Below are 144,179 nucleotides of genomic sequence, written 5' to 3' on the forward strand. Positions count from 1 at the left end.
CAATCCTCAACAAAAGCAGAGATTCAAGTGGGTAAAGATGTCCTTCTCCAAGCCTTCCTCCTTCCCTTCCAACATGCTGGCTAAGAAACATGCCCCTGTACAGCAGAGAGGCTGTTTCTTTCCATGGTAAAACATCCTGCCACAAAACAAGCTCAAGCCCTTCCTAAGCCACACTCACAGAATCACCTCACTGACTTCTCCACTGCTCTTTTAGTTTATTTAGCAAAAATTAACAACATTTTTTTCCATAATAACATTTTTCCTTTCTTGAAGGGTCTTCTTCCTCTGTTTCCTGTTCCACCCCACACTCTGACCTTCCGAGGTGTGCTACGCTCATGCAGTCTAAGCATTTTAGCTATCCCAAACATACATGCAATTTCTGCAGACACAGAGCCTATGATCACCTGTAATCTTGTTAATTATGATAATTACGGTCATTAAGGATGTATTATAGAGTTCACTGTTAATAGGAGGTGCCATAGATGCTTGCAGCCAAAACAGCCAAGGCCAGCTCTCCATACAAAGCTCTCCGTGACTTGCAAAGGAGGATGAGTATGAAGTGTGCGATCTTGTGGCTCTGCCCTGCACTCTTAACCAGGGAGCTTTGCTCAGCCATGGCCTGTGTCTGTTACTCATCATTACAAAGCCAAGACCCTTAGAAGATCTCCTTCTTGTGACTATGATAAGAAGGCAACATCCAGCAGACATAATTGGATATTATAACTCTTTACTTGTTCTTGGACCTCCCCCACAGCCTAGCCAAACTAATTAAGCTAAAAAATTTAAGCAACTCACACTTGCATTGCAGAGCTTTTCTGCTTTGAATAACTGGAGAACACTGGAGTGGTAAGACTTGTGTTCTGCCTCACAAGACAGATGCTTGCAGACCCTGGTTTCAAGGAGCATGAACACCACACCTCAAATCCTGCATTCAGGTTTGGGCCCCTCACCACAGAACAGACACTGAGGTGTTGGAGCGTGTCCAGAGATGGGCAACGAGGCCGGTGAGGGGTCTGGAGCACAAGTTTGATGAGGAGCAGCTGAGGGAACTGGGGTTGTTTAGACCAGAGAAAAGGCAGCTCAGGGGAGACCTTACCGCTCTCTACAGCTGCCTGACAGGAGGCTGTAGCCAGGTGGGGGTCGGTCCTTTCTCCCAAGTAACAAGTGATAGGACAAAAGAAAATGGCCTCAAGTTGCGCCAGGGGAGGTTTAGGTTGAGTATTAGGAAAAATTTTGAAAGGATTGTCAAGCACTGGAGCAGGCTGCCCAGGGAGGTGGTTGAGTCCCCATCCCTAGAGGTATTTAAAAGGTATGAGGATGTGGCACTTGGGGACATGGTTCAGTGGTGGTCTTGGCAGTGCTAGGTTAACAGTTGGACTTGGCGATCTTTAAGGTCTTTTCCAGCCTAAATGATTCTGTGATTCTATGACACATCTGGCTCAGACACGAAGCAGCATGCTTGCTTTCCCTCCAGTGACTCATTTAACCCCTCAGGGGAAAATTACTACTACTGGAACAGCACAAACAGCCTCTTTAGGCCCTGTTACAGTCAGCTGTGTGGAGAGGAGCTGGTGGGTATGAAGAGGTGAAAATGATGCCTGGGAGAGTGGCCCAGAGCCCAGCAGCTGAGAGGTGCGAATGCCCTGTGGACTGGTGGCCCTTGTTAACAAGTGTGAGGAGAAGCTGCTCCTTGGCCTCTGCCACAAGCTGGTTACACACTTGCCCTGGCTAGAGCCGATGTCTATCTCTCATACTGCAAGAGTGGGCAGGGTGGCTTCAGCCCTGGTGCCGCGGCCTGCCCGAGGAAGGCAGCCGGCCTGACTCCCATCACGGTCACCACAGGCTGGGTCTGGGTGAGTCATCGGCTCGACCCACGGCCATCCTCCTCACTACTCTTACGCCCCTCGGGCTGGGATTCGGGCTTTTCCTCTGGTCAGCCAGGCAGCCAGCCAGCCACGCCAGCCATCTGCAGGACACCCGTGTTCAGACGGGTGGGAGGAGGCTCGCCCTCCGGGGACTGCAGCCTCTCCTCGCGGCAAAACGTTTCCAATGAGTTACGGTTTCTCATGCGGCAGCATGCAAAATTGTCAGGCTCTTGGCACGTGAATGACTGTCCGTTATCTCAGAGACACAAGTTACAAACAGATTCTGAGGGCTTTTATGCTAATACAGCTCTGCTTTTGCTGCTGTTAGTTCAAAAATCTTTATTTTAGCTGTTGTTTTCAATTTTCAAAGCCTGCTTCGTCAGTGAAAACCCGTGTCCTCCTCACTGTGGCATGGAAAACACCACTGACAATTATTCCACAGTTACAACACATCACATTAGGTGGTCCTATCTCAATGCAGTAGACAGCTGATGGGTGGGGAGGGGAAACTGATATAGCCTAACCACGAGGTCTCACTGCCTGCCTGGGAAATAAAGGACACCGAAATATAACTGCGTGGGAAGGACTTCCAAGAAGAATTTGTCCCAAACCATTTCTGGAAACAGATGATAACATTATTTACCCAAATCCAGGAAGCTCGAGATTGCAATGAATGACGAAAGGGAAGAACTAAGGGTGAGGGGGAGAAGCATGTCCTTCCCCCTCCCCCTTCCCAAAAGACAGAAGCAAAAATCCCAGCAGCAACCCCCCGGTTACTGGGCTGTGCACTCACGAGGTGATACATCCCTCTGTGTTTGTGCATGTGCATCTCACACCCACACACTCCTGCCCAGCCCCCTTTGGATCTTAACGCCTGGGGCTCTTTCCAAAGTCAGGCACGGTACCCCACAGAGAAAAGTCCAGCTGTTGGGATCCTTCCCAGAAATCCGCAGCATTCAAGACTTTCTGGCCTTTCAGTAGTTAATCTGGGGATACCCAGAAATCCGACAGCAATGCAACCCCCTCCAATGAGTAGGGGTGGGAAGCGATGGGGAGTGCTTCAAAGCCTCCGTATTTATTTATTTATTTGGGTTCATGTTTATGTAAATTTTGCATAAATATGGATTGAACTTTGGGAGCCTAAACTCTGAAATACAGAATCCAGCTGTTTGAAATCATGAGGAATGTACATTCCCACCAGCAACATAAATCCAAAATATAAAAAGGCAAACAGCCAAGCTAGCTGAAGGAGGGGCCAAGGGGGGATTAGCTCTCGCAGAACAACATCCTGGCCTATCTTCTTGTGTATTTATTTATTTATTTAGTGTCGTTGCCTCCTCTGCGGTAAAAAAGAAGATGCTGGTTATTTTGGAATCCACAGAGATGTGAAGCATCCCTCAGCATCTGCTCACAGCATTTCCCAGCCATGGCCTCTGTTGCACTCAAACCAAGTGAAAGCAGCAAAGACCCGAGGTGTTTTATTATAATGACAACCCAACTGATCTGGATTCAGCAGAATTTTATTGCCTATCAGCCCAGCCACTGTGAATCTGCCGGAAGACCAAGGGGTTCCTCTTTATCACTGACCATGGCTCAATGTCCCCAAGGCCAGCTCAACTCTTCTGGGGCTCAGGAAAGCCGCAGATCACAGTTCCTGGCTTCATGGCATGCTGACAGCATTCCTGGTCTGGTTGCGAGATGCCAAGCACCAAGTCAGCACAAACTCACTGTTTTAATTTGTCTGTCCTCAAAACAGAGGACAACTTTGTTTGAAGGAGCTTTATGTTATCTCAGGTATCAGCTGTAGTCCCCTCTGCCAGCATTAAGCCACATCCTCAGCATATGCTCCATCCATATTGTACGTGTTTCGTAAAATTCAACAGCAATGTCGGCACACACACATGCACACATCTGAGCTGAACCTGCCATACAACAGGCCACTACAGTGAGCAGCTGCAGTACTGGTGACCTCTGAAACTCAGGCTGCCACTTAATGACTTTAGGGTAAGTTAGATTTGCGCCTTAGGCATGGACATGTGTACAGGATCTCTGCAGAACACATTGAAGTACCTGCTACGGAGATCAGCCCTCACTTCCCAGCTATTACTTTATAAAAGGTGGAGAAGTTAATTTTCTAAGGCTTTGTTTAAGCCGTAAATAAACTAATGGCTTTTCAACAGTGTTCTTTCAGTGAAACCTGTGAACATTATGGTTATTTTTGTAATTAAGATTATAATAACGATTTTGACAATTTGCTTTGACAGGCGTGGAATGTGAATTTGAGATTATAATGCAAAAAACTCAGCTCAAGTAGGGAATAAAGTTAATGCATGCTTACGGTAAGCATATATCTAGCCTTACACTCACCTAATGAGCTATGCACTAGGTGCAAATATATGGATTAACAGGTCTCCATTTTCTACAGATAGGCATTTCTATACACAAAAATGCATTGTCAGAAAAGAATAAGCAAAGGTGAAGTTGGTAATTCAGAGGTTAATTACTATCATTAAGAAAAAAATCCTACTTTAGGCACATCAGCTTTAAAGCTAGTGGGAAGTGGCCCTCTAAGAGGTGGAAGTGGCGGACAGCCATAAATAGAAGCTCTTTGGTCTATGATACAGTAAGTGTGATGTGATACAACGTCTGTGATAAAATTTCACTGTAAAAGCACCTTACAAAACAGAGGAAGGGGCAAATCAGTTCAATGAACTCTTGAGAGCCCCTAAACCAAACCGGCTTTCACTGATGCTTAAGGTGTTTTCTCCCCTGGCCTGGCGCAGTGGGGCTGTGAGCCATAGGCTGGCCTGATTTACATCAGGACTCCAGTCAGAAGTAACAGGTGAGCTCTGGTCCTGCAACACTGGCACCCATACATTGCCGCTACAGAAAATTCCCTGAAGCATGTACAAACCCTCTACAGTTTGAGGGCTGATGCCATCCACCTGCCTAAACCGGTTTTCTCTCCTCCTGTTTTCCAGGCAGGAGCTGAAAGGGAACAGTGCTTCCCCAAATCTCCCCCGGCAGCTCTTTGTCCTTCTAGCATTCAACACCATATTTCCTAGTCCTCAAGCTGGTCTTCACTAGTCCTTGTTAAGTGAATAGCTGTGATGGAGCAGAGGTAGGAATAGTGCTTTTTGGTGGATATACCTTGAGGACAAAGTTAAACCTTCAGCTGGGCACACGCAATTGCCTCCTGGTGACTGATGCATTTCGGTGTCAGACATCACATACTAGTGTGTAGGTGAAAGCTTTTTTTTACAGTAACAATGCCTGTGTTACAATGATACCCCTCCAGAGCCCACTGATGACTGAGTGCTGCTAATTAAAATGATTCAGACCATCCTTATTTACACATTTATGCATACCATGCCTTTTCCCAGTGAAACTCCATTGATGACACTTTCTCTAAACACTCGTGACACCTGCCACTGCAGAGAATCACTAAGCAATGAATTACAGCCACGATTAACTTTCAGCTAAATAGAAAACAAAATGCTTGAACTAAAACCCATCACCTGTTTTGACAGATTAAAAACATTAATTTTTTTCAGTAAAGCAAAGCTCCAAACACTGCAGCACTCTAAGTTCATGCAGATGTTATTTAATCACAGCTATCTGCTATTGCTTTTTCCTCAGCTAAACAACAGTGCAGTTAGCAGAAGTCATGTGAAAGGGGCTGACGTTAGATAGAGAATGTCATTAATGTTATGGTTCCAAAGAAAAGTAAGATTTCTTTTATATTCGTTCATTGCTGCTGCTGCTAATTGCTTCCTGTCTTACACCTACACAAAATCCATGAATATAATTACAGCAGCGCAGTGCAGAGTTCAGTCAGAAGGGACTATTGATTTCTATATAAATCAAAAGCCACCTTCGTCTGGTTGTATTTACATGAAAAAAAAATAATAGGACTTTTCCAAAAAAGCTGCATAATCAAGAAACGGTAGTGTATTGCAGAAAACCTCAATCATAGATTATATAGCCAAAAGGGAATAGTGTGATCATCTAAATGTGCCTACATACGCAAGCCACAGGATTTCCCAAATTAATTAAGCTTTGATCTACAACGTATTTTTTTTTAAAGGAAAAAAATCCACTTGCTTTGGTAGATTTTTAAGGGCATCATTTCCTTTATATGCACATAAATGATTACCATGTTCTCCTGTGCAGCAGAGCCTGTTGGCTAGAACAAAAGCAGATGCTTCTGGTTTTGGGGTGCACAGCCAGGTCACTGTCACTCACCAGCAAAGATGGGGATGCCAGTTAGCACTGGGGTTGCTGATAGGAGTGAGTGGAGAGGAACAGCTGTAATTGTTTAGCACCCTCACTTATTTCCCCTGGTAAATACTCATCAATACTGAGAGAGCCATCATGAACTTTGCAGTAAAGACAACAACTGAATGAGGGGATGTTTCCTTTCTTGGTAGGTAGTGTACTTCAGGGAATTTTGTCAGGAGGGCTATGAAATCAATGGTGAGAAAGCAGAGGAAAGTCTGAATTTGGCATTGTGGAGCCAGATCCAAAGCACAGAAAGGTGCATCTCTTGCACAGGCTGCGGTCCGGCTGAGGAGGGTCCCTGTTCAACATGTGGTACCTGCAGAAAAACAGCAGACTGGCTTTTTGCACCTGAAGATAGATGGGGGGCACACAAACTTATTTTCAGCTAGATCCGCCCTTCCAAGAGCTCCCTTCTACACATCAGTTTTAGTAAAGGTTGATCCATTCTGTGCTCTCTTCATGAGTAAATGGCATCCTCCACTGTAAGTGCTAACCTTGCCCCAGAGGAAAGGGTAGCATGCTCCTCCTTCCCCAGCACCCAGGCTTCATAAAGAAAACTTACCTACATAATTTTCTTCGGTTTGTCTGAAGGGAGCCTTTAGGATGGAAAGGCTGAATGGAGACATTTCTATAGCTTCCTCATCATTTGAGCTGCCAGCGCGGGGTCCAGGAAGGGTGCAGAACTGCAAGGTCTCATCTCTGCACGGGGGTTGCACTGGGTAGTACTGGAGAACTAGAAAGTGGCAGAGACACATATTGTTATGAAAGCATTTACACAGCTCAGGTTTTGTGAGGGAAATGGAGAAGGGCGTATAAGCGAACGATCGTTTGAACCCAGTAGAGCTGCCACTTCTTCAGGAGGTACAATAACATCCATAAAAAACTTCCTTTTCACTCTCTCTAGCTACACCAGCACAAAATGATACCACATTGGTACCTCTGCTAAACATCCATCACCGAGTACTCAGCTCAAATTACCTGGTTTGGGAACACTTGCAGTGTCCTGACTTTGCCTGGACTACTAGCAATTAAAGCTCATTTTTGTCAGCTGAGAAGGAATTGATCAGAACTGATGATTGCATTAATATTATTTATCACACCCTGAAGATTTCTTTCTAGTGAGCCACCTAAATAATTAGTATTGAAATTGATTTTTTGAAGTGTTCTCAGATGCTGCAATAAATGTGTACTAACAGTCTATTTACCAGGCCACAGTGTAGAAGGATTAAAACCTGATCAATTATGACATGCATTCATTTTTGAATAGGAGCCTGTTTTTAAGAAACACAATCTATGCAGAGTATAATTGCATGTATTAAGTTACACCACAATCTGTTCTGCCACTCACTGACTATGTAAGATCAAAAAACACTGCTAGGAAATGGCTAACTAATTAATCAAACTGGTTCATTTTCAGCAGCTTTCATTTGATCAGTTGTGCCTCAGATCTATTTTTATAGAAACAGTCAATTGAACAGAAGAAGATACTGCAATGGAAAGAGAAGAACAGCACTTTAAAAAATCACAGTGCAGAGTGCATGTATTTTTTCCATGACTCTAACTAATGTGAATCAGAAATTCAAAAAAATGTATAAATACCTTATTTCCAAGTATTAAGGAAAGATGAAGAATGAGCAGGACTGCCAAAGCATATCCTATATATGTACATATATACTAGCTCTCCTGTTCACCAACTGCCATCCTCCACGGATTAAAAATCAGCATAAAATACTTTACGTCTTCTTAAGACTTAGGATGCTGCATTGTATTAAGCACTTTTGTCACTGAGCTTGGAGAAGATACACAAAGGTGTCCTTGTACCTGAGGAATAGCTATAGCTAGGTAATTAGGGACTTAAAGCTGTGGAAAAACCTCGTGGGGTTTTCCCTGAAGTTTCATTGTTAGTAAGACTCCTTCCAGATTCTCAAAGACTTTAATGTTGCATTCCTGTGCCTAGCTAGGAGATGCCCACCTCTACAGGGGGAGTCCACAGACCAAGGTTAAGAGCAAATATTCACACGTAACCTGGGAGAACAGTTTAGCACCTCAAAACAGGATCCAAAGCAGACACCATGTAGCTACCTGAGAAGATGCTAAAAGGCAAGGGATGACTCCTGCTGCTTTCTCAGCACCCCATGAGCCACTGAGCCACAGCGACAAACCCCTTCTGAGGATAAACATGTTGTCCCAGGGGCCATGGAGGGCCATGTCTCCGTGTTCTCTGTAAACTTCACATTAGCAGTCTTGTTGAACCCAGGGTGATCTGAAGGATGTTAGAAAGACAAAGGGGAGGATAATATAATAAAACTAGCAATTTTTCAGCAATGTTCCTGACATAGAGTTTCTACAACATATTTTGTCTCTTAATAAAAGAGTATCTAATGAAACTGTATGTATGCTCCAACAGCCAATTAAAAATGCTGTCTCAGAAAGCAAGGTCAAAAGATGTGGTAACCCGTAGCTTTTGGCCTTTGAACTAGAATACTCATAGAGAGACCCTGGGGAAAACACTCCCTCCCATCCCTTCCTGTGAAGCAAGAATGTTGTGCAGATGGGTCTGGGAAGGTGACAAGGCAAGGAAGAAACGAAGCAAGAACATAACTGAATTATGTAAAGTGAAAACCACTGTGTATAGACTGTAAAGAAGACAGTCCCCTTGTGAAGACAGTCCCAGATACACAAACCCTTTTATGAACATATGATTTTTCTCCTACTGAATCCGAGAGGATTTAGACAGTGAGCCTACCAAGGTACTTTGGAAACTCACTCAATAGCATATGTGCATATTGACTTGTCTACCAGCTTGAGAAATTTGATGCTGACTGTTCACTGAGTAACTAGGTATTAGTTAATCCCCATCTTCTGGTGTGCCTACAATTCTAGTCATCTCCTGAAAAGAGATTAAAAGTCAGGCAGATAATTAAAACACAAAATGTTTCACTCAGGCTGGCATCTGAAATAATTTTTGCTGTTATGTCTTCTTTGCCTTCTTTTCCCAGACATTTGGTGAATTTACTTTCTGACAGAGATGTTCACTGGATATTAATGTTCTATGAAACTTTTGAAGAATATTTATAAAAAGCAGGTCTCAAATATGTCACTACAAATGTCTGCATTATGCAGCCTACACCTTGCCAGTCAGGAGCTGACTGCATGTCACACACACTGACAAAGTAGAACACAGTTTAGAAGTCCAGGGATAAAGAGAAACATCAATAATTTAAATTGGCACAGTAAGTTTTACAGAAAGACCAATATATTCCATAATTTGAAGATGTCCGTTTGACCAGGCAACCTCATAAGTCAGGGGTCCTCAAACTTTTTAACCAGGGGGCCGGTGCGCGGATGCAGTGGCAGGCAGCCATCTGCGGCTGCTTGGTTCCCCCCCAACCCCCGGCAGGGGTGTCTGTAAATACCGGGGGCCGGATTGAGGACCCTGGGGGGCCGTATCCAGCCCACGGGCCGTAGTTTGAGGACCCCTGTCATAAGCCTAACCAGCAAGCAGGATCTTTAACAAATACGTAAGTGGAGAAGTACCTAGGATGAACATCAGTAAAGCCAGCTCCGGACAGTACAGGCTAGACTCCCCACCAAGACCATGGCCCAGCAATGGCAGCTCTTCACCCCATCCCCTCCAGGAGCCAATGTCAGCTGTTGTTGCACAAGGATGTGAGAAGCCTCAGTGGCTCAAACACAGGATCATACTAATACTGCTAGGCAAAGCTGACTTGGGACTAGCTGGCTAGGGACATGCCACTGCTGGCACACATCCATGCAGGCACTCCACTGAGGACCTTGCAATTTTAGGCACCTCTAAGATTGATTAGCATTTTAGCAAAGGCTTTGAAGAGTGCATTTCTCAGCTGATGATCTTACAGTGGTACTGAGGTGGTTCCTGTTTGTTTGTCTGCCTAAACCCCAATTATTTGAGAAAATGTTCCTAGCAAAGTTACAGAGTGAGCTTTACTCTTTGTGCACTTAACACATGGCTAAATTTTGTTAAAGCCACTTCCAAACCTCATAGTCCTTAAAGACCTTGGAATTTGAACCATCATACCAACTAATTAGTTAATATCTGTGGCCCAATTTGAAGTAATTATGGTAGTTTCACCTTCATTTACTTGAATCAGAGTTTATCCTGCGTACAGGCTACGTAAATTGTAAGAGACTTCCAAGGATTAACCAGGTTACAAATGATCCCTGCATAATTAATTTTTGTTCAAGTGCTTACTGAATTACACATGTATGCCCCATACAAGATCCAGTAATTTCAGAAATTTCATCTCCGTGGTAAAAGTGCTCTGCCATAAGGACTGGTCAGGTTCCCAAACTGCATCCATTTGTTTGCTGAAGAGATCTCTGGTTACAGCCTCCCTCCAAGACCCCCGTCCAACACAGGACAGTTAAAATCTCTCAGTTTCCTAGTGAGGTTTTGTGGCAAGGAAATCTGGGGGGAAAAAAAGAAAAGGTCTTATATTGTCTGTCTTTTTTTTTTTTTTTTTTTTTGCCTGCAAAATCTAATCGTGAACGTCACTACATACCAACTCTTGTTTGAGCATTGAGAAATGGAAACAGCATCCTGCTGTCCCTCTTTTTTACAGGAGTACTTTCCCACATGAAGTTGGTGTATGCTGTTACATGTGTCTGTACAGGCAGCCATCCACGGTGTCCACGGGAAACTTGGTATGTTATGGGGATATCAGGGTGAATGAGACAAGTCACCTGTTAACACTACAATCCCTTTAAACAAAGCTTTAAACAAAGCATCCCAAAATATGAACCTTGACTTGACCTTGAACTAGTTGCGTTCAGGCCAAAGTTCTTTTACCTCTCTCTGCCTCTGCATTTCTGCCCCTCCGGGTGTCACAACATCCCTAAGGTCCAGCCCTCTCCTACTGGCATCATCAGGACTCTCTCCCCATGGGAGCAAGACAAAGCCTCTTATTGATACCCTTGTCCGGCATCTCACTACCCTGTGACAAGCTACCTGAAGTACCATGGCATGGAGGGTTAGTCTGCAAATCTCAGGGATCTTGGTTCAGAGGAATCCTTATTCCTTCACCCTCCCCTACATCTCTTCCTCACCCACGGTCATGGGGATCTGAGTCCCTATTGGCACAGTCCCACAGAGAGATGTTCAAAATAGAAACGGAGGCGGGCCAGGGAACCAGCTCCCACAAGTTCCTGGCAATACTGGTGCAATCTGCAGGAAGCTTAATGGACCCGTGGAAGGAGGGTGGGAATCAGAAAGCTACTTGCCTTCAAGATGGGCAGCCCAGAGGCACTGCAGGAGTGGGGGTAACTTCCACTCAGTGGAGGAAGAAACGTGGTGAGAGGATATAGGTGGGTTTTGTGAAACCATGCTCATACCCACTGTTATCCAATGCACATGAGGCTGTGGGGATGCTCTGCTCTTTAACCACTGCTACACAATCTGTGTTTTAAACATCCTTAAACTGAAAACTGTGTTTATCCAATGTTGCCTGAGGGTAGCTCTCCATTTTCCCTCATAACACCAATCTGCTACCAAGACAAGGAAAACAAATAAACCAAATGTTACAATTAAGCAGGTAAGAGCCTCTCTGGCCTCTTGTTCAAGTGGAAAAACTAGATAAGAGACATGTCGGTCAGCCCAGGCGGATGTGATGCTGCAGGCTGGACTGGGTTTCCCTCTCGGTGCTGTGGGGTAGGGCTTGTGCCCAATGGCAACAGCGTGTCCGCCGCAGGAGAGGGGCACGTCCTGGCCTCCTGACCCGCGAGGGGGTGAGCCTCCAGGGCAGCCAGGTTTCGGGATTCAAACATGTGCGGAGGAGCACAAAGAAGCCCTTTATGCCACTGCAATTGCAACATTAGATTTCAGTTTTATTCCCAAACATGAGCTGAGCTCTCAGTCATAGACAGGCTTTTTAATCAGCCCTGGCAAAGATGAAAAGCCTGAGAAAGAGAGGCAGTGTCTGTGCAAGAAGGCCTCATTTACATTAAATAATTATCCTGAAGGAGAGAAACAGCAAGGGAGCGATTTTTTAATTATAAAGAAATAATTGCCATCTGGAGGAGTATCTAGAGTCCTAGCTTTGTTCTCTGTAAGTTACCTATTTGCAGTAAAACCCAAACAGTAAGTTTGAGAGCTAGGAAATATTTGTTTGTTATTATTTTCAAAACAGAGTATCATATGAGAAGGAGACAGGGAAATACTTCTGTACTCCCAAAAGGCTGCTGCTTTTATAATGTCTCCTCTGCACAGCAGGACATAAAATCAGTATCGCAAACATAAATGCTAAAAATACAAGAGCTGACATACAAACACATTCTGTAATAGGTTAGGAATGATTCTGCCGATGAGCGTGTGCATATGTATGAGAGAGAGAGAGATACAGCGTTGTCATACAAGCGTATCTGTCTGCTACACAGCCTGCTTGTGCAACCTGGTATGGGCTCTCTCTTTTTTGATATTGCTTATTTAGTAAAAAACAGAAACGATTTGACTCCAACATTTCCCCACAAAAATGACTTTTGAGCTGAGATGAAGACTAATAGTACCGAGTTTCCAGATTAGGAACTTTTCGTAAAGTTCTGAGGAATTTACATCAGGGGCTTCAATCTGCGCTGTGGTTTTGGGATTAATTCCCTGGATAGAATAGAAATCCTGAGCCTCCTGGCAAAGAAGAAAAGCTGAGTTTCTACCTAAGAGTACATGGCAGTTCCTGCTTTGCACCTCAGCTTTGCCCTGTCACCAAAATCAGGTGTTGGCATGGTTTATCAATTCACATAAGCCTGACTTTTTACACTGGTAAGAATCTGAAGTACTGGTTTCTACCTGTAAGCGAAAGGGGGCTGCGAGCTAACAGTCAAATACCATCTTCCCGTGATGATAAAAATGGCTGCTGCTGAGTCATGGCAAATGTAGTATTAGTACATAACTATTGTATTGCACACAACATAGCTTTTGTATTGCACACAATAGCAGAAAAATATATAGACAAGTTATACAAAAATTGCCCTACAGAATAAAATGAGCAACGTTAATTCCTTCATAAGCCCCTCTAAATTTTTCTTGTTTTCTTATATTCCCAGCAAACCTCCTTTTTCAGGCCCTTCAAGCTACTGTGTTTGGAAATTTAAAGGCTTACAACAGCAGATACATAAATCAGACTGTAGTGTCCATCTATACAAATGTCACTGGAATGTGACCACCAGGAACACTGATTTACATTTAGAGCTCTAGAAATAGGATTTGCTGTCATGGACTGTGTCAAGTACCCAGAAGAGCATAGCAAAAGTTAATGCGCACAACACATTAAGCTAATGGGATTCAGTCAAGGGTGAATATGTCTCTTTGAGCTAAGAAAGCATCAAGTCTGCCCACGTTTTCTGAACACTCTGCAGCCTGCCGAGTGCCTCTGCTATGGGCATGAATGGGAAACCAGATCAGGAGAGGAAAAGAAGCAAGGTGTATCTGAGAGAACAGGGCTGAAAAGCTGTCAAGGAACACTAAAAATGGACAATTCTCTTCAGCTGGGAAAAACAGAACAAGTTTCTTTCATATGCCTATTCTGAACCGAATCCAGCCTTGAGAGGCTGACCCCTCTGCCTCTGAGCAATATGGTCACAACAGCATTGTTTAAGGTGAAGTGGATTTAGAGCAGCAAACTTATTGTTTCTAAACACAGGTGAAAACGTACTTCCCTCAACTCTTTTATACAGGTGACTTCCTCGCACCTCCACTCCGCCACGGAAGGTAATAGGGAAGAAAGTTCAAAGACTGAAAATGAAATCTGAAGAATAAAGATAAATACCTTTGATTCAATCAATTATATTTCAACCTGAATCCATAATATTTCCACAGATTAATAGAAACAGAAGCTCCCTGCCTCTTAGCCAGGGCTTCCAACAGCCTGTTCCTTGGCTTCGTCCCCTGCCTATAAGGAAGCAAGGGAAGGGGGAATTTACTTTTACTTAAAGACAGCAGATGAGTGAGTTTTCCCAAACACACAGAGCAGTCTGGAGTACAGCCAAGAGTTTCTCCTGCAAACTCTCTGCTTGCAAAGACTGAATTGGCACTTGTCTTCAAACATCCACACATACTGTTCGAGGTCAGCTCCTAAGACTACAGCTTTTCAGCTGTTTCAGATGCTAATATAGAATTACATTTCCTGTGTGGCTTGGTCAACAACTTTTTTTTTTTATGGTAATGCGTTTTATTGCAAGATTTCAGTATTTTTTTGTTATTCTCAAAGAATTTTAGTTTTAAAAGCTGAGGAAATTCTTCTTCATAAAGTGTGAGAGAAAATACGGGTAAAACTTCCAGCAGAGCACATTCATATAAGTATTAGTAGGTCCCTGATACGTCTGTGTTTGAATGCAGGGGTCTAAACTCAGCATGTCTTCTGATCCAACTCCTTGCATTCATACTCTTGTTCCTTGATATCTGCTGTTTGCCTTGTCCATATCCCACCAGCCCACTCAGGTGTGCCTCTGCCTTCTCTTTTCTGGCTGGCAGTCTGATCTCAGGTACTTGTAGCTCCCCTGTACCATCGTATGTGCTGGAGCCTTTCAGGAAAGGTTTTGCCACATGGTGCCATCACAAAGACATGTAGAATACATGTGGCAGGAGGACCTCCATTTACACCTCTGCTATGAGATGGGTTGAGTTTTCTCTACAGGTGTTCCCTGAAGGTTGTGGGCTTTCCTCCCTTGGCTATAGGGTTGCATCAACACACTTTAGAAACAAGGCAAGTTTAAACGCATATGTGGATGAACATAACAATGGTGAGGCACTAAATATATCAAAGGAGATGATACTACGAAACACTGCTATTCCTCAAGTCTTTCTAACCTGACTGCATAATATAAATGGGCTTGTTTCTTCCACCCTTCCTTTTTTTCCACCAGCACTTTATTACTCCAGCTGTCTCTGAACTTACAGTGTTATTTGAGGAGTGAGCAAGTGGCTCAGAAACATATGTGCATGTGCAGGTAAACATATGCACAATAATAAAAAGAGGTAAATTAAAAGTTGGGGCATTTGGAAGTGCTGTCACCCCAGTCCCTCTGGGCAGAAAGAGCAGACACTGGCCTTTGGAATGGTGCTGTGGCAGGAGCCCCCTTCCCGCTCACTGTGGGCTGCACACACACACGTACAGGGGAGTAGTGAATGTAAAAGCATTTCTCTCCCAGACTGTACCAAATACGATGATATTCTCAGGCATACCAGATTCACTTTTAAATGAGGCTCACAATTAGTCAGCACAATGGAAACCGTACAGTATTTCCCAATGGACAGAGATTTTTCTAGTGTGTTGATAGTGTTTTCCTGAGTGCAAAAAGGCCAGAATAAATTCAGATACGATCATATCTCTAAGCTAAGCACTAACTGGTCATCAGACTGCAACGCAGATGTGGTTACGGGCTTAAATATTGGTCTAAAATGGAAGAAACCTGGTTGCCTCTGGAAGATGTATCATACGTCATCAGTGACCTCTTCAAGAACTCAGGAGAAAACTTAAAAAATGATATTTTTTATTTGGCTTCGTGATCTAGCAGCCAAATTCTAGCCACATTTTTAGGGAAGACGGAGAGATCAGGACAGAAACAAGCTATGAAATGTTTTAAATACTTGGAAGCCTAGAGCAGTAATGCTTCCTTGTCAGCAAAAAATATTAAATCGTATAGGTGCAGATTATGCTGCACTGAGTCTTGCCCTGGAAGTAGATCCACAGAAATAAATAAAATGAAACAGGACTATTCAAAGACTTCATTATTGTTCACCAGAAGGATGTCAAAATATGGTCTCAAATGAAGTATGATCTGTTCCTTCCCCTTACTAATCTTACAGTGTGATTTGCAAAGCTATGATAAGTCACATGGGCCAGTTTTTAATTTAAAAAATTAAACGTTAAAGTATTGTGCTAACATGAATACTGGTCATGACCCGAATGGCACCAAGTTCTGAAATAAGAGAAGAAATTTACTGTGGCAAGTAAGACCGTCCTCTGAAAACCCCTGTGGAGGCTAGGTGCAGGAGAGAGTGCACGGGCATGTTGTCGGGGCAGGCTAAGCTCTTGCCACGGGACACGGGTGAGCAGCTCTGCATTCAGAGGCTGGCAACCTACTGGCTTCATTCAATCTTTACTAAATCCCTGAACCTGAATCCTGATTACAGGTGGTCATGCACAAATAAATCCAGGCTGAAAGGCAGCAAGTGGCGGAAGATCTTTCCTAGAAACAAGAAGTGTACTATTTTAGTGGATTTCAGTTGAGACTGATGCCTGATATGCAAGGAAACGAGCATGAGATAACGCTTTCAAAATAGACTGTGACACTTCTGCTGCATCGGGTCCATGGTATTCTGATGAGTAATGTCCGTCCTTATCAACGTGCCCAACGCGCCGTGTGATTCATGCCCAGGAGCCGCGCAGCCATGAGCAGGGTCCAAATGCCAGTCAGTGCCACCATGCCCGCCCTGTTACACAGAACAGCCAACGTCAGCTGATATAAACCTAAATTTGCTCCCTCGAGAACAAAAAAAATTGTTTGCCTTGTTTTCACAGCTCTCCTTGAACAAGGCACCCTAGTCAAGAGGGTTTGGGGGTGCAAGCACTTTCCTGAGATGCCACCAGCCCAGCCATGGGGCCAGAGTGGCATTGGTGGCCCTTCATGGCAACCCCGACACCAGACCTATGCGCCCCCTGCGCAGGGCTGTATCACAGCACAGCTACTGCTGGCACCGGCACAGAATCTGGGAGGGCCTGTCTGTGCTGAATTAAAATTCTCATACTCTGGAGACATGTCAGCTCTCCCACATTGCCAGGATGGCCAAGCACACGGTATGAATTACTGCAGGGAAGGAAGTCAGAGACAAGAGGCGTATGGAGCACAACCAGAAGGGTGAAAGCCATATCCCAACAGGATTTTGTTGTGCTGGTCCTGATAAGCTGCCTGAAAGGTCTGGCACTAAACCCAGCTGGCCCTATGGGCAACGTGTCTTCACGAAAGGTGGAGTACTGCTGAAATCCTTGTAGCAGCCCACATCCTATGCCATGTGTGGAAAGAAAATAATTCAAGGACCGAAAAAAATCATGGCATCTTCTAATTAGAAAGACATGAGCCAGGTTTTCAGTGCCATGATATACATGTTCTTGTATTCGGTGTTTACAGTAGCAATAGAAATGTTTTTGTCACTCAAAAGTAACAGTTTACATCAAAAAAAGTTATTTCCTTTCTTATAATTTCTCTGGATATTCATTCTTGTTCTTTTCTCTGGACAGATAGTACTTGTTAGTCAAACCCCCAAAATGATAGAATTTTTTCCCCAATAAAAGTACATTTTTCTCTTCACTTGATCCTAGCCTGAATTTTTTCCCCTAAAAAAAAGTACATTTTTTTCTTCACTTCATCCTAGCCTATTCTTCTCCCTTTCTCCTTCATTCCCCTACCTCATAATAAAAAATGTAACGTGGAAAATAAGGAAAATCAGATTACATATCTAAACAGATGGAGAGGTCCTTGACCCTTTCATAGCCCAGCCATGATTCTGGAGTAGAGCAAATGGGGAGGGAAGCAGCTCAGTCCAGGTTACCTGTGTCGCATTATGCTTTAGGAATTACTTTTTCTTATTTGAAAGAAGTTACTAGGTAAAAGGAATTTCACGGTGCACCGATAGTCTTTCCAAACAGATACTCTCCTTCATGAATCATTTCCTCTGAAGTTAAGGAGATGAGGTACACAATCATATCATTGCACACGCTTGTATAAAAGGTACAAAAGGCCTTTTCTTTTAAAGTTAATAGCAGGAGAATGAAATAATCTCTTCTTTTTTACAAGAGAATAGTTTCATTGTTCTGCCCACATACTTTATTTGTTGAACTGACATCTGTAATAGTAAAATGGAAGAGGAAAGGGAAGCGGATGAGAGAAATACGTTAATTAAAATATTTGGGATAAGCTTTTGGAGAACACTATAGGACTATGTTTGAGTAAACTTGACATGATCTAAGCAATAGCACAAATAATCAAACACTGAAGGAAACAGTCCACTCTGATCTGGTTGCAATCGTTGAACCTCTCTCATACATCACCCTTCCTACAGTATTATTCTGATTTGCTTATAAGGCTGTTCCCTGAAGGCCCAATTCCCCTTTGTGAGTAGAAAAAAAAAATTCCACTGTGGTCTCAGAGTTGTTTTTTACTCTAATGTGTTTGTTTCTGATAGCAGCTCACTGTGCTGGGTTAACTCTTTCAACTTACATTTGGTTCCTCAGTTCTAGATGCCCTGTGGGGTTCACACCATACTGCTTTGGGATGGTGCTGAAAATATCTACTCCTCAGCAGGGCTTGGCAGTCTCGTCCTGATTTCCAACCCAGAGTCCAGGAGAGATGTCAGCTTCATGGCCTTGCAAGGTATGAACCAACAGGTGGGTGAAAACGGCCTTTACTTCCCTCTTCTGCCACAGAGGACCAACATGTGCCCAACACCAGCATCCTCAAGCCATCACTGCCAGGAGTGTGAGGTCCTGCCACGATGAGCGCCCTTGTCAGGGCGATAACTCATGAAGAATGGGGCTTTCTGGAGCGCCAGCAGATGTCTGACTTGATGGCTCTGCTCCGGCCACTAGGCACTGGCATTTGTGATGGAGAGAAGGAAGCGGCAGCTGAACTGCAATAGGAAAAAAAATACCCCAAGTTCTGCAAAGTTACTCTGATGAAGGCAACAGTCTTTGCTTTCCTTCCTAGTGCCAAGGACCTTGCTGAACCAACATGACTGAGGACCTTGTGTAGCAAGTTAGAAGAATTTGATGATGTGCAAAGAAGTCCCCCAGATTTTGCCAACGTTTCTCAGCAACGCTCCTGCTTGTTAAATATTCTATGGGTGTAATGCAAGGGATAGGTTCATTAACACGTACGTTTTTATGTGGACCAGCTGTCTACTCTGTCCGTTGTCAGAAATGCAAAGTCCTTTGGGAATCCCTATGAGAAAACACACTTTGTCTTCTAGGAACAGACTGGTTTTCTTTTAATATCCACTTCAACTGTAACTCATTTAGCTTATAAATCTTGACAACAGATTCTGGCCACTGATGTATTGTTTTCTTATGCTAAGCCTTTTTTTTCTCTCCTTCCTCCTTAGATACCTTATACTCTGTGTTTAAATGTGAGACACAGCTGTCTCTGCCAGCAGGAGTTCACATTATAAAAATCACCAAGATTTACACAACAGGTGTTCTACCAACCCACTGCACTAACATTTTCTCCATGCAATGAAACAATATACTGGGCTGGGACAAAAAATAAATCAAATTAAAGGAAGAAGAAAACATTGCTAGCTGGAGGTTAGACTTGGTGCAGCTTCAGCTTATTTTTCTTAAATTTCAGTCTTTATTTTTCTCCTACAGAAAAACTAAATAGCTTCCATAGAAGTGGATGGGTGAAATTATTCAGGCAGAGTGAGAGAGAGAGAGAGAGAGAGAGTGTGTGTGTGTGTGTGCGTGCGTGCACGCGTGCGTGTGTGTGTGTGTGTATTTAAAGGAGTGACAACTCTGGGACAATATATACATATCATTTGTCCTGATGCCACTTCATTGACTAGTCCAGGGACACTTAACAAAGCAACAGAAACAAGGCCACAGACTAATGCATTTCAACCCCGTGCAACTTTCAGTCCTGTAAGATTTTTCCAGCCTATGATGTGCAGAGTCGTGGGTAGAGATTTTTAAGACTATTGGCTTTTTTTTCTCTTGTAGTCCCTTTCTGAAGATCTTTCAGTTATCCACAGACCACTAGTTTAAAACCATTGCTCCAGCCAAACAAGCCTCATAGCTGATGAGAGCTCCTTACATCCCCCAAAAGCTGACAACAGCTACTGATATTTTTAAAATATATGCTGTGTGTATACAGTATATGTATATATACAGAGTCTATATATAATGTAGAATGTTATTATATTTAGACACATGATACATAATATTATAGCAAAAATGCCCCTGCTGCCGGGCAGTGGCAGAGAGAGGAACAGTTTATGTGTTTTATTCAGTGCAGTAATGAAACATTCAAAACTGCATACAGTGTGTATATAGGAGATACATTGACACATGGTACTCAAGCTTTCGGCTGGATCAGATTAACTGTCCCTCAGGAGGCAGGGTTACGAGCTCAGGAAATGCTTGAGCACTTATCTGCACGCTTTCTTCTGACAATGTGTTGGAAGGCAGAAAGTGGGGACAGCAAGAAAAACAGCCATATCATGGGAGAAATGAACAGTATAGAAAATGGCACCCAAATTCTGGGAACGGGGTCCTGCTCTTCACACTTAAAAGAAAGCCAGATTTGGAAACTCAAAACCCTTTGCAAAAAGGATTTTCACCCGGGCATGTCTCCCCATCTCTTTCCTCTCCCCACAGCAGTGCCAAGTGCTTGAATTGCCTTAATTCACACTCAGGAGTAGGACCACACTCCCTCGAGAGCTGAGCGGTTTTGAAGGCAGGTGGAGTATTTCACTCTGCCTTCTCCAAAGAGGTTTATGACAAGAGATTTCAAGCAAAGAAAGAAGACAAGCCAAAAAGGAAAGCTGGAAAAAAAAAAAAATCATTGTTGGCTTGCACACAAGATGGTTGATCCGAAGAGTGATCATATTGAAAATATGAGCTAGTGCTGACCATGACCATACATGTGTGTCCTTAACGCCTAGTAACATATTTACAGTACAAAGTCTTGAGTATTTTGTTCAAACCAGAGGATTCACTATCAAGCCATGTATAGAAAAACATGTCAAATAGCTGTAACTAGGGGAGAGAAAATGAAAATGTGGAAGGATTTTTGAAGTGCAGTCACTTCATGTTACTGACTTGTGGGTACCCAGTGGAAAATTGGAGCGTTAAGAAACCGGGCACAGTCCAACCTGGAAGAGCATTGTGCAACCTCAAAATTATTTTATATCCCTTCCTCAAATATCACTGATCAGCCCAGTAATATAAACCTACTGCCTTTCATTAGGCACAAAAGAAGCAAAGTCTCCAAGAATTACTGTGCACCTGAACAACAGTATCGATAAGCTCTTGAGGGAAAGAAAAAGAAGTAGCTCCAGCCAAATGTTGACTTTGAGGATTTGAAACTTGCTGAAACATGTGTTTCACATTCAGGCTTTTCCTGTGAATTAGTGTGCTGTTCTGAGGATACTGAAGATATATGAGAAAGTCTTAAAGTCCTAAACTGAATGGAGGGATTATATTTGTTAATACTCTGCCAGAGAGCTCTAAATCCCTGAGGATGAACAATACCTTCCCGTATATGTGACAACTGCCGTGGCGATTTGGGGTGCCTCTTTGCTAATCGTGATGCAGCCATCAGCACTAAAAGCATCCAGCACAGGACGTTACATTATTCAGACAACCTTTGTTTTTCTGCAGTGATCGGAGGTGGCTATGGATTTGCTTTCAGAGGAAACGATCTGGCCTTCAGATGTGTGAAATGCTGAGACTTCATGCTGCTGGTTATTTTAAAAACAAGGAAGTGTCAGTCACCGTCAGCAGGGCAGCAGTGAGACCTGCTCAGCTTCGGGAGCCGCTCTTGCATCACCTGCTGCACTCGCAGGAGGCCACAGGTGGGTAGTTTGTTTTGTGCTTTCTGTTCTTAAATAAAGCCTCCTCTCCCTGCTGCATGCTCAGCCTCTCTAATCCCAGACATAGGCAGGATTGCACCACCGACTGCACATCAGCCAGCCGGAGCCCGCCAGCAGCCAAGCTCCCGCCGTGGCCATGCTGTGTCAGCGAGCTCCATCTCTGCACAGGGAGATGCTGCAGAAGATGTCCAGCAAAGCCCTGCCATAGTGGGAAGGCCATAACGCACAAGCACAATGCTTTCCTGGGCAGCCTCTCCAGCATGGCAGGTGGGATACCCAGGCAGGCTCAGCCGATGGCATCCCATTGGTAGCAGTGCAGACCCTCCACTTCTGGGGTCCTTTCCCTGGACAGCAGCCCTCAGGGTCACTGTAAATTGGGTGACTTTGGCCAAAGATAAAGAAGCTACAGGAAATGTATTCCTACACAGTGCAAGGGCAGCCAGGGGTGCATTTTGCCAGCGACAGGGTACAGTTTAGCCTGTCACTACCTGTGCTGTGCAGAGAGGGCTGCTGGTTTCCCTCGCGCTTACTGCAGCAAGCACGGCATGCCTGGAAGCAGCCTTGGCAGGAGGTCTGAGCCTCCCAGCCCTACCATGCCTTGGAGTGAGCCCCCAGAGCAAGCCCTCCCCTTGCCTGCCTTTCCTGCCTGCTGCAAGTGAACGCACCCTATGTTACCCTCTTGTAGCTCATCTCCCTTTTAATTAGATTTCCTGCCTTACACTGACAACTACCACCTTAGGGCCATGGCCTTGTGGCAGTGGTGCGAAAGGCCAAGCAGAAAGCCCTGTGTTGCTCTGGGACGATGCTCAGATGGATGCCCTGTCAGGGAAACAGCTGGGAGTATTATTTGGAAGCAGCTTACTCAGGAACCACCATCAGGCAACATGCTCCCCTTCTACTTTTAGCCCCTCAAACCTCTGCCCTCTGTCTCAACAAGCAGGGATATATGACTCCAGCTTCTGTGGGAGCGCTCCCACAGTGGGGTGGGGATGGGATGGGCATGTTTCCCTCGCAGATGTCCGACAGCCGAGAAGGACCAGGCATCCGCAGCATGGGCAGTACCGGGGCTGGACAGGCTCCGCTTGGCCAAATGCAGCCAGACCCTGCCAAGTGCCTGAGAAAGCCCAGCCTGGCTCTTTCCACCTGTCCCGGCGCTGCCAGCCACATCTATGCTGGGACAAAAAGGCATGCTGGAAACCTCGGAGGGGTCTGGTGAAGAAGGAGCCTGACTCACCTAATAGTCCTAATGGCAGCACTAGAGAGCGCAGGGGAAACAGGGCAGTGAAAATAAATAGCTCTACTCTGGAGGAAGTTTTGAACATTTTAGAGCTTGCAGCTGGGCAGCTTTTCTGGAAAACATTTTAATATAGGGAATTAAATGTTTTCCCTGAAAGCCTGAACTAAAACTGGATCACTTGACTGAAAGGATGCATCCTTTGGGTGGTAATTTGCTGATGCTATTTCAAAAGTGTTGAGGTAGATCACGTACAACCTCTCTCAGCATCTCTGTCCTTTTAGGTTTTGTGCTCTGCACTGCGAGGAGGGACTTACTCCATATTTTTGCAGCTCATAACACAGCAGTACCATATTGGCTCCTTGATGTTAATACGCAGACAAAACCTTGTGGCAGCATCACTTCTTCACCAACATGGACATTTTGTTCCAAGGGATAATCAGTCCAGCCTCAACTACTCTGTTTTATTGGGTTACTCCCCTTTGGAGCATCTTTCCCCTTCCATAACGAACAGGCATTTCAAACACAAGCCCATCTTCCTAATAGAGAAAGGCATGCTAAGCTTCCCTCCGTCTTTTTGCTATGCAATATTTGATTTGCCATCCAGGCAGTCATACATGTGAATCCTTGCAATACTTCCAGGGGCAGCAGTGTTTCTCACATACATCGTATACGATACCTACAGAACCTACAGTTTTAAGCAAACAAAGGTATTTGTGACCAGGGATATGAAATGGTGATGGTAACTTGGCTGCAACGTCCAAGGGTCACTTAGGACCTGAAGGTCTTTTTCTTGGAGATTGTTGCCTCTCTGGGCTGCTGTTCCATGACTCACTCTGCAAACCAACCTCATTGCCACAGCCAGGAGGAAATGATTCACAAATAGTGACCTTTCCCCTTGCCACCCCTGCAAAATGAGGTCTGTGTATAAGCACTCACAGAGCTGGAGCCATGGGAATTACAACTAGATAAACCATCCGCTGACAATAACATCACGCAACTGCTTCCCTGCCTGTGCTAGCTAAAGGTGGAGAAGTTTGCTGTGAGCCGGGCACACTCGCAGAAGAACAGATTAGATTTGGGGCAACACAGAACAATTAGGCAAGGAGAAGGTGAGTCAGAACTGGGGAGGCTGAGAAGGAAGGGTCAGAGCTGGATGACATCCCTTGGTCTCCTCTTTGCAGATACTATAAAGTCAATGTCTCATGGAAAAAATATGCACTTAGAGTTAATAAAACCAATATCCTCCATGCCACACTCAGTCTGTGGGATTCACCGTGGTAGATCAGCAGTCATTAAAGAATAATATTGCTTTGTTATTATTTGCAACATCCTCAGGACACAGGATGCCCAGTCCTGGGTGACCAGCCTGCTGTCAACATGCTGCACGGACACAAGGTGATGAAAGGTTGTGACCCAAAGCACTCTCAGCCTGTGCTCCTGCCTCCAGGGTTGGGGGCAGCAGATGGGGAGCAAACACAAGGGGGAAGGACAGATTCCTCTTTGTCTTCCTTTGAACCACCCTCACAACCTAGGAGGTCCTTACCACTTCCAGGCAGACCTCTCATCCAAACTTCCCCGTTTAAACATACAAGAAGTGACTTCATTCCAAATACAAAGACAACCCAAATGAACCAGGCTTTCCATTTCTTTATCACACCCTGTTAGGCTTGACCCGTGCCCTGCAGAGTGGTATTCCCAGGGCTTGCAGCATGCCTCATACAGCTATACCCAGAAACAGCTGAGGTAACCAGCAGGAATGTCACCAGGACCTGGCAAACGGGACTTGCTCCTTAGCTTGAAGCCCATGCTTCTAGGAGAAGCTGCCACAGAGGAAGACAGTAATGGCAAACTGCTCACCCTCCTTCAGTGAGAGCTGCCTCTAACAACGAGGTGCAAGTCGCTCTTCACACACTAGATATAATGGACCCTCCACCTTTGGGGACAGCGATTATGGGTGGAGGGTATAAAAGCCAACACGTGCTCACAAGAAAAGCATCAGTCTTTAGAGGTGGGAACATTCTTCAAGCTGAAACATTAGGGCTGGACCCAGCTCTGGCACACAGCTGTGGCTGGCCTGTAGCAGGTCCCCCTCATGGCAGGCTGCCGTGGGCACTGCTGTGCCAGGGTTTGGGGCAGCAGCCCCCTGCACAGCATCGCCCTGGCACGCCCCCAGGCAGCTGGTTTTCCAACCGACCAGCCCACAGCCACTATTGTGGAGACAGCGACTGGCAGCAAGGGAAGGATGTGTAGGACCACGGGAAACCTCACCTCATGCAAAGACAGACTGAGCACCCGCTCCTTCTCCCAGCACCCTACGATGAATTTGGACTGTCACTTGTTTCCCCCAGCATTAGCAATACCCTTGAAAAGAGGGGTATGGCTGTGAAACCACCCTAAGCGTGGGGTGCATGGGGTGCTGGCTGCCCAGCTGCAGGCAGCTGCCTGGCAGAGCATCCCTGGGGCAGCTGTGTGGGAGTACAGTGCTGCCTCCTTGATGGCCCCGCTCCCTGGGAAGTGGCTGCCCTGCACAGCTCTCCTTGCAGGCGGTGTGGGACAGCATGTCAGGGCTTGCAGGCAGCCTCAGGGATAGACAGCATAAACATGACCCTGGTAGCAGGGGCTGGCTCAGAGGCAGAGTGAGCAACAGAGGGGAAGACAGCTTAGTAATTGCTTACACTGCATAGAGAAAAGATTTATTAGGCAGCTGTTGGCAAGCAGGCAGAGGTACCAAGATGAGCCGAGCTTTGCAGTTTAAGAGCAGCTCTGGGGAACCAGCAACCGAGAGCAGTGTTTCAGCCACTTGGTGCCATACAGCACCTGGCTCTGCCAGCACAACAGAGGTTTGCCTTCCCCTCTGCCGCCCTCAAGAAGCCCATACCCAACCAGAGCATCGCGCTGGTGGAGCAGCACCATTGATGCCAGACTGGTGAGGGAGTTCAGTGGGGCTGGAGCTGGGTTGCCAGCACCCTAGGAAGCCCAAGAGGAGACAAACAGGTCCCTTCGGGCATGGTGCTCGGGGCAGCCATGAGCACATTCCCCTGAGGGGCTGATAAGGGCAGCCCTGGGCTTTGCTCCTGCTTGCACGCTGCTGCATAGGTTCGTGGCAGTTTTGCAATACAAAAGCAAAACAAGCTCGAGCAGGGATGAAGCTATGCCACAGCCAGGAGGCTGGGGAGCCGATTCCCACCCTCAGGACAAAGTTTGAGCAGGTGTTGGCACATCAGGATTTGCACAGCTTTTACTTGAGCAGGAGTAGCCTGGGTCTGCTGTTGCAGAGGTCCCATTCTTTTCAGTACCCCTTTGCTAATGCTGCCACATTTTTCTCACATTTCTATTATCAGTATCATGAGAAAAAACTCGTAAAGTTCTATAATTTCTGGATTGTTGTTGAGAAGAGGCCAATAGCTATTGTTCCTGCATAGGAATGTAAGTAATGAGGAAGGTGGAAGAATTTAATGAGCAACACCTAATTTGTTACCACTGACCAATTTTTAATTCCCAAAGAAAATCAGGAAAGTGGAACGGTGTCAAAGTGGCTGCTACAGCCCAGCATGTCCCTTCAAGTGTGTGCAACTGGGGACTGTGTGTCAAACAAGCTCTTTCTTCAACATCTAAACAAGCACTGGAGCTTCTTCTGGCACCTACAAGGCTCGATTGTCAGAAATCACCCTGGCAGGGGGTGAATACCTGAATGTCTGATGCTTTTCCTTTTTGGTACCTGCCCCTCCTCCTTCCAATAATGAAGCAGCTAAAACAAATTCTGACAAATGCAACTGAATTCTTTTTAAGCATCTGTTTCATATTGGCTATTGAATAGGATCCCAAACTTCCTGTTTTGATCCCGTCCTTCTAAATGGACAACTCCTTCACTGAAATCAATGAGATTTTGTCATAGATTTAAGCAGTGCCATAGTTTCACCTCTAGACCTTTACTCTTTATTGACCTGCATGCCCTGTTTTTGGAAATTTTCGGAAAGGTTTAATCAGTGCTATTACCACAGCAAAGGCGGCTGCCTCAGAAACAAGTTTGTTCTGGGTGGAAGGGTTCTCCTCGAGGCTGGGTGGTGCTTGGCCAAGGAAAGACAGGCCTGGTCTTTGCTAAATCTTTCACCAGCATGTTTTGAAGTCTGTTAGAAAGACTCCCTTGGATATGGGCACAGTAACTAATTACAAGGCCAGGGAAGGGCAGGGAGAGGCCCTGGTGTCCTGTATCCTCAAGAACTTTATGCAGAGCTGCTGGTCACCATGCTTCTTAAGCCATTTCACCAATGCGTCACTCCCACTGAAGGACCGAGGCTCTCCGTATGCCACTGGGTAATGCTCAGGCTGAAGGGCAAATGTTAAGGTACGGTGTGCCCTTCCCTCTGGGGCAGCCGGCAGGATTAGGAGATCATATTGCCAAGGAGGCTAAGCAGTTAATCAGAGGAAGAGCTGTGAATTATGCAGCCTCCTCCACGGTTCGCTTTCCATCAACATGTATAATGATCGCCAGCAGCAAATCCATCCTCTGCAAAAAAGCCTTGCAGGGTGCCAGGAGACCACAGAGGAGGAATCGGAGTTATTTCTTGATACTTCCATCAGGGACTCACCCCCTTCATGGGCACCTGGGCTCTGGTGCTTGCTGGGGAGCCCTCAGTGCCCCACTACTCCCATGACCTGCCCTGGGGGTGCACACATTTTCACCTCTGTGCACACCTCCACACACATAGGTGTACGGGCTTAAATTTCACAAGCAGAGCAGACCCCAGAGCTTTGCAATCCTCAAACATGAAAAACTTTATTATCAAGCGCTCTCCATGTCCTGAGCTGCAGGATGTAGGAATATGACAGCTTGTCAAGGGTGGGCAGTTATTGAACATCTCTGGCTGCTCAATAGACTATTTTTTCCGCATTCCTGGCACTTTACCTGTGCACGTGTCTGTGAACGTGAAGGATCTGAACACCATGAGTAGGTGGCATGCAAACCTGGGGGCTGGAGATCTCTTTGAAGCTGCTGAGAAACTTAAGAGCATGGATTCTTGGAGGAGGGAGGGGAAGTATACAAAAACTGTGAAGGGAGAACGGCAGAGGTTTTTTATGGCCTGGGAGTGGGCAGCAATTAAAATAGCTGACTGCAGTTCAGAGCTGTTTAGCCCGCTGACATTGCAGCATCTATAGAAACACTGTTAAATTGACCACCAGCAGTAAATCGCAAATACAGCTTTCTAGTGTCATGTAGTCAACATCTGGGAGCTGACAACAGCTGTGTCCTGGTGCCCTCATGCACAGGAACAGGGGGGTGACTCACGCGGGCCCTTAAATCTGGGCTAACCCTGCCGGCTCCCCAGAGAAAGCCATGCTATTGGGAGCTAGGCACCTGCGTAAGAATCATGCTGAATGAGGTCCTGGCCCGCTCACATGTGTTTCTCCATAAAATGGGAATTCTTTAGATTATAAAAGCATTTTTCTTTTCCAAATGGTACACACAAACCTTGCCACCCTGAGCCTGCCTCTCCCAGGCTGCGGATCAGGGAGCTACTGGATTTTACAACAGTTGTGTAAAGTCAAGGTTAAAGAAAGGCCACAGGGCACAGGACTGGAAGACCTGTTAAGAGTATCACGTAAATAGACTGTACTTTTAGATCCGTCCCTGCTTTCAGTGCACCTTAACTCTTGCCTGCAGCAGAAAGACAGCAACAATGGCAGCAAAGGCAAACCAGATCTTACCTTAATCAATCACATGCGGGCAGCGATGTTAGCAGCTGAAAGAGGGGAATATTAATCCCATCTGCTGAATGTCTGTGAACGCTTTTCAGTGGCTGCAATAAAGGTTTGGCAATAAAAAAAAGACCACCCTGAAGGGCATCGGTGCAGGATTGCCATTGTAGGGCTTTGCCTACCAAGTACCCCTGGGCAGGCTGTGACAGCTGAATTAAGAGCAAGCACCAGCTATGCCAGAGTTTTGTTTTACAAGGGCAAACCTAATAGATAACGGCTGTGTACAGACGGAGCAGAGGATGTAGCTGTGGCTGCTCAAGGGCTACCATATCTTTACAAAGGACTAGCCTCATCAGTAAGGCGCACAAAATGGATAGCAGAACAGCTGCTAGCATCATGGTTTGCAAACCTCTCCCACTAAGTGCTGCGTGCTAAAGTCAGATGAGGAAGGAAAAAGAAGGCTAGAGAAAGACTAAGCATATCCAGAGCTCAGCAAAACTAAATTACTTCTCCCGAATTCAGCTTGATTTAAGGCTTCAACTACATTTTGAGTGAATGCGTTGAAAAAAATCCTAAAGTGAATGCTCTGAAAATTAACCATTAAATCCGCTCAGAGTCAGTTAAATTAAAACATTAGGAAATCAAAGCCAGCGAAACAATCTTTGTAGCCATGCCAGCTTTGCAGATACACAAAATCTTTACTTTTATGCAAGCTTTGCATTGTGTTAGAGCCCTGCCATTGCCCAGAATGAAAATTAAGTATTACATTAAAGCTACCTGTGTAAGTACTTATCCTTGCTCACTGAGCTTCAGTGGCTCAGCTGAGATTGCTGCAGATTTTCAGCTAACAGAAAAATGACAGAATTGTTTAGAATTACCTTTGAGAAAGAAAATACCCTTTGATAGGTGGTTCTGTAGCTGGAACAAGTAGAATTAGGGAAAACCTGGGAACAAAAACAAAGGCCCCAGCCCTGCAAATGAAGGTGCCAACCGCGGGTGCTATGCTCCCGCATCTGCAGCAGCTAGCAGCCTGCTCACAGGGCAAGGGGACCCTGATTCTTGAGATAAATGTATCTCGCACGTTCAACTCAGAGTACCTTCTCCCCAGCCCCAGTTCAAGACAGGGCAGCAGAGCTGTTTCTGAGGTTATTAGCAGCAGAACTGCAGGGCTGAAGGTGTTTTGGAGACCCCTGTTAAACTTTCTGAAGAAGTCCTCATTCAGCTGCTCATCCTGAGCGCCAGCACTCACACAGCTGCGGTGAGGGATGGCAGCGCTGGTGAAGCCACCAGGAAGGTGGTGGCATGGCTCATCCTCAGAGGGGTAGCGAGCGCCTTGGAGATCATTTACAACAAAGCCCATTCCTATTTCACACGCACAGGAGCCTTGGGAGCTGGGGTGGCCCAGGAAGGCGTCTCCTATCAGACGTGACCAGCACCACTGGATGGAGGCGAGCCCCCAGCCCTCCCAGCTGCCATCCTGGAGTCACCCCAGGAGGCACCCACTGCCCAGGGAGCCCCTCCTCGGCCACCCGCCCAGGTGACTAAGAGCGAGGAGCAGGGTGGCAGGGAGCCGACCCCCTCCCCGGCTGCCATTTCACAACACAAGACGTCTGCGGGCCATGACTGGGAGCTTCATAAGCCCTCAGGAAAACACAGAGGAACAATTTCCAAATTGTTTGGGAGTGAGTGTAGCAGTTCCCTGAGGCGGCGGCAAAGCGCTCCTTTGCAGCTGCTGCTCCCGCTCTCTCTGGGCTAATTCTTAAACACCAGAGTGGGCCCATGGATTAGCTGCAGAAATGATCTCAGTGTCATCCCAGATATACCCACCCAGCGAGCCGTCACCTGCCTTTTTATGCAAGCTACTGTCTTTTCTCTAACAATGAGAATGGGGGTGGGGCATCTTAGAGTTGATAATTCTCATGATTTTGTAAAGCCTTACTGCTCTCTCAGCACGCAGACGCCCCTCTCTCTTCACACCCGACCACTCGGCTTGTGCCTGCAGAATTGTAGCAGTCGCTTTGGGTTCTGCAGCTTCATGGGTCTGACTCCTCCCCTGCTCAGGATAAGATGGGCTCACCATCCCTCTCCATCTTCCTCAGCCCTGGACTGACAGTCCATCTATTTTAGAGCTACCCCCCTTCCTGCCCCCCTGCCTCGAAACAGCAGCCTTTTCCCAGGCCGGCTGGGTGCCCTGGTGAGGAATGCTGACAATCTGCCGTCCGGGAGCGGAGCTGTCAGCATTACTTCCCTGCTGCTGAGCCCTCAGTCATCACTCCGATGAAGGATAAGCTCGCAGCCCGCTGCCTTGTGACAAGAGCTGTGACTTTGTCTAGGAGGCAAGCACTAGGAACGAGCACCAGGGAAACGTGGCTTAGTGGAACAGGAAATATTAACAATCTGTGATAAAAAATGAAAAAGGCAGCCAGTGCATGTCTAACTCAGCTGGAGGCGCCACTCCGTGACTGGCCAAGAGCAGTGACAGCTCCCAAAAAAAGCCAATAAAGGAATAAATTTTCCACTTCAAGGCTGACTTCTTTTAAAGGAACGGAGTAATTTTCCTCATGTTTATCTGTGTACGAGAAAAGCCCCCAAGCAAGGTCATCTGCAAATTGCAGTAGCTGCTGGCACAGGAGAGGGTACGGAGTTTTCAGCCCCGCAGCTGGTTTAAGGGGCTGTTGCGAAAGCCCACAGACTCACCCAGCTCTGTCACCTTCCAGCAGCGGGTTAGGGTAAGATGGTTGTCTATGAGCTACTACAGCTCTGTGCGTCAATCAAAATTTTTTTTCTGGTAAAAATACCACACAATTGGGCTAAGTGTTTCTGGCTAAAAGGATTTCTTTCATAACTCCTAATTTCTGAGTGAAATGGTCAAGTGATAACAGAATGGTAGAGAGAAAAAAATTGTTCCCCCTTTCCCCCCCCCCCCTCTTTTCTTCATGTGTTTTAGTTAAGGCAGTTAGAAGGCTGAAAAAGCTGTATTAATGCTGGATTCATATCTACACAGACCTTTCAAGTTATTATGGGGCTGATAACCTCTCTTTGTCCTTGTAACATGCAGTAAACAGAGGAGCTTAATTGCTGCTGAAATGGGTAACAACTCACGGATCCCTTCGCTCCTAGTACGTTGTTTGCACAGTACCTAGCACTGGGAATAACCAGAAGCTGATTTAATAACCTGAAGCCATTCAAAGGCTGTGCTGAATCCCATGTGAAACTTAAGTGTTTTGTCTTGCTCTTATTCCCACTGGGCAAGTAGCTGCACCATGGTGAGGCTTTTTTAAGGCTGGAACTTACCTGTCAGGTCAGTCACACATGGGTCTCCATCCAAGGACCTGTGGCACCAGCGGGGGGCTTGGACACTGCGTTTGCAGTTGGCTCTAAGGAAGGTCCCTAACAAAGCACAGAAATTGAAGGATCCTCTGCTGCGAGAGGCAGTGGTTCTCATGCAGGGACAGGGACGCTGCCTACAGTTGGAACGCTGCTCTCCATCTCCCAAGGCACGACCTTGGGCAGGCGGCACGGGCTCTCTGGTCCCGAGTTTCCTCTTCTCCAAAACAGAGATATGATATACAAGTGGGCTGAGAGCCTTGCAGAGAGGTGCTATCGCTGGTACAGGGAATTATCATCCCCAGGCCCAGGTCCAAAGCACACAGCAACATGAAGGAGAGCCATTCCCTCAAAGGACCCTGGCTCTAGCACCCAAGCCAAGAGCAGGCTGGATTTGTTCTCAGACTTGCAGGTTCACTGACATTGCTACATGCTGTACTTTTACCTTTGTAAATGGCAGTAGGTGCAAAAGATCCTGAAGGCTGAGTGACAAAGCCCAACAAAAGTTACAGTTAATGAAACAATCCCCTCCTAAATGGTATATGACCCAATTCTTGAGCCTCCTACAAGTTATAATCAAAACCATATGTACAGTCATGAATATCAGAAATATTTACAAAACACTGACAAGATCTTAAAAACAAAAGCAGTGATTTCCTCATTTCCCTGGAAGCCTTAGAAAACATGCGGTAAAACTGTCCCATTTAAAATATTCTGCTGACCACAGAGCCCTGTATGCTTCATTGTAATGATTAGTCATTCTACACATATTTACTGGTTCGGTTCACCTACTATGGCTGGTTACAAATTATTGCAAGACAAAGATGATGAAGCAGGGTCAATAAAATCTTGTTTATGTGAAATGTCATAGCATAGTTTTACACAAAAAGGTAAACCAAACCCCCATCCAAACACCCATTTCCCCTGCACTGGTGGCTGGTATCACTAGAGACATCTAGCAGAACGACTTGGAATGGCTGTAAAATTGGCTAATTTAAAGTGTCTGTGGTGAGTCTGTATTGGGGTAACTGCCTCTGCTTCGATGTTTTCCTAAAAACCTAAACAAAGCAGAAAAATCCCAAGTACTTAAGCACAGAAGCCTCACCTCTCGCTTTCCCTACAAGTCTCCTAAGGAAAACTTTAAGGCACTGCAATCAAACCAGGCTGTTGACACCGAGCACCAGCTTCACGTGGTTGCCAGCTGGCAACACAACCCCATCTGTCAGTGCCTCACCTGGGAGCTCATGCCCCCCTCCTTGTAAATTCAGTGTGTGAAATAGGCCAAGACCCTGCGAGTAACTGAGCCCCATCGTGAGGTTCCAAGCAGCTCCCAGGTCCTTTGGGTGTCAGGACACCCTGAGGGTGTTCAGCTCTTGGCAGGACCAAAGTCACCATCTTCTGCTCTGCCCATCTTCAGCATGGAAGGCACCAAGCAGCGCTGTGAGCAGTGGGTAACAGCTGTGTGGCGTTTCCAGGGTCCTCACTTCACACATCAAACAGCCCCCAGCAGAAAGACAGAAAAAACATTGTCACAAACACCCACAATACCATTTAAAACGTTATAAATTCAAAATAAGCTTTTTTAAAAAAGACTGAAGTTGACGGTCTTCATAACAGTTGATTTAAAAACAAAACAAAAAAGAAAATACAGGTAGGTGAGGAGTCATTTAGGCACTTTCAAGGAAGGACTGAGATCTTGGTGCTTAGAAACAAAATAGTAAAGGCTTTGGTTTAGTTCTGATTTGGGTTCAGTTACAAAGAAAATTGTTCCATTTCAGCTGCGCTATGAATTCAGTGAAATTGCAAGAAACCGTTCTGGTCTAGATTTTGTTTAGGAGGGGAAAGACGACGTTTAGATTGGTCTTTCTTATTTTATTTTGCTTGGAAAACCTAGGCGTTATTCCATCTTCATATTCCTCTCCCCCTCACTTCATTGGAAAAGATGAAAGACCAGCAATGTCAGTGCCATCCTGATCACACACCATCACTACTGGCACAGATCATGGGCAAAGGTCCAGCTTCTGGGGTTTCATTCCTGGGTTTTCTAAACAGAAGAAGAGAAGCAGGCACTATTTTTGCAAAAGATCAAAATCTGTCTTAGTCTGGAAAAATTCCTGTTGATTTCAATGGATTTTGAATCAGCCCCAGATTTTATCTCTGTACCTTGTGTTGATCCCTAAGTTTCAGCATTCTTCCTGTCCTACTTTGGATCAAAGAAGATGTTCGAGAAAAGCCTATTAAGACTTTATTCCTCACTAGGAAAATAATGGCCCTGTTTCTAGGACCGTTTCATACGTACCACGAATATGTGAGCAGCGTTCTTTTATATCCTCTTAGTCAAAACTTAAAGCAGCGAAACACATTTTCATTGCATCTTTACAAAGACATTACCATTGATGCAGGAGCAGAAACAACAAGAAATTACTACATTCTTGTTCTACTATATTTATGCCCTTACAGAGATGTCTGTTTATCACTATTATTAAAAGCTCAGAGGGGACATCTCTAAAAGCTGTAAACAATGGTGGGCCCTCAAACAGACAACAAATCCACAGATGCTTAAATGGCTTTTCAAAGCTGCCGAGCACCAGCGCTTGTGAGAGGTCAACTCTTTAAGCCATCATTAGTGTATCAAATATTAAGCTCAAATGCCTACATTTTGGATGCTTACTATTGAAAAGAGAGCTTGTACTTGCTACAGCAATAGCTTTCTTATGGAATAGGTTACTGACATCTCTCCAGCGAAGGCAAACAGCACCAATTAGTCTAGGTCAATGCACACTGTGCCACAAAAGTTAATACACTTACGGAAGATGCTTAAAAACGAGGACCTGCTGCAACACAAATACACCTCAGGGGAGTTCAAGCCATCCAAAGGGCTGCAGTTCTGTGGAGACCCCAGAGCAGCAGAAGTCATCACATTTTTTTTTTGTCATACCTCACTTCTTTTCCCACGCAGCTAGAAGAGAACGTGTCAGGGAATATGCCGAATGGTGGAAGTGTTCTTTCAGGACTACTTTCAGGTTACTTGAAATTCAATTACAGTTCTTCAGATACATACAAAAGAGCAACAAGGCACATTTAATGCTTCGGTTTAGATTCTTAATGTCACACAGAGCAAGGCATACACAGATACGAGATTATGAGCCTGAAGTCTGTGTCCCAAAGATGTGTTGGACGTGGACTGTGGCACCAAGTGGAGTATTACTGAAATTAGTAGACTCTGCGTGGGTGCTCACACATTACACACAGCAAGAAGCAAAACTGAGGACTCTGAGCCTCGTAATTGTGCTGTGTATAAAGATTAATTGGAGCATCTAAGTGGGTCTTTCCTTTGGAAGGTATTGACACAGGTTCAAAGTGTTCCTCTTAGGGCCTTAGGTTGAGCTTAAGACATTGGAAAATCTCAGATCAGGCTTTAATCATAACAGACAGCCCACCCAACAACCATGCCTCCAACATATCAAGAGCTCTTTCAATAGATACCTCTTTATTTGAAATGGAATGCATCTTGAAAAATATGAAAAATAAATCACATCTCTCAGAAATCATTTATGAGTCATATTTACACACCATTTTTTTTGACGACACTGATATTTCTGCTCACATTAGGATATGCTAGAAAACATTTGGTACATCACTGCAGCTATCAGAAGCTGGCATTTGCATATCATGAACCTTAAAAGAAAAGGAATTACTTCAGGATATCACTGATGCAACATCCCCTTGATCTTCCTTTTCCCCCAATTTCTAAATTTTCTTGGTCACCACAGCTTGGATTTTCTTGCTGAATCTGCCCCTTAATCACTTTTTTTCTTTTTACTTAAGACATGTAATTTTGACCTCTTTATGAACTGACTGTCCACGCTTTTGCTACCTATACCAAGCATTTGCCTCTGTGTGTTTTACCAGCATTTTTGTTTGCTCTCTGATGATTTAATGATTTTACTTCAGCCACATGCTGTTGGCTTTTTTTTTTTTTTTTTTTTTTGGTAAGGGGAAGGACAACCCGATTTCTTTGCTTGCAAAGCTCCAGTAAGACGGAGCACAATCTGCTGGACATACTTTCATAGCCATTGCTTACAAGGCAGTGCAGAGAGTATTTAACCAAGTAGCTCTAATAAACACTATGCAGTAGTAGAGGGGCAAACCAAAAAAGCTCCAGAACTACCTCATTTATAATACTTATAACAATGTCTTGGTCTAAAATTACTGTCAGTCAAGAAAAAAAGAAAAAGAAAAAAAAACCCAAAAACACAAACAAAAATCCATACAAAAAAAAACCCAAACCAAAAACAAACTGTGGAATTCAGAGCGTGAGAAAGTTGTCAGATTGTCCACGTCAGACAATTTAGCCTTATTTATAGTGACATGGCATGAGCCACACAGTCCGAATGTCCCCGGGGGGACCACAGCCAATTTGTTCCCATTCAGCTTCCAGGACACAGTTGGGAGGCACAAGGGGGAGGTTTGATCCTTGCACCCATCACACCAACTCGGGCTGCAGGCACAGGAACAGCTCAAGGTGGATTTTGTCAGGTGGCCACCACTCATGCTAAGAGTTTGGCTGACACCAACATTTTTAAAAAGATAACACAGCAGGCAATGGCAACTGGCAAAAGTTGGTTGGTGAACTATATCAGTCCAAATGGTTTTGAGAGCATCCTTCAGACCACCTTAAAACAAGAAACACAAGGTGAGAGTGGGACATTGACCTCGAACTGCTGACAGAGTGGCAAATTTGAAGTGAAAGCTGTTTTCTCAAACCTTAATGCCAGTTCTATCACTAAAATTGTCATCTTTCATTTTCAAAGTACAAATACTTCCAGAAGAGCAGTAACATTTCAGCTTTAGACTAGATCCATAGACTTTTGTGGCATTCAGGGGCTTGATTCCACTGAGGACAGGAACCTCTGCCTCTCATACAGAAATACATGTGTCTCTGATGACACAGGAATTAATGTTCATCAATTATATTTATCCATCAGTAGGCTAAAACATATTTTAGTAGGTGAGATGTCAGTGATACGTCTGTGTATCTGAAAAGGTGGATTAGTTACTCAGTAAACTGTAATTAATAACTCTAAAGAGAGGAGCCAAATTACAAATTACAGTCTATTTTGTGAGTCTTTGACTAGCTCATTAGAGAATCCCCTTGCAGCTCTAACATCCAAGCATTAGCAGAATGATAATGGCAGACGTACGGAGATGTGGAAATTGGCAATTACGACTGCCAAGACAGTGATCTAATCCTAGAAGACGCAGGGCACCTTTGATTTCAATTAATCTCAAAGTAGTAACGTCATTAGGACAGCTGTAATCTACCACCCCAAGCCTGTCATGCAACCTTGTCAAGAGCCAGATCGGAAAGAAGCACTCGGGAGTAACCACGGAGGACCACCATTCAATTCTGCACCACAATGTGTTTTGCATGTCTAGGTACGTGACCCTGACACCTGGGGGCAAAGAACAAAAGCGGAGGGCTAAAAGAGACCTTGACTTGTTCCTTATGGGACGGAGCTTAAGCTCAGGGTGCAGAGGAAGGGACCATCATGTGCCATAGCCAATTCCGAGATCTTCCCCTGGGCGTCACTTCAGTCTTTTGCTTTAAACACTTACAGAAACAACTTGAACCAAGAACGGGGGACTTTTACAGTCAAGCTACACCTCAGCCACACAAACAGAAAAGTCCTGCATGTGTGGCTTTGATTTTGTTTACATTCGTGTAACTCGTAAACAGGCCAAAAGCAGTTTTCCTCACCACCTGAGTTAAAATAAATAGCTCCACGGCTGCAGCTTTTTACCTTCAACCAGCGATACTGGGCCACATCGCTCTGTCCCGCTTACGACCTTGCCGCTTAATTGACACCAGAGATCCGGGCTGTAGCGACACACACGAAACCACCCCTTGCCTGAAGGGCCCCGTCCTAGACAGCACGCAGCCTGCGCCCGGCGCCTCTGCACCAGGCGAACAGCTCCAGCCCGCTCTCGCCAGCATCGCCAGCCAAACTCCCACCGACTTTTAAGAGGCAGAGGAAGACACACCAGCTGTGCAATTAGCCCTTTGTTTTCCAACTCCATGGCTTCGTCAACATTTTTAAGAGGCGAGATCGCATGCCTCTCTCAACATCTGACAGTGCTAAACACCAAAATTAATCTAGTTTATCTCAGCTAGAGAGCAACTTTCAGCTTATGAAAACTGTGACCAAAATAAGCCATTTGCACACTAAGACATACATAAAATGGATTTTTAAACTAGGGGCTACTTTAATGCATGACATTTAAAAACCGCCATCAAAATTCAACGCAGGTGGAGAGCCCAGATCGCTTACAAACCGACGGTGTAGAGAGCACCCTGAACTTGGACACAACGAAACGTTCAGGAATGCCTCTGCGCTCTGGCCCTCCAGCCTCAGCGCAAGAACACCAAACCGGGCACTGGGATCCAGCACTGGGGATCCAGCTGCGGTTCCCGTTACCGCAGAAGTTGTTGGTCGGGTTCCCCTCTGCTTGCACATTAGGCAGACTGGTTTTAAACTCAGAGTGACAACCAACGTTATTTTTTGGAATAACCAAGTGTGAATAAGTTTTATCATCTTCCACCATGCATAATGCTTTAAAAGAAAAATTATTTAAAACCCAGACTATAGTTGTTATTCTCGTTAGAGAAAATAGTTTTTGTATGTGGGACGGGTTTCAGCCAAAATCCAAACTTCACATCACATTTTCCATGTTAGCGTAATGCAGCATATTTTGGGTGAAATTGAAGAAAAAAACTGAACAAACCTCTTGTCAAATCACGCGTGGCCGAACTACCCAGAACTTTTTAGTTCTTTTAGGGAGCTAATGTACATACTAATTTTTTTCCCTTTGCATTTTTGATACGGCCCACATTCAGAAACATCTTGCAAATAAGCCTTAAAAAAACCCACCAACAAAACAACAAAAGAAAAACAAAACCAAACAATCCTAATAAATAAAATAAAATACATTAAAATAAAGTTACAGTACATCATGTGTCCTAGATGTCCCATCACACCAAAGGATCCTTTCCAAGGTTCATAAATAATAGATTTGAAATGCTTCTCGGCACCGAGGGTGGCAAAGCAGCAGCGGCGGCGGCTGGCGGGGGTGCCGGTGGCCGGGGTGCCGGTGGCCGGGCCGCTGCTCCCCGCAGCTCTGGCGTTTGCCCGGCTTTCGCCCAGCCGAAGTCCGTCCGCGACGGGCGCGCTCAGTCCCGCTTCCCCGCAGCGCGGCGTCGGCTTCACCTGCAATCAGACAGCACAGCGCGGGGCCGTGAGCCGCAGGAGGGCGGCGGGAGCGGGCCCTGCCCGCCGGCAGCCGCGCCGCGGGGATGGGGACGGGGACAGGGCTGCGGCCGGCTCCAGCCCGGGGCACCCGCGGGGCCGGCGGCGGCGGGGGAGCGCGGCTCGGCGGCCCCGGGCCGGGAGCGGGTCCCGGGAGCGGGTCCCGGGAGCGGGCGCGGAGCGGCGGCCCTACCTGCGCTAGGCGGAGTTGGAGGCGCTGCGGAGGCGCGGGCCGTGGGGCTGCGCCAGGTGCTGCTGCTTCTGGCGGGTGGAGCGCACGGCCAGGATGGCCTGGCGGTTCTTGTACTGCACCATCTGCAGCGTGATCGCCGCGTTCCAGCCCTGCTCCTGCGCGCACCGAAAGTCGATCTCCTTCCCCTCGGCCATCACCACCGTGAAGTACACGTACTTGCCCTTCCGCTCCACGCAGTCCACCGTCTTCATGTTGGAGAAGTGAAGCTCCTTGATCTTGGCCGCCGGCTCGGCCGGCAGCGGCTGCTGCTGCGGCGGCGGCTGCTGCTGCTTGGGGGGGATGAGCAGCAGCCCCTCCTCGGTGAGGATGCAGCGCTTCTTCTTCCAGAGCTGCAGCAGCCCGTCGCTCCGCTTCTCCAGCACGCCCTCCTTCACCGCCTTGCAGCCGCTCTCCAGCATCCTTCTGGCAGGGGCCGGCGGCCGCCGCCCGCGGGGGCTGGGCTCGGGGGGCAGCCGGCACCAGCCGAAGACGCGCCGCCCCGCGCCGGCGCCCAGGCGGAGGGTCGGCAGCGCCCCGGCCCGCAGCAAGCGGAGCGGCTGCCACCCGTGCCGCGGCGTGGCGGGCGGCGGCGGGCGCGCTGCCGGTGCGGGCGGCTGTGGCGGCGGCTTTTCCCTCCCCTCGGCTTTTGAACGCGCCTTTCCCACCCCAGAGTGACACCCAGCGGAAGCGGCGGCTCCTCCCGCCGGCCACGGGGAAGCCCAGCGCCGCCGACGGCGCGGCCGCTGTGCGGAGGGGGGCGGCGGCCCCGCCCGGCCTGGGGCGGCCCGGCGGCGGGGCTACGGGCTGCGCTCCCCGGCGGCGGCAGCGCTCCCGGTCCGGCCCGGCCCCCCTCGCCGGGCAGCGCCCCGGCCGCCCCTCCCGCAGCGCGACAGCGCGGGCAGGCGCGACAGGCTGCGGGAAGGGCCCCCCCGCCGTGCCGCGCTACCGGCGGGCAACCACGGCCATCAGCCTGACGGCTCGAACGCCCCTCAGAGTTCCCCCGCTTTCACCGGGGTCCCCCAGCAGCACGTGCTGGGAACAACGAAGCCCAGCCCCCACCCCCCGCCCATCCTGCGCGGTTTTGCTCCAAGGCCGGCACGACCGGTACCCAAGCGCTCGCCGCGCTCCCCCGAACAAAGGGCACGACGCGGCTCAGGGCTCCAGCCCCGCGCTGCCCCCCACTGCGCTGGGCAGAAGCGGCTCCTACTGCATTTATCAAATAGACATTACTCAAAACTGCTGCAGAGACTAAAATAAGCAAGTATCGGTATGTCACTTCCCAAAGGAAACACCACAATCTCAGTACTTGGAAATCTTAAAAGCAGACTAGTCAGAAAAACAAACCCCAAACAAAACCAAACCGGCAGCTAGCACCATCTTGCTCGTTGTTCTGCTCTGTTGCTACACATTTGTTGTTTGGATTCTCCCCTGCAGTTAGCTTTTGAATTCATTTATTTGAGTAGAAAAGTGACCTAAGGTTAATATTAAACTCTAAGTCCTTTGATGTATTCGATGTAAATTTGGCTGACACCACCGATGTGAACAATGCTGGAAGTTCCATGCCATGTTTGAGAGCAGTTTTGCTAAATACGAGTTTAACAGCACCATTAAAAAATACTCCTCACAGTAATCCTGGCAGCTAGGAAGCAGGACATGCTGTAGCATAGGTCAGTGGGAGCCCATTAGAAAAAAAAATAAAATTAGTATTAGTGATAGCTTTAATGGAGTTTATCTCCAAGAACATTTAAAAAAAGATTTCCTCTTATATTTTCCACTTTATCAAAACTAACTTTAAACTTAAATTGAGGTAAACCATTAAGGAAATAACAGCAATTATTCAGCTGTTTTACCTTTCCTGAGGTAACTGGAAGACTCAAATCAGTAATAAAGGCAACTTGCTAGCCACAAACTGAACAAAAAGAGACATGAGTATCTTAAACATCCATTTATCTAAAGAATAGTCCCTTCTCCTTAGAGCTTCATAGATGCTGGAAGATACAGTTCATTCTTACTTATTCATCTTATGCTTATTTTAGGAGAGGCACATGCTAATTTTCAAGATATCTGTATACCATTCACAACGGCCTCAGTCTCCAGTTCATTGCCATGTGAACCTAAATTCCCCAGCACACAATCTGTGCCTTCAGCTGCTGGTGCACGTACCAGCAGCCTCACACACAGCTTGAGTGAGGAAAGAGAATTCCTGCTTTTTCACCCAATGTGTTTTGCATCTACCATCTACTTCTTGACTCCTGATTTAAGTGTATCCCACGAGCAGAGACTTAATTTTGAAGTTATCCAACTAGAACATAAACTGGTTAAGAAGTATTCATCTGTATCAAACAACTTAAAATACTGCATTTATGTAAGGCATGGGACATTGAACTAAACCTACAGAAGACTAATTCTTCCAGTAATTCACCCGTTCAGTTTTGGTTGCTGCTCCACTGCTGTAAGTGAATAGCCATTTGATTCTAAGGAAATGCACTAACCACTAGTATGGAAACCTGTATTACATTTGGGAGTCCCACACGTTGCTCTGTAACAAGCATTCAAGAACTTCCCCCCACCCCACCCCCAAAATACGGCACTGTAGCACTTGAGGACATCACCACATAATCTGTTATCTCCGTATTTTCATGTGAGCTTTTCTGCTTGTTCTCAGTGCTAACAGTAATCTGCAATTCATCAAAGAAAAAAAGTGAGACTAGTGTGGAAGGCCAGAGGTTTTCATCAAATATACAGGAGGAGAAAGGGACTAAATTCACTCTAGTTTGGTCTTCCATGGCATAAAGTTCTCCAAATGTTGCATATCAGATTTTTAACCCAACTCTAAACACTGATGGACATACTCTGCTAATGTACAGACTCACAACTGTTTACTCCTAGTGAAATTCAACTAAGCATGTGATCAGAAGTAAACACGCAAAACATCCATTGAAACGTGCTCTAGAAGCTAACAAGTATAACAGCCATTTAAAACACACTACATTTGACCAAAACCACCAGATCAGTCAAAAGCTAGGAGACTAGGTAAGCTGAAATAGTGACAGTTTCATCGAAAGAGAACAAGATAACTCAGTTTAGTTGTGCAGAATTTGCCAGTAAAGGGTAACAAACTTCATTTTCCTAGACGGGAGTCAAAACTGAACATCCAGAAGTGCTTCTTACATCAGTATTTTGAAAAACCCCATTCACCACATAACCACAGTTAAGCATACTACATTATCTCACTGAGATTTTACTTTTCTTTAAATATCTATTTAACCCATTGCAGTTTTATCGAATGTTCCATGTCTACTACCTTTATTGTAGTTTCACTAAAAACTATGCAGGTTCTGCAGCTGTTCCTCCTGAAATCTCTGATGTGCAGATGCCTCCTACTGTCAAACCTGAAATACTACAGCCCGAACCCCACCACCACACACTGAATCTGATCCTTGGAAGTCTCTACATCCAAGATGCACGTATTCCTTACTGAATGCTTCCACGTTCAAAGCTGGCACTGGTAACAGAAGTGTCTGGTTGTTAAATACACTGGTCTACCATAGCATCAGCTTCCTAACTTCACTCAAGTAGTCGAAAATTTTTTACATGTAACCTTGAAGAATAATTATGGTTAAGGATAATTAAAGTGTTCTTTTTAAAGCCCGAGGCAAGTTAAACATCGTTTTGAGAAACCACCACGAAAGACTAAAAAGCCTATAATTTTACTAGTGTTCTCCTGGGTAAAGGATCTGCAGACAGCAGCACAACACCATCAACTATTAGTTTCAAAGGGATGCTAAACATGTCCCGAGTGACCATCCTTAAGCATCATCACTTCTTCCATCACTGAGAAGTGGCTAAGCCAAAAAAAGGGTTAAGAGGGAAACCCAAAGGAAACATGAATCATGTGATCAGAAGTTCTGGCCATTGCTAGGCAGAAGGAAAATGAGGGGGGACTGAGGGAAATAGTCAAGGGCTGAGAAATACTACAGTGCATTCATTTGTCATGTATGTGATTAAAGCAGTTTGATAATAAGTGGCAGATACCTAAAAGCATCTTCCAGACCTTTACCCATCTCCCAGTAATTTCATCACTAGAGCTTGCTGCTGACCGGACACTGAGGCACTGAACACGCAATCTGGGGGGCAGGCTTCCCCTTTTATGAACTCCGCCTCACAGATACTTGTATATATGCAGTAAACCAGGCACAAATCAAAGACTTACCCTAACGATCAACCACACCGCCCCATGCCTTAGCATTCCCTATAACCCATGGCAGTACCAAACAAAGAAGCTGTGTGCAACGCACAGTCTATTCGCATTGCAGCTGCTCCAGCCTGGCTTTTCCAAAGTCCCTCACACCTCTGAGATACCAGTCTTCCAAGTATTAAAACACTTAAGCACACGTTGTAGAGCAAAGCCAGCCTGTAAGCGTTTAGAATTTTCCCAGATTTAACTACCAGAGTAAAACACTACAATTGCAGAACATACCGACTGCTTCTCGTCAACTGCAGGGGTAAACTTAAGTTTGGGCAGATACTTACAATGCTTACGCATACAAAGCAAAGCTCACAACAGCAACAATCAGGAGCTAAGCTCCCTCTGCAGCTGCAGACAACATTTTTGTCAACTCAGCACACTTTGGATACCTGTGAGAACAAGAGCCCTTCCGTCACACCCCCACACTCCTTGTGCACCATTTGTGGCACACACCAAGCACACCAAGACGCAGATCAGCTTATCTTTTGCTTGGTGGGCTCCATCTTGTCTGCTTTACTTACTCTGCAATTTTCCTACAAAAGCAGAGACACAGGCCACATGTGGAAGGCTACTAGGTCTGAGCATAAGTCTAACAGGAGGCTTTAAAGAGTGATGAGACAAATCTTACCCAACATGCCATGTGGCCAAACTTCCAACTCCTCTTGATAGTGTACAAAATTAAGACTATTTCCAGTAGATAGATTTATGTTTGCTTCAGGTAAGCATTAGCAATTGGAAGTCATTATTTCAACACCCTCTTGAAAACTTGCAGGGAACCAGTGCATCTCAAACAGAACTGAGCACTTACTAAGAAATGAAACTGAAGATGTGGTAGCAATGACTTCTCTGACCTGTACAAGTCTTTGACTGGAGGAGGCTACGCCTGCACAGAATGAAGGAGGAAGCACTGTAGAGCCGAATCTACCTACTCCATCATCTATGCAGCTCCAGCCCCAACCTAGCAGGCCTTCAAGGCTGTTACATACAGAAACACCTGCATTATCAGACCACCCCCTTTGTACCAAGGAGTTTAGCAATTTGTTTCTTTAAGCCACTGTGAATACCAGAGCACAATCCTCCTACCCAACACGAGGCATCTGAGAAACGGCTGCTGCACAGGCGCCTTTGGAAATAGAACCTTTCTGGTAGACAGGCTAATAATCCATTTACATTTAAGTTCCCTATCAATTTCTGAATCAGGTCTACAGCAGTGGGCCTCAAAACACAGGGAAAGTTTAAGTACCAGCTTGAAGGCAAAGATGAACACATTGAATTCCTGCAAGTTCTCTACGTTCTGCTGGGTATTTTTTTCCCCCACTTAACTAAAACCAAGAATTACAGTATCTGCTATTATCTTAGGAAACATCAATTCCATGAATCCAACTCAGAATCTGAGCTTATGAAACTAGTTAGCTGTAGGAAACATTGGTAAGGAGTGTTGCTATGTCTAGTGTTTAAATAATCCAAGGCAGCATTTCTCACTGCATCTGACATCACCCTTCTCCAAAATGTAAAACTTAAGAATGATAAGCTTAAATTTGGTCTACTGTTTTATTTCAGGATACTGTCATTTTTGGATTTTGTTGTTTTTACATTAACAAAGTCATAACAGACAAGAAAACTCTTTAATAATCAGGTAATCTAATCTACGTCTGCTAAAAGCTTAATTACCAAGAAGCATCACTCTCCAACAATAAGCTCCAAGCACCCTTCTCCCTCATCCAAAGTCTCAGTTAATTCTCCTACCTCTTTCCTCACCAACTCCCCATTTTCCCACCAAGATAATTCTCCCTTCAATACAGCAACCAAAACTGGACAGAAGGCACCATTTACATAGATCTTAAATTTTGGTGCAGTACTGCAAGAACTGACCAAGAAATCCTGTTTCAGTGATACATTTTCCTAGCCAGAACTTGTTAACAAGGTAACTTAGCCTCCTCAAACTAAATGAGGAATTTATCTACAGCTGGTATAAATCCATGAGAAGTGAAAAAAAATGAGTCACAATACTCCAGTCAATGTTGAAAGTTTAATGTTCCTGCTACATACTGCCTTTCAGAATTGCTGAACAAGTGTTGTTGATCACAAAACTACGTTAAGCACCAAAACAGTTTTTATTTCACGGATGCCATAAGAACTGGCACCTCACTTTGTATGATTATATCCTTCCTTTTGCTGCAGTCTGGAGAGCATGAGAACTGCTGATTTAGAACTAGCAAGTCAGTCTAGAGAGAAGCTTACCAAAATCTCTTGACAAGAGATGGATTCATGGCTCTGGATCTTGCAGGCTGCAGGTGAGCTTTGACATCTGCTAACTCCTTTTCAAATATTGTATCCCATTGTATGATAAGATATTAAATGAGAAAGCAGGCAAAACAAGCCAAATTTCTTAAGAACAGTGACTTCTGAAATTCACTGGACACCTTTTATAAGTGCTTTTTTTTTTTTTTAAGATACAATTGCCAGATGCTCGTTGTAAAAATGGGCTAGATCTAAGTAAGGACTTCAGAGACTTTTCATGTCCAAAAATACAAACCCCACAACCCTGTATTAGTGACTGCTTGAGCTCATAACATATCATCAGCTTGGTCTCTGCATGCCCTGAAGTTTAAACTTAACCCTGGGAGACATTCAGAGAAGAGACCAAGTTAAACCCAAACAGCTGGTGGGGTACCTGGCAGGGTCAGTGCCTCAAAGGATAAGTATATTCTGTCAAGATTTGTATCACAAGAACACAACTAAATCTACTTTGACATGCAGCTACCAGAAAGTGTGATGATACCATTAATATTTTTCTATGCTATGATCTATGCATTACCTAAAAAAAAAAAACAAAAAAACAAAACCACCACACTTAAAAGCACAGCTTCAACAGTACAGTTTTATATACATCTATAGATAAAAGCTCCTTTTCCCAAATCCATGAATATCTGGAGAAGAAAAAGATCAAGCCTGACAGGGATTCTAAAGTGAAGCAGTGTCTTCAAGGAATTAAAAAAAAGAATCAGTTTAGTAAGAGTACACTAGACCTTCTTCCTCTCGGGGGGGCTGAGGATTGAGAAGCACTTGGGATAAACTTCATCCTGTATTACCCTCCAGGCAAGAGACATGCTAGAGGAACTCCTCCACCAGCCTTATCCTCAATGTGACTCTTGCCTCCTGCTGGCCCTGATCTTTTCAAACCTTTAACCCTTTATGGCTAAGTCAGTATATCAGTGGTAATAAAGTAGCTACTGCAGAAATAGATCCACAGCTAGCTGGACACTTCTTTCCAACCCTACGAGGACCTTCCCATCCCTCAAAAAGTCATCTGGGTACTTGCTTAGAAGATCCTAACTTCTATAGTTATGTGAAAGACGAGACCACAGAGAGTACATTAACATCTTACTGACTGAGAAAACTCTAATGGAAGACATCAGTTCATAGCCTCTTCAAGCCAAGCACATTCAAATCACATCTCCACAGCACCTCCACTGCTAGGCTAGAAGCAGGGTTAGTATGAGAAAATATCTTCTAGCCCATGTTTGAACTGACAAAGAACATACAATATGGACAAAGTATGAACCAGAACGTGCAAACATAAGTGTAGTGAACAGAACATTAGGTGAGGAGGGAGGAATTCCTTGGGTTTTGTTTCCTCCTCTCTAGACGCTTGATACAGTGAGTACAACCTAGAATACAGCTAAGTGTTCTAGCACTCCTTTAGGCTGCAGGGCAGGTTTTCTTCAAGACAGCCTAGCTCTCTCTACACAGAGCGGAAATCCAAGGCAAGTTCCTTGGCTCCACATTTCAAACTAACAACCAGTGCCTTAGTCAGGCATGGCAATACCGAAGTCCTTTATCAGATCTAGCCCCTCTTCCAAAAACTTGTCTTCTCCAAAATGGCAGCGTTGACCAATCACTGAAACACCTAGCTCATTCACAAGTATCACACTGCAAGTGGAAAGGATGGATCAAACTTTCCAAACTATTGTTTGTTTTTAAAAAGCTATACAATTTGCTTTTTAGTAACTCAACTTTTGTTACAAGTAAAAAGTGAACTGCAGCATGAAAGATATGCCTTACCAGTTTACACATGCAGATACACACATCATAATAAAACAAGACTAGCTTCTGAAAATACTAGGTTTTATTCACACCCCAGTGGTAAACAATAACCTTAATATGATGACTAGTTTCTTTTGTAGATCACTATGTCACATAAAATACAAAACCCATAGCATAAACAAGCTGACAGTTATGAACGTTTAATGTGGTCTCGTTGGAAATTAAACAAGTTATACTAGTCTTCTCAAGTAGTCAAATTCAAAATGTATCATCATCTCCTAGTTAGTACAAGTCACTGCCATTTCTATAACGAAGTAATGAAGGCACAGCTAGTGCAAGCAGACTTAAACCCGTTCAGACTACTGGGCTGAAAAATACTTTGGTTGGTTCTTCAGGAGAGTTTTCTCTAAACAAATATTGGTCTCAGTTAACAGTTCTGATAATCTTCACAGCTGCAGTCTAATAGCTACATGACAAAGACTTCACGAGAACCAAACTATGCAGCAATGAATTAACATTCATGCTTTAGGGGATTTACTGCATTCTACATATTGGCAGAAAATTATACTGTTAAAATGCTAGGTAGATTGAACCTACATTTTTAAACTTCTTATGTGTCTGATTTCTTTAACAAATTGGTTACTTAATTCTACCAAGATACAAAACATAAGGCTGTAAGTAACTAATATTTGTGTTTAGGCTATTACAGTGCAGGTAATCCTCAAGGCCACATACACACTGCTTCACTGCTGCTTGCATTCTGCTGGGTTTTGATCCTTCTGTTGAGATAAAAAAGGAAATATCAGTTTACAGGTATCAGTGTTCTTTAAAGAACTGTTAAGACCACTAAGTATACTTTTCTCAAGTTCCAGTATTCAAGTTCTTTCATCTTTTCCCTTAAACTAACTGCCTAGTATTCGTAATACCACTGTCTCTAGATGTGGCAACATCCACAGTGCATTTATTTTTGCCTTGCTCATGCATAGGTATATGATCCAGAACAAAAATGTGTTCAGAACTAAGTGTGGTGGGATACTCTGAAAGCCACTAAAACTGGAAAAAGGAGGATGAGTTATGCGTAGTAACAAACAACCCAGCTCAGAAGCCACATCCAGGCCTGCTACACACTTTGAGGCAAAAGAAACTTCCTATGGGCAGGAACAAGGGTACTGCCTTACTCCAGAAGCCACTGCAAAACAACACAATGAAACACCAAATCATGGTATGTTCTTAAGACTCTGGAATTACCTTTTGCAATAAATTCCAGTTATTAAGTAATTCTAACATAGAAAATTTCTTGTTATATCGAAACAACCAACCAATAACATCCCACAGTAATACGGGAATTTAAAGAAAAAGTGAGTTCAGTTGCAGGCTTCACTCCACTACCTTGGTTTTTAATAGATTCAGTTGGCTTTCAGCCTGTGACCAGCTTACAATTATTTATTTCTATGTCTATACACTATGGTACTGTCTCTAGCCCTTTGGTAGTTCTCTCAAACTGAGCATACAGTCTTGCCCTTTCTCAGTTCTGTTTAGCCTAGGAAAGCAATCTGAAATGGTGGAAATAAGGAGCCCATCTTGCAATTGTTTCATTGTGATTCCAAAACTTTCTTGAATAGGAAGTAACTTGAATATACTACAGCAGATGAATCACCACCAACAGGCTGTACATTTTGATTCACAAGTTTTATACCCTGTATCTTTCTAGGTACAACGCTAAGATTATGCAATTCTTTCAATAGTACTTTGATTGTAGCTCAAACCATTCCTACTGAAAAATATGCTGTGTCCTCAATTGAAATTACAGCAGACATTTTTAGTTCACACAGACTTCAATTTCATGACTGCAGCTTTCACCTACCACCATCAGATGCTTTCAGGTGGCCAAATGTGCCTTTCTCTCAGCTAGGAAAAAACTATGAACAGAGTGGCTCACAATCACTTTTCCAGCAGGCTGCGCCTGACTAGTGATTTGCCCCCTCCATGGAATAAGAAAGTTGCCAGTTGCTCTTCATTGTTCACATTTTAGTACATGACTGTAGATGCATTCCTGAACCTTGACTTCTGCTACCTCAAGCAATGAAAGACTTGCCATTATCTACCCCAAAGATGCCTTGGTTTTGTATTCTGCTGGGAAAATCTGTGCCAGAGTCAGCTTGTGACAAGTTCCCAAAAACTGAACCTGGATTACACAGTTCTCTGCATGTCCTTACAACCATTACAGAACATTTTCATCATTAACAGCAACTTGCTGCGAGAATTTTATAGAAAAACAAGCCTGACTAATTTCAGTGGTCAAAGCCAAAAGTTACTTTTACAAAATGATTCTTGGATAAAGAACTTTTTAGAAGTTGCTCTACTAGTCTGCCAGAACTGGGACTGAAACAGCCTCAGCCAAGATATACTCACCATAGGAACTATTGATTAAATACTTAAAACTAAAAATCAAGACTTAACTTACATAAAATTTTAAGTGCATGTATGCATACACAAACTTCAGATATTCTTTTCAATTCCTTACTTTTGGGTCATAATCGGGATCATTTTCTTCATCTGCTTCTTCTTCCCCCTCCTGAAAGACGATATTTGTTTATATTTCTCTAGCTTATCCACATTCAGCTTCCTAGGCTGTTTTCATGAAAACTAAGATTAAATTTTACTCTTAAACACATTAATTACCACTAAGTTACGCATATTGTATTAGTTTGCCCTCCACAAAGCACATCATCTATTAACATCAATTGCAGCTTAATTTGTAAAATACCTTAGGGTTGTCGTCTTTGGGTTTTTTGGTTTGTTGGTTGGGTTTTTTTAGTATTCACCCTAGAGCCATAGAACAGTACGTTGTACCTTATGTTTGTAAGTCATACCAAAACTTAAGTGTCCAGAGCACTCAAAAACTCAAGGAACTCTTATTCCAGATAACAGACTACAAGAGGGAAACTAGTGAAATCAAGGCCATCTGTCAACTTACCTCATCATCTGCCTCTTCACCTTCTTCATCATACTAGGAAAGAAAAGGAATAGTTTTGATAGTGTCATAAATGCAGTCATTTATGACTCAAGTACAGCCAGATAACTCAAGTAGATGCCAGAGACCACACTGTGTTGTGCTCCAGGAGTACCTTTCCTTTATCTGACAGACTTAGAAGTGCTTTATGCATCAGCATGAGCAGCGTTCAATCTCTTAAGCTATGCTCTGGCAGAGAAAACAATCTAGCTTAAGTTCCTTATGTGCAACACTAGAAGAGCTTATTGGACTGTGATAACACTTCTGGTCAGCAGAGTGTCTCAAAGCTTAAAGCGATCATCAGCCACTTGCCTCTTCTACCTCCCTGAGTCAAGGCTTTGGACTAAGGGCTAGCATTTTACATTTTAAAAATTAATGTTAAGGCAGGATTTATCTAAGCTCTTAACTGTCAAACTGTTCTTGTTTACGTGGAGGAGGGGAGAGAATATATTTTCTCCATGTAAGTTCTGAGGGTTCGTGGTTTCCTTTTCAATCATAGCTCCTTTAAAGCACTTATTTCAAGCTTTTGCAGAGTTTGCTTTGCATATTTTGGTATGCTTTGAATGTATGTATCCATCATTTTCTAATAGAGTTCCCTCCTGAAAGGGTCAGGCTTGAACTTCAAGGAACTTGGTAGCCCAGTAAGCTACTATAAGCACAAAGAACAGGCTGAACAGCTACACAGACTGATTCGTTCTCTTGCAGCTCATTATGCCTCTACCAAAGTACTAGCTATGCCACCCTAGGAATGCCTTATAGACAAAATTCTACTCTGACATCCTCTAAATGTTCAGCTTCTACCACTACTTTTGCCACAAAACCCTGAAGTCACTAGTTCAAAGACTAATCACATTTGCAGTGCTCTTTCACTGACACTCTAGGAAGCTCAACTGAAATTAACACTGATACATCCCATTCTAACGATAGCAACATTTTAAAGTTACAAATTACCCAAAGTCTTTAAACAGCATTATTTCAAAACTTTTAGCATTTTGAAAGAACATTATACTTACATCATCATCATCATCTTCAATAGCTTCTCCCGTAAAGTACAATACTGATCGGGGGACTATACGTTCACGCAAGAAATGACCTATTTCAAAGTCTGCAGCAAGGATTGCCTCAGCATCATCATCCTGCATAGAACAACAGTATTTCCTAAACCATAAACCAATAACTACTTTTGACAGAAAACCATAAGTTGCACAGACTTTGATGTGGCCAGATTTATACAAATCCCACGTACTGGCTTTTTTTGTTCAGGAGTTACTATACAGAATTGCAATTGTGAAGCCTAGTTTTACACTTTAAACAGCCTACCCGCATTACGCAGTGGAGGGCTGCTTCTTCAGTAAGCTTAATTATACAAAATTCTGAAGTTTAAGTTTTATTCCTCCCCCATCCCCAACTTACTATTATTCCAAGTAGAAAAGCTGTTTAATACCTCCCACAGACTTTCATTTCACACACAAAATACCCTTAAGAACTAAAGACTAGCCAGGTGAGCCTGTATAATTAAAGATTTTACAAGCTACTTCTGATTTCTGCAGTGCACCTCCTACATGATTCCCATTAAGAAAGCCATTGTGAAACACCTGAACACCTAAAAATGCTCTCTAAGCCAGTCCCCAGGTTTTCACTCCTGTTTACACACCAAGTTCTTCTGTTTCCCATTTGAAAAGTTATCTTCAATTCAAAAGGCTGCTTCTTTTAATGTTATTGAATACAGCTTTTAGTGTCCAACAGCATGGTTCTAGAGGCTTTAATCAGATTTCTCACTCAAACTGCATGATGTATTCACTGCTAAGTGGTTTTGGCAGTTTTTCCTCCTTACAGTAACATGCCTTATTGCCACAGAGTTTTCTACTAGTGAGCACACAGAAGAGTGGCTCTTGCAGTTTTCTATTCTTGTTTATTACTTTTCCAAGAGTTAACAGCTTGGGAAATTTTTAACAGCATAATACACAAACCAGACACATGCAGCCAATCATCCAAACAATACCCAAAGGGAGAAACACCACATATCAAACCAAAGGCTAAAAATGAAGATCACTACATCTGTATAACAACGTAGTTAATGTTAACATTTCACAAGGTAGTTTTCAGGGAGGATAAGCTGTTAAAAGTTTACTAAATTGAACTCCATCATCCAACTCAAGAAATACTCCTTTAATCAAGAAAATTTAAATACATACTATCCATCACAAGTATTCTCAGTTAAATACTGAAATGGTTAAAGCTAAAAAACAGTTTAAAAAATACCCAAACAATTTCAACACACACTTTGAATTCTACATCCCTCCACCTCTGTATTTTAAATAAGCCAACTTACCAGGTCTCCACTTTCAGGAACTGTAGAAAAAAACAGAAGGAACAAGTGAGTGAAGTTCATGCTACATTTGAAGTTAATATATGTAAACTAACACTCAGTTTACCTTCAGGAGGACTAAAGAAGTTGAAGAAGGAGTCATTGGAAACAGTTTTTGTCACTGTTCTAACTGTTCCACGACCCTTATGCTTCTGCTTCTTCTTAATGGTTTTCAAAGTAACATTCTTTCCTTTTTTCCAGTCTATTTGGCAACTGAAGAGGAAAGGAAAAAAGGTGCCGCTTAATCCCATTCCACTTGTTACAGATACCTACTAAGACTATCACAACTACAAGGGATACAGTGAATATCAAACAATAAGGCAGTATTTACTCAGTGCTATCTTTTAATTGTTTATACATTGGGAACAAGAGTAACAGGTTCTCTTTAGGATTGAAGTGTTTTCATCCAAAAGTTACTCCTTCCCCACTCAGTCTGAAACGCTAATTTTCAGTAGCTACCAAGTTCTGCGCAGTTTCCTATCAAAGAGTAGCATCACACCATTTTAGAGTTATCTATCCATTATAAAGTAATGTCATGTTAGTAATATATCAAGGTTTACACCATGCCTAGCGTTGTCATCACTAAGTCCTTAAAATAATGCATCAAGTAGGTGTGTAGGTTTTGGTTGGGTTTTAGTTTGTGAGGGTTTTGCCTTTGTCTTGATTTGGTTTTTTGTCGTTTTGTTTGTTTGTTGGTTTTTAACTCTACCCTGCTTACAGAGCAAAATCACACCCACAGACTTGTTTCACACTGGCAAAGAATTCTGGGGACACATAAATCAAGAAGTTACATTAATAAGACTCTGCATTTGCGTAAGTTTTGATTAGATTCCTTTAAAGGCTCAGATGAAGGGGCTGAGTTTGGGGATAAGTGAGGCAGTCATAGTCAAAACACAAAACAAGAACCAGGAATAAGCCATTTTCTTTCACAGAAACAGAGTCTCATCTTGCCCTCTGCCAGGATTTACGCTTTTCAAAAACAGTCAAGCTGAGGAAAACACACAGGTTGATCAAAGCTACTCAAGCACTTAAGACCAAATCTTACAGAACATTTGCAGAAAAATCTTAAGTTAAGTGAATGGGAAACGAAAAGGTAAATAGAAGTCAGTATCAGTAACTGCAGATTAATGTATGGGTATTACAACTATGCAGTAACAGGCTCTAAATTAGTTATCGCGCAGAAGAGCAGTCAGAACATTAAAGAGACGTTAACACAAAAGCAACCGAACAGGCTGTGATGCATAGAGCCCTGATGCACCTGTAAAGCTAATTATGTACAACTCTGGTTTCTCTCGTCCTTCTGCTCACAAGGGGTATGTACAGAATAGAGATCACTTAGTGTGAGGAATAAGAGCTAATTTAGAACAAAAGACATCACTGAGAAAGGAGTGTGACAACTCTTTAAAATCATTAAGAACTTGGAGTTAATAGGAAATGGCTGTGTGCCACTTCTCAAATAGATCAACTGAAAGACACTCAGTGGCAAATGTTCGACACTTAAACAAACCAGACAACTGGAATATAGAAAGTAAAACTGGAACAGACTTCCCAAAATGCTGCACGTCATGAAGATTAAAAGCAATCAAACAGATTTTGAGAAAAGCCATCAAGGCCTACAAAAAGATAACATCATCCACCTACCAATTCAGCTTTAGTGATTGTGGAATAGTATTTCTAGATAAATATCGATTAGATTTTTTTATTTATATGCATATTACAAGTATTCTATACTTATAAAACATACAATACATAGTTTTATATATTGTATTGAAGTTACTGAAAAACACTAAAAATTCAAGTCAAACCCAGCTGTTTACAAGTTATTAGGTAGTGCTACCTTTTCCAGCACCTTCCCCAGATGTTCTAAGTCTACGGCTGGATAATGCTAAGGAAGGAACTGTTACATTGCCTGAAAGTTATTTATTAGTACTTACCCTGTACAACCCATGATTTCCGGTCCGTCAAAGGAGAAAGGATCAGAATCATCTGGCTCTGACCTCATTCTATATGTCTTTGACAATACTTCATTTGTGAAGTAGTCATTTGGTTCAAAATGGAATTCTAATGTGAAACTCTTAAAAAGAATTGCAGAGCAACAACTTTAGCAACACGTACCTTAACTTCTAAATACCTACAGTCCAAAACCAAAAATACACATGCAACAGAATATATCCATCCCCTCCAACACTGAAATGGTACACATACGTAACTTACTCTAGAACTTGCTGCCAATTTGTACAATAAATTTTCAAATGTTTTCATTTACATGTTAATCTTGTGCTTATTAGTTAATATACTGCTTGCAGTAATGACAAGAACTCCCAGTGCACAGCTTTCCTGGTGCTATCATATAGAAATAACTTAAAAAATTTAAATATTGGAACTTAGCAAGTGATCTGATTTCTTCCAAGGAAATTATACCCTATTATAGCAGTTATACAAAAAGTACCTGAAGGTATCAAAATTTAAAGGTTACTAAGTTTCACCACATATTAAGGCCAAGTTATTAACTCATCAGAATTTGCAGGTTAAGCCAAATGTAATTTCATTCATACAGTACCACAAGACTAGTACCAGTCCATGTACTTTTTTCAAAAGACAAGAAGCAGCTCCATATTTCTCATGACTGCCATAAGACAATTGGCTATCACAGACCATACTACTAATACACAAGCAAGTCTTAAGACAAACAAGATTACTTTTGTGTTAATAGGTTAAACTAACCATAGGCTGTCCAACTTCTGAAAATTTCACTTTTATATCTTTTAAGTGTTTCAGGATTGGCTCATCATGTTCCTGTAAAGAAAACAGTTTACTCAGTTTTCATAACAATCAAGTTTACACAGGCTTAAGACCCCGCAGAGATAAAAAGCCATTATTTAGAATGAGCTTTTACACAGGGCAAGAACCTTGCTACAGCACTGAAACATTTTCATGAACATGACCAGCAGATGGCAACAACGGCTGTACAGCGTTTCTACTGCAGTACACAACACAAATCCGTGCAACCACCAAGTACGTTTTTCAGCAGTATCTAATACACATCTCATATGCATACTCCTATAAGCAACAGTGTAAATAATAAAGTAAAATAAGTTCAACACACACAGTAAGAAGGTATTTCAGAGTGCTCTGTGCTCTCAGTTTAATAAAGTACCAGAGGTGACATTCAAGTACTTCTTCCATTTTGCTCTCCAGACACACGCAGTAACATACTATTTCTACTCTTTTCTTAAAAACACTTGGATTGAGGACTAATGCAACTTTAAACAAGCCCAGGTCATGACCTACCTGAACCATATCACTGAGCAAGTCCACGTTCTTGAATACTGTCAGCCAAAACTCAGGAATTCCTTTAGGGTCTTCTTTTTCTTCATCTTTTTTTTCCTCTTCAAGTTTGGCTCTCTCTTTCATTTCCTCCTTGATGGAATAAAAATGTTACGTTTTCTTCATTTCAAGAATGCTCACAAGGTTTGTTAACAATTTTATGCTGATACCAGTACAAGTTTTATGTGCATGCTTTAAGCAATCATTAAGAATCATTATCAGCAAGTAATCATTATGCACCCCTATTTTTTTTGAACTTTCACTACTGCATTGAATCTTGCTTCACACTACAGCTTGAACTATTGATGAGACTCAGTTAAGATACTCACTGAAATTTCTTCCTCAACGTCTGCTTTCCATTCACACTCTTCCTCTGTAGGTTCATAAATTGCATTGATGATTTCACTTCGCTGGAAGATTAAACCAAAAACATTTTCACATTTCCTAGTCACTGCAACCAGAAATACCCTAATCATTAAGTTACACAATTAGAAATACATTAACTATTTACCCAAACTTTTTCCTCTGGCCCCTAGAAGACAACTCAGCAGTTACAAGCTTTTCAACACACTAAAATAAGCACTGAAGTTCCAGAAAGGTTATCATACCATCTGACATAAGTTCAGTTAACAAGAGGAGGCCTGGTATATTGAAGTGATTTTGGTAACCGTGGAACAGACCAAACCTCTCTCCCCCTTAATCTTAGTCAATATTCACATGGATGGTAAAATTGTAACAACTGAATTGAATGGGCACATATGAGACCAAAGTAATTCAAAATATAAGCCTTCAGTTAATATTCCCTTGTGTTTTAGCTACAGCTTGTAAGCACAAATCAGATTAGCATTAAAATACCTTGTCAAATAAGGGCTGATAGAGAGCAGCATACTTTCTTTCCAGCTCATGAACTTCCTCATAGAACTTTGCTTCTATCTGCGCACACTGAACCTGAAGGTTCTTGAGAGCATTCACACGTCTTTTAACAACTTTAGGCAAGCTGAAAAATTCAGTGACAGAACCGTTACTAACACCGCATTCTAAGCACATATTGACCCCTCCTCAACCAGTCCCCTTTCAAGTTAACCAACTAGCATCAAGACAGATTTTATACTTTATTTTAAGCTTTAGAAAGCTGTGCAAATCTAAACTATGACCCACTGCACCATGCAGATTAAACCTGTTAGCATGGGCTCTTAGAACTGAGGCTTAACCTCAGTTAGAGCCAGAGTATTCCAAACACCTGGGTCAATCGTGAGACAAAGCTAGTTTTAGTTTTACATTGTCAATGAGCAGTACAGTAAACTTTCACTAATTGGCTTGGTTTTATGAAAGAAAGGTCAAGGCAATTGAATTATTCTTTGCCAAGAAAGTTATCTCCAAAATTCACATTTGTTTCACTGAGGAAAGCAGCTGGTACTACTGTCTTGTAACATATTAACTGTCACTTCCAAAATGAACAAAACCAGTTTTGCTAAATGAGCCACTGTATTATACATGTGTAAAAGGAAAGCAATTAATGCAATCATTATAAACACTTGTCAGCTACACTCTTTAATGCTACTTCCACTTTAGTAAGCTATGCTAACACAGAGTTACTGTAGCCTTGATGTAGGTAACTTTTGTCCTACTGATAATGGGGTAGACTGTCAGCCATCTCCACTGCTTGTGAGGTGAGCCAACCTCCAGAAGATTACTTCTCATTTAAGCAATTGTGCCACATTATTTAGAACACAGTAGTAAACAAATGCTTTTAGGCATCGTTAGGACAAGGATTAGAGGAAGTAACCAAGAATGCATTAGCTCAGTTAAACACCGAAGGTTCATATTAACCAGTAAAGCTATCTTACTTCTATCAGGTAGGACAAGGACGTGCTACAACATCCTTGTTCACTTTAACACACAGACCCCTTCTCCCCGACAGCTTTATGCTCAACATGAATATACCATTTCTGGTTACTAAGATAACATGCTTATCACCATTAAATCAAGATTTCCCTTAACCTTTCAATTTGGGCAAAAGTACATCTGCTACACAAACTATGAAAAACACTTAAATTTAGACATGTATGCTTATAAAGCTTGGTAACATTCTTGTTATTCTAACATTCTTCCAGTCAAGTTCATCACTTGCTGCAATTTTATCTTCAAGTACAGTATCAGAACTAACACTGATTTAAATAGCAAGTTCAGTTAAAGAAAAAGGTGTTAAGGAAGAAAATTAACATGACTGCACAGGTAAGTCATACAATCACCCATAATGCCACACACACATATAGACTAAGAGTACTGGTCCTAGCAATTCCATATAAAGCACTACGAAATTTCTAGGAGGTGGTGCCGTACATGCAGTCTGTCCAACTCCAGTATATCAGAGTAAAGATTTTAACCCCTTTATTAGAGAATCTAGATTCTCTTGCATGTGTCAAAGCTACATTTCATTACAGTCCATGCCAACTAGTTAAAATTTCAAAAGCTGTACATCCCACTACCTTTACAAAACTCTGTACTTATTTAAAAAGTAGCTTCATGAAAGAGACCACTCTTACAAGTAAATCCAAAATGGAGAAGCAGACCAAGAAATGTGAACTGGACTGCGCAAGTACAACAACACAAGTAAAAGCCGTCTGCTCTGAATACAAGCCACTAGATCACACAAGAATACAAACTCCTGCAAGCAGTTGAAAGAAATTATACTCAATGAAAGTAAGTTTCATGAAAATTGTCCAGGCACAGGTGAAGTAGTAAATTGTTGGACAGCTGCCAAGCAATTAGCAGATTCTAAGCCTGAGCAGACAGTTGTTTTCCTAGAACCTATTCAGTTTCCTCCCAGCTTATGCATCTAGTTTCTTAACAGCCTATGTAACAGGCTTTTAGGATCCCAGATTTCTGCTGACTTCAGGGCCATCTCAGTGTCTAGACTCTGTAGACAAATGAGCTCAAAGTAATACTTGGGAAGACACGTAAGAGGCACCTGTAAAGCCTGGTTAAGTCGGCATGCATATGTTGAGAAAGTGCAGATTCAAGTTACACACATTTTCCAGTTATTTCTGCATTGCAAGTTAGGTAAGCGTTTAGTACACTACAAAGTTGCAACACTTTTCTGATAGAGAATGCACTACTGTACTTGGATTTGATGAAGAAATGGTACAGTATCTTAGAGAGCAGTTAACTAGAAGAATGACATGTAAATCAATGTTACCACTTCTGTTCACTTCCTTAGATCAAGAACCTGAAAGATTTAGTAGAGGTTAATCTGTTGAAAAACTGAGGAAAAATATTGGGTATAGAAAATCTGTAGTGTACAGTACCTAGAAAAGAAAGAACTTGGGTACCCTTTGACTCCATGCTCTTTCTTAGGCCAGTATTTATTAGGGAAAGCTGTTAAATCTGTTTTTCTTCCATGCTATCATCTATAACAGGAAAGTGGCAGGAGTAGCAGCAACAGCTCTTACTCGGCAGCAGCCTCAGTTCAAGTCAATAGCAACATAGGACACTACCACCGCAAGACAGTTGTATGCCTCAAAATTCCTGTGGATGTGGTGAAATGTTTATACACAACCACAACATACATAAGAACCAGAAAATTCTACCTGTTAATGCAGATCAAGAAAATGTTAGCAAGGGATTGTTCCAAGTTTTGGTATGTAAGGAGACCATGTGAAGTACTGATAACATTCCTAATTTTGTTAGCTACTGGTTACACACTAACCAAAAAATGTCTATATTTGAGACACTGGGTCGCCAAGTATTTGTCCATACTTAAGAAAACTGACATTTCATGATTAAAGCAAAGCTGCAAAAGATACTGCAACTACCAGGAAAGTATCTTTTAAAACTGTGCTTTTAAAACTGTGCCATATTGCAACTGCAGGGGACAGCGTCAGCCACTAAATATTAGCATTTTTTCCTTGATAAAAGCCCAAATAACCCTTCAATTGTGAGATATACTACAGACAGACTATATTAGCTTTCCGGCTATCTGAGCAGCACAGTTGTTTATGACTATTAATGCTACAGACGATACTGTTCAGAAAGCAAAAGAACCATTTATACCACTCTGCTCATACTGAACAAATACTGTACCTTTCTATGTATCCTGTAGATGTTCCTACCAGACCATCAAGTCTTTCCTGAAGGGCTGCCAGAATCTGAGGGTTTTGCATCATCTGCACAGTCAATTGCCGAGCTAAATTAAAAAAGAAAATTATGAAAGATGCACTTTACACTTACAAACTAATCTGAAAAAAATTACTTAAACACTACAAAAGAGCATTATGTTTACTGTGTATACACTTACAAAAAGAAACACAGGCAAAGTAGTATTTCAAGAGCCTCTCCATTTTGGAAACATGGATCAAATCCATCCCATTCTGAACACGGAAACAGCACCTGGATTAAAATGGCTGCTACTCAGCAAGCTGAGCTTTTTTGTTAAAAGGGGAGGTTTTATACAATGCCCGTAAAGCATCATTTTTGCCTTGACCGCTTTTATTTTGAATTAATTACGGAAAGGCAAGATAGAACAATTTGTGCTTTTAACTTTAAGGGAATAAAAACTGGAATTGGGATTTTCATTCCATTTAAGGTAAATGGAAAGAGACAGGACAGTTTCAGACTTGGATTTAACACTGCTTTAGAAATTATTTTCCTAATTTTTCCTGCAAAAGAACAAATTATTCATTAGAATAGTCTGACACATTTTTTACTACAGAATATCAGTACTAGGTCCTTGAAGTCTATCATCTCTAAAAAACACTGTCCAAATGGGAAACTTGTTTCAAACTACAAGGTAGAAGTATATTTAGAAAAAAAACAGGGATTCCTAGCCTAAGTGGTTTTTTTATCCATATTAACAGCAACCATTTTACTTCAGCTCAAAATCTGTGCCTCAACCTGCAGAAATTTCACAACTTTGTATTTTTAATAAGAATTTATGAACAATTTTTATCATTCTGTTTTGCCCTCTTCCCCCATCCTCAGCATCTACAGATAGGCAAACAAGTACTTCGCACTCCTTGTAAGATACTAGGTATATACAGCATTCCTCTCACACATTCAGAGTGAAGCTTTTTAATCCTTCCTGATGCACAAAGCTTTTGGAAATAGCATACCATTTTCCATTTCTACACCCTTCACTACAGTAACCACACATGAATATTCTCTTCCATTTTTATGTCCTAGCACTGAAATTACATGCTGAAAAGTTGGGGGTTTTTTGATGTCTCTTGAAAAATAAGTGTCTTGTTTCTCCCTAATGATTGTAATCAGTTTATATTTTAGCAGTAGAAGCTGTAATAACTTCTCAAAAGGTACTACCTCACGTTAGTCAACACTACTCCTCTTATCAAGGTATCTAGTTTTCTCTGGTCTTATGATTCATTAATCTTTCCTATACACTTGAAAAAATACCCAGTGATGACATTTGAGTATGTTGCCAGTTATTCTTTATTACTAAATCAGTATACACATCATACACGTGGCATGACAATGCCAGCAGTCACATCCCCTTCAAACTGAAATGCAACCACATATTCTGTTCTGCAAGTTCTCGGTTGCATGAACACTATTTCTTCAAAGAGCTTTTTCCTGAAAGCATCAGTGCTTTACTTAGTGTCCACAAATGGACCTTTTTAAAAAAAATATTTTAAAATGGCATTATCTAGGTTAAAAAATGTAAATTAGTAAAATCTAAGGAAAAATTGTGCATTAAAAATACTTGAAAACTAGACAAGCAAGAATTACAGCCGTAAAAAAGCTGTTTAACACTGTGTCAAGTTTCGTTACTAATGAAACACGTTTCTGATTCATGGAAAGCAATTTCCCTTCAGGATTACAAATCACAGCCTGGTCAGGGTCAGATGGGACCTCTGGAGATCATCTAGTCCAGCCCCCTTCTAAAGCAAGTTCACCTAGATCAGGTTGCACAGAATAACATCCAGACGGGTTTTGAATGTCTCCCGAGAAGGAGACTCCACAGCCTCTCCGGGCAGCCCGTTCCAGTGCTCCGTCACCCTCAGGGTAAAGAATTTCTTCCTCGTATTCAGATGGAACTGCCTGTGGTGCAGTTTGTGCCCGTTGCCCCTTGTCCTGTCGCTGGGCACCACTGAAGAGTCTGGTCCAGTCCTGTTGACACTTGCCCTTAAGATATTTGCATACATTGATAAGATCCCCCCTCAGTCTTCTCCAGGCTAAACAGGCCCAGCTCTCCCAGCCTTATCCTGCTGATGGGTGCTGCAGTCCCCTCATCATCTTCATAGCCCTCTGCTGGCCCCTCTGCAGTAGTCCTGTCTCTCAAACTGGGAGCCCAGCACTCAAACTGGTGGACCCAGCACTCCAGGTGCTGCCTCACCAGGGCAGAGCAGAGGGGCAGGATCACCTCCCTCCACCTGCCGGCCACACTCCCCCTAATGCCCCCCAGGATCCCACTGGCCTTCTTGGCCACCAGGGCACACTGCTGGCTCATGGGCGGCTTGCTGTCCACCAGGGCTCCCAGGTCATTCTCCACAGAGCTACCTTCCAGCAGGTCAGCCCCCAGCCTGTGCTGGTGCCTGGGGCTGTTCCTCCCGAGGTGCAGGACCTTACACTTGCTTCTGCTGAATTTCATCAGGTTCCCCTCCACCCAGCTCTCCAGCCTGTCCAGGTCTCAGTGAACAGCAGCGCAGCCTTCGGGTGTATCAGCCACTGCTCCCAGTTTTGTATCATCAGCAAACCTGCTGGGAGTGTGCTCTGTTCCTTCATCCGGGTCACTGATGAGCAAGTTGAACAGGACTGGACCCAGTACCAACCCCAGGGGCACACCGCTGGCTACAGGCCTGCAGCTGGACTCTGCCACTGATCACAACTCTGAGCTCTGCCCTTCAGCCAGTTCTCGATCCACCTCACTGTCCACACATCTCACCCACACTGACTGAGCCTACCTATGAGGATGTTGTGGAGACAGTGTCAAACACCTTGCTGAGGTCAAGGCAGACAACATCCACTGCTCTTCCCTGGTCGACCCAGCCAGTCACTCCATCAGAGAAGGCTATCAGGTCGGTCAGGCACCATTTCCCCTTAGTGAATCCATTTTGACTGTTCCCGATGACCTTTTCCTCCACATGCTTCAAGATGACCTCCAGGATGAACTGTTCCATCATCTTTCCAGGGATGGAGGTGAGGCTGACTGGCCTGGTTTCCTGGGTCTTCCTTCTAGCCCTTTTTGAAGACTGGAGTGACACTGGCTTTCCTCCAATCCTCAGGCACCTCTCCTGTTCTCCACAATCTTTCTAAGATGATGGTGAGTGGCTCGACAATAACACCTGCCAGCTCCCTTAGCACTCAGCATCCCATTGAGGCCTGTGGATTTGTGGGTGTCGAGTTTGCTTAAGTAATCTCCATCACGATCCTCCTTGACCAAAGGAGATTCCTATAGTATAATTTCCCTTCAGATCCTCACCTACAATAGTTGGGATTAATCACTAAAAATACACATTATTCGTCTCTAGGTTCCTTTGGGACACCTGAATACCTACCTTTTAATTACTGTAAGCTGTTCTTCAGCTGACCAGTGTGCTCCCCAGAATTTTGCAACCCAGTTTTGATAATACTTTTTTCAATAGATATAGAAAAGCCTCTGACATCATCCTGAGCAAAATTATCCTACTTTTCTTCAGTGTTATTATTCTGTTCAAGCAATCACATAATGTGGTACTATCAGCAGTCCAAATAATATTATTGCAAAGATTATTAATTATTTCTCTTTTGGCTACTTGCTCTTCAGGTTCTATTTGTACCCCCTGTCTTTAACTACACGGCATGAGTAAGACTGTTCAGCACAGGCAGGACAGGTATTGTGATACATGTTCAGTTTTTCTTGAGGGAGGCAAAAAAAAAGATTTCTTGATTTTAAGAGCAATAACATTAAGTATGATTTTTGTTCTGCTCACAATCAAACAACTCAGCAGCAAATTACCAAGTAATTGATCAAAAAATGATATATACACACACGCACCTGAATTTTTTTCTACCCAAAGCTGCACATCGTAACAGCTTTTAACTGTTGTTAGTTTTAAAAGAATTAGTCACATACCAATAGTAACCCTTTCTTTTCCAGTTATACAACCTTACAGGTGGCCAGCACTGCCTAAACTGATACTAACTACGACTAAGATGAGTGACTGCAGACAATCAATAAAAATCACACAACTGGAAAAACAGTCCTTGCTTCAGAATTTAAATACAGTTGTGCATTAGTAGTTATGTTTTATCATTTCCTAATATATTGAGCAGTAAAATCCTTCTAGCACATTAATTAGAAAGCACCTATGCAGCTGCTTAGAAATGCTTGTTTTCAATGTTACCTTTGCTGTTGGCATCTTCACCAGTTTCTTCTTCTTCTACTTCTTCAACATCTTCCATATCCTGTTGATCAAGTTCAGACTGTTCTTTGCTATTAGGAATATTCAATAACAGTAGCAAGAAGTTAATTTTATAAAATACTATAATAAGCTTAAAGAGCCCAAATTAGAGATCATGTGGGTAGAAGCAAACTGTTGCATCAGTTTTTATCTATGACAAACTAGAAGTCTTAATAGCCAAGCAAAGCCAAATTTGCCTTCATAGATTCAAGTTTCACATTCAGCCATCTCAGAACAGTTTAAAGAACTAGCAGCTTTCCAGAATTTTGAAGATTCCTTTTTACAAAATAATTCCTTCAGTTCCTGTTCATATCAGCAAGTCAAAGCCTCCTTCTGCTCTACACATCCCCTTTATTAAAATGGGCAGGCCTTGAGAACTGAGGATAAGTTTACTATAAACTACACTCTGAACACCACAAAATACATGCATTTGAAGTATATAAAAAAACACAGAGTAAAACAATAGTAACAGATAGTACTACAATTTTTTGCCCCCTAGAATTCCAACTAATTAGTAAGTTGAGTGGTGCCTTGTCCCAGTTTTAGGTTTACTTACAATTAAGATCACAAATCCATTTGGCATAAGCAACTAAAGCTTTTCTCCCACATACTACAAGCCTCAATCTTGCAAGTGCCAAGATCACTACCTAGACCCTGCCTATCAAGGATCTGCAGATCACAATCTGAAACTGTCAGAACACTTCAGTAACCTACCGATTTTACTTACTTGTCTATGTCTGCCATTCTCCCAGATTTCAAACCCTAGAGAAAAAAAAACAAAAACGTAAGAACAGCAGCATTAGACTTCACTTACAAGGTCTACAGGCAAGTGCCATAATACTAAAATGGAAAGAAACTCAAACCATGTCAGCCTTAAGAAACAGGATAAATACATAGCATAGTCTGAAGAGCAGTGTATCTCGCATGCACTTTTTGAGCTCTCACTCTACAGCATACAGAAATACTGCAAAACTTCGTTCTGGTTTAGAACCCGTAGACCTACTCACATAAATTTAAGTACAGTAAAATGCCATGTTGCCTTCTGCATCATAGGACTGTACTAATATCACAGATGGAAAACTAGTCCTGTCTAAATATACAATAGAAACATAACCTGAGGAAAAACAGAAGCAAAAAGTATGCTAGAAACCTTTTGGTAACTGTTTACTTATTTCCAGCATGTAATTGCAGACAGGGGATACTTGCAGCTAAATCAGTTTCTTTTAATACTAAAGATGCCTTTTTGTGGATTTACTTTTAATCTCAACTTTACAAAATCAATCCAAGTAGTTCCTCAGAATACCCAGAGAACTGCTACATTTAAAAAAATCATGCCAGGTGCCAAGGTATTTGACATGCCTAATTTCCACATCCTGAATTATCAGAATTTTCTGAAGTATCTCAGTATCATCATAAACACATTCCAGACACAGTAACTATATATAGTACATGTTGAGACTATGGCAAATCTCACACACTGTGAAGCACTTTCGTTCTCAAATGTATTACAAGATGAATAACCACCTTCCACCAGCAAAGCAGTACTTCAGAGTCTAGTCTCCAAGAAGATGTTTCAGGTAATTTGAAGTCAGAGACAATACCACACACAACAAAACACCATGTCATTACTGCTGACTTAGGTCCAATGGTTCAGGACAGCAAGTATTAAAAAATAATCCACTGGCCCAGGAAGCATAGAACCCGCTGCTTTAGTGTCCCCATTTTAGCTGCTGTCTGGTAAGCTAAATAAATTCAAGTTTCCTTCAGGAAGTTCAACTCCTTATAACGTGTTCCAATGAAAATTTTAGTCAAATTGTTGGAGATTGTGTTCCAGAAAAAAATGGAAATTGCATTTGATCTGTCCAAAGTGTGTAACATGAGCACAATCGCAGTGAGATCAGGACATTAACAGTCAGTATGAAGAGACATGTTAGAATCTAGACTTCAGATTTTATCACCTACATTCTATGTAGATATAATCAAGCATCTTTCTCTGATGTCAGACTGATTTCCCAACAGTTACATAGGAAGGAAGTATCTGACATTTTAATTTAGGACGCAACTTTACAGTGCCAACTAAGTATTTAGGAGGCTGCATGCAATCAAGAAGGTTAAATTCCCTAGTATGCAGAAAAACTAGAGAACCAACTACCTGTTAATCTGTTTCAGACTTATAAATACGAGTATTTGCTATTCAAATAGAATGGCAGCACTACTGTAAACCAAAGTACATCTAACAATTCAGTTAAAAAAATCAAGGAATTCCAATAATGTTTTTGACTCATTTTAAGTTTCCTGAAATTCAGATCACATTTGTCTGCCCAGCAACTTCAAGTTTACATATGGATGTAAGCTGCCTATATAACAATTCCAGCAATTCTCAAAATATAGCATGAAGTGAAGATAATAGAAACTGAAAGCCTACTACAATTACAACTCACATTTACACATCTCCATATTTCTTGAGCAACATAATTAGCATTATTTCTGATTTGCAAGAGTTTATCAATGTACAATATGTGACCTTTTCCTTACAGATTTCCTCTTGAGTTATTCATGCAGGACCTTTTCAAGGAGACTGGCACAATCACTGTGCAAAAGAACGCAAGATGCACAGTTCACCTGCCTTTCACACACTTTTATGCAAATGTGACAGTGATCAGATTCACAAATTATTATTGCTCCTTGCAGAGACCAACATTTCCTCTTTCCATTCTCCTCCTTAAATATAGCTTCGCTTTCCATAAAATTAGAGGCAGTTCTTTCAACAAAGGTATAACCAATGACAACACAAACCTTGCAAACCTTATGGTGTCACCAAGCCAATAAGCTAAATGAAACAGCAGCTGAAACATCTCAGATACACATTTGCTGAAAGAGACTGACTTTATCACAGTTCAAATATTTTTTTCTAAATGAGGACATGAGATTTGCTATGATTAAGTCATGCTTAAAAACTTTAAGAAGTAGCCATCCCATCTTCAATACCAGCCATTAGCAGATGCATAGAAAAAAAAAAAAGCAATGACATAGCAAGAATTCCCTCAGAAGCTCTTCTAGCTTTCAATCCCATTTAGGAAAAAACACACTGGCTCAAGAAGTGAAGGTATATGAAATAAAAATGTATTATGATGTGGTCAAAAACTAGTCCTAACCTTGCCCTGAAACCATGCTGGTAAAATGATGTTATCAATCACATATCAAAGAGCTAAAATCCTGTTTGAGTTGCAACATTCAGTTCAGAGATCATAACTAAGATTTTTCTACACTGGCAACAGTGTGGCAGAGGAAGGTTCACCAGCATTCCTCAGTGGGTCCCTGTTTTCACCATTCTGAACAACAACCTATCATCGGCAACCTTCAACCTTCCACTCTTCACCCCTCTTTCCAGGATCGCTTATGACCATGCCAAAGGCACTCAGCTCAGGTACAGCACCTTGTGGAAGTCTAGCATCTGCCTGCCTCTCTCCTCTTTGCAAGGGGCAGTTACTCACCCTCTGCTTCCTGGCTTCTAAACAATCCATGCAATCACTGTGTGTTTTCCAACTATGGCCCAATTTACCAAAAGACTTTGAATAACATTCTTCAAAGATCTTTTAGAAATTAAAATAGACTGTATCAAGCAGCTGTCAACTTCAAAGCCTCCCTCCAGTGTGTTCCTATCTGCCTCATCCCATTTTCCCTATTCTCCTTGTGTCATCCTTTTTCATGTCTCATCCTTTCATCTTCCCTCCACTTTTTACACAACCCAGTATCAGAACATTTGCAGTTGGAAGAGTTCTTCTGCAAACTGAGGAGATGCTACTGTTAGTCATGACACTGTCATCTGCCAGCTCCAGACAACAGTTTTTGCATGAGGAGACTACAAGGCACTATGCCACCAGAACTACACTGGCAAGCATTTAGACTAATCTGTGCAATCCACTAGCATGGATATATAGTTGTATCACATTTAGTTTATCTTCATTTACTTAAACAACCATAAGCTTCTCTGCAAACACTGTTCTACTGGCAGAAAAACTGCCGAGGCAGAAAAGCACTGAGAAAATGCACTAAGAGCAAACAGCCTCCACTATTTTTGCACAATGCCTAATACAATGTCCCAGTCTAGTATGTAGAGTTTTACTCTGTGTGGATACAGTATGTACCATGAAGAGTAATACTAAAACATATCACTGCAGTATTTCGCAGTATCTCCCCAAACACTAAATCCTTGGATATAGTACTCTATCACTCAGCTTTCTCAAGAAAGATGCAGTCGTCCTTCCCAATTTGTTTCATAGGTGCATTTAGAATTGTGAACAGCAGCTGCACCTTGGCACGTGAGCAGCAAGAGGCATTCTATTCGTGTCACTCCTGGAAGAAACAAGTTGACCAGTCATCAGCGCAGGATTACAACAAACCTGGCTACAGTTGGTGTGTTACTTCAAGCCTTGCCATTTAAGTGATTGCTTTGGACTGAGATACTACTTGGAATCTAGGCCTCATGACTGCAAGAAAAGGCTTATGAGTACTAACAAAGGGTATCTTCCTCCTTGTGCAAAAGCCAGCAGGCAAATAACCTCATTTATTAAACATTCTATTTCCCTGTTACTTAAACAGCTACAGCCAGTAGCACTGCATTATGGTCAAATACAGAGGTGCCCGGAGGCTTCACTCACAAAGTTTTGCTGCTCACTGGAATAATATGCAGAGGAAAATAGTTATCTTTGCAGGGTTTTAAGGAGAATGCATAGGAAGTTCATGCTACAAAAAGGAAGCAAAAGCACAGAAAAGCAAGCTGCAGTGCCAGTTTTCTAAAGGCTAAATCTTAAAACCTCTTTCATACAGGTAGCTTAAATCACAACCCTGTCTGCCATTACAAGAAACATGTTCTTTTCAAAATGGAAAGCTTAGGTCAAAATGGAAAGCTTAGGAGACTTAGTCCAGCGCAGGCTCAGCCACAGTTCTGAGTGCATCCTGGAGAATCACTAAAAATTAGCAGAACTCTTAAAAATTTATTACCAAAACACTATGAAATTTTGCTTATTTTATAATGTTTAAAGGACACTTCACCTCTTAAATCTGTCATGTTTTATAAGAAATGTAGTTCAATACATGCAGAAACTAGCAATGATATTGCCATGTGTTCATCCTCAAGTTACCAGTTAGTAAGCTTTCAGTTTTCAGGGGTGATTGTTTCTTCACTAAAAGTGACTTTGCTCAAGTGAAGACAGAAACACAAACTGTAAATAGTCAGCCCTTCCCAGTCCCTCCTTTTTTCCCAGTTTGCCTTTATCCACACAGAAACCAGTCTGAGCTTGCACAGCAGCACTAGCTATATTACTGCAGCTAGGACACAAACGGTCTGTTGAGAAGCCTTTTCTTTTTGAGTATCAGCTTTAAGTGACCCAAGTAAGCATGCCAGCATTAGATTACCCTGACACCCGCTCAGCCTCAAGACGACAGGTTATAGTGAGGTGAATTAGGAGTCAGCTGAGGAGGCAAGACATTCCTGAGACACAGTTCCTCCAGCAAAACAACAGCTTTTTTGCACAAGCCCTAAGGCTGGCAGGCCGCCAACAGATCTCAGCTGTTCAGCATCTCTGTGGATACCATACCACACACCATACCCATTCCCTCCCTTTCAGGAAACACCATTTCCCCTTCTCTAGACACAAATTTCTCACACAATTAGCTCGCAATAGCAAGTAGAAGAAATTTCTCAAGTAGTTCAAGGGACACAAATGGGCTTTTTGAGGACACTGGACCCAAACTACAGCCAAGCCTTGTTTACTCACGTCTTTAAAAGAAACATACCCTTGATGCCCAAACGAATTTCCTCAGTAGTCAGTAATTCAGAGCACTGCAAATAAGTCAGCCTATCCACAGAATAGCATTATCAGCCTTTTTCTGTCCCTGGCAAGCCTTGGGCAACTGAAAGCAATACATTAACAGAAAATACCTAAAACAAATGAGCCCTATGTGGGATTAAGAAGCTGCAACACAGGACAATGAACTAAGTGGACTAAGTTAGATGTCAGGGAAAAAAAGAGAGGTCCAGCTAGAGGACAGCTAGTTGTATAAAAAAAACTATCAGGATTAAGTCCTGTAAGCTATTTGCAATGCCTGCAGAAACCACAGGTGCCAGACAAATGACATCATACCAGCCAAGTTCAACTCTTACTAGACTGGGAAACTCAAGAGCAATATATTCACCGAAAGCTACTTCAAACTGATGTTCTTGTCTAGCATTCCAGGAGGGCAACTTTTAACATTTTCCTTCATACATTTAGCACCCAAAAAGAAAACAAAAATAAAAATAGTAGTGTAAAGATACATTAAAAGACATTATTTGACAGCAGGTGTTCAAAATAACTGGAGTAGTTTGCTCACAACCACTAAGAGAGGGTTTTAACTTTGAAGTGCCAAGATGCTCTGCATAGTGCAGTTTCATTCACATCAATGTCAGAACTGGGTGAACTGTTTAAAGAGTGCACAGTACATAGCACAGAGTTGCACACTTCAAATTTGTTGGTACCAAGACCTGAAGAAATGTATCTATCATTTCACATCTGTTAGCAGAAGATATGGTACCAACCACCATACAGGAAAACTGTTATGAGAAAGGATCACAGTTCAGTAGTAACTAGGAGAGCACTTAGCTCCTTTTCAAAAAGTAGTAATTAAATAACGTATCAAATTTTAAAATGTCATTTCAAAAGGTAATCAAGCAGAAGACCAAGTGTTTCCTTTTCACTTGTGTGATCAAATTCATGAAATAGATATTAACATTAGCATGGAAACTGGCCATGAAACAAGGGATATTGTACTAATTATCATGGCAGATAAGCAAATTGTTACAAACTGATTACATCATTCATATTACAGAAAAATATGCCTTCTTAGGAAATTTGAAGGTCAAAAAAAAATAATCAATCTCAATTAAGTGAGCAGGGTAGTCCTATGCTGGATAACCATGATACCACATCTATTTGACGAAAGACATTATCAGCCACTGAACTCTCCAGAGAATTTCCTTTTATTAGTGCCTCAAAGTTCTTCTGCTAACAAAAGATTTCTGACTGTTAACATAGGAGAGCAAAAACTGACAAGATTAAATTTTCAAATCTAGAGTAGATAATTAAGATTTTCTGCCTAAATACAAGCACAGAAAACAAGAGAATGAAATAATAAACAAGATAGTACTAATATAAGGGCAATCAAGGCCTGATAAAAAGACTTAAGGAGCTAATGGCCAATGGAAGCAATGAATACAGGTTCCTCAATACACCAGCAAGAAGGTGCTGCTGGACCCTTGCAGGAACTAAAACAACTGTTTCGTTGCAATTGATTGTGTAAGCACCAACTCATCCACTATGTCCAAAGGACACGCACAGTCAACAGCAGAAACACTAACTGGCATGGTTATGATACAGGAGAATCTTCAACAGATGCTTGAGTAAGGCCTTCTGGACCAAGAAATTCAGATGAGTAGTGGTGTTTCACAAAACACCCTCAGAATTTTTAGCTACATGCAACTGTTAAATTGACTAAGATGGTAAACACTCACACTACCCCAAGGGAGGTATGCCCCCTTCATAAAAGGAACAGCAAGTTTCTCTGCTTAATCTTCCAGCCAGCTAAAGCCAATGTAACTGGCAAATGCTGCTGGAAAAGCTTATCATGGTTCTTCCTTAGCTATGCACACTGTCTTCCTTTCATCAGCAATGTCTGAACAGCTGTAAAGCAGGAAAAAAGTGCTAGGTATTTCTCTGTACAGGGCTAGGCCTGCAGTTGCATGAGTAACAGCAGAGCCAAGAGGTGGTAGCCACCACAGGCAAGTACCTTTTATATAAAAGCTCATGAATAGGGTTAGGCAAGTTTGAAGTTTCTGTGAAACTGTATGCCACATTTTACCTTGTGGTAAGATGGCAAAATTCAGAATCTGTAAAGAATAAAAACACTAGAAAATGATAATGCTGAACCTAAGTAACACAATTAATTGAAACTGACTGCTCTTTCCCCTTAAGAGTGGTATTTTTTTTTTGCTCTTCCTAATAATTCCCGAGGTAAAATCACAAACTTCAGCCATTTGCCAATGCAACTATTCCACTAGGGCTTGCAGGCCTCTGCACATTACATGTTATGGCATGAAAACACAAACTTTCCACGTTTCAACTTTCAACTGCTCTACAACTTGCATGAGAACGCCAGTTACATGATGGGAAAAACTGAAATTCTTCAAAACAAAACAGTTACTAGTAACCACAGAGTTTGTTTCATTCATGTGGAAATACTTTCTAACGCTTGCCCCTTAAGTAGTTTTTAAATCAGGAAATTAAGACACAGTCAACAAATACTAAACTCTATTTTTGCAGCACTTTAATTTTACATAGTGCGAGTTTACTCTTGCAGCAAAAAATAGTCTCCATCAGGAAAAGGAAATTGACTACAGAATTACAATTTAAAATTAGGACTGAATTTTATCTGCATGTTTGTCTGTGCTACCGATATGAGCTCCCTGATCACATTCTAAAAATAGGGTAATTAACACACAACATGGCCTTTGTTCTGGATGCCAAGATTCTGTAGCAGAAAACATACAATTTCTATTTAGAACAATCTCTTATTATTAGAAAAGTAATACAAAAGTTTAAATTCAAATCTGAAAAACCTAAACAAGGATTGTTGATTTTTTTTTTAGAACAAACTAATCAGTATAGCTTGTTGTAGTTTCTCCTTTCTGTCACTGACAATGGAAAAACAGCAGCCATCCTAAAGGGCTGAAAATCTTTGTATCCAAAAATATATTTAAGATTTCCTAAGAGTATTTCTATATACAGTCCATGTTGGTACAAGTATTCAGTTTGTTAAAAAGTGTCAAAGTAATACAAAAACTGTGTTTTAACAAAATTACTTCAAGTAGCAGCATACGTTTTAACAGTTTAAAAGATCAACTTGTGCATGCCACATCAAACAAAGGAAAGAAGTGTCAGTTGACTACTGAGATTGTCACAAACAGCCACATTGGCAGTTACACTACTATGTGCAAGACACACACTGCAGCATTAGTTTTCATCCAGTTTGACTTAAACGTCTAAACATCCCTATCTGAAAAGAAAGTTAAACACTGAAAAATGAGGTTTCAAAAGCATGGGGTTTGCTGGAACATCCGATGAATGCAGTATTTTAAATTCATTCACTCCCCAAGAAGCCACTGAAATCCCTAAAATGTATTTAGCAACTCTTTTGTTAGCTTCAGTTCATTGTTTTTTCCATGGAAACAAAGCCATTACTAAACTGCAAACCTTTAAACACAGTTTTCAACTAACAAGCTAGCATTCACTAAAAAAGGAATACAACAATCATCTATCTAACACAGTTTTGGAGGCTGTTAGGGGTGAGATGTTACAATTGGTCGTAATACCTAGAAAAAATATACACATGGTTATGGTTTCAGTAAGTCACTTTCAAATTAATACAGGTGCAGAGTCTAAAAAGCATTTGTAAACATATACTACACCTGTAAAAGAGAACTTAAGCCAAAGAACTTGAGCCCTATTTACAAAGTGATCTTCAAAAACTTTTTCTGGTTGGCACTAGCAGAAGTAGCCAACACCTGCATAACAGTGAAAAAGGTGATAAAAGCATCAAGCAGCCATGCCACAAAGATCTCACCACGTCAAAAACAGTGACCACATTTCTGATTATGGTACCTTGCACACACAAGGAACAGAATAAAGCACTACCAGCTCATAGTTAACCATCTAAAGTTAAGATGAGTAATTTCCAGAACTGTAATATCACAGAATTACGAGATGCTTCAAAGTTGATCCAAGTGACTCAAAATAAATAGTACTAATATCTAAAGTAACATATATTAAAAGAAGCAATTCAAGCTAATTAGAATTAAAAGGTAAAATAAATTGCTGTGTAAAGACACAGATAGAATTGCATGCAGCCCACTGAAGACTTCTACTCGACATGCAGAAGTAGTCAAGATCTGAAATGAATCCACAACGACTAAAACACACAATGCAAAATTGTCACATGCTTCAGTAATGTATCCTATATTCACTGCTGAACACTGCAGAAGAGAGGCTGAAGACCCAGTAACATGAATACCCGAGGAACAGAAACAGTTTAAATTTACATTAATAGTATTTGAGAGGCGAAGAATGAGAAGTGACAAAACCCAAGTTAAAAGGTGTTCAGAAAGAACTGATTAAAAGTTGGTTTGGATGTAAACAATTAATTGTTTTATTTCATGTCACATCCCAACTTAACCTTTCAATGCTTAAGTCAGGATTTTAACTGGAGCCAGAACTAACAGGAAACTTTCCCTCACGAGCTAGTCATCCCACAAGAAATATGAAAGAACTGCCCCTCCTTCCTTTGCAACATCACATATTAAACAACAACTAGATAAAGTAGTGGCCTGAACTAACCTTGCTGCTCAGCAAAGACAACAACCATTTATGATTCTAACCTGGGCCTTAGAATCCTGGAGGCTTGTTCCATTCCAAATTTCAGTCACCTGCTTAATCAAATCCCTTAATCAGAATTTCCAACACTTAATGAGAATAATTCTAACATCTCTCAGGTTTTGGGTGAAGGTTTCTTTGTTGTTTGATTGTGATTTGGCTGGTGGTGATGGGGTTTTTTTAACAAGATGAAGTGTCAAATCAGCACCTGAATGCTTCATGGCTCCAGATATGAAAATTTCTGTTTCTGGATGTATCTAAAAGAAAGCTACTAAGGATAAACTGCTAATATTTCATTCTAAAGTCTACCAAGACCAGGTGAAACAGCTGATGTGCAACTGCCTGTTCATTACCTCAAGTTAAGCTTTAAACTGAGACATCACCATTGTAAACTATGTCTGTGCAGATGTACATTCAAGCACACACTCAGCCTTCAAATGCATCTGTGTTCTCCAGTACCAAAATCTAAACAGCTTTCCATTTAGGAAGATATCCAGTCTAACCTTTGACAGTAGTTAAGGTGCAGATTACAATTTGTTAATACGTGAACTCATTTAAAAGATTACTCTTTAGGGAGAACACTGATTACTTCAAATCTTCGATTATTTATATTTTAAAACTAAATATAAGTATCAAAAGTAAATTAGCAAAGTCTTTTTTTTTATGCAGTTGAAGTTTTGGTCTGCAGCACATGTAGACTTCCTGAAAACTTCGGGTTAAAGTTATCACTAAATACAGGAGGCCATATCTGTAACTAAGATTTTTCCCTTTGCATTAACTTTGATGAGTGTAGGAAGTCCTCAAAAACCTCATGCATTGCTTCTAAATCGCTTAATTTTTCACAAGGTCGTCAAATGAATCCCAAGCAACTTTTGTGATGCCTTCCAGGCATGTCTGGTTTTCTAGACAAATACATTACGACACCAGACCTACTCTCCAGATTAACAATGTTAGGTGATGAGGAACCGCACTAACCTCTGAGCTGAGTGAAGATCAGCTAGATTGAATTAACTTTAATTATCATCACTTTTGAGCTTGAAGTAATTTACAAATGAAAATTGACCTATAAACATTAAACCCATCATCACAACCATTCCTCAGATTAAACACCACTTGCACAATGCGATTCTGCTCTATTATTTACTCGCTAGTTTTCTAATGAGAAGCTAGAGTGGAACACAGTCACCCAGACAAGAAGCTAACTCAGAAGACTCATCAGCTCTAGTAAAATACAACCAGCATTAAAAAGTCTTGTTTCTGCCTGCAAAGTACTGTCATCTGTGTAAGTACCTACTAGTACCACACAAATAGCAAAGCACTATCAGTTCATGGAAAAACCCAGAGCTAAAGTTCTACTGAGTGTATACACAAATGCAGAAAAATGAACAGGCATTTAAAGAACACCTGCATCTCCATTTTCTGCAATCTGTCCAATTCCTGAAGTTTCCCTAAAAGTAGTAAGAATCAGATGTTTAGGTCAAGATACAGCATGTTTGCAGCTGTATCACAAGAACCTGAAGATGAACTGGGTTACAGTCATATTAACAAAAAAGTGTAGATACCATAGATACATTCATTACACCCATTACTGGCACAAACTGGCTTTCACCAAAGGATTCAATCAAAAATTCAAAATACAAGATGCTCGTCTTATTTCTCCTGAGATTCTTCACTACTGAAATTCAAATCCTAAAGTTATTTTATTCCCTTAAGAAATACAGTATCTGCCACAATGAGTTAAGTTCACTGTGTTACAATTGTTTCAACTTTTAGGAGCTAAGTAAATAAACAGATATGTACCAATGCGACTAACAGTGCAGTAAGCCAAAATTTCCTTTAAGATCTGGAGTTCTAACACTGTTCCACAGCCTGGAAGACTCAGGTCTCACTCAGGGTTGTAAAAACTCTGTTAAGAAAGCTTCATAACATACGTAACCACAATGCCTGGCTTTCAGTTTCACTTGTGCACACATATTCATTGTCAGTTATGCAAGGAGCTAAGAAAAAACCCACACCAACAGACTACCCATTTTGAGGGTGCTCAGTACGCAGATCACCTTAACAAGTCCCCTGCCTGCTCCCAGGAACATTTTTTGAGTGAGGTGGGGCTAGATGAAGCACAAGAACGGCAAGAGCATGACTGTGCTGCGCACACACAGCAGTACAGCAGATCCAGCAGTATTGGCACTTCCTGTAACACTGGGCTGGCGGCACAGATGCAGCACGGTACTTCTACGCACTTCCAGCAGTCCCAACACTCACTTCCCAGTCCTTAAACATCAGAAGAGAGCCACAGGCTCTGAAAAACACCAGATCTACCACCTGTGCACAAAATCCTTATTCTACAATCCTCTGTCCTCAGAAACCAAAACACATGATATGGAAAACCTGCCACAAAACTCAAACTTTAAGTGGAAGGATGGGAGACAGCTAGCATGTTATCAGTCTCACAGGAGTACATACAGGAGTATATATATCAGTCTCACAGGAGGGCCATACAAACAGAAGATGAGGTATCAATGACCTGTTCTAAGCACTCATATCTACGTTTCAGGTACCTGAAGCCTGAGCAGCCTAAACTTTTGTCTGGTACAGAGGCATCCATGTCACTAAAATGTGAATGTATGCAGGTTTCAAACCCTATTTTGCCCTAAGAATTAGGATAATTACTAGATTTACAAGACACTGGAAGCCAGTCAGCTGGCTTCAATCCTCGTACAGTGCTTTCCTCATTCTTTAAAGAGGGTACCACTGTAAAACAGACGCAGCAGGAAAGCTACTAACCAACAAGCTACTAACATTTTTGTCAGAAGCTACCTGTCAGCTGTACACAACCTTAGGCCTTAGCTCTTCTTTGGAGTTTTATCTCATGATTCAAATGGAAATAACCAGGTACTACCTCCTGCCCGATTAATATAACATCCACCAGCAGACAAAGTCCCAGCAGAGGTGGTGAGCAGAGGGAAGTATCTGTCATACCCTGCACTGCCAGTGCCCACTTCTCTTACCTTCCTCAGAGGAGCTAGAGAGCATGAAATGTACACCTATCTCTATAAGGCTTCAAACACAAATAGACATACACAAAACTGCCATGTGCCTGGAGATAAACTGTGGAAGATTCTGACATATTGCCACCATGCCACAGTCACGAGAAAAGGCTCATGTTTTCTTCTGCAAGCAAATAAGGCAGGTTTTGTATTAAATACTCAGAGGTATTGGCAGCGCAGGTCCCCTAAGCATGCAATATGGAGTAGATAGAATATGTTTTTTATGCAGATAGATCTACATGAATGCTAAACAGAAGCCAATGCTTCCATCTGTAGTTACTAGATCTTTCAGGTCGTTTCTTTGCCTTCCTTGGTGACAGACATCACGCACCTCTTGTACCTGCTACTGTGGACAATGGACACATCCACCATCAGGTGGAAAGCAAAGGCCTCAGCTTGGGCGATACCGGCTAGCAGGCACCCAGAGGAGCGACATGTTGAACTCCGGAGAACCGATGCACGCTCTCTCCTGAGGCAGGAAGCGAGCTGCCCGTCCCCTGGCTCAGTCTCTGGGTCCCCCTGCCAGCAGCCAGGGGCACAGCACAGCCCCGCCGCGGCTCCCCGCGCGGCAGCGAGAACAAGGCGGGGGGCCAGCCCAAGGCCACGGCGCGCAGCCACCCGCCGCCCCCTCCGCCATGTGCGCAACCACCGCCCTCCCCGCCCCCCACTCGGCCGCCGAGCCCGGCCGGCACCCGGCCCCCCCCGCGGCCGGACGAACACGTACGGCCCCGCTCCGCCCGGCGCGGCTCTCCGGCCCCGCCGCGGCTCTCCGGCCCCGCCGCCCTCCCCCCCTCCGGCAGCGCCGGGCGCGCCCCGCGGGCCCCGCTCCGTCCCCACGTGTTGCCGGGCGGACTCGCCTCCCCTCAGCGCCGGCCCGAGCCCCGCGGCCCGGCCTAGCTCCGCGGGAGGGGGGAGGGGACGGCGAGCAGCGCTCCCCGCCGAGGGGCCGGGCGGGCGGCGGCGCCCCGCGGGAGAGGCTCGGGGCGGCGCGGGCACCGCCGCCCCCCCGCGCCCCGGCGGCCGAGGGGCCCCGCTAGGCCGGGCCGGCGCCCGCGGCCTCCCCGCGCGGGAGCGGGGCCCAAGCGCCCCCTGCTCGCTGCCCCCCGCCCGCACCCCCCGCCGCGGCGGCGGCGGCCCACGGCGCCCCTCCCGGTACCTGCGCGGGCCGGGGCTGGCGGTGACTCAGGAGCGAGGAGGAGGCGCCGCGCGGCTGGCGGTAAAAAGACCCGAGCTCCCGCCGCTCGCGCTCATATAGAATTAACGTCACCACGTAACCCCCCTCCCCCTCCCCCGCGCGCCCCGGGTCTCCTGGCAACGCGCGCGCGCACGCGCGGGCCCTCGCGCCGGCCGCACGCCCACCTCGGGCACGCGCTGGCCGTCGGCCGAGGCCGTTGGGGCCTGCCCGGCCGGAGCCCGCGCCGTACCCCGCTGCCGCCGCGTCGGCCGGGCCGCGCCGGGCGGGGAGGCGCAGAGGGAAGGCCAGGGGCGCGTCATCGACCGGGACGTGTGTCTTCTCACGTACCGCGGGCTGGTCCCTGTCCCCGCCGTGGGCCCGAGGGGAAAGGCGGGCGGGGTGGCACGGTGCCGGCAAGGGCATCCCCCGCGGGGCCGCCCGGCCTGGGCTGGGCTGCGGGCCCAAGAGCTGTTACGCCGCTCGGTGGGCCACAGCATGGCGCTGAAGGCACCCCCTCCTCGGCAGCGGGGTGTCGAGGGTGGGCCTGCGAGGAGCCGGCGGGTAACGCTACCCCGGCCGCTTTAGTGCTGCTTTAAGGACGAACCCGGGGGCGTTGCTGAAGGCACCTGCGCAAAAATAGAAGTTACTCACACAGGTAAACCCTATATGCACGGGCTACAGGTACCGCAAAACGCCAGTCAGCACTACCTTACCTTAAAAGCCCAAGCTGAAAACCACGGTGGTTCAAACGCTGTTTCATCAGAGTTTCGATTGTTCCTGCCTTGGCTGGGATGGACAGCCAGAGGCAGAAACAGCTTCAACCCTCCCATTTTAACTTGGTGTATTTGCCTGTCAGAGTCCTAAGCAGCCTGGTTTCCTACAAATGCCTCTCATGCGTGACTGCCAGCTCTGAGTGAAGCCTTCCCTAAAACCCATTCCTTCCTTGGGTTTCTCTCCCATGCACATGATCTTGAGTAAAAGCATGGAGCATACTTGGAGAAGACACTAGATCTGCGCTAAACTTAGAGGAAATGTAAATGTCTTTGAGACTTCAGCTCCTCTTGGCTGGAATGAGCCAATGATTTCAAACATAATTAGAAGCAGATGGGATGGACAAACACATAGGGAGATGGCAATAAGAGCTGTTTGTTGAGGATATATCACCAAATATTTAATGTGTATTCTTTACATTTTACTAAATTTTTGCATCTACTTCTCTGAAGCAATCTGCAGTGTAAGTGTAGCTATTTAAATACTGGAAATGACAACGGAAAGCAAAAGAAGTGGTGGATCTGCTTAGTATCTGCAACACAATCTATGTTAAGAACAAGCAAAAGCTAAAGGATCCTGTTCTTCACTGTACGGTGCCACACCAGTCTTGTTCCAGTGAACAGCAGTAAAATCAGCCCCCAAAGTCTTTGTGGTAAAGAAATCCCATCTGCAAGCAGAAGCTTATGAAGTGAACTTAATGATGCCATATTCCCCAGCACACTGAATTTTGATAGGTGAGCTTTTTTTTTTTTTACAACATGCAATTTAAAATAGCTAGAAACTGAGAAAGTTTAAGGAGGCAAAAGAAAGATCCAGGCAAAAGGTTGCATAGCATAGTCCAAGTGATAATTAGGGAGAAACAGGGATGGAGATGTTACATGATTCTAAAATGAAAGTACCGGTAGACCCCTTGCAACCCTCAGTTTTTAAAATTGTACTATATGCTAGTTTTTTATTTATCTGAGCTGTCTGGTGCTTGGGAAGATGAAGAAATCAGAGGTGTACAGAAGGCATTTGATAAAAATGAGCAACCGATTGGTATTTATTGCAAGAGCAATTATATGCTATTGCAGGCGTTCCCTTTATTCAATCAGCTAAAGAGGCAATCTTCTATAAACAAGTGATTCACAAGGTGGTGGCTCATCTTTCTGGGACCTACCACCTCATGACATGCAGAACCCTGAGGTGAGACCCAGTGACCCCTATATAGGAGTGAGGTACAAAAGAAATGAGAGGTGCAGAAGCCAGCAGTGTGGAGTAAGGTAGTCAACAGCAGGGGCCAAGGAGTGGGGACAGGTCTAAGGAGGTCTAAGATGGAATCATTCCTTCAGACTGGAAGGAAATGCCTTTTCATCCAAATTCACAGATGTCTTTTAGGGGTTTTGCATTTGTCACATAAATCAACCCCTTCTCATGAGACAAAATAAAACCAAAGTCCTTATACTAGGGCTCTTCAGCAGTTTTTCACAAACAATAGTTAGGAACGTTTTTCAATCAGCAGCAGTTTCTGTGGATAGCTAAGCAGGACAGGACAAGGGAGAGGACATATGGGCACTAGTCCTGCTTCCACATGGCACCTGCCATCACACATGTATGGAAAGAGGACAGGAGAAGCCTATTTCTCAAATACCTGAATTGTATGCACATGTAAGCTTTCTAGTTTAGTTTGTTTTGCTATCAAAACAGTTCAACTTATCCTGGCATTTGTGCAGTCATGATAATGAGACAAAAGCAAATTTAAAGTTAGACTTGAGTGGAAATTAAACCTGTGCTTGAGTTTTAATGGCCCATATATTTTTCTTTGCTCTGAATTTTCATCTTCCTGTGTGTTTGCCATGCTTTAGAGCATGCTCTGCAACTTTTACTTTCAATCTGGCTGGATAGTTACTGGCTGGATAGTTGGAGTATTGCCTTGGTGTTGCACAGAAAGTCAAACTAACACCATTTTTTGCATAATGGGAATCAAATCACCTGAGAATGCATTAGATACTGGCACAGGTATAGTTTCCTCATAAACATGTATTATTTTTCAAAATATTACATCCTGAAGCTTTTTTAAGAGCCTTAAAATGTGTGTGTAAGAACTGTGCAGATGTGGTCACTGCATGCACAGAGGCACAACATTTTCTCCAGGCTGGAAGAGCTTTGATAAAAAAGATAAAAAAAGATAAAAAGAGAACTGCCCTGTGGCATAGAAGCTAGAGTGAGTCTTCTGGAGACAATGACTTGAGGTTGAATTGCTGCTTCAAATCAGCAGAAGAGTTTGAACTAGGTATCTCACATGGTAGTTGAGTGTCTTATTTATGGAGCTATTAAATATCATGGAACCTGACCTCTACCTTGAATGCATAAGCCTTATCCGCTACACTCACATTTGAGTCCTTCCCCCCACAGCCTGCATCACTGACTCACGTTGGCTGCAGAGGGAGGCTCAGGCAGGGGTTATCTCCAGGCAGAGGCCATGGGGACACTCAGGGACGGAGCACAGGTCTAGGTTTGTATGTGGAGGAGCCTGAAGAAGGTCAAGCACTGAAGCTGTTGCAGAAGGGTAAGCCAGTATTCCTGTAGCAGCCTGTTGCAACAAATGAGTTTGGCACTCACATCCAGGCTCAATCTGCTGAAGCACAGCATGTATCCTGTGTACTTGAGCTGCATTCAGGCTAAAGCTAAGCTGAAGCGACAGTGCTTTAGCTTAGGAAAATGTGTTGGTCATGGAGCTTGGTATACTTACTTTGGATCAAGAACTCCCCTGTGACAGGCAATTCACTGAACATTTAAGCTGCTTTCAGCCCCTTTTGTACTAACAGAAAAATGCAAAAGGTCCTTGGTATGGACCTGGATCTGATTACAGGAACACCTAGACAACCCTTCAGAGTACTAGGCACGCTTGGCACCTTCCAAAGCCTCAGTTTTACAGGACTTAGGACCTGCTCAGTGCTGCAAACCTGCAATGCATGAAAAGCTACAACCACACATTCTCTGCTGATCATAGCTCATTTTAGATCAGATCAGCCCTGACTGTTTTCCAAAGTACTGATTGCCCAAGGTTACCCTCTCCCGAAATCAGCTGGCAGTGCTCCTTGTGTAAGCAATGAGTTACAACCAGGGATGATAGGAGTGCTCCTTGTCTGCTTCTGTCTGCGGTAGCTGGCTGAGTTACAGTCACCATGGAAGTTATCATCCGTCACCGAAATTGAGAACACCCTCGCTGAACTATTTACAGAGTAGAAAACCCAAGGTTCCCCAGCTGCCACAAAGAGATGCCTTTTTCTCAGTACAGTTTGAAATCCTGTGCGGAAGTACTAGGTTTACCAGTACACAATGAAAACAGTGAATCCAGAGTATTCTTTTTAAGACTGAATTGCTTTCTTGTGGCAAAAGCAATTCTTTCAACTCTTACTGAATGATTATTCCAAATTACATGGCTAGCCAATGAATGGTACAGTGCAGAGCTGTTGTTAGTTCTTCCACGTATTGTTTACTTTTTGAGGAACTACTTGTTTTCTAAAGGAAAGAACATCATCCCAGAAAGCAAGTCATAAACAGTGCCACAGACAGCATAGAAAGTTCTGCTGAACTATCACATGGCAAATCATGCAAATCCCTGTGTAGAGTTGAATGAACACCTCTCACAGATTCCTGTTTTGCACTTGCTTCTGCTTCTGTGAAATGAGAGCAAATTTTCCCTCAGGGAACACATTTGCAGACAGGCGTAGCAGCAAACTAAAGAAATACAGTGTGTGTAACCTTTGAGATACTGTAATAAAAGACAAAGCAAAATGACATGGTTTGGAAAAAGTGAAATGCTGAAATGTGATTATACACTTTTTGACATAATAAACCTTTAACATCTTTTATTTCTCAATACTTTTAAATCTCCAGGGACTAAATTGTGACTCTTGTCTTACATTATAGGGATTGCTCATAGATACAGAAGGTATAAACCAAAAGTAACAGGAAAAAACCAAACCCCAACAACTAAGAAAACAACCTAAGGGAGAGATGGAGAAAATAGTGGAGTGTGGAGTGATAAACTGGGAGGGGAAATAAATGATACAGGGGTGCTGAAATCGGTGAAGAAATATATGTACAAATACTTTAGAAGTGGTGCAGCAGTTAAAATCTCAAGTACAGTGCACCTGGTGTTTTTTAGGGTCATTGCTGGGGGCTAGAACTCACTGCAGGGTTGGGGTTTTTTTTAAATATTGCTCTTCCTGTGAAATAATTTTATCAGGGAAGAGGAACTGTGCTAACTGAAATATCACTGTAGAATAGACTTTTTAAAGAAGCTGTAGGTGCTAACTGATAGATTATTCAATTATTACATTAGAACAAATCTTTATATTGCATATAAATTTGTTAAGTCATAAGAGAAAAAAAGACATCAAATAGAAGAAGCTGTATCGCTTGCAGTGCCTGCAGTTGGTCCTAATGTATCTAACATGACAGCAAAACTACATACAGAGGGGTCCTTGTTTCTGGTATTATTGGCTATTTCACATGATAAAATAAAATGCCATGAAATTGGATAGTTACAGTCAAGGGTTTTGCTGTGGTGTCATAAGGATGTAATTAATATATTGCCTAAACTGCCCAACTTTCTCATAGTTACCTTATATATGAAAGGAGGAAGCTAGTTCTTTGACCTTCAGAGGTTTAATGATTTGGAATTTGGGTTTATTTGGTTTGATTTTGTCACTGTATAAGGGTGTACTTGCCACGGCCAGAACTCCCTGCTACTGCTAAAAATGCCCACAGTAGCACCTCTGGCAGGGACAGGATATATATTCAGCCCCAGAACTGGGCCGGAAATGGTTCTAAGCCATATGACAAAATAACATCCCAAATAGGGAGGAAAAGACAATTACCTGTTCCATGGACTGTGATCCCTCCCTCCTCCCCTCCCCCCACACCCCAAATCACAAGTGGAGCAAGTCCAAACTTTCCATTTATATCATCTTCAATTGTTTTGGTTTTTTACCATTTCCCTATGTCTTTACTAGCATTAATTCCATTTTTGCAACCAAAAATCAAAATAAAGCTTAAATATTGCATGTTATTATTAAAACTCGTCAAAATGAAACGCTGACATTTTTAGAACTTTTTGTCCCATATACTTCTGAGTTGAAACATTGGCTAAAACTAATCTTTCTGGATGAGCAATTTAAGTTTCAATGAATTGACAACTGCCAATTTAATCTCTGACCTTGCCCTTTAAAAAAAAAGTTCTCAGCAGTTCTGGTTAGAGTATGACATGGCACAGGAGAGCTAGTTCCTTCCTCCCTTGCAGCCTGATTTCTCAGAAGATGGTGAACCTTCAATAAGCACAGATGTATACAGACTACTTGCTTTTTTCAACACATTTTTATAAAACTTTGCTTTTTTCAGCAACATGGACAACACTTCTGTCTGAAGGAAGGTGCCTCGGCATCCCACAGCAGTGCAGAATATGGGTGGTAAGAATTGCAGCTACCCTACTTCAGTCAGCCAAAAACCTAAGTTTTTATATAACTTAGTGTCTTAAAGTTATACTTCGAAACACAGCACTTCAAGTGGATGGCTTTCAAAGGCCGATCAGCTGCATAGCAAACGCTGTCTGAAGAATGTCAGCCTAGGGATATTGACAAACTATTAAGTAAATCTGTAAGAAAAAAAAATATTTAAAATTTTTTGTAACGATGATTTTCTCTCTTTACTCCTGTACTGCTTCCTCTTAGCTTTGGCTTGAGGCTAGAACTGAGAAGAGGAAAAGGGAAAGGGAAGGATATTCAGCTGAAGACCTTTGAGTTTGGGCCAACAGCAGCAGTATCTCACGTTATCCCTGCATGTTCCCAGACACAGTTTCTCAGGACAGTTTGTCAGGAACTGATACCTATTCTGTCACAAAGGGTGCCTGCAAGAGTTTGTACTGATGGTCTTCTAAGATGCTCAAATCCTGTTTTCTGCAAAAACCAAAGCAAACTTTTTGATCAGAAGATAGTGCTGCAAGGCCCCCATCTACCAACCTGAACCCTGTCTAGGGAGGTTTGAGACTTGCTGAGGGCTTAGATCTGAGACATTGTGGAAATACTGACATGACTTGTCCTGTCCTCAGACTGTTAACCCCTGCTGCTCTTCCAGGTGAACACCAATGTTGCCACCAGGGAAGACCTGGAGTGTATTGAACATGACCAAATGACAAGGGCATAGGGGCCCGAATGGTTTTGTCCTTGATCCTGCTGGTGAGGGTGAAGGGTTTAACATGGAGTGAATGGATCCTGTGATGAACAGCTGTTGTTGTGCAGCTGGTATCAATGACAGGGATTTGTTTTTTATGACCGTGGATCCTTTGTGAGGATCAAAGACTGTAGGGGAAGAGATGGGATCCCACCTGACTAGGGAGGGCAAAACCATCTTTTCCAACAGGCTGGCAAACCTGGTAAAGAAAGTTTGAAACTGGGAATGATGGGGGAGGGAAATGATGATAACCCACAGTCAAGTGAGGAAGTGATGAACTTGGTTGGCTGGCAAAAGATGTAGGATGGATGAGAGAGACCTCAAAACCAGAGGTACAGAATGGGACCTCAAGCATATACACTCAAATGAGGAAGTGTCAAGAGGACTACGGTATGAGGGAAGCTCTCACACCTTTCCTGGGAAATCAGCACAACCCTGTGCCTCTCTGAAATGCCTAATACACTAATGTATGCAGCATGGGGAGCAAGCAGACAGGAGGAATTTGAGCTCCGTGTACTGTTGCTGCAATCTCATTGGGGTCACAGAGACATAACGGGATAGCTCACATGGCTGGAGTGATCCAGGTGCATTGGGCATCCTTCAAAGAGGCCTTTACGTGAGAGCAGCAGGAGTGTGTGGGGCTCTTCCTAGAGATGGATGACAAGCCAATGAGGAGTTTACCACTTAGGATTTGAGGACAGACTAGCAAGGCCAACATTGTGTGTGTTTGTTGTGGACCACCTGATTAGGAAGAAATAGATGAGGCACCTTCATCAAATAACTGGAAGAAACCTCATGTTCACAGGATCTGGTCACAGGGGACTTCAGCCACCCTAATATCTGCTGGAGGGACAGCACAGCAAGGCACAAGCAGTCCAGGAGGTTTCTGGAGTACATTGCTGGTTACTTCCTAGCACAGATGATCAATGAGCCAATGATGGGAGGCACTCTGCTGGACCTCGTACTTGCAAACAAGGAAGAACTGGTCAGGGAAGTGAAGCAACCTTTGGGAGCAACCTTGACTGCAGTGACTGTAAAATGGTGATGTTCAGGATACTGAGGAGACAGAGCAAGGCAGTGTCAGGTTCATAACCCTGAACTGCAGGGCAGCAGACTTCGGCCTGCTCAGGGATCTACTTAGGGGAATCCCATAGGAGATGGACCTGCAGAGATGAGGGGTCCAGGTGAGTTTGCTAATTTTTCAAGGACCGGCTCTTCCAAGCTCAAGAGTAGTCCATCCTGATTTGCAGGAAGTCAAGCAAAGGTGGCAGGAAGTCTGCATGGATGGACAAATTGCTCCTGACATAACTCTGACATATAAAGGAAGCATAACAAGAGGTGGGAGTAGGGACAGGTGACCTGTGAGGAATGTAGAGACACTGTCTGAGCATGCAGGAATAGCATTAGAAAAGTCAAAGCCTATCAGGATTTAAATCTGTTAGGGGACATGAAGGGCCACCAGAAGGGCTTCTACAAGTATCTCAGCAGGAAGGACCCAGCGCTGAATGGGACCAGGAAACTGTAACAAATGACACAGGAGTGGCCAAGATACTCAATGCCTTCTTTGCCCCAGTTTTCACAGATAAGATTTGCCTTCAAGCATTCCAGGTCCCTGAAATCAGGAGGAAAGTTTGGAACAAGGAAGACTTATCTTTGGTGGAGGAAGATCAGGTTAGGGAACATTTAAACTAGCTGAACACACAGCAGTCCATGGAACCTGACAGGATGCAGCCTTGAGCACTGAGGGAACAGCTAATGTCATTGCGGGGACACTCAATTGTCTTTGGCCACTGACAATTGTCTTGTCAGGACAAAAAGGTGATTGGAAGCAGTCAGCGTGTATTTACAAAGGGGAGATTGTGCCTCACCCTCCCAGTAGCCTTCTACGATGAAATGACTGGCTTGGAGGGTGAAGGGACAACAGTGGATGTTTATTTTTACTTATGTTGAAAGCACACTTTCAACACTGTCTCTCATAACACCCTTGTAGACAAACTGATGACTAAATAAATGGGCAGTGGACTGAAAACTGGCTGTATGGCTGGGCCCAGATGGTTGTGGTCAGCAGCACAAAGTCCAGCTGGAGGCCAGTCACTGGTGGTGTACCCCAGGGGTCAACACTGGGGCCAACACTGTTTAACATCTTCATTAATGACATGGATAGTAGGATAGTATGCACCCTCAGCAAGCTTGCAAAACTTGGTACAAAATTGGGAGGACTAGCTGATAATCTAGATGGTTGCACTGCCTTGAAAGGCTGGATAAATGGGCTGCCAGGAACCTCATGAAGTTCAACAAAGGGAGATTTAAAGTCCTGCCTCTGAGGAGGTACAACTCCAGGCAACAGGACAAGCTGGGAAACGATAGGCTGGAAAACAGCTTTACAGGAAAGGACCTGGGGGTCCCAGTGAGCACCGAGTGAAACGAGCCAGCAATGTGCCCTTGCCGCCAAGGCCGACAGCCTGCTGGGTTGCATGAGGTAAAGGGAGGTGATCTTCCCCTCTGCTCCACCCTGGTGAGAGGTATCTGGAGTGCTGGGTCCAGTCCGGGGCTCCCCAGTAAGCAATATGGACAGACATATTGGGTTTGGAAAAGAATCGTGAAGCTGATAAAGGGACTCATATAAGGAGAGGCAGAGAGAGCCAGTACTGTTTAGTGTGAGAAGGGAAGTCTCAGGGAGGTTATATCCGTGTTTATGAACACCTTCTCAGGGGTAGTAAAGAAGACAGAGCCAGACTTTTCTCAGCGGTGCCCAGTGAAAAGACAAGGGACAATGGGCACAAATCAATATATGCAAAATTCCATTCAAACACATGAAAACACTTAACTCTGATCAAACACTGTCACAGGCTGAACCCTTGGAGATACTCAAACCCCAGGTGAATATGACCCTCAGCAACCTGCCCTAGCTGTTCCTGCTTTGAGCAGGGGTTTGGACTAGAGGTGCCTTCCAGCCTCAACTATTCTGTGATATTTACATAAAAGCCTTGTTGATATTTGATGTTCAAGGATGCGAGACTGAAAAACTGTGGAAAAAACCTCAGCTAAATTTTTCATAATGAAAAGTGCAATGTCATACTATTAATTTAAAACCACTGGAACAGTAGCACAGCACGTCTAACATACACAGTGCTCACATGTCTGTCTGATTAACTCCAAAGTGTTCATGTAGAAGGCAAATTGGAATTGTTCTCCATGATTTGCGTGACATATTTGCATGGGGAAAGAAAGCCTTCTTAATTGGGGAACTGAAAGTTGGCTATACTCTCTGCTGTTTATTAGGTCTCTTTCTATAAAGCCATGCCGAGTCCTGTTTATAAATATAGTTTTTTAGTATTCTGCAGAAAAGCAGACTGCTTCTGCATCATTTAGTCTTATAATCTCTGTGTGTTTCAAATTGTATCTGTATCCCAATTTAGGCAGTTTTCTTATGAAATATAACAGTACTTAAAAGCTGAGGGTAGTGATAAAACTGCTTTGGAGTTTTTGCTTGTCATTTTGTTCCATTGCTTTATTTTGATGCTTTTACTTTTCATCTTTCTCTGTCTCCAACTGCAAATAAACAGACTTGCCATTCTTAAGAACTCCGATAGTGCTACATTAGCTGAAAAAGGATGAAGGGCAGAAACTAGGCAGAAAAATAAAGGGCCGTTGCAACGGATGGGAGGAGAGCAAAGGAGAGGAAGTGTGTTGAGAGCTGTGGATTTGCGACGTGAAATAACCAAAGCCTTTAAAAATCGGGAATGGAACTAACTTCCAGCTAACTTCAGATGTTCTCAGCTTCAATATCTCATCTCTCTTAGGTTGCCTTAATAGCGAAGAAACATAAGCTGTTGTACAGTGTAATTCACCTGGGCTGTTTCAATTATCTGCTTGTAGATGGGCTGTCTTGTGCCTTAGAAATGCCTCTTTCTGTCTACTAACGATACAAGGCTTAGAGGATGAGCTCAAATGTAAGTGTGTGCATTTACTGAATCAACCTCAACTCTCTAGCACTGTTTTGAACACCTAAAAATGAAGAAAGGAAGCTGAACAACATAAGAAATCTGGGCAGCTTTTACCTGCCAAAGCTGGTGGTTCCCCAGAGCACCTGGAACATGAATCACCCAGTGTATCTATTTTGCATGTTTAGTGTTGTTTTTGCTTTCTGTTTTCCACAGTGGTGTCTGGCTCTGAAATGCACAGAGTATAAGTAGGGTCTGGTTGTTTGGCTTGGGTTTGGAGCTGTAAAGGGTGACATCTCCTCCTGAGGCCACCTGGCTGTCCTCAGGTTAGGTAGAGAAATAAGTAGGGACCTGGCTGGGTCCCTTCTTCCTCAGATGCTCTGGAATTACTTGCTGGTTCTTGATGGTGGCTGCAAAATTCCAGACATGGGCGCATGTGCAAATCTTGTCAGATATGTTGCTCCTTTCCATTAGTGCAGCTCTGCTGTTTTGGAGCAGTTGTGGTCCTTGGCCTCAGGATACCTTTTCTCATAAATTTGCTGTGTCAGGAAGCCATAAGTCTAAGTATTATTGCAAATGCCAGGACAAAAACGATGGTCAAGATTCCTGAAAGGTCTAAATCTGCTAGAGGATGTGCCCCTTGGTGAACAAATCTGCAGTGAGCTAGAAATGCCTGGTTATAAAGCAGCATTTAAGCAGGGGGGATTCATCCAAACAAGACACTGTACAGGTGACGAGGTAAGCTGATCCAACAGTGAAGCTACACAGAGAGAAAAGACTGAAAGCAGACTTGGTAATCCCAATGTGCGTGTGTTATATAAACAACTTATTGAAAAACCATCACTTTGGAATAGCTGTTTTTCAGCTCCAGAGGAATAATTGATAGTGGATAAAATAACAAGGAACTGAGAAGAACTGGTGAAAAGTGGCTTTCTGCAAAATCCCTGTAGGGATTCTGAAATAAACTTTCCCCTTGTGTCAAAGGCCCAAGTACCGATTCTCTGATTACTTCTTAATAGCTGATCAGCCAGTCATGAATTCACTGCTAATGCACAATGAAAAATAATATGATTTCAACCTAAATAATTTATAAGCACCAGCCATCACTGGCAATACAGATGTAGTTAAAAATGATTCCTACCTTCAGTTTAGGAAGGAACAGGTATAATGTAATTTGTTCTGTAAAAGTGAGATGTCCTATGTAAATTCAGGATTATATTTTCTGACAAGTCTTCAGTAAATACCAGCATTCGTAAAGTTCTAGGGAAGTTTTGTCTGTTTATGAAGTAAATTGTACCTCAGAGCTCTTGTGATTTCTCTACCTAACCAGTGTTATCTTTAGGCTAATATATTATTTTTAAATTATCTGTAGCTATCCAAGTAGTGGCATTTCATATATAAATGTATTAGGTAGTATAAAATACTAATATAAACTTTTACTAGTATAAGCTACTACATTTTATTATGCAATCTAATGTAAAGCTTGCTTTTTTTTTTACATTGTTCCCTATTAGATATTCAGACATGAATATCTGCATTAGAATATTGTGTTATTTAGAATACCTTACACAGTACAGAACAGTTTATAACATTAAAGTGGAATTTATATTTTTATAAATTTAGAGGGACAGTGACAGTAACTAAGTCATTTTTAAATGGGATATTAATTCATAGGCCAGTATTGCTCTAAATGTTTATGAATGTCTAGCATGCTCAGAGTTCTAGGTTTTTTTAAATGATAAAATATTTGATGAAATACTGCTTTGCAAATATATGCTCTTGGCATTCAACGAACTGGAGGAATCCTGCTTCATTAAATTGAGTCTGCTGTTGCTCAGTACGAAAATGTATAAATCTACAGCTATTCCTCCCAAATCCCACAAGGCAGGCGGTGGTAGCCAGCCACCTGGATGCTTTTCAGTCTCATAGGATCTCATTAGATGCTGAGTATACCAGCCACACTTCTGCCCCTTTTGCCTATGTTCCTGTTCCTAAACACCAGTCTGACCCCAGCCCTGCTAGCTCCCTGTCCAGGACGAAAACGGGCAATATTGACGTGTTGCCTCTCCAAACTCAGCCTCTGGCTGTGGCCTTGCCTTGCCCTTCGCTCTGGTGGTGTGTCACTGGCTGTGTGGTGTTCCTGGCCTGAAGCTAGCTCAAGTCTCACTCCCACACGGGTTCCCTTGGTGCTGTACTGCAGCTCCGTGCAGTCTCCATACCTGGCTCTGAACATATTTTTAGCCTTCATTTCCTGTAATCAAGAACTGTGGTCAGTAATTGCTATTTAAGGTCAGGCTACCTCACTAGTGGTACCCATATTTGTTTTCATATTCCTACCAGTGAACTGAAAACATCTGCTAGGTGGTGGCTGGGAAGGCAGGTACAACAACTTGCACCTGCAGTCACCTGAAAATTTGGTAAGGAAAGATGTAAAGTTTTACAGATCATTAAAACAGTAACTATTTCCTGTTTGAATTTTGGTACCTTAATAAAAGGCACCTTTGACATAACTAAGATGGGAAACCACCTTCTCAGGAAATAAAAATGTGTGTGGCCTCCTGAGTTTTAATTCACTAGCTGCAGCTAATTAATTGCTTGTATTGTCTATGTGTATAATTATGTTCTTTACTATCAGTAGCTTACTTATCACTGTGTATCTTTTTTTTTTTTTTCCCTTTCAGAGTGTTCCGGAAAAAATTTTGAAGCAAAGGCAGTGGTAGGTTATTGTGGGCCTAATCTTCTTCGTATATTACTCAGCAAGAAAAATAATGAAGCTGGTGAAGCTGACTTGTAGACTGTAAAATGTTATTCACTTGATGCTTTGGGCTTGGAGGGATACTGTTGAGAGTGGTTGAAGTGTTTGGATAGGTGCCTGTACTCTCCAGGGAATCTGTGGAAAAGCAGGTATTGAAAGTCCTCCATAGCCATTGGAAAAGGATTAAAAGTCCTCCAGGATTAAGGCTCCTCCATGGGTTTGGGAGCCCCGGGTTGCACTCTCCCACTTGGGCGATGTTCTCCTGCTGACACAGGTACACACGTGGCACGGTGTAAGAGAATAATTTTAAAAGGGAGCCTTACATTTGCTTTATCAGAGGTCAGGGCAAGCAGCAGGCAGAGCATGCATCAGCAAAGGACAGTTATGCATTTTGGCTCTGATCCTTGGAAGCTCTCCTGCATAGATCCTGAACTGAACAGCTTAGCGTCTTTCAGTGATACCTAGAATTGCTCCCTGCTTTGATTTTTCATTCTGTTCGTGTACAGTTTCTCTGTCAGCAGCACATCTGTATGCAGCCATTGTTTAATGAAATTATTGCCCTGGAACAGTATAATTGAAGTTCTTTTCCTCTTTAGTATGACCATGTGTATTTTATCTGCTTTGTCTGCTTTAGTCATGTTTTCTAGGAGCATAAAACCATTAAGTGGGTCACTTGGAGGAGGAATGCGCTGCACCTTACTAAGTGATGGCATGCCATCAACCGCACATTTACAGTCCTTTCCAGTTCTCTCCCACATTGGCTGTTGATGCATATGCCTTCATGGGCAGGAGATAGCACTACTCTGCTCCAATGTTCCTGTCTACCAAGAGGCATGTATTATTCTGCACTGTTTCTTAGCATGACAAATTGGTTTCTTCCTGTTGGAAACAGAAATTTCTGCTTGCTGCCCTGCTTCTTGACACTGCTTCTCTTTCTGTTCTCTCCTCATTTCCACAGGAGCCTGGTGTTCTTCGGAAGTTCCTCAGGTAGACAGGTGGCTACTAATGGCCATTGGGTAATTGCAGGTGAAAATTTTAGGGTTGCAGGCCATGTATCCCTTTCTTAACTTGCTGATTATGGCATGCTCTTAGAACACTTTTCATGACTCTAGACCTTGCATTTAATCTGCGCTTTGCATTCAGAATAATCCCTGTCAAGCAGAAGTGGCATTTTGCAGGTGCCATAAATGAAATGTATGGTGGTGAAAAATAAACAAGGCAAACTCTAATTTAAGGTATGTCTAGTAAAGCCCAAAAGACATTTTCAGCAGAAAGTATGTGATGTTGGAAGGGTTTTGCAAAGGGAAAGGACGAGACTGCTGAGAAAATGAGACTACCTGCTTGTTCTTGCTCTTTCTTTGACCTATCATTCCTCATCCTGCACTTAACTAGCAACAGACCAGTCCCAGTGCAGATTTTTTCTGTTCCCTGCAGAGCCCTCAGCAAAGGAAGACCATAAAAAGCATCAGCCTGAGCATCTAGAAAGGATTTCCTGGATTAGAGCCTAAAATTACTTGACATCAGAGATGAAGATAGCAGATGAACCTAGAGAGTAAGTTTTTTCTCTGTTCCTGGTGGGTCTTGCTAGACACCATGCAAGCATTGTAAAGGGCCTAACCAGGTATCACTGTTCAGCCTGAAGGAACAAGAAAGCCGTGTACAGGGAATGTGTAGTCATCTCTCTTTTATGACCTGCATATTTCATGGATAAAGTAATGTACAGAATAAAGATGGCCTCAGATCTCTAAGTTAATGAACTTCATGGAGCTTCAAAGGGAAGCACATGTTGCAGGAAAACTGGGGAAACTCAGGCAGGATTTTAATGGGCAGGCACCTACAGGCAGTCATAGTATTATCAAACATAACTCCATTTATTAAAGGATGGTCAGGCCTTACAAGCAGAAAAACTAAATTTTTTGCTCAGCACATGGTGGAAAAAGGATCAAAAAGAGGCAAAAATATTACGGTGAAGAGATTTCTGACTCTGCTGATCTCATCAATGCCCTCATTAGCACTTCTTCAATTATTAATTGCTCTGGCTGCTGCAGTTATTAGTGATCCATATTAATCCTCCAAGGAACAAGAGATGACAACACTGAGTCATGATGACCTTGTCTTTCCATATGTTACAACTGGTCGGGAATTTTCCAATGAAACAGCTGTTCACTGGAAAGTGGGAATTCTTAAAAATCTTTGGTTTTATTCAAAATATACATATTTCATTGATTTCTGTTGGGAAAGTCTTCTTGGATCTGACATGGCCTTCTTATAGCTAAGATTCATGAGGAGGGTTTTCTCTAAAGATATGAGACAAATAGACCCTCTTTCTTCCTAGTAATTCATGCAAAGTGAAAGACAGATGACTAAGGAACACCTAGCACAGACTGCATTCTAAGCTGACCCAACTTCAAGACCCATTTTGCCTAAACTGGCCTCACACAATGGGGCTTTCTATTTTGAAAGATCCCACCTTTGTGATAATTTAAAAATCCATGGGATAGGAAAGACATTTCTTGTTTTTCTGCAATGGAAGCTAAAAAAGAGTATCAGATAAAGACAATAACCCCAAACCTTAACAAAACAATAGGGAAGTGGTATCATCATTGGTCATATTTGTCTCATGGGTGTTTCAGATGTTTTGTGAGAGTCACAGCTGGATGAGAAGGAAACTTCAGAGATTAACTTTCAGACACTATCAGGTCAACCAAATATTGAATTAAGTTTATTGTATTCTGAAAACAACACATTCTTCCTTTCAAGATACTTTGAAATATATCTTTGCAATCTAGTTTGTCATCTTCTTCCCAAAGACCCACCAAGCTCTAGTAAACCCACAAACAATACGTAGTTCTCCTGTGTGCATTGAAATGCTTATAGTATTTTAGCATAGTTAAAGAATTTTCACCTTTTCTTTTTCCATACTCCTGCCTAACTCAGTGCTCTTTCTGCATATTCAACAGGGCAATGGTTCTGTGCAACAAAGAATTTTAAGTATGTGATTAATGGTTATATTGAAGTGTACACATTTATCCAGTCGGAAAAGTCTGCTGGAAGGTGATGTACCCTTTAAGCCAACAGATTCAAGAAGATATTACTTCAGGGTTTGTTATCATCAAAGTTTTTGCTCATCTTTCATGTGAGATGAGCAGTGGTCTTTGGTAGGTCCCAGAGGAACCAAAGAGTTGTTCTTTCTAGTGTGAGAAGTAAAGATCAGAAACAGCAACTAAATGGTTGGGGTGTGAGTTACAAGGCCAAAGTGAAATGAGGCAAGAAAGTGCTAGGAAAGGAAAATGGGTGGGGTAGCATATTCAGGAAAGAGGAAAAAACCAGAAGAAAAGTCAAAATAGAAAATGAATGAAAATTTAAAAAGTGAAATCTAGTTTTCTAGACTGAAAGGTGTCAGACCACCATCACTTTTATTAATTAGCATTATTAGTACCATTATTATTAATATTATTGCTATTGTTTAATTTTTCTTGACAATAATACTAACAAAGATGTGAGGAGCTATGACAAAAATCCTATAAAAAATTGGAAAAGGCTCTAAAGGAGGGACAGAAGTCTGTTTAACAGTTATCCATTCTGGTTGTGGGGTAAGTTGTCTACCATTTCCTTTTCAAAGATGGGGGGGAAAATTAATATTTGTGCAGTGACTTGGAGGCAGGTGTTACCTGAATGAAGGAGAACTAGAGCTGATCAAATAAATGTGAGACTTTTTCAAAACCCGCTTTTTATACCTCCCCTCAAATTAATATTTTCCACGGATTCCAGATAAAGAGAAGGAAGGGGACACTCCCTCTTGCTAACTAAACCTCTCCATGCAATTATAACTCCTGCAGTTTATAGTTTTGGTGGGCCAGTCAACCTGAAATACAACTAGTCAAAACGCTGTCATAAACTGAAGTATATAACTTGTCTCTAGTAGCTTAAAATCAGGCTGCTTGGAGATTACAAGTTGCTACTGATCAGAGGCCCTAAAAAACTCATTAGTAACCTGCTGATGAGCGAAGGTAAACTAGGTCCAATGTTGCTAGGATAGAAACACATTGCGTATGAAGTTCCTTGAGCCACTAGGCTTTGATGGGCCAGAGGGGAGCCACTCAAGGTGCTTATTTTTCCTGATGCTGGAACTCAGTAGTCCCAACTCAGCAGCAGAGATGCTCGATGGGGAATGCTCACATGCAAAAGCTCTCCCTCTGCTCCCAGGTAACATGGCTCTTTGGGAAAGGGTGTTCGTGGCCTGAAAAATCTCTTAGACCAAAGCCACAGACATGTTTGAGGGTTAGTCTGGTGTGAATACCCTCCCAGGCACATCAGGGAGACAGTGAAAGGATTCATCTCAAGACAAAAACATAAATTGCTTTTTGGTTATTTTGGAGCAAGAGAAGACGAGTTGCCCGCATTTTGAGTTTAGATACTATTCAGAATGTGTTTTTAATTTAATTTGATTTAAGCAGGGTTTAGAAAGCCAAGCTCCTAAATCCATTCAGTAACTCAGATTTGAATTAAGTAGCTGGTGACAGGAACAAGGGTAGTGGGAAGGAAACATTATACCTACTTCTGCTCAGAGGAACATCCTTTCATGGGAAGGATAAGGGAGTAAGAATCCTTCTAAGAATACTGTTGAATTCATGGCAGCTTAGGAGAGCTAAAAAAAAAAAAATAAGGATAAGGATTTGCAATAGAACTTTGTAAGAATAAAATCTGGAGCAGCTGAAATAAAATGGATTCTTAGTCCTTAAAGTCAGAATATCATCACACTGAGCAGGTCCTTCCTTTTAACTCTCATAAGAGACTGCTTTTCCTATTCACTCATGTTTCTTAAATTCTTTTTTATTCCCAGTCAATGGAATTGAGTAAAGCTCTATTGCATGATTGGCCACAACTGTTTTCTGAACGTTGAGTACAGGGAAATTTCCTGGACTTCCAGGTTTTGTTTGTGTTCCGTTTTCTACAGCTGCATATCCACATGGAAAAGCACTTCCAGTGCTGGGATCCATGTTGCAAGTGGCCTGTACAAATACATGAACTTCCTTGTAAGAGAAAACTTAAGCAAGGTGGGTTGGTTTAGTAATAATTCTCTGGAGAAGTAACAAATAGCCCTAATCAATAAAGATTGTTGCCTTTAACTCCTTTCACCCTCATAGTTTCTAATGTACTAGTCAGAAAGAAAGCAGGAAGGAAGAAAAAGAAAGCAAGAAAGAAAGAAAGAAAAAGAAAAAGAGAGAGAGGGAGGAAGAAAGGAAAGAAAGAGAAAGGAAGGAAGAAAGAAAGAGAGGAAAGACTGGAGAGTGGAAGGAAGGGAGACAGGAAGGGAGGAAGTGTGATTTTCCCTGATTCATGTGAGTTTCAGGTCACACTGAACTTTTCACAGAGATGGTGTGCAAGTGGAATGGATTTTTAGCAGTTGAGAAACTTGTCTGGGTAAGGTTTTTCCATCTCAATGCCAGTTAGCACCGCTATTTTCAGGTAAGAGATGGTAAGGACAGAAAAAATGAGCTATGTGAATATATGCTATGCCATTCCTTAGATGTAATGTTCATGTGATTATTATTTTCAGTCTTCATTTGCAGGATTTCAAATGTTAGGGAAAAAAATCCAGACAGTCTTAGCTTCTTCCCTGAAGGAAGCCACAGTTACAAGCTCACACTTTTTGTCTGCCTGCCTACCAGTCTGTCTCTTGCCTGTGCCATTCTTTCCACTCTGTGTTATAAGCCACTGGTGGATTTTAGCTAAATTGAGGGAGAAGTGGAAATCGGAGAAGTAACACAGTTTCTGCCAGCTCTGTAAACCAGACACATGGGGACATAAGCAAGACCACAGAAAGAACCACCTCTCTCTTATTAGGTAACAAAACACTCCAGGTAGAACAGAGAGCTTTTCAGTGGCCCAGTTTTGAGATAGCCTTCAGTGAGTGCTCACAGTTACAATGAGTCTACAAGAAACCAAGGTCCTTGAGCTCGGTGCTCAACAGCATTTGTTTATATTTCCTCCTTCAATTGCCTTATCACAAGAATAAAAGCAATGCACAGTGCTGATATTGTAACTCTGTACTATTGATGACAGTGACAGGTATCAGTACTTTATTCTGAATATCTGCTCTGTCTCATACTCTTTTTCTCCCTTCCTCTTCCCTCTGCTCAATTGCAGACACGTGTTCACAGACACTGCACAAAGGTTTTGCTAGGGTTTAGTCCTGGGATCCTAAAGCTGAGAGTAATAGCCAAAGTTTTTGCAAAAAGAAAGACTGGGCAGATATTTCAGTAATAACTGGGACTCAACAGGTTGAGATTTAATTCTGCATGCTCTGCATCTTCCAGGCTTTTGTTCCTTATCTCTATAATCTGAATAATGAAATTTCCTTTCTTCTACCTTTTCTTCACGTAGATCATAGCGGCTGAGGTTTCTTGGTATGCCTAGCAAAGGTCTGATGCTGTGTGAACATTGGGAAAAACCCTCTCTGGCAGATGGAAGTAGGAAGGTGAATCGCTTTATCTCAGCCAAGGACCCCAAAACAGATACAAGCCTGGTTCTGCAGTCTGTATCCAGACAAGGCTCAGACTCAGTGGAAGCACCAGCAGAATGAGGGCAGCCAGGTAAGAGCTCATCTCCTTTCATAATGTGCAGGCATCATATGCCTCTTCTTGTGCTAGTGTACTATCACACATTGTATGCTGTTGCTATAAATTATTAATTATTTTAAGCAAGAAAACTGTATCTTGCCTTTTTGCTTCATTTCATTCGTTCAGTGACCAAGGTCAGATGATGCATAAAAATCCCATAATTCCAACTCTGAGCAGGCAGTCCTTGCAGCAGTTGTAGAGATCATGCTGACCCTGTTCCCTTTCAGATTGTTGTTTCTAGATCCACTCTTGAAGAGGAGAAAAAAATGTTTGCAATACCTTGATCTGTTTATTTACAACTTGCCAGATCTTTGGCTGGAAGCATCCCAAGCACAAGAAAAAAAAAAAAAAAAACCACAACAAATTTATATGAAATCAATTTTAATTAAATTAATTTATATTATCCTAGAATTTCTTTGCTAGTTGATTTTCTTTCCTGATTATATATAAAAAAATTAATTATTCTGTTAGTTACAATTTACTTGTCTCTCATAGTTGAAATTATTCTTGAATGGAAGTTCTTACTAAAAGGGATTTAATTTTAGCATTTTTATGGAAAACAAAGACACCAGTTTTACATATAGTTCTCCTCCTCACCACCCCCATTTACATATTCAGGAGAATTTAGAGCTCAGAAAAGGTGCCAGACTGACAGCACTGGAAACTCAGTCTCTGTTACCTGCAGGCTGCTGGATTTTGCACCACTACTGTATGTCAACTTGATAGGAAAGTTCATGGTTTAGAGGGTACTTCATGCTTCCGAACATTATTTTCTTGGTCTACTAACAGTGCCAACAACAGCAAGCTACCAGACTTGAAACTATTCCCACAGGCAGTGAGGAAGAAGAATATCTTCTGGCAGGGGAGTTGCTGCGGGATCTGACATTGCTGTAAGTGCATCTCAAATGAAATTTCCTCTTGCAAAATCTCTGACCAGCAGTCCCAAAGAGGTCTACCGGGGAGGAGGGCAAGAAAGTAATAATCCATCCTGAAGCTCCACCCTGAGACTGAATTTAACTACCTGAGATGTGACAATGGGTTTCCAAAGTGAGAAGGCATTCACAGCCATTCTTTTTTGCCGTTTTGTCTTGGCGTTATATATGATGTATGCTTCTCAGCAGGACAAATTAATCTGTGCCAAGTTCCATGTTGCAGTGCCTAGACTGCTTCCTGCGTGCTTGGTCAGCAGCAGTTCACTAAACCCCTCTGCTCTGCCTCGGAGTCTGTGGGGCTGACACCTAATGTCATTACAGAGCAGCTATGAAAATGATAGAATTTTGTTTTCTCCCCAACAGTTTGGTTTTCAGAAGGACAAAACTGTCGAAACCAATGCTGTTGTTATTCAAAAATTGAGTCTGGGGCATCTGTAGATGAGAATGAAAAAAATTAAATGCTTACTCTGCAGCTTGTGGAGGAGTACACTGAGGGGCACAGGAATATCAGCCTGCACATATTTGGCTGCAATATTTTACACTCTTCCAACATTTCTGCAAAGAAAGAGACGGTCCAGTTTTTAGCAAGAGTTCATCTTTCTTTATTGTTTCTTTTTAACATAGCATATTGTATATGGAATCTACATTGCATCTTACTATAATCCTTGCTGGGTTAAAGTTGCGTCTTGGTCTCTTAGAGATCTGTGGTTTGTGGTGTGAAACTCAATGACACAGCTGGCAGGATGTCACCAGTGTAGCCCGTGTGATGTGTCTCAGACACTTGCTCCAATAGCAAATTTCTGATATAAATCTATGGCAGTGAGTGCAAACAAATTCAAGACAGACAAGATGATAAACACCATGGTTCAGCAGCTCATCAAATTATTTTCAGATATTCTGTGAAGGTTCTTTTAGTGAAGTTTTGCCCAATCTCCCAAACTGTTTCACTGAAGAATAGGTTGCAGGGTCTGGGGATGTCTTTTTTTTTTTTTTTGGTGGGATGGCTTTTCAGGTAGCTAAAATGACGTGATATGAATCACCTTCCTGTTTGTCTTGCCTAACTGTTTAATCCAACTTTTAACAGCTGGATGGGACTTCAAAGGCTGGCTGGCTAGAACACTGGAACATAAACCATAAGGAACAATCCTGCAGAAGATGGTCTAGAAGATTCCTCCACTACTAATGAATTTCTATGAATTTCAAGTGTAAGCTGCCATTAAGGGCAAGTAATGGTCACAATGCTATCTTTAACTACTACTATCTCCTTTTGATATTTTGGGGCTCCTTTTGATATTATGCATACTGCATACAAAAATACAATATGCAAAAATGAAGATAAAAGTAGGAAAAGATTGCAGTCTGCTTTGGTCAACATGATGAAAATGATCAGTTTAGATAAATATTTAAATGTCTGTTTTTCAGAAATTACTTTGGTCCCATAGGAGAAAAATACGTTTTGACATTTCAGGAACAGGCGAGAGTATTGCCATTTTGGGCAGCAGCATAGTGGGCACAGAAAGCCTTAGAGGCAAGGTCTTTTTAACAACTAATATAACCTGGCAAGCAAGCAAATATGAAAGGCAAAGTGTGACAACTTGGCTGCTCAGAAATGAGTACCATTTAGGAACTAAAAGTTTTTTTACAAAAATATGTGTATGTGGAACCATGGACCTGAATTCTGAAGATCTCCTTTTCTCTGCTATTATCACCTTCTGGCGGGCGAACTCTTACCTTTCTCACGCTGCTGGCTGGTCTGTTCAGTGCTGCAGCCCTCAGTTTACAAAGGGGAAGATGCTGAGCCCATTCGGATCAGGGAATCTGCAGATAATTCAGGTGTTACCAGCAGAATTACCCTGTGTTTCCCCTCAGGGGAAAAAAAGAAAAAAGATAATTTGTCCTTCTAGATAAAAAGTTGTTTTATCTTTGACTCCTTCTGTGCATAGATGAGTCAGCCAGGTGTCACAGCACTCTCTCAGATCCCTTGTCTGTCTTTCTGAGAGCTGGACTTCACCTGCAAAATAAGAGCTGGCCCTGATCTGTAAAATCTGGATCCCAATCCATATATCCTCACTTGCTGGTTACCTCCCCAGACCAGCTGCCTCATGCAGCACTGGCTTATCTCCCTTTTGTCTGAGCTATTCTGAAGTGCCCAGTTCTAATGCAGCTTCATCATACAAAGCACCTCAAGCTCATTATTTATTTCTTTGTGTCATTATAAGGTTAAGAGGTAGATCTTCTATACCACGTGAACTAAGTTTTAGTTTGTGTTGTGCCCTTTTTTCCTGGAATTTGCTCTTCCCTCTTTGTTTCTGTGCCTGGCAGAATGCAAAAATGTGAGATACACAGGTTCTCCTACAAATGTCTCAGAGGGCATTGCAGCAGCTTGGGTGGTAAACAGCCTCTGTCTTCATAGTGTCAAAACAAAATAGGCCAGCACTCCCTCAGAAGCTGCATAATCTGTGAAAGCTGCTGACTCTGGGTAGCAGATGTTTGTGATTATGCTGGATACAAAGGAAACAGGACCAAGGAGGGCAGGCCAGGAGCAGAGAGGAGCCTTCAGAACCAGGTATGCAAACACAACAATCAAGGTAACAGTACTCAGCTAATGCAGCTGTATGACTGACCGGTCAAGGGACACAGTGAGGGAGTTTGTAACACCAGCCTTGTTTTTATTAACAGGAGAAAACCTCAGAGAGGTACGGTACCAGGCCCAGGATCAGCTGGTAAGGTATTGGTAGTGCTGGAAAAAGCACTTGGTCTCTGCATCCCCTTCTCTTGCTCTCTTTGGTTCTTTTGTAGCGCCCTGTGGCTCAGAGCCCTTGTGTCCTAGCAGGACAGACTGAAAGACATAAAGGAGCTTTGTCCTTTGCAGGGTCTGTGTGCTGCAGGACAAGAAGGAGTTGTGCTCCCTTTGTGGGGTCTGTGTGCTCAGCCAAGGACCAGGTGAGAGCTTCTCCTGGCTGCATATTGCGCCTCATTTTTACAAGCACATTCTGAAAAAAATTAGTACTTTTCCTGCTAAAGTGCTTCTCCTTTGAACCTGACCCAGTTCTTAGCAAACCGTCTGGGCTACAGAGCTAAGTGGAATGTAGAAAAATCCTACTGGCTCGCCCTGGCACACCGAGTGCAGCTCCCACTGTGAGACTGAAGTGAAAGCTCAGAGGTACCAGAGGTGGGCTGTGCACTGCACACAGCAGGCGTGGATGGGCATCCATCTTGTTCCGCTGCTGGCAGTGTGTTCCTGTGTGTTTACAGTGGCAGACTGTGAAAGACAGCTTCGAAAAAATGCTACATTCTTATAAACTTACATTTATATGCTACTTTGGTGTGAGATTGCACTGCGTAATGTGTCCTCACTAAAATCCAGTGATACGCTCTGGGTTAAGGATTTGCTGCAGGATACTAGTTGAAAACCAAAGGTTATTTTCATACTCCAGTGCATTGTCAGAATATGATTTTAGAAAACAAGAAACACGACAAAATAGGTGGGTTGCAAGCTGCCAGCAACCTTACCCAAGGACTGACCTCCCCAGCAGTGTGTGGGGCAAGGATCCAGTACTGAAAGGTGTATTTCAAAGAGACAGCTGGCTGAAATCCTAGCCTGGTTGAAGTACATGAGAGTTTTGATCAGCAGATTTCCTCTTGATTTGTGTAATAGCAAAGCTGAGGTGGAGCTAACGTTTTGATTTCAAACATTGTAACCAAACAGTGAGAAAAGTCTAATAATAAAAGCAGGACCCTGAGGACAGCAGAATAAAGTTCTGTGCCTAGTTGTACTCCAGACTGGTTGAACAACCTTGACAAAAACTTTGGCATTGAGGCTTTCCGAGGCTGCACCAGAGAGAAAGAAATGCAGAGATGGAGCTTGCGGGAGGCAGCTGCTTGAGCAGTGAGGCAGAGGCATGGTGTTAAAGTGAGACCAGGCGATGGATCGTGGAGTGAGGACTTTCAGGGAAAGAGCGTCAAGCGCATGACAGTTTGCAGAGCTTAGCTAGAAAATGGCGGGTAAGGACAGATAGGTGGGAGGAGGGGAGGCATATTTTTCTCCTCCAACCCAGCAAAATCAGTGCTCACTTCTGGCTGCAAAGCCCTGCTGCATATGCAGAACCCTACCCAGGCTGGTAACAAATATGTGGGCATATGGATAGGATTATCCTATTATTATTTTGCAACTTCCCCAGGAGTAAGATCAAAGGCAGGATCCTACACTCCACTGCAGATAGAAGGTCATTTGCCCTCTTGAATAACCAGAGTGACTTTTTTTTTCTTCTCTATTGCAAAGAACAGTTCTGTAGAACTCATTCCCATGTAAGCGTCTACAGGGTAAAGCTGGAAGTGCTGAAGTGAAACCCTAAATTTTTAGAAAGCTATAGTGAAATTATATTCCTTATCTGGTCACAAGAGTGTGAAGGGAAAGGAATAGCACAGGTCTGTCCTAACTCAGCACCAGAGAATCAAGAGATGCTTGTTGAAATAACTTTTCCTAGTGGTTATTATGCTCTCAGAATGATGGGGAAAAGCCGAAGAAAAATATTAAAAGAGGCTGAATAGAAATGTAGCTATTTCCATTTCACTAACCGTGATGAATTTTGAAAAGATGTTTCATCTTCTGAGCAAGACTAAATTACAGAAGGATGACAGATGGGTTTTGGGCTGAATACAAGGCTGCAAATCACTTAAATGGCTCCACTAACATCAGACTGCAAGGATGCTACCAGTTTAGGAATTTAGAAATGTTATCATTCGAACAGCATTTGTTGATTAGTTTGCATAAAAACATAGTTTGATAAAATGCATTCTCTCCATAGATTAACTGCATGTGATTTCCCCATCAATGATAAAAAGTGCTTAAGCAATTAAAATTATCCAAACCTCACTTTAGTGAGGCAACTGCTCTGCTTCTTTTTCTGTGGTCACCCCAGCTGTGCTTACTGCTTAGCCAGCTCTCCAACCTCATCTCCTGGTTCCCTGCCATGCTGGTGTCTTCTTTTCCACCCAGGGAGACCACACTGTGCTGGGCCATGCAATGAACACATGAGCACATCTGAACACATCAGGCCTAATGTGTAACGTGTTAAGTTCATGAGAGAGGCCACAGCACAAGGAAGGAATCTTCTTGCCAAGCTGCTTTGAGCGTGGAGCCCTTCTCTCTGCAGCTGATCACAGGTCCCACAGGTATCTGGGTCTGGCGTGTGAGGCTGTGGGTTGAGAGATGAAACCCAAGGACCACATCCTTCTGCTTGCACAGGACTGTGAGTCAAGAGACAATTATGGGTGGCCAAGACTGGAGAGCTGGTCTTCCCCACCCCAGCCTTAGTCCTGTTTTTGGAAAGGCACTGTGCTGAAGAGGTCTTGTTGTCATGCTGTCCTATCACTTCCATCAGCCCCTTTTCCTGATGCCTTTTTCTTTCTCGTAACGAGGCCTGGAAATTATCTTGTCTTCCTATTTATTGTGATGCTCCCACTGCTGTAATACCTGGTTTTCATGAAGACCTATCAAGGCAGTATTTCTGGGAGGTTGGAAACATCGTGTTGCCAGTGGAGCAATACAAAACAAGAGGCACGTCCCTGGCATGCAGCAGAGTGTGGCCCAGAAAGTGATGAGCTCCTGTTGACACTGCTCCAGAACTGGGAACTTCTCAGCTGTGCCTCGCATGATGCTGAGCAGGCTACAGGCAACTTGCTGGCACAGACACCTCCCCGGGAGGCTCACAGGTGTGAGATTACATGCGGTGACATGGCAGCCTAGCCTGACACTAGCCCACCACATCCGCACCTTGCTCCACTGCTTGCAGTGGACATGCCCAGTTACACGCCAAACCTCTGTGGTCCAGCCCAAGTAATGCTGTAGGAAACTAGCCAGACTGTCTTCTGTGGGTTTCCATCCCTCTGAAATAGAAGAAATAATGTGAATTCCTTCTCCATACCAAGAGGATACGGTGATATTCCCCCAGGGAACATGGAGGGAAGGAAGGTCCCTGCATCCCATTCTGAAAGTATGGATAGGAAGAGACCTGGTGCTCCTCCCTGCTGCCCCTAACAGGGAGGAGATTTCCATGCAAAGGCAGAGACCTAAAGGGGTGCAAAAGGCTGACTCTCAAAAGGTGGTGAAATTACAGCCCCTAGATAAACAAGTACCTTCTTCGTGTTTATCAAAAGCCTGCAGTAATTTTTGTCATCTGTCAGTCAGTTGTTGTATTCATAATAGAAACAGTAATATAGGACAGTGATGCGCAGCATGTATCTGAGATAATATTTTAATCATATTAGATGGAGATCGATCAGTGGGCCCCAGCTCTCCATCCATTCACCTTCAGGTTTTTTTCAAACACTGGCAGTTCCAGAAGAGTTCATGGAGACAAATAATGAAGTTGAGTGAACATAGAAGTGCTCTGGGTTTTGAAGCATCAGTTTAAGAAATACAGCCGGGTGATGAAAGTGCTATTTTAGGAAATCAATTCAGCACCATTTTCAGGTTCATAGATATTCCAGATGAAAAAGACCTATTAGCCCATTTGTCCATCCTTCCTGCCAAGAAAGGATTATGGGAGCCATTGATATCTGAATTTGTGTCAGTCTTTCCAGGTGCCCTCTTTGCAGCAGCATAAATACATTGGCTGCAGATTGTTCCTTACTTGCAGCTTCTGAATCACACACACCACTGCTAACAGTGCTTAGGGGGGAAGCAGGGAGCAGCCAGGTGCAGCTTTCCAAAGGACAGGGCAAATCTGTTAGCAATAATTTTCGTTCTTCCTAATCAGGCTCATATATTCACAGAAGAGGATGAGAAAAGAGAATGGCTTGATGCGTGACAGCTTCATGCTTCATTACGTTCTTTGTGCCTGCAAGACAAATGAGTTTTCCCAGTGTCGGGACTGGGTATGATAGGCTTAATATTTTATTTTGTTAGTCAAGAGAAATATCCAGAACTTTTAATTCCATCCCTGCAATTCAATGAGGAAGCAACTATCTTGCCTTTACATGCTTAAATATCATTGCCTCCTAGGGATTGGCAGAGCCTGTTTGATGTTTCTTACATTTGGTTCTTAAATTGCTTTTAGGAAGTACGCAGGTACAACTCAAATTGCAGAACCGAGCATTCGCTTTGTAATGCAAATACTCAGACTAGCAGAGACAGAAGCAAGAACCTACTTGCTAGCCCCTTTATGCCCTTATGCATCAGGAGTGACTCATCTGAGACTGCAAGGGTTAACATGGCACAGAGCTGCTGGGGAGAAAGGGGCCCCAGCAGCATACATTTGTTCTCTTTCCTTGCTGGGTCTCATTTTCTTATGCCAATTTTTTCTTGCTAGCAGCTAATTTCTCTTCTGGATTCCTCTAGTGTTTCCTAGTGCAAGAAACTACCGGTTTCTGAGAGAGGTTGCAGGGAAACTCATTAAAAGTACAGCGTCCCATCGCTCCACGGAGGAACAAAAACTCACATAATGCTGGTGGGCTGGAAAGTTTTATAAAATATCTTAATGTGATGCTGCTTTTAGTTAAGCACCATGGGCAGAATACATAAACTAGAAAACTGCGAGCCCATCTCTCCTTGCTGGACCCAGAGGATGATGGATGTGTATTTGTTCCCAGTGCCCTCAGCACTTCCCATCTCCCTAGAAGTGCTAATTCAGCATTTCTGCGGGGCCGCTTTGCTGCTGTGAGCTGCTGACAGGGAGCACCGACAGTGCCGGGCACCGCAGGGTAGGTGTGGTGTTGCAGGGGACACCCCGGACACTAATCCAACAGTACACAACTGATATTGGCAATTAAAGCAATTGCAGCAAAACCAGAGAGATCAATGCTATTAGCCTGCCCGGCAGCAGCTCCAAATGCTCTAGGAGAGGACAAGAAGCTGACCAATAACTTGGATTTTTTTCAAAGAATAAAATGCCTTTTCTTTAATCAAATATTCTCTCAAATCAGTGTTTGATTTTTTCAGCCAAATGAACAAACACAATAGCAGATGGAGTCCCTGTTTTTTTTTTCCCCAGCATGTTCACAGCTGGAATGTGCAAAGCCTTAATCTCCATTTATAAGAATATTAGTAAATATATTTGTATTCAGTGTTGCTATGGAGTCTGAATGGTAAATAATGATGTTCTCTGTATATTGAGATGGTTGGCAAGGTGTTAGTAATCTGGGCTACAATACTTTTCCGTCATACTGCAATACCAGATTTCTTTAGGAAAATACCTTTTTGATGCATTAATATGCACAACAAAATACAGAATTTTACCAGTATAATCCTTCTTCATAATCCTGAATTCCTTTACATGGACTTGTTTTTTATAAAGAACAATTCATTAAATGATCCTTTTGGTGTGACGGGGCATAATTTGCCAGTGATTATCTAAGAACTAGAATACTTTTAAGGTACAGTTTGGGAAAAAGAATCCAACAACTTGGGTATCCTTTTTATCATGTTTGATTCAAAGAAAACATCTGTTCTGGGTCATCCCTTCAGTAATGACCTCAGTATGTGAGGTGTTGACAATTAAATTTGGTGTTGACAGAAACGTGTGAGGTTCTGTTGGTCCAGGGGGAGATAGGGAGGTGGTGATGGGGTGACCCAGAGGACTGCAGTAGCAGGAATCAAATTGCATCTGGCAGCACAAGGTGGAGGACCAGGCACCAGGGGACTAATTGGAGGGTAAACTCAGAGCTCATCAGCTGGAAGCTGCAGAGGACAAACATTTGTGTACAGCAGCCAAACTCAGGTAACTATGTGCTGGAAGTGTGATGCCTTGAAATGGTCCCAGGGGAGGTATTTCCAGAGGCAGGGAAATATGAGAAACTGGCAATCTTAAGGTACCATATAGTTTGATACTATGAATTATGAATGTCATAAATATTATTGATTATCAATACGTTGAGACCAAATATAAAATGCAGTGGAAGAGCAAACCTCCCACCTGCATTTGGGGTGGATTTTGGCCAATTTCTGGCACAGCTACCTGCTACTGCAGTGGGTTGGACCTGAAGAGCCAGCTTGTTCCTGGCTGGCATCTGTCCCACCTGCCTTTAAGGACAACCCCTGCATCATCCAGATCTCTGCATCAGAGCCTGTGCTCTAGAGTTGAAAAGGAGCAGGTGTTTTAGGAGCTGCGGTATGTCTGAACTATTTCAGACAGCTACTCTGGGATAAGACATGTCATGTCCTGGAAGTGCCTATTTCACTGCTCTACACCTGCTCCGGTGACTCCCACCCTGCCTGCAGCCAGCAGGCTCAGCCGGGTAAATGCAGCCCAGCTGACTACAGGACAGTTTTGCTAGACAGACACATTCCTCTCCACATGTTACTATTGACATTCCAGATACACAAGCATTTTAAAAATTGTATTTACTTTTCAGGGAGGTTTTAATTACGTAGTTGTATTTTTGTTCAGGCTTCCTTAACAGTTGTGAGGGGCAAACCTACGTTTGGATTTTTGAACTGCATATCAATTGAAATGCTTGTTTAAGAATAAGTATTTTTGCTGGAAGCTGTTGGGCAGCTGAGTTTCCTTAAAAAAGAAAAAGCAAGGTTTTTAATTATTGTGGCAGTTTGTATACTTGCTTTTAGAAAACCGTGACTTTTCAAAAAAGATATAATGATTAAGGGATTTCTAGCCCTGGTACAAATTAGGTAAGCTGGCTTTAAGTGTTTGTGAGAATCCCAGTTGCAGCTTTTGGATCTCATTTTGACTGACACAGTCTCCATTTCAGTGTGGTAACAATGGCAACAACTGAGAAAAAGCAAAATTTTTACATCAGTTGTCTTGGTTTTATACCAGTTACAGGAAATTCAGTTGCTGTTTCAGTCAGGTCTGATAAGTGATTAAAGGCCCAATTTGCAAAGCAGGTGTGATGCCTGTGTACATTCCTTGAATGATGTTACCTGTTCATGCATTGGGATTTGTGTTCCCAGATTCCCCAGAACAAGCACATTTGGGAACATCTAGCCTGTATATCGAGGACCAGGGCCTGAAGATGTAGCAATGCTTCCAAGAGAAAGCCACAGGCAGTGTTTCTTGGCAAACAGGAGGAAAAAGTGCGTGACAGGTTTCTCGTTTCTGACTGTGATCATGCCCCTTCCTTCACAACCACTGAAACTCCAGCTCTGTCCCTGTGAGACAGCCATTATTTATTCTATCTGAGCCTTGCCGTTATTTTGAGGTTTCAACATGAATTTTGTTGGACTTTGTTACGTAGCGTGAGGTGTTTCAAGGCAGTTCAGGCATACACAGCAATCTCCAGGCAGTGCGCACCTGCCCCCCATCCTTCCTCATCAGAGGAGGCAATGCTTCAGTCCCATATTCACGCAGGCGATCCCCCTCACTGAAGAAGTACCATTTACTTCAAACGGCAGCATCAGCATGAGTGCGGATTTGTATAACCAGACCAATCACTCTGAAAAACTTTGCCATCAAAAGAGAGACAGCTCTCTAGATTTCTGCTTTTCATATTCACAAAAGATGGCAGAACTGCAGAAGAATGAAAGTAAACACCATGCATAATTTACAAATATTCACTGTGGAAATATTTTTAAGATTACCTGCAAAAGTCCCTGAAAAATATGAATAATTAATGTCATGTGGTGTGGAAAACAACAGAGCCCTCATGCAGTTTACTGTGCTGCCAGCCTGCCTGATGGTACTGCTGATGGTATTCTCTGATGCAGCTGCACCCGTCACCAGCAGATTTTATCCTCACAGTGCAGCGGTGGCGATGTTTTCAGTGCCACGCTCAGGCTCATGAGCTCGCCTGCAGCCCTGTTCCCACTCGCAGGCAGTATACCTGCTTTCCCCCTGTCCTGAGAGCCCAGCCATGTGTTTAGAAGAGTTGGATTTAGGCTGGGTTTCCCTGGCATCTGCCTTGGTGTTATTTCCAGCCACTTGTTGCTTGCTGTGGCACAGATTAAATGTCACTAAATGCAACTTTTTGATGGGTTGGGATTTGGGGCGAGGGATGGATGGAAAAAGAGCAAAGTCCTGTTGGGATGCCATGTCTACCCACATACGCCTGCTTTGAAATAAAAAGGAAAAATACAGAAGGTGGAGTATAAACCACCAGATATTAGCAAGGAGCAGAAGATTAGCAGTACTGGTTGGGACTGGCATTCCCTCAAAAGCAGTATCCTCTGCCTAAAAGCAGCCTAGACCAGCTGCTTCCAACAAAGGACAGGAAATCTGGATGCTTCTACTACTGGGTAGTTCCCTCTGGGTAAAATGTCTTTTGTACCTGTACTAAATGAAGGGGGTGTTATGCCCTTGAAATGAGTCTTTACACTCCTCTCAAAACTCATCTTCTAATCCTCAGCAAATCATTGCTTCCAGCGACATGAACAGAAATAGAAAGCTTTTCTTAAACAGATGCAAGTATTCCTGTGCTCTGTTCTGGCTATATGGCTTGATGCTCTTCCAGTTTTAAGTTAAATAGTGAAATAAAGGCAATGAAAAGCCAGCAAAACTAGGCCAAAGCAAAGCCAAAAATGTTCAAGAATTTAATTTCAGAGACCAAAGAGGGGCACTATTATGTGGCGCAGAGTGCAGGAGAGAGGCCATCATCATTCCAGGCTGGGTTAATGCAAACTGTGCATGGAGCCCTGGGAAGGTGGTTTCTTTTCTTCCCTCTCTCTGTGCCATGTAGATATGGCCTTTGAGTAACCTGGGCATATAGCAGAAGAAATGTCAAGAAATCAAACTGAGGTTATTTTTCTGGGAGTACCCATCAAGCTGCAGGAAAGGTCACTATCTTTTTGACAGGATTTAAAAATGTCCCCCAGATGCTATGGCTGGTGCAAATGCAAAGCTGGTCTAATTCTGGGAAAGCTGCAGTGGTCCTAGTGGTGCTTCTCTCTCCATTCTCTGAAGAGAGAAGCCAATTAGAAAAATGAGCTACACTGTTCAAATTCTAACTGCAACAAGTGTAGGCTTTTGTGTTTGCTTTGTTGTATTGTAGGCACTTCAGTTGTTAGAATAATGGCAGTCACTGTGGGATTTGTAAGAAATTTGATCTTACAAGGCCCCTCTTTCAGGAATGGCTGCAGGTAAGTCCTCCATAGCACCATTTATTCAAATGGTTGTAGCCATTTATTATTTGTCGCTAGAAGCCAGATATATTTAAAAGAGTGAGATGCTGAAGCTGAACACTGAAAAAAATGGTGAACAAAACCTCCCCAGTTACTTAAAAATTGCCTTGAGTTACACAGATGTAATTAAAATTTCATTTTCGTTTACAAAAAAAAAGTAAATCATTACTTTTTTAGAAAGACCTATTTTTTAATTAGAGAAGCCAGTTTCTGCTTAGCACATTTAAGACTTCATGTGCGTTGAATAAAGTGTTATGGATTTGAATGCAGCATCCCTCCCCTCACCGTTTCAGGGTTGCAGGGGCACTGGGTGCAGGAGAGAACAACACACCTCTGTGGGATCTTCCAGGCAGGCACTTCTGAGCCCTTTGCAAACATGACTCAATATCTGGCAGTGAGATCATTAGGTATTATTAGAGCTGTTGGTTTGTAGGTGGCACAGAGAGACGAAGGGATTAAAGATTGCATCTCATGCCTCCTCCACGCTGTGCATCGGGGTGACGCAGCACCCAAGAAGCAGGACAGCTCTATGTGTTTGCACAGCCCTTGGCTGCAGCTGTTGCCCCCAGCTTCTCCAGCCTGGGCCATGCTCCTTCCAAAGAGAGAAGGGGCAGAGCCATGCCTTTCCCTCCAGCCAAGTGTCTTGGCATTGGGCAGTGGTGGCTGAGCAGTAGCTCATGAACATGTGTGTGTGTGCATGGGGGAAGATGGAGGGACCCCCAGTATCTTACTGGGATGAGGACGGGGCAAGGGCCAAACCTGGCAGATGAGGAGCTGCCCAGTGGCTGAATTGGAGCTGGGATGCAGTGGATTACCCCAGCCGCATGATTTGCAGCCCTTCTTGGTGTCATGAGGAGCACGGCTGGTCAAAAAAAATTCCACCCATATTTTATATGGCAAAAGGGCCCGTTTTTCAAAATATATTTGGTTTCTGCAGGTTTTGTCAGTGAGCTCAGCACAGCGAGTGGTTTAGGTCCCCAAACACTCACAGGTGTCCTCTGTGCCCTCGAGAGTGAGTCAGGTCACCCGCTCCTGCTGCTCCTTCTCTGTGCAGTGGAAGTCACCAGTTTCCTTATGTCCCAGATGTGTGGTCAGACTAAGGGCACAGAAAGCCAGCCTGGCAGCAAAAACACAGCAAGTACCCACTCTCAAATCCAAAAAGTAAAGAAGAGCTCTTTCTCCAGAAAGACCTTTCCCCGGAAAACTGTCCCACTGCAAGCCCCTGCCAGGGAGGTGCAAGTGAGCTTCAGCATGAGAAGAGCAGAGCTCCCCTGGGAAAAGACTTTTTCTGTAATTCCCACCTCATCCATGTTTTTCTTTCAGTGTCTATTCAGTGTTAATTATTGTTTCACACTTCACCCATTTCTCCTGTCTTTTTTCCCCAGGCAATTGCTGCAAGGCAATTGAAGGTTAATGGGCCATGCATTTATTTTTAGCTCCACATCTCCTTAACATAGGGGAACCTGGCTGATGGCAAAATAAGCACCTCTAGCCAGCATGAACAATTTCTGCCTCTAGTGCTCTTCCAGATATTATTTCATAATGTACTTGTCAATGACAATGAAATGACAGCTAATATCTGGTGACCTGCTGCACAAGATGCAACATGTGGCTTCTTGCATCTCTACGACAGGTACCTGCAGGTAGAAATTGCCTGGAAGGGCAGAAATACTTCCAGCAAATTGTGGTGCACCAGCTTCACCTCTGCTGTGGGTGCACAAGAACAGTAGAAAATGGGAGAACACTCCAAAAAGGACACTATTCTCCTGTACAAATTGTAGACTATCCCCTCCACCCCAGCTGGAAGGACTTAATGAAAGGCACATCAGTGCTGAAGCACCCCAGAAAACATAAAACTGTACTGAAAGTCTAGCCAGTGGTGATGGAGGGCTGGGACAAAATGCTTGCACAGATGTGGGGACAGCCCAGAATAAACTTGTGGGCTTCTGAGTAGAATGTGCCAGACAAAAGCATCATCCTGGCCTGGGCTTGTAGTGTCTGAAACAGCTTGTGTGCTGGCACCGCGGGGTGGTGCAAAGCCCTCAGCACTAGGGAGAGACCTAGAGACGGAGCTGAAAGGCAATGACCATAACTGAGATGCACACACACAGCTGCAAGCCACGAGATGTCCCAAAAAAGCGAGGGACCAACATGAAATCAAAAGGTATCTTCAATAACTTCAAGTTATCCCCAATAACTTCAAGTGGTATTGGGGCAGAAAGAAAAGCCAGGAGGAGCAGAAGTGGGTAAAACCCACTTTGTGTTACAGTGACAACACAGGAGGGTGTAGGATCTCGGTGTGGAAATCATTGGATGGACTACAGGTGTTTCTAGGGCACGATTCATCTCATCCCAAAGGAGATGCCAGCATTCAGTCAGAGGAATCGTACCATTTCTTAGCCACAAGACTGCAAAGGTGCATCCCTTTGGCATCACTAGGGAGAGCCACCAGAGTGGTTCAGTCACCGGTGATTGTAAGGAAGAAAGGTACCCTCCCCCACCCCCAACAAAAGTATATTGTTAGCCACTGCCCTGGGTAGAGACAGATCTGGTGGGCTACAATAATACCAGGAATGTAACTCTGGATGATGGGACACAACCCTGCAAAAAAATTGTCACAACAGTTAGCACTGAAAGGCCAAGGTGGCACATTCCCAGACCTGGTTATGGCTATATAGGAAAGTTTCCAATGTAAATGGAACTTTTTTCAAAGGCATGAGGATGTTCATTCAAAGGAGCTACAGGAAAAGGTGTTAAAAAGTCGAATCTGGGCCTTTCAATTTAGTTTAGTTTGATTCCTTTGATTTCCCTAAGGTGTTGAGAAGTCTAAGGAAAGCACCAGATCTATTTTATACTGGTCTTAGATGAACAAAGTTACTGATAAATTGCTAAGGCTTGTTGTGCATCCAGAAGAGCCCAGGGAGCTAGAACAGGCCTTTCTGAGCAACAACTGGGCAAAACCATGCATATGTTCCAGCTTTTTATTGTTCTGGAGCGAGCCCTTGCCGAGGCCCTCTTGCATCACAATCCCTGCTGTTACTGGTACCAGCACAGCCAGCCTGGCAGGCAAGCACAGCTGCAAGGGGCTCGAGAAGGTGAGAGGAAAGGTGATGTACGGAAGGAAGGTGTTGGATGGTGAGGACCAACAGGGTGTTCATGCCCCGGATAAGGGTGCCCTGGGGATGATCCCATAACGCTGAGGAACCGGGATGTTGGGGCTTCAGATAAGACTTGGGATGGCCCAGAGGTCTCAGAGCTGGTTTGTTCATAATTAGTGGGTATGTTGTTTGCATGCAGTTCTTTGTGAGGTCTAGGTGGGCTGCTAGCTGCTCTTGTGGGTGTGTGTGAGTGAGGTCAACGTGATGAGTTGAGAGATGCTCTCTGAAGAGCCACTGGATGCTGCAGGTAGGGCTGTGTTCAGCCCTGGTCAGCCAGGACCGGACACCAAGGTGGAACTGGGGTGCCTGCTGCAAAAGCCCACTTTACTGAGGAGAGGGCACGGGGCAGAAAGGGCATTATCCACCACAGAAAGTCTAGGGGGCCAGCACCAGAGCTGCAAGCTTAGTGCCTGGGAGCAAAAGGAGATGGTGTCCACCTGCAGGAGCTTTCACCCCTCCTCTGAACATCCAGGCATTTGCAGGCTGCTGTTTGACCTTGGTATTTTTAACTCATTTTGATTCTTTTTGAGGGTCTTTTCAGAAGTGGTGAGTGCATATGGGGTGCCTGGAGTGGCAGGTCTGGTGCAGCAGTGGCTTGGTCGCTGAGGCACGAAAGCGGAGAGGCACCTTCAGTGCTGCACCTTTCCCTGGTGTCGCAAGGGAACCAAGCTCCTTGTCCTTGTCCTTGTCCCCCCATCTGCCCTTGCACCACTGCACCACTTCAAGTGCCTTGTTTCACTGATGCCTTGTGAAATGGCCCATCCACAGCCTCACAAGGGGTGGTGCAATGGACTTAGGAGATTGCTTGTCCACCCAATTGTCAGAAACACAAAAAGCTCCACAATATCAATATACATCAACATTACTTTTATCTCCTTGAAAACGCACTCCCTGTGAACGGCTCACCAGCTGCACGGTTTCCCTTATGACTGTTTAACACGTGATGTTTTGACCGGGGCTGTGATGGACATCACCTTTCAGCAGCCTTTTAGTGGCCACATCTGCCATGGTCCATGCTTGAATCTTTTACTTTGGAAGAAGCGTGTAACCTTGGTGCACACTGGCATGACGCTGAGTTTTCTGTGGAGCTGCACCCACCCACTCCAGAAGAGCAAAGGACCCTTGTAGCTTAGTGAAGTGGAGCAGCACTTATTCCTGCAGTGTTGCTGTTGTTGTTCAATGCAGATCATTAATTTTGACCAACAGGCCGCTCTTGGGGTCACATTCATTTTATACCCTGCTCGGTGTGCGTGGTGCTTTTAAATCCCAAGGCTTTTCCCGGTTTCCCAGACTAGTCTTTGTACCGACCTGGGGTCTGCAGTGCCAGAAGTGACACTGCCACAGCCTTCTCTAAAGGACTTCCAAGACGTTTCATACACTGTGCGTGGTCCCCTGCCAACGACCTACCCAGCAGGCAGGGGCAGCAGTGTAGCCTTGCTGGGCTGTAATATAGCAGCTCAATTACATGAAACACACAGCTCCCAAGGCTGATTTTCTAGCCCTGGCACCTTGCTGACTGCACAGGCAAAACCTGTAGGTGAAGCCTGTATGCCTCACTACCTCTTTGCAGGGCAATGACACAGTGGTCTCCCGTGCAAGCGGCAGGAAAAGCAGGAGCCAGGTCTGCTCTTGCTGGTTCACCCTTGGAATGAGCAGCATCCAGAAGGAGAAATGCCTTCTGGCAAGCTCCCCTTTCGACAGGCGGGTCCACACAGTTATCTTTGGTTTTGAAGGACTTTCTTCAAAGCAGGTGGCAGGAAAAACACCACCTGTGACTTGGGTGCTCCTGGCTTCCTCCTAACCTTCCCTCAGACTCTCTCCAGGAGTGAAAACTGGGCTCTCTTCTTTCATGTCATCAATAAAGCACAAAAGAATAAGGGGACAGACTCTGGGATTTCACCCAGGAGAGTCCAGGGCAGGGGAGCAGGTGCTTAGTGTGGGACAAAGGCGTGGAGATACGGAGGTCAGCCCTCCTGCTGTGGTGCTGGATGAGAATGGGTAAGCAAGCCCAATCCACTTTTGTTCCTCTGGTTGTGGGATTTTAATAATGCATGATTCAGAAAAGTGCTGCACACAGCAATTACTCATAACGTCCATCCAACTCGTGTGAATGAATACCGAAATACTAGGTTTGCCCTTAGCCCTTAATAAGGAACAAGTTGAGTCCCATTTGGATCATTGATTTCAAGTGAGAGTTCAATACCAAAATGTTTTTGACATATCTGCCAACTCTGTAGTTTGCAGAAGTTATTTGCTGTGGCTGCATTTCCAGTTTCTCTCCTGGCTCTGGGAGCAGCCTTGGCAGGTGTGATCTCAGAGCGCGGGCCCCGCTGACGGCTAGCCTCCGGGATGGCGAGGTGATGAGGCTGGCTGGCAGAGGATGTCGGGAGCCCCTGTCCCACAGCCAGCCTCTCTGGGGAAAGTGGGGACTGGCAGGAGAGGGACAGGGATTCATCCACTCCCGTCAGCTCCACCCCATTTCACATTTCAGGGGTCAACACACGTGCCGGGAGAGGACCTGTGTGCAAGTGTATGACGGGACTTGAGATTGAATGTAAAGCCTTTCTCAGTCCAGGGGGGCATGAAATACCTCACTGAATTGATGGCTTTTGACCACATTTTGGGTCCATACAACTCCATTAGCTTGTGAAACCTTACTAAGCTGGAAGCTCTTCTCTGGTGGAGTTCATTCTATGACAGCTATCTTGCAAAATTTTGCAGTGCATTTAATGCCTTTGTTTTTTTCATTTTGGAGCAGGAGAACTGCACTTCAATCCATAAGTTTTATAATGAGCATTTCAACCAAGGAATGAATTTTCCAAGTCTGTAAAAGTATCTGCTATATTTTCCCAAGTTCCGTCATAGTGTTATAATCATAAAAGCCCAATGTGTTTTTATCTCCGTAATGTAATTGCCAGCTGGGATCAGGAAGAAGTGCATCCTGATGCCATATAGATATGTACCACTATCTCGAGTACATTACAGTATGGGGGTTGTTTCCTTTTTTGTCTTCTGTGGCTTTAGAAATAGTTCACTGCTGAAGACATTTGGCAAATTCTGGTGCTACAGTTTATGCACTCCTGTATGATCTGGTGCCTGGGGTCATCCTCATTGCAGGGAGGCGTTGGACCAGATGACATTTAAAGGTCCCTTCTAACCCAAACTATTCTGTGATTCTATCCTGGCCTCTGGGTCAGTGACATCTTGGTCCATATTCCCAAATCTGGTATATTTTGCTGAGGATTAGGATAATACACTGGAAGTTTTTGCAGGGATACCTTTGTGCCACGAGGCTACTCCTTGGGATCACTGCAAAAGGGAAGCCAGCACTGCTGCAGGATTTAACTGATGGTGAAGAAGTACAACGCCACCTCAGAAACAGAGAAAGCGAAGGGAGACATTCATACACGAGCTGTTGGCCCTTGTATGTCAGTAAGGCCAGGGCTTTCCCGGGGGGGGGTGAGAAGGTGGGTGTCTTCTTGGAGCCTGTGAAGACAGTGAGAAGGAGAGGGCACGTAGTGCTGCAAAGACCAGCACCCTGTGGCAGAGGGGACCGAGCCAGGGAAGGCACAAGGAGCACCTTCTCATTGGAGTTATGAATTAATAAATCAGACCCCAGGCAAGGGGATGCATTGCTTGCAATGCCCCAGCACGTGTGAGTTTGTGCAAAGGGAGGAATGATAACTGGGATGACAGGATGCCACAGAGGCTCTGCCAGCTATGCTGGATGTCCTCTGCGCAGGGTCACCATCCCAGGGCAGAGATGTGGAGCTGCAAACCCGTGTGTACAGTGCTAGAGCATGCCCCACCTGCAGAGCCTGTTTGCCCAAGCCAGCCTGCAGTCCCAGCCACGTGGGCAGCAGGCCTTTTTGCAGGTGCAGTGGTGCTGGCAGGGGTCAGTGGGGGATGTGCCTTTGGGACACAGGTGGAGATAGTGCTGTGAAGGTCAGCACAGGGAGACATAAGGGCAAAGTGTGAATAAGGTCTTTTCCCCACGAGTGTCCTCCCTAGCAGGTCACTGCACATGCTGTGCGGCGTTGCATCCACCTCCAGTTCCTTGCCGTCTTTCATCTGGAAATGAGCATTACTTAAATGGTTTGAAGATGCCGTAAAGTAATTCCCCCAAACCAAAGAGACAGACACTGAAGAGCACTTTATGATGAATAAATGATGTGACAAAAAGGAACAAGAGCGAGTACTCAGGCTCTTCCCCCACCTCACACGCAGGGGCAGAGCTCTTCTCTGCCACCTCCTCACAATCTCTTTACCCTTTTGATTTTATAATCATATCAATATGTACTCTATACTTTAATATACCCTATAGTCTAGTTTTCTGATCCTCTCAGTTGTCACTTCCACGTTCCTAGTGCCTGGCCAAAACACACTGCACAGCCTGACCCACCATTAAAATAATCCCTTTACAGACTTTCTTTGCAGGGCTGAGCGATAATGCTCCGCGGCCAGACGATTGCTATGTGCCTTTTTGTGCCTCTGCACAGCAACGAAAGGGGGGCACAGCACTCGCTGGCCCCCTCCCACCGATCCCAAACACGAGTGCTCCCACTGCCTTCATGTCAATGAAAACGGCAGATCAGAGCCTTAAGGGCTAGAAAATATTCTAGTGTTAACATTTATTAATTCTCATTTGGCAACTCAGTTTGCAGTTTGATAAATAACTGCCAAGAAGGAGGCAGCAGGCAGGAGGGCTTGGGGAGGGCAAGCAAGAGGCCGTCGGGAGGGAAGGGGCAGACGGGGCTTGTGGCAGGAGCTCCTAAGTCCAAACCCCAAGCAGCTCAAGCAGTATGTGCTGCACATCAGAGGCGAGCAACAGGCCAGGAGACAGCAGCGGTTTTAATTTAACATGAAAACCCACAATTTTTGCAAAATGCTGCCTGTAATGTTTTGTTTCTTTGCAGCACAAGTGGCATTTGTGGCTGGACAGAGAGAGCTCGGGCGTTTGCAAGTTGCTGGGCAGGAACAAAATGTCTCTTCTGTACCTCCCAAGCGCCTGGCTCCCCAGGGAGCAGCCATCTCCTGCACACACTGAGCCAAAGTCAACGGGAATCCGACATTGTGGGTCAGCTTCTCCAGGGATGCTGGCACCCTTTTTGCAGGCAGTGCAGCACTGCAATGGCACCGTAGCCGTGCCGGGACAGCTGCCTGGTGAGCCCCCGCGCAGCGCTGGGTGCAGGGGCTCTGCTCGCTTTGTGGAGCAAAGCAGCCTGCCAACATCAGGGTCGGTGCACCAGCAGAGCAAGGAAAAGGCAATGTGGACGTCTCCCCACTCCTCATCTGATTTTCCTACCTCAAATGCAAAACTCCTTGGGGTGGGGATCATCGCTGGGGCAGAGCCTCGGTATGGTTGGGACTGGAGATATTCATTCTCTGAAAAGTTTGTAGCTGGATTCTTATCTCCTTGGGTAATTCATTATTAACAGTCTCCACATGCCTTTTTTTAGTAGTCCCTTTCAAGTTCATTTACACACATGTTCATTTGTAGAGAAAAAGGGGCTGAATGAACGTGTCACCAGCTTGTCACTTTTTCATTTCTCTCTCTGCCTCTGCCCTTCCTTTAATAGTCTGAACCAATTTTAGAAAAGTCTCCCATGCCATTGATGATCCATTGCCTGTAAGAACTAGAGAGCTAGCTCACAGTCAACATGGGCATGCTGCTCGCTGGATGGAGTTGCTACCGAGGAAAGAACGGTACTAGCACAGGCAGCGCTGGTGCAAAATTGGTGATATGTTTTACATTCTGCTGCAGCTGCTTCAAAAATTCCCCTTTTAGTCCTTTTATTTTGAACTAGATTAAACTGACAGATCCCACACCTTTTAAAGAGACATTTTAGGCTGCACTGAATGCAGCTATTGCATATAGAGGTCCTGAACACGCAATGAAACAGATGAATTTTTAAAGCCCTGGTGCCCTGCAAAGAGAGAACTTACGCTCAGCCTCAGTGTGCTTCACTCATGCAGCCCAGTGCTGTGCTCAGCCCAGCCCTCAATCCAGGCAGCAGCAGACCTTGCCCTTGCTGCAAGGAAGAAGAAACAAGGGGTGTAAGCCCAGGCGTCCCCCACAGCTGCCAGCAGGACCTTGTTTTGGCTAATCATGCTATCACATCAATAAAGAGGCAAATCTGGTCCAGCCCCATCCCAACCTCGCTGCTGCAGCCATAGCATCAGTGCTGCATGCCCTGCAGACGGAGCCCGGGGGAGGCAGCTCCTGGTCGGGCAGTAGGAGCTCCAGATGGCAACTCGGCTCTGTGCCCAGTTTGCCACAGTTGGAGCCAGAACTAATGAAGAAAAGCTGCCTGGGGCCTTTCTGATTTTCCTTGAAGTCATTGCTGGACTTCTCTGGTTGGGAAGGAGCGAGGAAGGACAAACCCAGTACCTTTGCAACCTCTATCAGTGAGAAGGAGGAAAAAAGATGAGGGTGGGATCACAAGGGTGAAATTGGCACTCTGCAAAAACCCAGGCTGGAGTCCTCCATGGATTTCAGCATCTGACAGAGAAAGAGGAAAAAACAACACATTAAGTCCAACCAGGCTTGAAACCTGGTTCACAAAACCATTCCCCCTCAGATGCCAAACCAAAACTGCAGTGGGAGAGAGACCTTGCTCAGCTGGAGGCTGGGCTAGCAACACACTTGTACTGGATGCTGTGCAAACTGTGTGAGTGACTTGCTTTCAAGACACACACTGAAAGGTGTTGCTTAAGCCTCGTAACTGTATATTCTTATTAAATCTGGACAGAAAAATCATCCAACATAGACGTTCCAATAATTTTGCTTATAGCAACAGTTAGCACCAGCCTGAAGTAAAATCCCATCCTAATACAAAGAGCCTGTTTACAGCCCGGCATGCAGGAAAGGCCATTGCCAAGGCTGTAGCCCCCAAGTCCAGCAAAGCAAAGTCCCTTGGTAACTGCAAACGTCCCTCGGAGAGCCCTCATCCTGCAGAAGCCTGATACAAACAGCTGTGCATGGCCAACGCTGGAAACGTTGGAGAAGTAGCTGCAGAACTTTGATGTATGGAGGGCTACTGTTCTGCATGTAGGAGCAAGATGAGTAAAGCCACGCCGGGCTCTGTTGCTGGCTGTGTTGACAGTGCAGCTGAGCATCTCAGTGCCACAGAGGAGGACCAGAACAAATGTCCCTGTCAGGCTGGTGCCTCCAGGACCGTGACACAAAGGCTGAGACGCTCAGAGGTATGGGGTCCTCAGGCCCCAGATCTGAATGCTGGGGACACCCCAGCTGGATGGCCAGGGGTTGCTTCAGCACATGCACTGGTGACATGTCAAAGCTAGGCTGGGACCAGCCTTCGTGAGCTGTCCTGTGTGACATGGATCTTCCACAGCAGAGGTGACTTTGACAAAGCAGTGGTTGGTGTCACCAATATGGGTGACCAGGTAGCTTTTGCCCCATGCCTGGTGAGCAACAGGGCCAAATCACATGCTAGGCAATTCTTCTCTAGCAACAGAGCCCTATAGTTACCCTAAATGGGACCCTTCCATACCCAGCTGGGGTTTTTCTTTTAAAGTATCCAAACGCTCTGATTTGCAAGCAGCAGGAAGCTCTGCTTGAGTCACATCCATCATAAATAAGGGCTCTTTATTTTATGGCCGACTCTTCTCATTTTATGACCGTGAATGGCAATTTATGTCTTGAGAGATTTATTGCTTCGCCATTGCCGGTGCTGTACAAGTGGCCGAGTGCTCGCTTTCCTGCTGCAGTGCGACCCAGCACCTGATGCTGGTGCCCGGAGGTGTGCCGTGGCGTGCAACAGCACTGGGCAACAAACAAGCTGGTTTTATCCCTGTGCTCATTATCACTTCAGATTTGTAGGGGGCCTTTGTGATGAAGTTAGAGCAAGGTTCAAGCAAAATAAATTCAAAGCCCAGCCTTGCCAAATGTTTCCTGTGCTCCCTGCAGGGAGTTATATAAACTCTTTAGTTGCAAAAGGGAGATGAACCCTCCAAAAATGTCACTGTCCCTACGCTTTGTCTGGCTGGTTTGCTTCCACTAGCCCCTTTGGGCCATGAGCTGCTTCCAAAGAGGTGTTTGTACATCTGGCCCTGAATTTGGCTGAGATCTTGCTTGTTCCACAGAACAAGCTCTCCATGTATGACAAATCAATGAATAAATTGCTTACTCCGTCTGGGCTTCAGTAAGGCGAGAGGCTGCCCAAAAAGCCTTTGCAGGGCTCAGGATGCATCAGCCCTTGTGCCAAACAGGGCACAGTGGTCAGGCACTGCAGGCAAGCAGGTAACAGCAAAACAGATAAGCCAACTAGTATATTACTAATAAAACTGTGCTTTTGTGTAGCTGGAGGAAAAATTGATTGATGCTGGTCCTAGACAGAAAGATCCTGTTGGGAATAACACCTCCTTAGATCCGTGTTTCTGCCCACTGCTGCTGTTCAAAAGCATTGTCCGGGGGCATTTGCAGCTTGTGCCCACCCAGCAACTCACTAGCAGTGCCTGATGGTGGAGGAGGTCAGGGTGGCTTGTGCCAGCTAAAACTTTTTCCGCCTGTCAAAAGCCGTGTCACACAATCGTGGCAGCCTACCTCAAGCACAGAGGAAACGGCAAGGCCGTGCTCTGTTACTGAGAGCAGATGATAGCTCAGGGTTTGGGTTTTGGTTGGGTTTTTTTATTATTATTTTAATTTGTGGTATGCAAATGCAGGTGCTGCAGCAGCTGTTCTGTAGTCTTTAGCCAGAACATATTTTCTGAATGTCACATTAGTGATGTTTCCTGCTTTTTTGTCAGGTTGCTGATCCTCTGTATTACATACTAGTGCTTGCTTGTTATTTTGTGGCAAAACACTCTGCAAAACAGGCATTTATTCTTCTAGAGGTTAGCGTGAACTGAACATGGTCTGACCCATTTTATATACATATTTTGAGAGAATATCCATAACTTTCTGCAAAGCTGATGTACAGAGACTTCTGGCAGTCATCAAGCTGTGTGAAAAAGCCTTAAATTATTCCATTTGGGGACTTTCAACTGGAAAGATGACACAGACTGATGCACTTAGCTCAAGTGTCCTTGAAAATACTTTGTTTCGCATCACTTTCATGTCAAGAAAGTGCTGAAATCGCTGCTGGAAAATTTCCAGTATTCAACCTGCTTTGTCTGAGAGCTTTCCAGCAAACACACAGGAGTGCAGCAAAAGCCTCTATTTTTATTTTAATATTTGCATAACACTCTTCATCAGATATCAGTTCCAGATGTGCTCAGAGACACTAGCGAGCTCCAGAAGGGCTGTGGCCAGCTAGCAAATGGGAAAACATTCCCTGGTGCAAAACCCACGCTAAATAAATATATTTTTCAATCTTCCAAAAAACAGAGTAGCCAGTCAAAAAAGCAGAAACAAAGTCTGGATGCTTTCCCCAGTCTTCCTCCTGGGAAACCCATGAATTCAGGGGGGAAAAGGGCAGGGGCACCATGTGCGACATCTCCGTGGGCTGTGGGTTTGTGGTGACGTGGGGGAAAATTTCAGCCAAAGGCGAGTGAGATTTTGCCCCTGGAGCTCTGTAGGGACACTGCAAAGCCTCTCTTTGTGTGTCAGTTGAGGGGTTTGTTGGTTCAGCCTCTGCTCATCACTGTCTCCCCCCGGATGCCTCTCCCAACAGGCTGTTCTCCTTCCTTCTGTGCTTCAGGTTATATGCTGTGTCATTTCTGAGCCTCACCTGAGCAAGGGAAGTGTAACAAACTTCTTTGTCTAGAAAATTATTTTAATTAGCAGTAATTTACTTAAGAGTTGCCATGTGAACAATGAGAAAGATTAACATCGTGCATTGAAAATACATTCAAGTGACAAATGCATTTCTTTTATAAGGCAACATTTAACTGCACTTCAGTTTCAATGGGTACTGGAAAATTAGTCGCTAGTAAATATGGTCCCGATCCAAAGCTATCTCACTGAAGGGGGGAAAACCTCTGTTCACTCAAGTGAAGTATTAATTCCTCTGACAAATGCTTAGCTAACTGGAAATCTTAATCATCTGAACTGATTTCTCCAGCCAAGTTTGTTGACGAAGGTATGATGTGTCCAGCCCAAAGGGCCTTCCATACTAGATGCTTGTGAAGCCAAGCCACCATGCAGAGGCTCCTCACAAGCTACAATGTGGGCATGTTCATCCTGTTTTCTGTGGCAATGATCAGGAAAACACGCTTGGAGAAATTTCTGAGAGCACCACTTACATAGTAGGGGGAGCACAGGGTCAAACCCAGAGTCTGACCATTTTAACCGGCTATTTGCATGGGGTTTTGCTTGCTGTAGATCAAAGCAGATACTCAGGTGGTGTGTACAACGATGTGCATGTGCTAATGTATTCCCTCAGGTATACGTAACCTATGGATACCTGTGTAAACCATTAGCCGGGGCTAGGCTGCAGGAGGAGTTGGGTAGGACGGCAGCAGACCCCAGGGACATGCAAGGTGGGGCTGGGCCAGCAGCCGCAGGTTGTGCCCGCTCACCTTGGCAGCCGGGTGCCTGGGCTGCTGTGGGGGTTGTAGCTCACACACCACAAAAGCATCGGCCCTAAGGAGAGGGAGGCGACAATCACCGCAAAACGCTTTGAATTGCAGAAGCTACTCAAGCAATGCCACCCTGCTGCAAGCCACCATCACCCCCAGGGCTGATGGTAGCCTAAAAAAAGGGGGGAGGTGGCCCCCACCACTCCCCAGCCCCGCTCACCCCTTCCATACCCACCCGCCTGTCACAGCAGGAAGGAGGTCAGGCTGGTTTTCCCCATCCTGATTAAATAGATGCTGTGTTTTTAAAGTGGATCCTTTCCCATGCAATTCCTCATTGAGGAATTGCATTGAGGAATTTCTCAATTGCATTGAGAAACCCAGCCCCTTAAACACTGACCTTAAATCCCAGTGGCTCACTCTGCCTCAGCTCAGGCTCCACTTCCCAGCACTGCCCAACCACAGGCGGAGAGCCTGAGAAGCTGTGCGAGAAAAGGAAACGGCCCCTCAGAGTTTCAGCGGGGATGGAAGAGGAGAGATGGAAACAGTGCACACCAGTTTCTGTGGCCGGGGAGGGACCACCTGTGCCCAGCGCAAGGGGACAGGTTGCAGCCCATGGTCTGTGTGTGCAAAGAATAAGGTGAAGTGAAAACGCTGCCAGCAGCATTCGGTGTGTCCCACCACCAGCTCAATAATTCTGTTTATAGAGGTTGCCGACTTAAAAATACATCTCGGTGCCTAACGGTAGCTAGCAAACATTACCTACATGTCTTCGAACAACAATAGCTGCTTAACAGTGATATGAGTCAATGAGAACAAAATGCCACAGTCTTGAGCGAGGACATCCCAGTTGTTTGGGCTTAACACTGCTTAGTTCAGAGCAGGACCAGAATTGTTATTACGGACAAAAATAAACGCCAGTTGTTCTTGTGAGCCTTCAGAAGCAGGCTCAGAGCACAGCCAGTGCCTTTCTCCTCTGCTGCCTCGCCCCTGAGAAGCGGTGGGGAAGACACAGACAAGTGGGATTTTATTCATTTTTAATTACTTGCAACGGTGTTTCCTCTCCACCTTGTCTTGCCCTCTCTGGGGTACTCGGTGGGTGTGTTTGCCCACCATTTTCATGTTTACTGCTACATTTCTGTGAAGAACCACACGATACTACGTAGGCTACTGCCACCGCCATGGTCTAAAGTCAGAGGAGAGGCAAGATTTGCAGGGAGGGATCATGTTTTTTATTAGAAGTAATGGTACGCTTGGAAAAAACAGGAACACCTATGTGCCCCAAAACTTGCTGGCTTTTCTCTCCCACCTGTGTCTGATGGTCTAATAAAAGCTACGAGCAGTCCTGACAGAGCCTGTCTCCTGATGCCAAGGGATGCTCTCTTTGCCCTAACCTTTTTGGCGAGTGTAGAGACCACGGGGTGCTTTGCCCCTGTGTTCAGCAACCCTGTGGGAGCCTTCCCACATGCTTTGGTGGGCGCACACCCAGAGCCCCCAAGCTGAGGAGGCCTCCCTGCTGTGCAAAGCAGCCCTTTGTGCGGCCAGATGCGTTATTGGGGTGCACTGAGCCACCCGGTCGGCTAAATGTCTCCAAATGCCTTCCAGAGCAGGGAAGCACCGTATGATTTAGTGACGTGCTGTGGGAAACACACCCCCAGCCTTCATCCCCACCAGCCAGCCACACCAGCTCAGGGAGCAAGGACGGGCAGGTCCCAGGCATCACACTTGCGCCGCTGGGCTGGAAAAGTGCTCCGTACATGGCTGGCTTAAGCGCAGGGGGCAGGCTCTGCAGGGTGCTGAGGTTTTTCTGCCCGGGAGCTCTCTCGCTTTGGGCTGTGCAGGCCAAGCCGGCCCTGCTGAGCACGGGCAGGGGGTCCCTTGGCTGGGTGCCCCCTCGGGCAGCGAGGGGCTCTGTGAAGCCGGAGCCCCCCGGGGAGGCACGAGGCTGCTCACTGCCTCGGGGAGAGGGGCTGCCAGCCAGGAGCAGCTGGGTGCAGGGGACGCAAGGGATGGGACAGTATCCCGCCTCATGCTTTCCAGGTCCCTGGGAGCCTGGGCGCTGCGGCTGGTGCGTGAGCACTAAGACAAGAGTAATTTCTCCTTCTGCCCCAAAGGTAAATGATCACAGCTCAGCAGGAGAGAGCAGCAAGTGCTGACACACTGTGGGGCAGCCACTGCTGAAAATGCGGGTTTCCCTGAGCCAGAATTAAATAGCTCACCAGAATAAGCCTGCTGCAATTTCTGACTGATTTCTGTTTTGCAGAAGTATCAAAAGAGGGTAAAAACAGGGAAAGAGTTTGCTTGCTCTTGTACTCACATTGCTTTTTGGAGGCAGTGGCTGTACCAGCCACTCCCCTGCAAGCTCCCTTCCCTCGAATGCAGCCATCTGGGTCCCTGGCCAGGCAGCAGGGGACACAGGTGACAAGGCAGCTTCTTTTGTGCATTCAATTTTCACACCCACGTGTGAGCATTTCCTTTCACCTGTGGTCACCTGTGGTGTTGTGCAGTCTTGGGGCTCTGACTCAGTATTTCATCAAAATTATGCAAATGCACCCCCACCCCCCACCCCGAGTAGTCTGAATTCTGGAAACCCATTTGGCTGTTTCTGTTAATACATGACATCTGCCTCAGCCCCAAATCTCAATAAAGATAAGGAAACTGCAGAGGACTGCTAGACAGAAAGAAATGGATTTATCTTTTTCTTTTTTTTCAGCCTGAGAGGGAAAAGCCAGCATAAGCAATCTGGGAGGAGACATGCACCAAGGACAAGGACAAGCACTGGCAAGGACAGAGGGTGGCCTTGGCAAACCACCCTGCAGTGAAACCCAAGTGCTGGGACACAGCTCTGCTTTCATCTCAGGACTGCTCACCATCACACCTTGCCCCAGGGGGAGCCCAGAAGCCCCCCACATACAACCAGCCTCACCTCCGCGAGGTTTATGCTTTTTCCTTTTCCCAGGCTAAAGCTAAGCAGGCAGCCAACAAACCCCTGAGTCTGTCCTCTCATAGCCGGGGGATATTTTTGGAGGTGGATTAGCATCTTGGTGTGTGAGCTTGTTTGGTTGGCTTTTGCTTGTCTCGCACTGGATCGATACCAGCAGCTCATCTTTCTGGAAGCAGAGGGTCTGGCAGGGATCACCATGTGCCGGTAGACATGGCTCAGCCGGCTTTCCTCTCCCTGGATAAACAGTGTCTCTGCTTAACGAAGGCCATATCTGCGGGGCTGGTGTGTGCCAGGTAATCTATACTGCAGCATGACTCTGCTCCAGAGGTCCTGAGAGCAGCACTAAAATCATCAGCACTCAGGCAGTCAGTCAGGAGATGCAGCTGCCTCAGTAACCTCCGATCCCAGCCAGATGTCCCCCAGGAGCCTGCCCTCCAGATACACTTATTTTTAGGAGCCACAGTCTGGATTGATCTTCAGAGGGGTAAAATGAGAATGACTGTGAGTGACTCACCCTCTCCGAGAGCATGACAGGCCATTTCTGCACCTGTGGCCACTGCCCCTTGCCGTGGGTGGTGCTATGCAGTGCTCAGGGTGGACCTCTAGCCCTGGGCAGATGGCTGCAAGCCATGCCAGCCACACCACTGCAAGCCCCTGGAGCCACTGCGCTGGGAGAGGAGGCTGCGTACTGGAGGAGGTGGTCGCTTGCCCTGATGGAGAGGACTCAGACCGGTTGAGGGCACGTGCATGGGGAGCAGCAGCAGAGCTGAGGCTTGGGGCTACACACCCAGCATCAGGGCAGACAGCCCTTTGGGATCTGATGCTGCATCAAAACCATCAGAGCACGAGGCTGTGAGGTCAAAAAATAAGCCAGCTGATGCAGAAGATCCATATTCCTCCCGAAAGCCCGAAAGACATAGCAAGCCCAGTGTGACATTCCCCTTTTTCAGACTCTGGAGGAAACACACATCTGGACAGCTGAGCCCTTGCAAAGCACCAGCAGCCTGGGCAGCTGCTTCCAGCTGGCATGGTTGGGGCTGAAAGGAAACTGAAGTCCTTTGGGGTCTTCTTTACAAGGTAATAATGAGGTCCTCAAGGTGACTACAAAGCAGTTGGCCAACAGCAATGGCACAAGAGTAATTCTTTAGAGATAAGGAAGAGAAAGAGGCAAAGAAATATGAGCAATGGCAAACACCATTGGTAGAACATCTGGACAAAGCAAAGCAAAAGTCATCTGGGTCTCAGGACAGATGGGGCAGCTGCTTCTTTTGCTAAGCTGTGACTTTTTTGGTTTATGCAGTCTCTGATGCCAGCCTAGGCTGCTGGTCTCAGCTGTCAAGGTCCACAAGCCCAGCTCTCAGTATGAACCAGGTGTAGGAAACAGAGGCTAGAGGCAAAAGGTTTGGAGAAGGCTGAGTGACTGCTCTCAGGCCAGCACAGGCACACTGTCACAGCACGAGAGGCAGCCAGAGGTTTGGTGTTATTTCTCCTGGACCAGCCTCCCAGGCAAGTGATGAACTGCCAAGTGCCTCCACTTGGACATTCAATCCATATCCCTTGGGCAGTTCCTCGAGGGCCAGCTGGACACTCTCTTGGTTAGTCAAAGCTGCTGTTAGTCAAAGCTTCCCTAACTGGAGTCAGCAATGCTGGGTCTTTCTGGGGCTTCACAACTACCAGGGTGCAGTGATATCCCTTGCTAACACAGCAAAAAGGGAATTAAAGGAGCCTGTGTGAGTCAAATCTCCTTTGATCACCTATGTGCCCTCATCTAAAGAAGATGCAAGATGGACATTCCCCACACAGCAGACCTTACCTCCCAAATCACTTTCCCACCGCTAGTTTCTAGCCCCCAGCTGACTGGTAACGGGAAATGAGAGATTAACGATATTGAAATGGCCGTGCAGCTCTCCTTCAATACCCTGGCATTCCTGGTGTTTGCTTTCTGTCCCAAACGGGTCATTAGCCTAGCACAGGTCTCCGTAACGCCTGCGCGGCCCGTGCCGAATGCCCTCCTATGGTGACCTTCCACCTCTGCATCCCCACGTCTTCGACCAGGTACCAGTCTTCTCCCAAGCCCTGACCCTGTGCAGAAGGGGCAGTTGTTCGAGAATGAGCTACACAGCCAGTTTGGACTGCTATTACACATATCTATAGATATACATACATACATGCGCATGTATACAGACATATATACAGGTACACACACACACTCTTCCCGCATGGAGCCCACAGCTAGCAGAGAAGCTCGTGCCCAGAGGCAGGTGGCTTTATGCACACACGCCGCTGGCACCGGTGCCGTCAGACCCGGACGGGTGCTGAGCCTCCCTCCTGCCAGCAGCAGCACAGAGGTGGGAGAGCTGTGGCACAGAGCCGCGTGGCAGCTGCTCCCGGTGCAGCGCCCAGCGTGGAAACAGCAGGCAGGGCCCCAGTGGGCAGCTGCCGGCGAACGAGCCCACACCCCCACAAGGCCCCTCTCCTTGCTCTGGGTGAACAGGTCCAAGTCCCGGTGCCACATCCCTGGGGACAGCAGGTGACGTGCCTGTTGTGCCCGGGAGTCAAAGCATGGAGTCCTTCAGCAGCGCCCGGTCCGACCGTGACGGCACAGCCCACCCGAGCTGCCTTGGACCTGCTGCGGTGTCCCAGGATGACCGCGCTGCCCACGAGTGAGCCCGAGCTGGCAGCTGGTGGCAGCTGGCTGCCTGCCGGAGCGCAGCGTGTCCTGCCTCGCTGCCAGGCCTGCGCCGGCAGCCAGCGCTGAGGTGACACAGCAGAAAGCAGCTTTCGCTCACAGAATTATAGAATCACGGAATGGTTGGGGTCAGAAAGGACCTTAAAGATCATCCCATTCCAACCCCCCTGCCGTGGGCAGGGACACCTTCCGCTAGACCAGGCTGCTCAAAGCCCCATCCAGCCTGGCCTGGAACACTTCCAGGGATGGGGCATCCCTCCTGGAAGGCAAACATAAGCCGAAGAAAGCACCAAGCTGGATGTTCAGCTGTGTGACCGGACACCCCAGAGCCCTGCTGCAGGGACCATGCAGGCAGGACTGGTGGGCAGAGGTCCGCTAGAGCTTGCCTGAAGCACACCGACCATCAGGTCCGTGCTAGGGGAGGCAAACAAGCCAGGAGCATGTATGGATCAAGCACCTATGAGCTGTGAAGCGATTTCTGTCTGAGGACTGATGTTTGTGTCATCACTGTGGCCCTAGTTAGCAAACAGGAAAGTAAATCTGCATAGTACATTGAAGCAAACCCCACATCTACATTTCAATGAATTCATACATGACCTTCAGAAGTTGTCTTGGGGAATGGATGCTTTTATTATGTGCGGGTGGGTACAGATGTAAAAACTGATGCAAACACAGGGTAGGATTGATCTGCAGCCATGCAGAAAGAAAAAAGGGAGATGAAGGGGTTTGCTGCAAGAAACTGCAATGCGAGATGTCCTTTGCAGTTGCCCTTCCCATGTGCGAAGGACAATGTTTATTTGAATCCAGCTAGAGCAGGTTTCCCAGTGGCTGCAGCAGCCCTTCTCGGGAGACCTGGTGTGAGAGGTGCCGGCAGGCTGGAGGAGGCCACCGCCGGGGGTCTGCACCCTGACCTTTGAGACCAACGCTGTCGCTTTGGGGCACACAGAGTGTGGAGACACCTCAGGAGGGGAAACAAGTGAGCAGGCAGCCTGGTCTGACAGCTGGGCTGGTGGCCCCATCCTCTCCATTATGGGCACAACGGCCCCTTGCGAAGGCGAAGGCGAGTGCTGCCTGCCTAACGCACAATTGCCGTGGGTTTATTGCAGCCCAAACGTGCTGGCAGGCAGGCTGTGACTGAACAGTCTAACCCCACCTGAGCGCTAGGAGGTAGAGGCAGAGGTGATTCAGGAGAGGATTCGAAGGGAGTTAGGTCCTGCTGAAGCTGCTTTCCTCCAGACACCATCCCTGCGTGGACTCTGTGGATCCACTCCTCTGAGGTCAGCTCTCCCAAAGCTTTATTCTGGGCTCAATTTCATGGGATGAAAAAAATGGTGCAGCAGATGAGCTGTCAAGAGCACAACATCTGCTTGCAGTCACAGGGACGGGTGAGGTAAGGAAAGGAGGAGAGAGGAAAAGAGCTGTAGGCACACAGGGCAGACAAAAGGGAAAAGAGGAAAAAAAGCGTGAGCAGCTGAGATGAAAACAAAAACCAAAAAAACCCCACAAAAAACCCCAAACAAACACCCCAGAATTAAGCCAGTCAATCTGCCATTCCTCTCTCACAGCTGACATCTTGCCAGTCTGATGCCAGTTGCTCATGTGGGAGTTAGCTAAGTGATAAGCTCAGAGTTTTCCTGGAGTTTTCCTTACTGCTCAGCTTTGCATGATGCCCCTGCAGCAGCCATGCCAGCAGCTACCTCCATGGCAAGGAAAATGAATCTCCATTTTCTCCTCTTGTCTGATTTAACATCTTATAAATCCTCAGGCTTTGTGTCTGGTATGTCTGCTGCCTGCTCACAGGTGAAGCGTGTGAAGCTTGCTCCTGCTTTTCGGTAAGACTTTTGGTTGCAGACCACACACAGCTGATAGCTCATGACTCCACCTCTGCCTTACAGTCATCTCAACTGAAAATGGTAGCGAGATTTGCTTCCTTCACTTTGTTCTCTTCATTATTTTCTATTTATTCGACACAGGCAACTTTGTTCATCCTATAACGTTTCTTAAAGGCAAGGGAGAAAAAGCATGACTGATTCATTCATGCACAACAAATTTTATTTGGAAGCCTTCATTTATTTATTGAGAAAAGGATTAAATTAAGACCAAAAGGGAAAGAATCAAAATTAAGAAAAAAATATTCTCCGGAGACTTTCTCCTCCCTCAGAATAAGATGAGCGACTGTCCTTTCAATTTGCTACTTTGTTCTAATGACTCTGGCAGATCTGTGCTGGTGTAAGGGAGCTATTAATTGGCCCTGAAGATTTATTTTCCTCTGGAAGAATCCAGTGCTTGGCCTTGCGCCAAAAGGCTTGGGACACTTCTCTCTCTGGCACTCGGAAAGAGCCCGAATTCATCCCACCTACTACCAGGCATCAGACACGCAGCAGGGAGGATTTCAGAACCTCCCTGGGTGGGGGAAAGAGCGAGATACCTCAAGGAATAATTCAGCTCCGGGGGACAGAGCCACCCTTCAGAGGCGTCTCTCTCACCCCAGGGGTGGTTGGAGGAGCCAAGGGCAACCCAGACCTTCATGGCAGAGCCTTCTTGAAACACGTGAAGTGGCAGCATTTAGTAGGAGTCAAGGTGTCCCAAAGACGCTCAGAGAGGGCTTGGTTGAAGGGGTGGACTGGGGAAAATACAGTCCCTTTAACTAAGAGATTTGTACAAGTTGTAATTACCACCGTAAACCCAGAAGTCTGGAGGCGCAGAGGCTCGGAGGACAGGCACCACGTTGGCTCAGCTCTCACCTTACTAGCTCCACAAGCACACGCTGGCTGTTCCTGCAAAACAAATTGCACTGCAACAGTTTGGCTGCTAGCTTGGTACTACAGCAATGACAAATTCTTGTCACTGAGCTGGTCTTGGTTTGTCCTGTTAGCTGGGGTGTGTTTACTGTATCGACTTCATGGATTAGGTGGGAAGAAGCCAGCCTGTGAGCACAGATGCGATGCTCCTCAGGCACATGGGCAGCGCCTGCCGCTCGGGGTTTGGAGGAGCAGTTGTTCCCACCTGCACAGCCCACCAGGCCAAGCCGGGCTGCGTAATTATGCACCACTTGTCGGCAGCTATCAGTTTTCCCTCAGCATTGTAATCATTCCAAGATGTGATCAAAGAGCTGGGACCAGCAGCACTAGTTGGCTCCTGCCCAGATCACACATCTCCATTTCCCATATGGACCATAGGGGCTTCACTGCCATGTCACAAGCTCTTCTGGCCTGTGCTCCTCCCAGACAGCACAAGGGTGAGGGACCATGTGTGACATTTTTGTTCCTTCCTCTCTGGAAGGTGATAAAACATCCAAACGCCAGGACTGCCTGCCAGCGCAGCTGGATAATAGCAGCTGTCATCTTCTCTGAATTCTCCAGCCACTCACTGGCATCTGCCCTTGGCAGCTGATGCCCAGCCTTCGAGGGCACAACACAGAGTAGGTCCTGACAAGGGGCTTGCTCGGGCACAGCAAGGACCAGTCTGATGCTGCTGCCCGGGAAGAGCTGCAGATCATAGCCCCGTGGCGTCAGGCTGGGTAGCGAGGCAGAGCTCAAGTTCAGCAGTGCATGCACAGTGCCGGCCCCACCGCCGGCCGCGTGTGGGCACAGCTCCCCATCCACAGCGCTGGCACCGGGCCAGCTGTGGGCACTCAGGACTGACACCTCAAAGGCACTGGGAATCACCAAATGCCAGCTCCGAGGTAAGGGAGGGTCACAAGGGAAGCAGTGTTAGGGGCAAAGAGGAGAGGAAATACCATTCTGTGGCTGTAACAAGCCTGGGCACACGCATGCCTTAGGTATCATACACTTCCGATCCGTTCTTTTACATGCATATATGTACCTATATAGAAGGAATAGAAAATATAAAGAAAAAGGTGAGGGGGATGAACGTAGAGACGTAGAAAGGCTTTGTATAACAAAGACTAGGGTCTTAGAAATGAGAAAGGAAGGAGAGCAAGGGGTATGAGGTCTATGAAATCCCTATTGCCCCTAGAAGGGATACACAGAAAGTGACCTGCTACTTGGGTTAATGTAAAACAGAGGAGGTGGGTCCTCACTCAGCCCATCACTGCACTATAAACATGTTGCCTTAGAGGGCAAAACCCAAGGGGTTTGATCTTGGTTCAAAACTCAAGTAGACAGGTTCACCTGGGGTAAGGCAGTGGTAGCAATTAAAAATAATGCAAAAAGGAAAAACCCTTCTTAGCCATGGTGAGAAAGTGGCCCTACAGATGTCTTTCATTAGATGGTGGAGAGGAGAACAAGTGCCTGCAAATTCCTGTTCATGACAGTTAGGAGGAACAGACAAAAAGCCTGGAAAAAAATAAGTAATTGTAATTTTTTAAAAAGTGTGATTATTACCAAAAAATCCAGCTGCTGCATGCTGGGTTAGGGAGAGGTACCAGAGAGACACAGAAGACACTGACGTCCAGGATGAACAGGGTCTCCAGCAGAAGAAGGGAATGACAAGGGCCATTGATCCTCAACTCAGGAAGTTCTGAGGCTTCAATATGAGCAAGCATACAAACAACTCAGTGTTTCTGCAGCTTTTTCATCAGCAGCCTCCCTGGACCTACCCCTCCCTAGGCTACATCCCCTGATGTGAAACCTCCCCGGCAACTCCCCAATTATCGGAGTGCCCAGCATCCCAGCAGGATCAGTGCATCAGCAGGTGACAAGGCAGAGCAGCACACAAGAGCCACGCCGGCCGGCACTGCGGGCTCGTCTGTGGCTAACCAGCTCTTAGGGGAGTCTCACACGGGTGAGCGATCTCAGGTTTCCCCTTCTGCCCTCCCTGGCTCCCTCCCTTGAGGATTTAGTTTTGTTTCTCATTTTCCAGCAAAAAGAACGGGCTGCACAGGCAGCCTCCCCTCTGTCTGCAGGTGTACTGCAGGGCATGGGCTGGTAGCGGCTGGGGCTGCCAGGACTGCCCAGCTTGTCTGTGCCTCCCCAGACTGAGGTGGGACACAAGAGACAGAGCTACATTAAGGACAACGACTAGAAGCCGTCTTCTTGCCGTTACTGTAGCCCTTCAATCTCCAAAGGAAAACAGGAGGCAAATGGCAGGTGGGGCTAAAGTCTGGAAGAATATTGTTTTTGTGGTGTGGGGGAAGCCGACCTCCTGATTTCAAAGCTTTGAGTAGTGACAAGAACATGTAGGACCAGTGATGTTCTCCTTCAGGGGCTCTGAAAGGAGGCTGGGAGGGCTCGAGTGGTGGGCTGTGGGGGCAAGGTGGTGGTGGGGGGGGGGTAATCCAGCGGTGTGCTGGGCAGGGGAGACAGAAATGTCAGGAGAGACGACCAGGTGGGAAGGTGAGGCACAGTGAGGCTTCTGCTGTCAGCCATCAAAAATGCAGTTGGAATCCACTTTCCATTGATTACACCATTCACACATACCGGAGGAGGCTTCTACTGCTTAATCCAAGATTAAACCAGAGGAAAGACTGGAGATTTCAGCAGCAAACCTATCCTCGTGCTTCTCCGGTGCCAAGGGTTACTGCGGCACAGCAACAAATCCAGCACCCTTCATGCCAGCTGCTTTCTCATCAGCCCACAGAGGGGGAGCCAGGGTCAGCCCCTGGCTGGAGCCAGCTGTGCCAGTGGGGACTGGTGGCCAGGTTGCCAGCCTAATTCCTCCTCCAGGCCCTGATCCTGAAGGCAGCCAAGTCCAGGCAAGGTTTCCATCTTATGCCACTTTCTACAGCGGGGCATACAGACAAGAGGATTATTAGCAGATTCTAGCACAAGAGACATGAAGATTTTTTTTCCTAATAAATTAAAAAAAAATGCAAAAAAATGGCTTTGGAGTTTTCCAAAGATAAAGCTGCACCACTGGATACATCTAGAACAAAACCGTGTATGGGAAAGGTGCCTTTTTCACTTGTATTAGCATCACAGGAGCTAGCGGATTAAGATGCTACAACAAAGGCAAATGTATTTTAATACATTTGCAGTTTGGATCTCAAACAGCTGTTAGGAACGTACTTCTTTTTTCAGTGAAGAAAAGGTCAGCGAGAGAAATATTTCCAGCAATAGGTTGCTTTATAAGCTTTGGCTGAGTAAAAAAAAGGCCTAGTTTGTACCCTGCCATTTAGTAACAGCTCATTTCTAGGACTCTGACTCACTCGCAGCACAGCAGCCATATACGCTGTTTACTGAACTGCGGCAAAATTGTGTGCAGCGCTTACAGATAGTATCTGATGTTTTGTAGTATAGCAGGCAGCAAATGCCTGCTGTGGCTGATTTATACCCGGAGCAAAGCAGAAGTACACAATGGAACTCAAAAGCACTGTTGCAAATCTGCTCCAAGAATGACTTGGATTATTTCTATAAGGGAATAGAAACCACCAAACAAATAACCTTCTCCCATTCACAGCTACTGGGGGTGCAGCTGGGCCACCTTTTGCGGAAGCATGATATTAGAAAAAGATGGGGTTGAATTCATGCACCCAGGCAGGCTTAAATAGCAGGTTGTGCTCTAAGAAACAGGTTGGGGAGAACAAAACGAGGCGGTAATTAGGGAAAGGGCCAGTTCTGAGGATACAATATGCAGTATTTCAAGATGGTGAGTAGGAGTGCTTTTGTTGGATAATTCACATTACCTCTGCTGGGAAGGACAGTAATTCCTGCTCAAGCTACCGTGTTACTTTATGACAACGCAGCAAAAAAACAGGCATGTAGCATGCATCTCAAGAACTGGAGATATGCCAATCATGTAAAGGTTATTCAATCCAGCAGTTCATCTGATAATTTCAGGACATTGGAAGCTTGCTGCTCCTTTGCTGGCACTGCAGGAGCGCTACACAGACAGCAAGGTGAAGGCAGTCGCAGCACTTGAGTGCTGCATGACATGGTAGCATTTGCCTACTCCTCACGTCCCTGCACGGGGGGTTGGAGCATGCTCTGCCATCCTTGCTCAGAACCACTGCCATCACCTCGACAGCCTAGAGCCCCTCTGGCAGCTGCTGCACCAGCCCACCTCCTTCCACCGATAACACACGGGATACGGTCACCTTGCTTAGGAGTATCACGCTGCTCTCCTTTCAGCCCCACCCAGGGCATCAAGCTTAAAAGGCAAAGGCATCCCTTCCTAAACGAGACTTGAGGAACTGGGGACCTTGCAGCCCAGCACCGAGATCTGTTTAAAAGGACACCATGTGAAAATGATCACCAACGGCTAATACATACCGTAGGCTCGAAGGGCTGCTCATGGCGACAGCGTACTGCCTCTCAAAACGGGCTGGCAGCAATTTAAAACACTGACAAATAAAAGCCATGGGTTTCGGGAGGACTTTCTAAAAGACTTGTTTGAGCAAATGACAGCCTTCTCAGAGCACAATCTCATTTTCAGCTACAACTTTTAATACTCTGGGGCTTTTATTTATCATTTTTCAGCCTTTTAAAATTCAGTTTTCAGCTTACTTCTTAGCTATTATTCAATATTTTCATCAGTGTTAACCAAACCTAGGGAGCATTTGCAGTTTTACTCAGGATTAAGCCTTTATTCCTCATTGTTTTAAATGCATGAAAGTCAACCAAGTTGTTTGATGTTCTCCATGCCACAGTGAATTCCGTGCCGGTAGGACTGTAAATGGGCCACGTTGTTCATTAATTACTAATCCCTGTCACTCACATTTTCTGGAGAACACATACTATATTTAGTCTTTATACTTGAAAAAACAAAGCTGGAGAACTTTGAGGCTATTTTTCTCATTAGGAGTCTTCAGAATATTCCCTTAAAAAAAAAGCAAGATAATTCAGTCACCAAGTATAAGTGCAATTCATTAACCATGGTGGAAATTAGACCCTTGAATTGAAAGGCTAATTAAGATAATTAGATCTAAAGCCTGAAAGGAAACTACACAGACATTTCTTAAAATCTCATTTATACTTATGTAAATCTGGACCAGCTCCACTGTCATTTTCTGGATTTATACCCAAGTAATTGAAATCACTGTTGAACTCCTCTAAGCTCTCAATACCAGCAAAAGGCATTGAAGTAAAACAATTAACAGATAGGCTTGTGTTTTTCTTTGTAAATTCTACATAAACTTAAAATCACAATGCTCTTCTTTCCAAAGGTACTTTGTTGTTCTGATGGATTACTTATTTAAAAAAAAAAACCAACAAAAAAAACCACACAAAAAACCTTGATGAATTTGGAGGGCCATCACCAATTTAAAGAGCTGCCAACTTTTACAACATTAGCCAATGACGAGAGTTGGAACGTTTCAGTGCCAACTACTGCCTCTTCCAGGAGAGTCATTATTTTTAATCCGTGGCTTTCCTATGGAAGGAACTTTCTCCTCTGCTGTTTCTTGTGACTGCCAACTGCACTGAGGCCACCATTTAGTAAAAAACACTAAACAGATGCTGTACAGGGACTAAGTAGAAAAGCGGACAAAGTCAGTGGGGGACACAACTTATTATACACAGATATGAATTTCAACAGTGTGCATTTATGTGCGATTGCCTGCTATGCGATCATCAGGAAGACGAGCCTTTCTTGGCTTGTATCTAGGGAGTGTTAGGCAGATTTCTGACTGTGTGACATGCTCTTCTCCCTCCCACCCCATCCCATCAGTGATATTAGCTGTAAACAGAGCTGTGCCAGTCCATCTTGCAGGGAGCTAATGTGAACTGAAAGGCAGCCTGCCTAGACAGCTATGAAACACTGAGCCCTGCAGCCTGACACTCTCTTACATCCAAAATGTAGATTAGTGCACAACAGTAATGAGCAATAGGGAGAGTTCATGGCTCCTTCTGACCCAGCTGGCCGAAGACAAACCCAGGGGGCACATACCCTCCCATCTAAAATCTGGAGACAAGCAGGGATTAAAAAACCTGAAAATCCAAACTGTCCGTCACCAAAAATGCCATGTTATTCCACTCTTTGGAGCTGGTTTTCCTCTCGGTCTCAAAGAACTGAAGGAACTAGGAGCAAGAAGCAGCCTGGAGGAGACCAGATGCTTTCAGTGAGAGCTGCTGGTGAACAGTTTACAAAAGTGTATTAACAATAAAGAAGGAAGAGGACAGGAAGAAGGGCACCAAAAGATAACAGCAGCACTACTATCTCAGCCCAAGGGGCTCTCCAGCCCTTGCCCTGTTGGTTGATCCCTCCCAGATAAATGCCTGCAAAGCCTCTCGGGACTCCTGGTTCCTCCATCATCATGTGGTCACATTTCAAGCAGACCAACATGGGAAGCACGCACGTTTACCTAGTCTCACACGTTGCGATGCAGTGTCTGGGATAGGAAAAAGGGCCTCCAGGGAAAGAGAAAAGAAAGGCTTCCCTTCATTTGGGGTAGCAGAGAGGCAGAGGGGAGCTAGGTTCCTCTGGTATAAATGTGCCTAAACTACTTTTGCATAAGGCATCGAAGAGCATCCAGGACACCTGAAGCAGATGGAGGCATCTGAGGTCAACATCTGTTCTTGTTGCTAATACATTGTTTCTTTTTTAAAATTCTCTTCTTTGGAAGGTTTTCCAAGCTGTGCACAGCAGCCAGAGAGAGCCTGCCAACCTCAGCACGGGAGGCTGCCACATCATGGGGAGCATTGGTATCTTGCCTCTGGAAGACAGCCAGTTCTGGCTCCTGCAGCTCTGGCAGCTCAGCGGGAACTGGGAGTCATTGCCTTGCAGACAGCAGATATCCTTGGCTTGTTAAATAGGCACGGTGCTCTCAATGAAACTGGAGATAAATGCAAATAAGCCCCCCCAGTCCAATCCCCGACTCTATTGCCATTTTGCATCACTTGCAGTCTGAATTCAAATTTGTGGAGTCAATGCAAGTATTTCATCAGCTCTGCTGAGCTCAGGATCCACCCTTCCCAGCTATTCCTTGCCTCATAAACCTGAACCCTTTGAACTCCCATCCTGTGGGAACCTTGAATTTTTGTGGAGTACCTTGAATTTAGGAAATAAGTTAATAAAACTTAAAACCTAAAAGGCCTCCATTTTACCAAATGCGCAAGGGATTTCAAGCTCCAGGACTGTACGCTCTGTATCTTTTCCATTTGTACTCTGGAATTTGATTTTTATGTATTGGGACAAATCACTGTGAGGCAGTAGTCAAGGCAGCTTTCCAGCTATGCACAACCCAGGGTATGAGACCAATCTGTCCCTCCTGGGCATGGAAAAGCCAAAAAAAATATCTTCCCCTCCTTCCCAGTTCCATCAGTGCTCTGACATTTAATATCACCCGCACACTGATTTTGTTGTGGTTCTCCAGTCAATCTCCGTTGCAGCAGCAGTCAGATTTTAACCAAAATTTTTTGCTTATTTTATGAGCAACAATATGCATCAACCCTTTTTTTTTTTAACAGAAAATTGGGGGTTCAATTGCTAATGGCACATGATTCAGTTCTCTCTTACTTTCCAATATAACCTTCAGGATTAGTCAGCTTTTTAATACAGTCATACCTCTCCGTCCTTTTCCTTGCTGCTAGGATGCTCTATCAAGGTACCTGTGGAAATCGAAGTTCAAAGTCGGAGCATCGTAACAACCTCACTGCAACTAATATACCCAGGTCTGTGAAAACGTCTAATATTCTATGCATTCAGAGTACAAGAATTGCTATAGAAATAGCATCCTGTGAATTAGGTGTTATACAGCTGTCTCCCAAGCAACCCAAATCATCTCTCATACCCAAAAGAATAAGGTTGCTTTTGGTCCAGTGGGACAAAATCTGAGCAGAATTGCTTCTTTCTCCTGGGTATATTAGGGCTGATGCATTGAAATTGATAAACTGTGGATCACAATCCCAGGTAAGTATCTTACTTTGACCTAGAGGTTTGGGTTGGACCTGTTATTTGTGTAAACACAAAGTTTCTAGTCATTTAAAAAATGTGATCTCCAGTACCTAAGCAGGCAGAAGCAAAATTCCATAGATAGGTAATATGTTCTGCCTGTATTTCTTTTCAGAAGCCTGAGGAATTTCTTGTACCCCAGTGCTTGGAGTACATCAATAATCACAGGGGCGGGTGTCTACAGCACACATACGGAGAAAGATGAAGCATCTCCCTCCTCCAGCCAGCTCTGGAGGCGAGGCCCTTGAAGGCTGGCTCAGCTGGAGGACCTGGGGCTTCTCTTCGCACCTTTTGGAAGTCCCCGCCACCTGTCCTGGTTGGGCTATGCCAGATATCCTGGTTACCACTTGTTCCAAGCTGCCTCGAGTTCAAATCGTGGGCAATGCCCCAGGAAAACACAGGAACAAATATGGGACTGCATCAAGGGAAAGGGACGGGCTTGTTAAAACCATTGCATTTTAAACATTTCACCTTACTGCATGTGGAAATCCCCAATATGTGATATTTTTCTTGTTTTTGAAGGGAAAGGAACACAGGAAATGGTGCCTGCTTTCTCATTAACTTCTCAGTTTTCCTACAGCAGTCATGGGTAATACAATGAAAGACACAGTAGCTGCAGCCTTGGTAGAAACAGTTTTCAACACTTTATACAAAGATAATTAAGAGACTGAGAAGATGTCCAATACATTGCATTTTTTTTTTTAACATGCAATGATTGCATCTGCATCCATCTTCAGATTCCCAGAGACTAAAAGCACGGCCTGAAACCTTTATGAATATGAAACCCACTACTATCCCATGATGAAAAATTAATCACATGGGCATTAAGTGACTTACTCCAGGTTTTGCAGTAAATCAGTGCCAGTGACGATAAAACGCTGCGGTCTTAACCTCTGCCGCGTCCTCCAGCTGACATCTTTGCCCCATGATACTTAAGAGCTATTACTGCAGAAGACCAATTGTTGGTTAGTTGTTTTTTTTATACATAAATCTACATATTTTTTATACATATAGTATTTTTAAATACTTTTTTTAATACACATAATCTACAATAAATGTAGATTGCTGTATCACTGTTGCACTGACTAATTACACCAACAGCAGCAAACTAATTATATGGTGATGCTGTCCAACTATAAAGCCATCCTGGAAATTTCT

The 144,179-nt window shown here is 44.3% G+C and overlaps 2 protein-coding genes and 1 long non-coding RNA gene across 8 annotated transcripts; 1 reads left to right on the forward strand and 2 right to left on the reverse strand.

Moving 5' to 3' along the window:
• Nucleotides 1-32,397: 32,397 nt before the first annotated feature.
• On the reverse strand, nt 32,398-40,232 carry PHLDA1 (pleckstrin homology like domain family A member 1). Of its 2 annotated transcripts, XM_055712473.1 has the most exons (3): nt 39,521-40,113; nt 39,032-39,288; nt 32,398-33,503 (listed from the first exon to the last, which is right to left on the reverse strand). In XM_055712473.1, the coding sequence occupies exon 1, from the start codon at nt 39,976-39,978 to the stop codon at nt 39,526-39,528; it is 453 nt and encodes a 150-aa protein (XP_055568448.1). In that variant the 5' UTR covers nt 39,979-40,113; the 3' UTR covers nt 32,398-33,503; nt 39,032-39,288; nt 39,521-39,525. The 2 variants fall into 2 exon arrangements, with proteins under 2 accessions (XP_055568448.1, XP_055568449.1); XM_055712474.1 differs by lacking the exon at nt 32,398-33,503 and having other exon boundaries at nt 35,427-39,288; nt 39,521-40,232.
• A 7,687-nt stretch (nt 40,233-47,919) lies between these two features.
• On the reverse strand, nt 47,920-79,776 carry NAP1L1 (nucleosome assembly protein 1 like 1). Of its 4 annotated transcripts, none has more exons than XM_055711475.1 (15): nt 79,629-79,776; nt 65,687-65,721; nt 64,903-64,991; nt 60,647-60,749; nt 57,419-57,560; nt 56,893-56,973; nt 56,528-56,656; nt 55,961-56,032; nt 55,171-55,310; nt 53,304-53,449; nt 53,201-53,220; nt 51,882-52,004; nt 50,833-50,865; nt 50,380-50,430; nt 47,920-48,634 (listed from the first exon to the last, which is right to left on the reverse strand). In XM_055711475.1, exons 2-15 carry the CDS (start codon nt 65,701-65,703, stop codon nt 48,599-48,601), a joined length of 1,182 nt encoding a protein of 393 aa, XP_055567450.1. In that variant the 5' UTR covers nt 65,704-65,721; nt 79,629-79,776; the 3' UTR covers nt 47,920-48,598. The 4 variants fall into 4 exon arrangements, with proteins under 4 accessions (XP_055567450.1, XP_055567451.1, XP_055567452.1 ...); XM_055711476.1 differs by having other exon boundaries at nt 56,528-56,653; nt 79,629-79,761; XM_055711477.1 differs by having other exon boundaries at nt 50,320-50,430; nt 79,629-79,760.
• Nucleotides 79,777-99,730: 19,954 nt separating this feature from the next.
• Nucleotides 99,731-103,951, forward strand: LOC114016461 (uncharacterized). Of its 2 annotated transcripts, XR_003560905.2 has the most exons (5): nt 99,731-99,928; nt 100,745-100,845; nt 101,972-102,092; nt 103,301-103,453; nt 103,567-103,951. It is a non-coding gene; the product is annotated as an uncharacterized LOC114016461 (long non-coding RNA). The 2 variants fall into 2 exon arrangements; XR_003560904.2 differs by having other exon boundaries at nt 103,301-103,951.
• Nucleotides 103,952-144,179: the final 40,228 nt, after the last annotated feature.

The sequence above is a fragment of the Falco cherrug genome, chromosome 5 (genome assembly GCF_023634085.1).
Source record: "Falco cherrug isolate bFalChe1 chromosome 5, bFalChe1.pri, whole genome shotgun sequence".
Classification (NCBI taxonomy): Eukaryota; Metazoa; Chordata; class Aves; order Falconiformes; family Falconidae; genus Falco; species Falco cherrug.

Excerpts from the sequence above, each read along its gene's own strand:
- NAP1L1 (XM_055711475.1), bottom strand. Across the intron at positions 56,657-56,892 it reads ACGTTGAGGAAGAAATTTCA|GAGGAAATGAAAGAGAGAGC; the intron begins GTGAGTATCTTA and ends TATTCCATCAAG. Across the intron at positions 53,221-53,303 it reads CTTCTTTAGTCCTCCTGAAG|TTCCTGAAAGTGGAGACCTG; the intron begins GTAAACTGAGTG and ends TTTTTTCTACAG.
- PHLDA1 (XM_055712473.1), bottom strand. The coding sequence starts at position 39,978 with ATGCTGGAGAGCGGCTGCAAGGCGGTGAAGGAGGGCGTGCTGGAGAAG.